General features: G+C 34.0%; 8 protein-coding genes across 11 annotated transcripts in view; 5 read left to right on the top strand and 3 right to left on the bottom strand.

Moving 5' to 3' along the window:
* Nucleotides 1-4,661: 4,661 nt before the first annotated feature.
* On the top strand, nt 4,662-39,443 carry LOC109008212 (ABC transporter C family member 13). Of its 4 annotated transcripts, none has more exons than XM_035692218.1 (36): nt 4,662-4,783; nt 5,683-5,723; nt 5,826-5,913; nt 6,961-7,116; nt 7,220-7,351; nt 8,430-8,530; nt 9,320-9,383; nt 10,567-10,818; nt 11,037-11,106; nt 11,507-11,567; nt 12,368-12,455; nt 13,621-13,739; nt 16,446-16,543; nt 19,122-19,188; nt 26,094-26,211; nt 26,324-26,440; nt 26,559-26,639; nt 26,727-26,981; nt 27,752-27,853; nt 27,941-28,008; nt 28,853-28,984; nt 29,129-29,228; nt 30,490-30,773; nt 30,895-31,054; nt 32,361-32,536; nt 32,614-32,725; nt 32,825-32,878; nt 33,696-33,818; nt 35,353-35,451; nt 35,909-36,001; nt 36,159-36,269; nt 36,339-36,500; nt 36,668-36,855; nt 37,014-37,203; nt 38,200-38,367; nt 39,088-39,443. In XM_035692218.1, exons 1-36 carry the CDS (start codon nt 4,742-4,744, stop codon nt 39,166-39,168), a joined length of 4,353 nt encoding a protein of 1,450 aa, XP_035548111.1. In that variant the 5' UTR covers nt 4,662-4,741; the 3' UTR covers nt 39,169-39,443. The 4 variants fall into 4 exon arrangements, with proteins under 4 accessions (XP_035548111.1, XP_035548110.1, XP_035548109.1 ...); XM_035692217.1 differs by having other exon boundaries at nt 29,081-29,228; XM_035692219.1 differs by lacking the exon at nt 4,662-4,783 and adding an exon at nt 4,884-5,563 and having other exon boundaries at nt 29,081-29,228.
* Nucleotides 21,015-21,979, top strand: LOC109008263 (CCHC-type zinc finger protein CG3800-like). Its single transcript, XM_018988286.2, has 2 exons — nt 21,015-21,406; nt 21,691-21,979. The coding sequence occupies exons 1-2, from the start codon at nt 21,067-21,069 to the stop codon at nt 21,726-21,728; spliced, it is 378 nt and encodes a 125-aa protein (XP_018843831.1). The 5' UTR covers nt 21,015-21,066; the 3' UTR covers nt 21,729-21,979.
* Nucleotides 39,444-44,630: 5,187 nt separating the features above from the next.
* Nucleotides 44,631-47,094, bottom strand: LOC109008218 (probable N-acetyltransferase HLS1). Its single transcript, XM_018988229.1, has 3 exons — nt 46,870-47,094; nt 46,375-46,502; nt 44,631-45,507 (listed from the first exon to the last, which is right to left on the bottom strand). Exons 1-3 carry the CDS (start codon nt 47,092-47,094, stop codon nt 44,631-44,633), a joined length of 1,230 nt encoding a protein of 409 aa, XP_018843774.1.
* An 11,546-nt stretch (nt 47,095-58,640) lies between these two features.
* Nucleotides 58,641-62,773, top strand: LOC108979108 (phosphatidyl-N-methylethanolamine N-methyltransferase). The gene is made up of 2 exons (XM_018949703.2): nt 58,641-59,015; nt 62,046-62,773. The coding sequence occupies exons 1-2, from the start codon at nt 58,771-58,773 to the stop codon at nt 62,293-62,295; spliced, it is 495 nt and encodes a 164-aa protein (XP_018805248.1). The 5' UTR covers nt 58,641-58,770; the 3' UTR covers nt 62,296-62,773.
* A 1,991-nt stretch (nt 62,774-64,764) lies between these two features.
* LOC108979107 (probable WRKY transcription factor 40) lies at nt 64,765-67,212 on the bottom strand. Its single transcript, XM_018949702.2, has 5 exons — nt 66,749-67,212; nt 66,569-66,631; nt 66,033-66,350; nt 65,785-65,901; nt 64,765-65,441 (listed from the first exon to the last, which is right to left on the bottom strand). Exons 1-5 carry the CDS (start codon nt 66,824-66,826, stop codon nt 65,079-65,081), a joined length of 939 nt encoding a protein of 312 aa, XP_018805247.1. The 5' UTR covers nt 66,827-67,212; the 3' UTR covers nt 64,765-65,078.
* Nucleotides 67,213-83,917: 16,705 nt separating this feature from the next.
* On the top strand, nt 83,918-85,994 carry LOC109010059 (CBL-interacting serine/threonine-protein kinase 5-like). Its single transcript, XM_018990771.2, has one exon. The coding sequence runs from the start codon at nt 84,374-84,376 to the stop codon at nt 85,733-85,735; it is 1,362 nt and encodes a 453-aa protein (XP_018846316.1). The 5' UTR covers nt 83,918-84,373; the 3' UTR covers nt 85,736-85,994.
* A 15,044-nt stretch (nt 85,995-101,038) lies between these two features.
* LOC109010061 (metal transporter Nramp6-like) lies at nt 101,039-110,511 on the top strand. The gene is made up of 14 exons (XM_018990772.2): nt 101,039-101,127; nt 101,570-101,707; nt 102,936-103,014; nt 103,106-103,146; nt 103,545-103,623; nt 103,736-103,840; nt 105,445-105,554; nt 105,756-105,937; nt 106,024-106,093; nt 106,932-107,105; nt 107,237-107,341; nt 107,854-107,985; nt 108,657-108,752; nt 110,029-110,511. Exons 2-14 carry the CDS (start codon nt 101,588-101,590, stop codon nt 110,371-110,373), a joined length of 1,638 nt encoding a protein of 545 aa, XP_018846317.1. The 5' UTR covers nt 101,039-101,127; nt 101,570-101,587; the 3' UTR covers nt 110,374-110,511.
* Nucleotides 110,512-111,082: 571 nt separating this feature from the next.
* LOC109010062 (cinnamoyl-CoA reductase 1-like) overlaps nt 111,083-114,185 on the bottom strand; it is a 6,389-nt gene continuing 3,286 nt past the window's right edge. Inside the window, exons 4-5 of the mRNA XM_018990773.2 lie at nt 113,624-113,976; nt 111,083-111,448 (exon numbers count right to left, since the gene is read on the bottom strand). Of these exons, the coding sequence (XP_018846318.1) occupies nt 111,259-111,448; nt 113,624-113,976 (543 nt within the window). The 3' untranslated portion in view covers nt 111,083-111,258. The remainder of the gene's footprint in view (nt 111,449-113,623; nt 113,977-114,185) is intronic.

The following is a 114,185-nucleotide window of genomic DNA, read 5'->3' as shown; positions in this document are numbered from 1 at the left end:
CGAGCCGAGAGAGGGATGGAGAAGAGGAAATCGTGTTTGGGGGGAGTGCAAATCGGGATGAAAATAATCTCGTTGAGGGGTTGGAGAGAGAGAGAAGAAAAAATGAATAAATTATGTTTTGATAAGTGAATAGTATATCTCTAAATTTATATAAGTATTATAAGTATTGTTCATAACTAGCTAAATATTTAGAGATATAAATCAATATAGATTAATTTAGACTCATATTATGCAGATATAATTTTGTATATATAGATGCGGATGCTCTCAGAAATTACACTAAACTCTAAATGCACTCGTTCATATGAAATACAAAAGAATAGAATCAATCACGATAGGAAGATCAATATGTGCTTCCAGTTTCACCGCTGCAGAATAGAAAAGCAGCTTCCACTGCCACCAGTCATTACCAAAATAACTCCACTACAACTCACCAACTCCACTTTTCATTTCCGCATACACTCTGGTAGGGTTGTACAGGAACCGCCGGAACCGACCGTGAACCGATCAGACCGACCGCCGGAGCACGGAACCGGCCGGAACCGGCAAAGAACCGGTCGGCGGTCGAGAGAAATTGAAGGAAAACCGATATCGGCGGTTCGGTGTCGGTTTGAACCCCTGGAAAACCGCTGAACCGGCCGATCCGGTCTATTTATATATATTTTTAATATATGTATATAAAACGACGCCGTTTCACTTATTATAAGTGAAACGACGCCGTTTTAAAGCTTGAAAGTTAAAAAAAAATTAAAATAGAACGGCACCGTTTGGCTTAAAAGCCAAACGGCGCCGTTTTAAGATGAATTAATAACCCCCCCCCAGGCCCCTCTTCTTCTTCCCCGCGTCATCTTCTTCCTCCTACCCTCTGCAACTCTCTTCTTCTTCCATGGCAGCGACGGCGAGACAGTTCCTCCTCCTTCACAGAAAACGTCGACGGTGGACCGAAGACCGCGCCGACGCACGTCGAGACCGATATGATCGATTTTTTATCCCCAAACCATCGGTTTCGGCCGGTTCAACCTACCCATAACAGACGTCGGTGGTGTCTCGGTTTTGCACCGAAACCGACACCGAACCCATCGGTGTACAGCCCTACACTCTGGTTTGGCAAACAAGAAAACAATTACCATTCAACCTGCTAAACCTAGAGCTCATCCTTCCATTCCTTCAAGCTTCAAAGAAGAAGAAAATGCAGCGGCAAGAAAACACAATTTCGTTCATTCGAGCTTCATCTAAAGAAGAAGAAAACGTAGTGTCAAATATTCTCTCTCTCATATCTCTTCTTCTCTCTTAGATCTCATAAACTGCAAAATATAAGAGGATGGCAACTAACATTCAAGAAGAAACTACAACATATTAAAATAAAGGTGAAAAAGAATATTAAAAAAAAAATCTCCTACACGAACAGCCACAAATAGATCTCCCATCTCAGATCTCTTCTTCATCCACCTAGAAAAATTCCAAAGCAACGACTAGTCCACCACCACATTTTCTTCCCTCTACCTATCATACTCGACGACTAGTAAGTATGCTAACAATTTAAAATATATTAATGAAAATGAAAATATCCATAAGCGAGAGGGCTTCCATGCCACTTGAAAGAGAGAGTTAAGGTTGATTTCAAAAATAAAAGGACAAAAAATAGAATTAGAGGCTAGGTTTGGTAAGAGTTATGCCAGCCAAGAGGAGCATGACTATAGATTCGTTCAAGGCCAACTTGCACTGAGCAAAGCGTCACCAAAAGCTGGACCCTAGCATCGTACACGGCGTCACCAAGTTCTTTGATCTCACTCCGACCGAGCTCCGTATAAATTTGATCGTCACCGTCGAAGGCCAAACAAACCAAAAACAAAACAAAAAACAAAAGGGGCTGTGACACACAAGGGAGACCGATGAGCTGTTTTTGGTCGAATAAGAGATCTCAAAATGATCATATCAGTGTGTCTCTTTGAATTTTTTCCTGGGTGCGGTCTCATTGTACTTCTAATGGAATGCCTACGTGACATTAGGTTATTGGAGGGTTACTTTTGGGGGAAGATAAGTCCGACCGGTTCTAAGGAATTCTCATATTAGATATACTTTTAAGAAAAACGTTTGAGGCAAGCACTAGGCGCAGTTGGCGTCCAGATGCTAACATGGTGGGACACGTAATTTATGTGTTTTAGATAATGAGATGAGATTAAATAGTTTTAAATAAAAGTAGAAAGTCGAATAAAATATTATTTTTTAATATTATTATTATTTTAAAATTTTAAATTTTAAAATTATTTATTATAGTTTGTATAAGAATTTAAAAAAATTATAATGATGAGATGAGATGAAATAAGATGTGATTAAATATTTTTACTATTCAAATGAATCTTAATGAAACGATCTTATTTTCCGCCCAAGTTTTCATGAATTAAGATTGGATAATGCTACACATCCCGTTCATTGATCCCGTTTTCTCTTCCCGTTTGACGTGGCCGGTACACGTTGCACAGTTTTTAATTATTTTAACCCCACGTTGCTTTCCAGCCCATCAATCACCTTCTCGTTAAACACTTCATTTAATTTTTTTTTTTAAGCACAACCCCCCAAGCTTCGTCTCATTCTCCTTGGTTTCCCCTTCTCCTCAGTTTTCCAGCCCCACAAGTTTGTCTCCCTCTCCTCCATCTCCGACGGAATCTCCAAGGTTTGTTTGTTTTCTTTTTTCTTTTTCTTTTTTTAACCTCAGTTTCCCATGCACCCACCGGTCCATCTCTACAATTTTTTTTTTCTCTGGAATTTTTTTGGAATTATATGATTTGAGTGCTTTATCTTCTGGGTATGTGCCGAGACTGCCTCCGTCAAATCATCGGAGACTAGCATAGCAGAGTTCCATGTGGCAACATAATTCAACCCTTGTTCCAAACTCAGGTCCTTGCTTCTTTGTAGCACCGCTTTTGTCCCTGTGCTGCTAGTGGAGACTTTTCTGCAATTCTTGCCTCCCATTTAAACAATTAAATATTTTAACCATTATCTTCATTTTATTTGGTGTTCAATTTATTGAGAAATGCCCACAATTGTTATTCCTGTTATCTAAAGCTAAATTCTTTACACTATCGCATAAAGACGAGATTGAGATTAACAAACAAGGTTCTCATTACCCATTTCATCAAACATGGCAACTTTGATTCTCTTTGCCATTGAAGTGCTTATGCACTTCAAATCATATAATTTCAATGAATCAGACCCATAAATCTTTGTGAAAAAAATAAATAAGTTTATCTTGGAGATTTTGTCGGAGATGGAGGAGAAGGAGACGAAGCTTGGGGGCGAAGTCGATGGGCGATGGGGTTGGGGAGATGGAGACGATGGGGCTGGGGGGTTCAAACTCGTGGGGTTGGGAAACTAAGGAGAAGGAGATGAAGTTTGGGGCGATGTGCTTCAAAAAAAATTAAATGAAGTGTTTGACGTGAAGAGAAAGAGACCAAGTCAATGGGCTGACGATGTGAGATTAAAAAAAGTAAAAATTGTGTAACGTGTAGCGGACACGTCAAACGGGAATAGAAAACGGGATAAAGGAGCGGGATGAATAGCATTATCCTTATCCTTATAGATTTATCTGTTTTACCATACCTCTGCGACCTTTTTCTTTTCTGAAAAGATAGACAATAAGATAATTAAAGCCGATTTAATATGATTTGACCCATGCGATATACATTTGTGCAGCTTTATTCCAAAATCCGAGTAGATGGCGACGTGGATCGCACACTCATATACGTAACTTTTTTCAATGGGACTAGTAAAGTATGTTTTGCAAATGCATTGAATTCAGGAATCTTTTCTCTTTTTCTTGTAAGCTTATCTCCTCGACTGTCTAACTAAACTGCACGAATATCATAACAGGATTTATTGGGCATTTATGCAATGATGTGATATTATCATTGTATTAACATGATATTTTACAAAATTAAAATAACCTTTCACCCAAATTTTATTCTCTTCTCCTAGTAATTTTCAAAAGCTAATAAAAATATTTTAATTTTTTTTTAAACTCCCACTATATTTAGAGTTTTGTTTATACATAAATCTAACTGTTAGCACATCACTTGTAATGAAGTTCATTATAACTTTAAGAAAATAAAAATATTAATAATTTTTAATATAACTAATGTGAAAACTAATAATGTGTTAGATGTGTAAAAAATAAGATGTATAATTACATTTTCTCACATGGTAAAACTAAAAGATGTTGCTAGCGGGTAGCTTAGCATTTATCGTGACATATTGTTAGTTGAAAATTTTTATTTTTTATTTATTGTTTTTAAATATTTTTTTAATATTCTTAACCGTTAAAAAAATAAAAAAATATAATTTTATTAATAGTTATTTTTTTAGCAATTAAATACAAAAATAAAAAATAAAATAAAATATATGAACGGGACAAACTTTCATTAAGCATTTTTCAAAATCAAATAACACGTAATGATTTTTATTTTCTCAAGATTAGAAAATCTTACATGAAAATCAACCAAGATAATGATATGGGATTGATTAGATCGGGTAAAAAGGAGTTATTCAAAACTAAAAAAAAGATAAAAAATCGTTGTTCTTAAAAGCTGCCACGTCGGCTCAGCGCAATGACTTTCCGCGCAAGTCTCGTCTCGTTACTGTTCGAGAATAAACGTTAACGGGTGCATGAAAAGGTCACGCTCGGTTGCTCTCTCAGCTTGCTTCGCTCTCTGCATTGACTGCGAGCCCTCGCTTCAGACGACCAATGGACGCCTTCATGGCCCTAATTTGCCCGAATTCCCCTTCCGTGAGCTCTCTCTCACCCTATTTTGCCCAGATTCTGTCTTTTCTGTAAATACATTAACATCTTGTCTATTAAGGACTCGAATTTGCCCTCTGTTTGGCAGCCGGGAAAAGTTCGACGAAAAGGAGGGAGAATCGAACTACACGTTGACGAAAGATTTTGATTCTCTTGATATCTTTTGTTTTTCTTCGTTGTCTTGGTCTGCCAAACAGAAAATTCTTGTGCTTTATTTATCTCTGAAGACTCTAAAGCCACCGCCACAGGCAACCACCTCCCTCCCGCTTTCTCACTGTCACCTCTACCCTCCTCGAACTTCTCCCATCACTGCAGCTAGAGCAATTACTGCTACCAGTTTTATACGTGGTTCAGTTGATCTTAACATAGATTTTCTTGGTGTAATCAAACCTTTGAAAATTATTTTCAGAGTCAACCAAATAATAGAAAACGAACCAATTTTCTTGGCATTATCTGTTGAAAAAATTTGAGGTCGAGACAAATGGAGCCTTAGTTATTTTCCTTCTTTAATTGTGTTAGACTTGGACCCCAAGAAAAAGAAGTTGTTTCATCGAGTTCAGCGCAATCGGCTTTGCTGGGGGTGAAAGTATTTCTTCTCTCTTTTCAGTTCCAGTTCGCCTTCCCCCCTTTTCCTCGGTTCTCTCAGTGACCAGATAGACAGCATGTACTGGACTCTGTTTCGACATAGATTTGCTAATCTGTTTGGTTGCAGAAAAAACCGAAAAAAAACTCGGGTCAAGCAAGACTGAAGCTAATGCTACTGGTTTAGTTCGGTTTTTTTTTTCCTCCGATTTCAAATGGAATTAATTGAGTAATTTAACTTAGAATTGAAAATAGAAGGGGATTGAATCTGACCATGAATTGGCATTTTCCTTGCTGGTTTTCAGGTATGGGATGGAAATCGAACGTCCGAGTGTTTCGATAACATATATCCTTATGATCAAAGGCTTTATTCTTGGTGCTAATTTACACTTTAGTATAAAAAGATAGTTAATGGTTTGGAAAATTGCATTTTCTTGACAATGCATACGGTTTTAGGTTTCGGGGTGAATGCTGCGACTCTTGTTATGATTTTTGTGGTTGGAATTACTCAGAGGAGTGCCGGACGAAGTTGGACGGTAGGTTCTGACTCCTGAGTTCTAAACGCTCATCTAGGCTTTGGCTATTTTGAGTTGAAGTTTCCAAGACTTGTTACATTCCTTTGTCTCATCTAGGCTTTTGCTAGTTGCTTAAAGAATTTAAGATAAAGTAAATAGGGTAGCCAGGTCACACTGCTACTTTATACCCCTTCGATTAAGATCTCAAGGGTTACGGTTTAACTGACTTCTACGCATTTAACTCACTCACATCCGCACACAGATAGATAGATTAGAAATACTTATTCTATATGTCCACATTAATATTTTTCCCCTGGAACATCGCTAAACCATCGTTATAATGATAACTGATTAATTTGCATCATGTCAAAATCTCTATTTTTATCAAACAAAAAGAAGCTAAAAAATATTCTCTTCTACATTGATGAACGAGAAATATCATATTGAATTTGACAGTTTCATCTATCAGTTTTAGCACATAAAGATATAAGCACAAACCTGACAGTGATGACACCTACGAAACATTTCCACATCTTCTACTTGATATCGTCCATTTGCATTTAGATTATTCCTCTTAAAGCTGTTAAGAGTTCTTTCGGTTTCTTAGTTAAGTGACAAACATTATTACTAAATTTTTCCTTTTTCCCTTAATTTTTTCAGACAGTACTTGTGAAAAGAATGCGATCGGTTGGTTATATGGAACTAATGGTAGAATGCATGAGATGTAATTCATTAATTATTTATTGTAGAACTTATTCATTGAATTACACTATCATGAATCCGATAACCTGTATATGTCTTAACTAGGGTCCTATTATCTCTAGTATTTGTAGTATTTTTTGGCTAGTCTCTTGTTAGTACCCTAAAATAATTTATTTGCAAAATATTTCTATGCCTAAACAGTTTTTTTTTTTTTTTAATTGTGTATCAAGTACATATTTTGGTTTCTTCAATGATTCTGATTTTTAGCAGGAAGGGCTTTGTCGTGTGTTTGTGTTTTTTTTTTTCTTTCTAAATTTCACTAGAAGATGTGGTTAGGTACACTAATGCTTTCGGAATATTGCTCAGGTAAACATGCAAGAAAAATTTTTCTTGCATTATTTTCCTGCCATTGGGGCTTGTTTGTCATTTTTGGATCTGGCTTTAATTTTAAACAAAGCACTGCATGGAGACTTTATTGTTCATCACAAGTGGTTTCTCAGATGCTCTCAGTTTGCTGTCTGGGTAAGCTTTTCTGACTTCTAGCTGCTGGCTACCTTGTTTTAGCTTAGTTTCTCATGCTACCTATATGTAGGTTGTCTTAGTGTTTGCTTTTACAAATATGTAGACAACTATCTTATTCTTCTCAAAGTCTGCCAACTATCGGTACATATTTTGCAACTTGATCCTATGCTTCTGGTGGATAGTGAGGCCACTATTGGGCATCTTCAATCTGCTAGCAACATGTTCTTCATTTGAGGTACTATTTCTCTGGTGGACGTTTCTAAGTACTGTTGTACTCATAAAAAAAAAAGTACTGTTGTATGCCTTTTTCTCCTTGCAAATTTTCCATTGCACTAGAGATTACATTTCTATTCCTATTTAGGATATCTGTGCATGTTTTATGTGCTTTGCACCACATAATGCAGGCATCAATAGTTGCATAGCAAAGTCACTTTCACAAAGAATTATCATTGTTTAATTTGTTTGTAAATTTTTACAAAGAAACGCATCTGAATAATCAGGTGTCGACAGTTGCAGCAAGAGAATATCTCTTCATATTTTCCATGTCCTTTACACACTTTGTTTTTGTTTTTTGTTTTCCTCTTTTCGAGTTATTGTTAGCACAAAGGGGTTAAACCCATGGAAGATCATCAACCTATGAGAAACCTGAAAACGGGCTAGATGAAATAGACATCTAGCTTAATAGTAACTCAAAAGGTAGCTTGACTGTGGTCGTAGGCAGTTAAAAATGCTCTAATGCCTGACAGATCCTTCAAACTAGAGAGTCTGCATAAGGTTAATATAATGGCTCCATAAAACTAAAACACTACATTGCCTTTCAAATCTCCCGTTTCAACTAGCTAATATATTGATCGCTTGACTCCTAATAGGGTGATGAGATCAGACCAACACTCTTTCATGACTGCCCAGTGTAGCATGAGATTTATTCATTGTCTCAGCATTGCATTTGTGCATTGAACATACCACATCACAATATATTTCTTCTTAATAAGGGTTTCAGTTGCAACAATCTTATGCAAAGAAAGCTACCTATGGAGGCATAGAATGACACCCAATGCTTCTCCATGGATCCATTGACTCTGGTCATCCACTCAACATATGTAGAAAAAATTAGACTTTGAAATTTGGACTTTTTTTTTTTGCCTCTTGTTTTATTATTGACACCCCAAAAATTAGGTTTATACAGGTTTGCAAAAGGGTGCCATCAACTTTAACTCCCTTAAATTCTTAGTTTCTTAGGTAGCGTAAAATCATTTGGTGTCATAGTTTTTTGGTAGATGGAGTCACTATTTATTTCACGTTTCCTTTGACAGACTTTGAGATGTCTTAAAGAGAGCAGTATCGTTTTGTTGGATATTATCTTTGGCATATCCATTAACATTATCAGAATAAAGCGGTCACCTTCCAAGAGCAGGTATTATATGCTTAATGATTCTATCCTTAACTCACTTCTTTCTGGATTATAGTCACATCCAGAACATTAGTACTTATAAAAAAAAAAAAAAACATCCAGAACATTAGTATGTAGAATTTAGGTGGCATTGTGCTTGGTATTGCCTTAAGAAAAAAATCGTATGTATGGATAATTTTTGTAAAAACCATTATATGAATGCAAGAAAGATTATAAGATAGAACAGTATTAAAAAAAGCGGACAGTGGATTTAGTAATTTTCTTTCCAATGTCGAGAATACAGTTACCTTTTCTCCATCCCTTTCCCCTAAAAGAAAGAGGAAGTTTCCTGGACATGGTTTCAATCTTTCCTCATAATTATTGCCTGTTAGCCGAATAATGAGATAAAAACAGTTGAATTAGAGAGAAGCCCGAAAGACCTTTTAGGGATTCAGTTTAACCAAATCTATTGGACATTGCGCGTCTCCTATGCCCTTGTTTTTTGTACTTTAAATTGAAGCACTGAAAGCGCGCACGCACACACACACACATTACTTTTCCAAATCTCCCTTCTAATCCATACAGTGGTGATGTTGTTAAACTTCATACGTAAAAATTTATTAATATCAATATGCGTAGCCAAGTACACTGGATGTATACAAGAGAAAACACCTAGCTAGGGAGCAGAAGCTAGCATCATTTACCCGTTGGATGGCTAATTGTAATTTATGTGGAGAGTATGTAAATCTTCCCTCTAATCAGTTCCTATTATTAGTCAGATTCACTAACAATTCTGTCTTCCCCAAACCGTAGTTCATTGGAAGAGTCGCTTCTTTCCACTGACATGGACCTTGAGGAAGGTTGTCTAAAGAATTCTGTAAGTATTATGCCAACATCTTGTTTTACCTCTGAGGAATTTATTTTCTTTTTTGTTTGAATTATTTAATTTGTTATGTTCATGTTGTTGAAGATGGTTGATGATAAATTCCCTCCACAATAAGAAGTTAAATGTAATTATTCAAAAAGTTACATTACAAAGAAACTCTTAAGTATACCCATTTCTGAAGTTTATATTTCAGTTTTAACCTTTTATGCTTCATTTCTGGCATTGCTTACCCAAAACTAATAAACTTGTTCCAAAATGGACATGGATGTCTATTGGAAATTACCTAGCCAAACATCTGGTTGTGCTTAATGACATATGGGAAACTTTATTAATTTGATTAAAATCATTACTGGATCTCTTGCGGAACTTGTTTTCACTATCCTTTTATGTTTCCTTGAGGAATGTCTGGAGGTAAGAAGTTTATTACAATTTCTGATTTTTGAGAAAACTTTTTCTTTTATCAATAAGTAGTTGGGACGTTTTTATGGGGTTTTTGTGAAAATAGTGGGAATGTTTGGATTGAGAAAGCTTTTTAGAGATGTTTTTATTGAGTTGAAAAAGTGGTGGGACTCACTGAGAATATGTTTGGGAAGAATATTTTTGTGAGAGGTTTTTTTTTTTTTTTTTTTTTTTTTTTTTTTAAATTTTCTCTAAATAAATTTTTTTCTTAATAGAATTTTCTCTAAATGATTAAGTGAAGATTTTTATTTTCTCTAAATAGAATTTTTTTCTTAATTTAAAGATCGTTGGTTTTAAGTTGGATTTTTTGGGAATTGAGGCAAGATGCTTTGATGAAAATCATTTTTTGAGATTGTTTTGGTGTATAAGGACTTTTGGATTGAGAATGAGAAAATCTTCAAAATTTCTATGCTGTCAACATCATCTAGTCATTCATAAGGCGATTCTCAACGTTTTTTTATAAGTTTTTTCTGTTTGCCTTGAAATTTCTCTCTGTTGGGATGTGGCCTTACATGTCATGCCTAGTCCAAGAATTTCGACCAACATTGCAGCTATAATGAAGAGTACAATGTCACTTGTTACCTTCAAGGCGAGCCTCTACCAAAAAATGAGACAACCCTCTCTGGATGCTGCTTATTATGTATTTTCTTTCCTTTTCCCAAAGTTTGAAAATTTATGTTAATTTTTGTGTTTAATTTGATTGTAAATGTCAAAGGGAAACACACAGAGCTATTGGGATCTTATGACATTCAAATCTATCACTTCTGTGATGAATTGCGGTGCGAAAAAGCAGCTGGACTTTGAAGATTTGCTTCAGTTCCCTGCTGATATGGAACCATCTTCCTGTTATAATGCATTGTTAAGCTGTTGGGAAGATCAGCAGATTAGTAATATATCTAATCCATCCTTGTTTAGAGCAATCTGTTGTGCATATGGGTGGCCATATGTTCGCCTAGGTTTTTTAAAGGTATTTTCTACATTGTGAATTTGTGAGGCGCATTTTCTTCCCATTTGCTTAAATTTATGATGCAGCCTCTAACTCCTGTAGTATTTTTCTTAAGTTAGATAAGATCATGTAGCATATAGGCTTTTTGACTTGTTTACTTGTTAAAATTGATATAATTATCATTCTTTTAATATTTTTTATTTATTTATAATGCTGATATTGTATTGGCATGCTGCTAGGTGCTTAATGATTGTATTGGTTTTGCTGGACCTTTGCTTCTCAATAAGCTGATTCGATTTCTTCAACAAGGTTTTGCTGAAATGATTACTTTTTCTTAGTTCTGATTCTTGAAACTATCTGCAAACACTTCTATGGTATTAAAAATCCTTTTTCAATTGATTGAGATTGGCTGCAATAATTTTTTCCCACCTTCTGTGCTATCTAAATATATTTTTCGTATCTCTATTTATTATATCCCTCTTCATAAAATCTATTCACATGGGTGTTGCTCTTTTATATGTCCCGTGTACTTGGGCTATGCCTATTTCTTTCATCAATAAAATGCTTCTTTACCGATAAAAACAAAGTATGCATATCTCTATTTATCATATCTCTCTTCATAAGATCCTTTTTCATGACTTCTTTATGAAGTTTTTTAATTGATTTTATACTAACGGTGATGGAATTTATCACTGTTTTTTTTATTCAGGTTCTGGGAATTTGGATGGCTATGTTCTTGCTATATCCTTGGGGCTGACATCTGTCCTTAAGTAACTCTTATTCTTCAACTTTCAATGATAGTTTTAGATATATATTTTTTTCTCTCTTGTGCATTGCATTTGCAAGAACTTCTGTCAATTGTATTGTTATATGAACTTGTTCTTAATTCTTACTTATTTAACAAAAGAATTTGTCTGTAACTTAATTTTAATTGCATAAACAATTTTGAAAAGGAACAGGACTAATCCGATTTTGCTATAATTTTAAAAAATGAACATGTTCATTATAGTTTTGGTCAAGTAATAATTCAGAAGTCAGATTCAATTGAATAGTTATATCAACATCCACCAGGGACCTAGTTATTATTACGTCCAAAGGGGACCTTGCTTGTTTTGTCAATTCTGATGTCCTGGATATCTGTGTCTGATGTAGGGCTTTTATTAATCTGTATCCTTGGCAGTCATATTTGTGTTACGGTGGTTCACTACTCTACTTAGCTATGTCACTTGTAGAAAATTAAATATATTATTTATTCTTCTTAACACAATATCAACAATGTGAAAAGTATTTTGCTTAATGTGTTGCAATGTGAGGAGTACTATATTGTTTTCCTTTGAGATTTAGTTTTACGTTTCTATTTAGGTTTGTGGCAGACATGATATGTGTGCATGGGACAAGCATGTAGCTCCTTTCACCTTCACTACTGTATGCTAGATTAATATCACGCAATCTCTCTCTCTCTCTCTCTCTCTCTCTCTTAAATACATATCTTATGCTGTCAAATGTTGTGCTCTCAATGCTATTTACTATTGACAGTGATATAGGTAGAATTCTTGTCCCAATTGTGCAGATCCTTTTTTGATACACAATACACTTTCCATCTTTCCAATCTGAAGCTAAAGATGAGATCCAGTATTATGATTGTTATCTACCGAAAGGTATTTATTCTCTCACACGATTGATTTTATCACTCTTGTAAAGATGGCCTTCATTTTAACACAGTATACTTTCATTAAAATTCTTTGGTTGGAATGCATTGACTGATGATATCTATTGTGACATGTAATTATGAGTAGGTTTTGTACCAGATTTTTTAAGTATCAGTGACACTTAGATTCGTTAGATTTATAAAAACTTATGGATTATGGAAGCTTCTGCAGTTTGATAGCATGTCTGTAGGCTTGCTGAAAAGAGTTCTGCTTGGAACATAAAACCAACTAGATGAAGGTCAACTGATTGTGAAGCTTGACGAGGAAATAGTTGAATAGGAAAATGTGTTGCACATAATCTCAGGGATTAGACGATAAATATTGATTTCTAATGGTTGTTAATCACACCGGAGGGGAGGGGGTGTGCTAATGGAAAGATTGACTGGTATGGCCTGCCTGCTATAGGTTTTTATTTATCAAATTATAGGTATGTTCAACCTTGAGAAAATCCCAAAGCTATGTATTAGTTTTGCCTCTCCATCTAAAAGCATACGCTCTTGGGTTGGATGCTTTAACATGGCGCTTTAGTTCAGTTTCAATCCAGTTTCCATATGTTCATGGTCTCCATGTAGGTTTATGTATTGAATGTAAGATGAGAAGAACTAGTTAAAATGTCTGGCTAACGAAGACCTATAATTCCACTTGGACTACCCAAATATAAATCAGGTAAATAGCATTGTGTTTGAAACTTATATTCTTTTTATATTCACGATATAAAATTGTTTGTACTCTTTCCTGGTACTCAATTGAGTTACAATGTTTAATAATAACTTGATTGCCATTTTGATACTACCGGATCTCATGAAAAGAAAAAAAAAATTATTCATTTCCGTGCTCAGCCCGTTCTCTTTTATGTGGTAATGGATTGCTTGCTGTCAAATCAAATCCATGATAATGCTTTTCATAATAATGTTGTCTCTTTGCCCCCCTCTTTTTTCTCTCACTTAAGTTTCATATAGATGCTTGCGTGTTGCTAGTGTTGATTTCTGGTTGTTTCATGATTTGTTTATTTTTTGTTCTTGTCCCTCCTATCTTCCCCTCCTATTTCTGGCCCGTAGTTTACTAGGTAAAACTCACACGATTGATTTATTTGAAGTTTTATACTTTCTTACAGTGTCTATGCATCAGCCTAGCAGAGCGATCAAAATTTTCTGAGGGGGAAATTCAGACATTCATGTCAATAGATGCTGATAGAACTGTCAACTTGTGTAACAGTTTCCATGACATGTGGAGGTAATGCCTCTTGTTTTTTTGTACCTCTCTCAAAAGTATGTATTGTTGCAGCTTTCCTCTTTTTATTACAAAATCTGATAATCTTTGAGCATAAAGTAGAGATATAAAGTTTAACATTGTGTGCTGTCACCATCATGGCCGTTTTCTTTTCCCTTGGGGAAAAGAAAAGGGCCAGCCAAGAGTGTCCATATTCCTTTTCAAATAAGTAATCAAACAGGAAGTATACAAGAGCAAAAGGCATGAAAACTCAGCTTATTAAAGTCTCTAGCAGCCGCCTAACGGAGAGTATTGAAAAAGAAAATTATGCTTTTCCATCGTGTGTCCATATTCACAGCCGAGGAAAGAAAGAACACGAGTTCCTTTTTGCTGTATTCAGAATATATATATATCTACTTATATATAAAGTGCGAATGAGGTGTGATCAGTATTTTCGTCTAACAAAATTTCTTCCCATTTTGCCCCTGCTTCTATTCTCAAATTTTTGTTTTGTCCCTGGTTTCTCCGCGCGCGAGCCCTTTTCCCATCTCCCCGTCCGTTTCTTCATCTCCTAGAGTGCGCTGCCGCACGCCGGCGTGACCGACGCCGCCCCGCCCATTCTCTTCCCCTCCAGCCGGCTTCCCTCCCCTTCCAATCTCAGCCCCTGTCGTGCTGCCGTTAACCGCCACGAGGGAATCCAAGTTGCAGCACGTTAGTTTCTTTGTTCCCTCCAGTGTGCCGCCGCACACCGGCGTGGTCAACACCACCCCACCGATTCTCTTCCCCTCCGGCCGGCGTCCCTCCCCTTCCAATCTCAGTCCCTGTTGTGCTGCTGTTAACCGCCACGAGGGAATCTAAGCCGCGGCCCTTTTTCATTCCAGCGCTGGCGTTGCACCGCCGTTGGCCACCATCTCTTCACCACACCACCATTGGCCCTCCAGTAACAGCGGCACATTTTCGGATTCACAGGAGTCCAGTTCAAACAATGGATTGCAGATTATCAACCATTACCCATATCCCATCCCATGAGACAAAAAGTTTACAACAACTGGAAGGGTAACTTTGCTGGCGCGTTCAAAGACTACGAGAAGACCGCCCAAGAACCTCCGTCATCCACGGCACCCCAAGAGTCCTCCCAACTTTGTTATTAATTTATTCTTGAAGAAGACAAGCACGAATTCTACAGACATATCACTTGCATATTTGATAGATGGTAAGAAACCACGTTTAACTGAAAAAAAGGGAGAGGGAGAAGACACTGAAGAAGAAGAGGGTCGACAAGAAACTGGTATTTGTTTGGATTCAGATGAGATTGAAGCAATTTCATCTCTTTTCCAAGGAAGAGTGCCTCAAAAGCCTGGAAAATTGAATAGAGAGAGACCCCTACCCCTACCTCTTCCCTATAAGCTTCGACCTCTAGGACTTCCTACGCCAAAGAAAGATGTTAAATCAGCTTCTCTTATGTTGTAAAAACATTTTAAAAATTTAAATGAAAAAACTTCAAAGAAAAATTGATATACTGCTCAATTGAAAGAGGAAAAAGAAGACATTTACCGGAAAAAATCACATAATCTATTTGATATAAGGTTATTTAATATAATTTAATAATAAAGAAACTATTTTAGACACCTCATGTCAATTAATAAATATCAATTAATATATTAGGAATAAATTTGATATTAATAACAATGTTGATGTTCTTATTAGTAAAATCCCTTATAATTAAACAAATTTATTAATTTTATTAATATGATTATAAATTTGCGCCGAAACAAACTGAATGTGCTATTTGTTAATGCCGTTCGTGAGACAGCAAATTGAATGTTTTAAATATCTCCTTTAAAACTTGTCGTTCTTGTAATATATACTTTAAAAATATTTGTATATAGTTGTGACTTGGTTCTTGTAAGTCGTTGTATTATAGTTATAAACATTATGAAGATCATATGTATAATGTGTTCTAAATAGGAAAAAAGTTCTAAAAATATAGACAAAATTATGTCTGTTTATAGTTAAAAATTTGAACATGACAAAATTGGTCAACTGGGCAAACGTGCACTTGCTAGTATATAATATAAATCTAAACACTGGTTTAGGAAACCTCTAGTGACTTGATAGTTGATGTTAGCATTGACTGCAAAATTGGGCTGAGACACTTGGGTCCGTCCGATAGACCCGTAATGCACTCAATTTATTATCAGAGGTGCTCAAAAGTTCCAATAATATTTCTGTGGGCCTCCAATACCATGCTACAAGCTAAAAACGAAAATGTTAAAAAAGCTTGTTACAGTTGAGACACGGCCAAGAATATCTGTGAAATGATAATAGGCAATATAAGTGCTATTGGCTACCTGCAGTAAGAATGGAGTAGATTTAATTTTTTTCTTGCTTGCAGATTTACGTCTCTCAATGTCTATTTTTTATTTTATCTTTCTTTTGCAGCGAAATGTTTTGGGTGGAGAATAACTACAAAACCATTTCAGAGAGTATTAGAAGATCTGATTGTACCGTCTATTTAAACTATTATGCCAATGCAGCATAGATCCATTTAGTGCTTTTGTTTTTCTGTAATCCTTTTTATTTCATCATGTCATTGCTTTTGTTTTTGTTATCTATCAATGCAGCTTGTGATCCCATTTTCCTTATGCTTATAATTGTGCCTATCTCATATAATCAAGTTTTTAAGCTCATTTAATTTTTGGAACAACTCTACTTTGATGACTGTTTCAGCTTGCCTTTGCAAATAGGAGTGGCTTTGTGTCTTTTGTATACACAAGTGAGATTCGCTTTTGTCTCAGGAATTGCAATAACCATCTTATTGATACCAGGTTTGTTTATGCAGTGTCCAAATTCTCAAATGGCATTGTTTTATTCTCGTGTTGTCAACAACACATTCAGTGCAAGTTTGAATAACTTACTCTATGATACCTTTTTGTTTTTTTAATAAGAGCACAAAGGGTGCAATACAAGTACACAGGGTGTACTATTATCCTGTGAACAGCCTCTACAGACTTCAATGTGCTCAAATTCATATTTTCTTGCACTACTTTTGATTTCTAGATAGGTGTTTTTCTTGTATACATTATTAAAATTTCTTATTACTTATAAAAGAAGTGTCAAGTCAAATATTGATTCCTACCTTGGTGGAATTGAGCTTTATAGTGATTCAAATCAGCTCTGATTGATTCTTGACTAGTACTTTGGAGTATAATCCCAGATATGATGTGTTTTTTTTGGGTTGTTACATAACCTCTCGAGTTGGCTGCTGGTTTTTACGAGTTTTCTTTTTCTTTTTCAATCAGTAATATGGGCTCTTAGAATATATTTTTTTTCTTCCACTTTAATGGTACACTTCATTAAGTTTGATAATAGAGAGTACTTAAGATTTATCAACATAGCTCCTAACATCTCAATGCATTGGAATGGATCCATGTTTTTGTGATATGTCAGTAAAGAACTCAATGTTGTGGGATTAACGTTGCAACCCTAGCCTATTCAATATGTAGATGGAAATTTGGAGCTTGATACATTTTTCTACGTCAACTTTGTCCATTTAAGTTTGCTTCTTCTTGTTTTTTTCTTTTTGATCAGTAATCAAGAAATTTTATTGATAATAAAATAGGCAAAGCCCATGTACACAGGGAGTATATATGAGAAGTACCTAACTAGAGTTTACAACTGAAAGTAGAAAGTCATGGACATTTAGTCCGTTACAAACAATGGCCCCCACCCAAGAAAACAATGTTTTAAAGAAAAGAACTTTCGGCTCCTCCATTGTTCTCTCGTGGTTTTCGAAGCTTCTATCATTTCGCTCCCACCAAATACACCAACACATACATATGGAGACCATTTTCCAGATTGCTGCAACTTGTGAATTTCCTCAGACCTCTTCAACATGCTAGAAAATCCACCAAGTCCTATAAAAAAATCAGCCCAAATGGTCCTCGCCACCTTGTAATGTAGAAACAGATAGTCAACTGATTCACCATCTTTCTTACATATGCAATACTAGTCACACCATTAAATGATGTCTCCTTAGGTTATCTGTGGTGAGGATTTTGCCTAATGCTGTTGTCCAAACAAAAAAAACTGCTTTTGAAGGAGCTTTCGTCTGCCAGATGCTCTTCCATGGGAATGTGGCCCTTGGGCATGCTTGGGCTTGATAAAACTTTGTGAAATGATATGACCGTGAATTTACCTTTCTTGGAAGGGCTCCAAAACATCCCGTCCATAGTACTCTCGGTCATACGTACGAAATATAGTGCCGCATAGAAGTCTGTGATAACCTCCAACTTCCCAGTCTTGGGTTGCCCTAGTGAAGTTCACATTCCATTGGGGGGAGCCACTAGAAAAATCTAAAAGATCCGCTTTCGCCGCATCCTTTACTTGTACTAACTCAAATTTGGCAAGGAAAGTGTCTTTGAGACATCGTTCACCGCACCATTTATCATGCCAAAATCTGACGCGAGAGCCATCACCCACAACAATATGTGTATGTCTCTTGAAGCTCTCCCAATCCTCCCTAATGTTTTTCTACAAACCCACCCCATGTGAGCCGCATACCTCATTCGAGCACCAACCACTCCATGCTTCCCCAACCTGCGCAACTATGACAAACTTCCACAGGGCCCCCCTTTCTTGTTGGTACCACCACAACCATTTACCCAATAGGGCTTGGTTGAACTTCATCAAGTTACGAATCCCCAATCCACCCCAAGAAAATGGAGTGCACACCATGGACCAATTGACCAAATGGAACTTGAACTCATCCCCCAAACCACTTCACAAGAAATCGTGTTATAGCTTCTCAATATGGTTGGCAATCTTTGCAAGGAGTGGGAACAGAGACAAGAAATAGGTGGGGAGGTTAGAGAGAGTACTTTTAATCAACGTGAGCCTACCACCTTTCGATAAATACAATCTCTTCCAAGATGGCAACCTGTGCTCCACCTTTTCAATCACAACATTCCAAATCTGCTTTGATTTGAAGGAAGCACCTAAGGGTAAGGCAAGATACTGAAGAGGTAGAGAAGAAACCTTACATCCCAAGAGAGAGGCTAGTACCGCTGCTTCGGGAACATTCCCCACCGGTACCAATTCAGACTTTGAGAGATTAGGCTTCTTCTTGTTGCATCATTATGCTTACGCTTCTCTCTTAACAAGATTAATATTTTGATTCCTTTGTGCTATCATGTGACCTGTTTAGTGGAAATTATAGTATTATACCAGTTTATGTTGGTTAATTTTGTGACCATTTTGTGGTTTTGTTTCATTGTGGTGAAGTCTCCTTTTCCAGTGGCCTATTGAAAACATTGCATGAACGATTGAACTCTGTGGTGTTGATATGCTGCTATTATGATACTGTGCACTAGTATCTTGCTGGTTACATCTCTTCATGTTGTGCAGTCAATAAATGGATCTCTGAATTGATTGCGAGTGCTACTGAAAAAATGATGAAGCAAAAGGATGAGAGGTAGATATATCTTTTATCTCTGATTCTCTATAGCACTATAAATATATCCTTAAAAGTTGCTTGACGGAATTAGAGTTAAGGTGGTTTACAATTGATCAGAAGTAGGTATAGTATATCTATAGAGATTTGGAAATAATGAGGTGAAGGCTTGCTTGTGGCTCTGCTTTCTGTTTTAGCTATATATTTATCATTATTATTTTTTCTTTTTTCTTTATTATAATGATTTTTCTCTCCATGTGAATGTATTTACTGCATGAAGCTGTGCATTTTGTTACGGAGATAATTTAGAGATTGATTTGTCATATTTTAGGAATGTTTTCCTTGATGTCTAGATTGTATATAGCAGATAATTAGGTTGTAAATAAGTTGGAAATACTTACCTTGTATAGCATTTAGGCGCTGGAAATCTGGCATTATCTATGTAAACCTCTTCTATATAATGAAAGGAAAACCCTATGAAAAGGGCATTCAGACCAATTTGACATGGTACCAGAGCCCTTACTCTGATTATCGTTTCGTTGTGGTCTTAATCTTCGAGAGTTTTTTGAGTTGCGGCGGCGATAGGAATTTTTTTTTCCTTTTCCTGTTCTCGCACGTTGGTGCGATTCTGAGATTGTGGGTTTCCTGAGTGTTTTCTCGCACGTCTGTGGGGTTCCGACTTGTGAGTTCATCACCTTGGTGGTTGTCGGCGTTCTTTGGGAGTTGCAAGGGCTATCTCTGTGATAGACGGCATTGTTGTGGTGGTCGATCGTTTCTGTGGGTGGCTCTGTGGTGGTCGGCAGTTTCTGTGGTGGTCGGCAGCTTCGACTCCTCCTGGTGTGGCTGACGACGACACCTTCTCGTGCGGCAGTTTCTGTTCTGGTCTGCAGTTTCTGTTTTGGGTTTGTCTTGGTTTGTTGATTCGTTTCTCGTGGGCTTCCTCTGGAGCATTTCTCAGTTCCGAGGCAGGTATCTCTCGTGGGTTTTATTATTTTGGATTTTCTCTGTTTGGGCTTGCCGATTCTTCTGCTGTTTCTTGTGGTGACTATCTGAAATTTTCTGGTAGACCTATTGCTATTTTTTAAGTGGTTTTCATCATGTCTCTTGACAATACTATTGTTCGATTTACTGGCAAAAATTTTTCTACTTGGGCATTTCAATTTAAAATGTTCTTAAAAGGAAAAGAATTATCAAATCATCTTGATAGTTCTATTCGAGTTCCTACTGATGAAAAGGAATTTGCCCAATGGGAGGTTAAGGATGCTAAGGTGATTTCTTGGCTATTGGGAACGATTGAGCCCCATCTTGTCACCAATCTTCGATGTTTTACTACGGCTCAAGCTATGTGGGATTATCTGCATCGCATTTATCATCAAGACCACAGTGCTTGAAAATTCCAATTGGAGTTGGAAATTAGCAATTACACTCAAGGTAATTTGACTATTGAGCAATTTTATTCTGGTTTTATTAACCTTTGGAGCGAGTATTCTGCTATTGCTCATGCTAAGGTTCCCACCGCGGCTCTCGCGGCTCTTCAAATGCTTCATGCTGAAAGTCAACGCGATCAGTTTTTGATGAAGCTTCGACCTGAATTTGAGCCTGTCCGAGCCAGTTTATTGAACCGTACTCCGGTACCGTCTTTGGATATTTGCTTGGGAGATTTAGGAGACGTTTGGATTCGTAAGTCATCTCAGCTCATCTCAACTCATCTCAGCTTATCTCAACTCATCTCACTACTATTCAGCAATTTTAACTCATAAATCTCACTACTATTCACAACTCATCTCATTACTATTCACAATCCATCTCAACTCATCTCAACTCATCTCAGCTCATCTCAAGTCATCTTCGAATCCAAACGTCTCCTTATTGCGTGAAGAACAAAGGTTATCCACTCAGATGGGTATGACTTCTGAGAAGGTCTTTTCTGAGGCTGTGAATGTAGCCTATGCAGCACAAGGGAGAGGAAAGAATAAGTTACAGTGTTTCAGCTGCAAGGAGTTTGGTCATATTGCTCGCAACTGTTCGAAGAAAGTTTGTAACTACTGCAAGAAAGAGGGTCATATCATCAAAGACTGTCGGGTGCGGCCTCAGAATCGCCAATCCCACGCCTTTCAAGCTGCTGTTCAGTCCTCATCTTCTTCTGCACCCTCCACTGTAAGCTCTGATTCATCCGTTCTCACACCTGCTATGGTCCAACAGATGATTCTGTCTGCTTTTACGGCTTTAGGCCTGCAAGGTACGGATCCTACTTCCACTTCTTCTTGGATTGTTGATTCGGGTGCCTCTAATCATATGACTGGTAGTACGATGGGTTTCCATGGTGTTCGTAAATATGGAGGCACGCAAACTATTCAGATTGCTGATGGCAGTACCCTTCCTATTACTGCTGTTGGTACTTTGGGCTCCTCATTTTGAAATGTTTTTGTCTCTCCTGGATTATTTACCAATTTGATTTCTGTTGGACAATTAGTGGATAATAACTGTGATGTTCATTTTTCTCGTGGTGGTTGTCTTGTGCAGGATCAGGTGTCGGGGATGGTGATCGCGAAGGGGCCTAAAGTGGGACGTCTATTTCCTTTACAGTTTTCTATTCCTAATGTTGTTTCCTTTGCTTGTACGGCTACTGCCAATAATAATGAAGTCTGGCATAAGAAATTAGGTCATCCTAATTCTGTTGTCTTGACTTATCTTTTGAAACATGATTTTTTGGGCAATAAAGATTCATTTTCTTCTTCTTCTGTATCTTTTGATTGTGCTACTTGTCGTCTTGGTAAAAATAAAACTTTACCCTTTCCTGCGCATGGTAGTCGTGCTTCTCATTGCTTTGAGATTGTACATACTAATGTTTGGGGTGTCAGTCCTGTTATTTCTCATGGTCAATATCGTTATTTTGTGACGTTTATCGATAATTATAGCCGATTTACTTAGATCTATTTTCTTCGTTCTAAAGCTGACGTGCTTTCTGTTTTCCAAAAATTTGTTGCGCTTGTTGAGACACAGTTCAGCACTTGTATCAAAATCTTACGCTCCGACTCAGGGGGGGAATACATGTCTCATTCCTTTCAGACTTATCTTCAGCAAAAAGGGATTATTTCCCAGCGTTCTTGTCCTTATACCCCTCAACAAAATGGAGTCGCTGAGCGTAAGAATCGTCATCTCTTAGATGTTGTTCGTACTTTGTTGATTGATTCTTCTGTACCTTCTAAGTTCTGGGTAGAAGCTTTATCCACTGCTGTTTATTTGATCAATCGTCTGCCTACTGCCACTCTAAATTATGATTCTCCCTATTTTCGATTATTTGGCATATCCCCTGAGTATCAATCCTTTCATACTTTTGGGTGTGTGTGTTTTGTTCATTTGCCACCTGTTGATCGACACAAGCTTGCTGCCCAGTCTGTCACGTGTGCTTTTATGGGATATAGCCCTACTCAGAAAGGATTTGTCTGTTATGATGCTCATGCAGACAAATTTCGGATCTCCCGGAATGTGATTTTCTTTGAAAATCAATATTTCTTTCAGTCTCAGGATATTTCTGATCCTCCTATTACTCTTTTACCCGCTTTTGATGATGTGTCTTCTTCTATTGAGCGATTTAAACCAGGTGTAGTGTATCATAGACGTCCTCCTTCAACGCCTCTTCCAGACACTGGTCCGTCATCTGATTCTGCGGTTCCAATACCTCGACGCTCCACCCGGGTTACACATCCACCAGATAGGTATGGTTTTTCTCATACCTCACTTACTGCCACTCTCGACACTGTTTCTGTTCCTCACTCTTATACTCAGGCAGCCACCCAAGCATGTTGGCAGCAGGCCAAGACAATCACACTTGGGATCTTGTGACTTGTCCCTCTGGTGTCAAATCTATTGGTTGTAAATGGGTGTACTCAATTAAGTTTCGATCTGATGGCTCACTGGACAGATATAAGGCTCGTCTCGTGGCTCTTGGGAACCGGCAAGAGTATGGTATTGATTATGAAGAGACATTTGCACCTGTTGCCAAAATGACAACTGTACGGACTATCCTGGCACTGGCTGCATCGCAGTGGTGGTCTCTCCGGCAGATGGACGTGAAGAATGCTTTTCTACATGGGGATTTGAAGGAAGAAATCTATATGTCTCCACCTCCCGGCATGTTTGCTACACCTTCTTCAGAGGTTTGTCGGCTACGCCGATCTTTGTATGGACTGAAACAGGCTCCGCGTGCATGGTTTGATAAATTTCGTTCTACTCTGCTTGCTTTTCACTTTACTCAGAGTCAGTTTGATTCTTCTCTGTTTCTTCGCAAGACTTCTGCAGGAATTGTATTGCTTCTGGTATATGTTGACGACATCGTGATTACTGGCTCTGATATTGAGTTAATTAAGCAATTACAACAGCATCTCAAAGCCTCTTTTCACATGAAAGATCTTGGTCCCCTGCAGTACTTTCTTGGCCTTGAGGTACAGATTACTTCGACTGGTACATTGTTACATCAGCACAAATACACGCAGGAAGTAATTTCATTGGCTGGTCTCCAATCTGGTAATTATGTTCTTACTCCCTTGGAGGTAAATCTTAAGCTTCGTCAGGAGGACGGCGAGCTTTTATCAGATCCATCCTTGTATCGGCAACTCGTTGGGAGTTTGAACTACTTGACGATTACTCGTCCTGACATTTCTTTTGCTGTGCAGCAGGTCAGTCAATTTATGCAGGCCCCCCGACACCTTCACTTAGCTGTTGTCTGCCGCATTGTCCGATATCTGAAGGGGACCTCTACACGTGGGTTGTTCTTTCCTACGGAATCTTCCTTACAATTGGTGGGATATAGTGACGTTGATTGGGCCGGATGTGCTGATACTCGTCGCTCTGTTACTGGCTGGTGCATGTTTTTAGGCAATGCACTCATTTCTTGGAAGAGTAAGAAGCAAGATAGAGTTTCTAAGTCTTCCACTGAGTCTGAGTATCGAGCTATGTCTTCCGCATGCTCTGAGATCACATGGCTTCGTGGGTTATTGGGTGAACTTGGTTTTCCTCAGCTTCATTCCACTCCTCTTCATGCTGATAATACCAGTGCTATTCAGATCGCCGCTAATCCTGTCTTCCATGAGCGTACGAAACATATTGAAGTCGATTGTCATTCCATACGTGAATCATTTGATAGACATATGATTACTCTTCCTCACATTTCTACCGAACATCAAACTGCAGACATATTCACTAAGGGTGTGTTTGGCAAGTGAGAGTACTTGAGGTACTCTCACTACTATTCTTTATTTTATTATTACTTTTTACCTACTTTTCTACTATTCATTACTTTTCACCTACTTTTTATTACTATTCAATATTTTATTATTACTTTTTCATTACTTTTTCACTACTATTCACAAACATTCTCAACACTTCTCAACACTTCTCACTACCCAAACGTACCCTAAAGCTCTTTCTCGGCACCGACATCAGTTCTTGGTTGACAAATTGATGCTTCTTGATTCACCAGCATCAATTTGAGGGGGGATGTTACGGAGATAATTTAGAGATTGATTTGTCATATTTTAGGAATGTTTTCCTTGATGTCTAGATTGTATATAGCAGATAATTAGGTTGTAAATAAGTTGGAAATACTTACCTTGTATAGCATTTAGGCGCTGGAAATCTGGCATTATCTATGTAAACCTCTTCTATATAATGAAAGGAAAACCCTATGAAAAGGGCATTCAGACCAATTTGACACATTTATCCCCTTTAAGAATTCCTCCTTTGAAGTCAATTCATATGCCTATTTTTTTTGTATTTATCCTAGAGGTGCCTTGTTTTTTCAATAGAGATTTGTTGTCCATAAATAGATGTCATACCAACGACATTTGGCTGTTCAAAATGTTATCTTACTTTTTAGTAATCAAATATTCTCTCCCGTTTGTTCATAACTCTTACTTAATGACATAGTATAGGAGCAGGCTAATCATTTTTTTTACAAGTAAGAAGATATTTTATTGATATAGAAATAGGCATAGTCCAAGTACACAGGAAATACATATTATTACACCTAGTTAGGAATTAGAAACGGTTACAAGGAAATCATGAAAGTTGAGACCATTAAAGTCTATAACAGTGGTCCACATAAATAAAGTCTTCCAGAAAAAAAACTCTTAGGCTGCGTTTGGATGTTGAGCTGAGCTCAGTTTTTTATGAATAGTAGTGAGTTGAGTAGTGGAGCGAGTTATGTGAGGCCCATCTAAACTGAGTTTAAAGTGTGTTTGGATGTTAAGATGAGTTTAGTACTTTTTATGGAAAGTTGAAAAAGGTTGTGGGTCCCACATATAAAGATGTGTTAAGTTGAAAAAGGATGTGGGTCCTACGTGTAAGGAGGTTTTGAGTTGAGATGAGTTTAGTAATTTGAGAGTTGGATGTTTGGATGCTAGACTCAACTTAAAATTAGACTAAGCTCAGCTGAGTATTGCAACCAAACGCAGCCTTAAACTCTTCCATGTTAGGCTAATCAAACAACTGGCTTTTGTTTCTAACTATTTTTTTAATTTTTCTTTTCTGGTTCACTCTATCATATTAGCTACAAGGAAAGGCCAGCATGTGATCTTATGGCTTCTTTAGCAAAACCTAGTCTCTCTTGTTCTTTTCCTGCAACATTATGGTTATATATCTCGAATGATTCAATGATTGTCCAGCACTTGGCCTTTTATGTGCATAATCAACAGAAAGCTGGTGCTTGATTAATAACATAAGGCTATATTCAGGACATGGATTTATAGCTTGATTTGGGCTGTCAGCCTCAAGTAGCTAGGTTGAGTTGGCAGTAACAATGAGAACATGAAAAATTACAACCATTAGCATTAGTTGTTGCAATTATAAAATTGAATGCAGTGTGTTTTGCAGTAAATCTCACGATTAAAAAAATATCTAAATTCAATTATTTTGATCCTCAATAGGATAAGGAAGACGGGTGAAGTTTTGACATATATTCGCACATTGAAGATGTACGGCTGGGAGCTGCTTTTTTCTAGCCGGTTGATGGGTACAAGATCTTCAGAAGTGAAACACCTAACTGTATGACTTGTGTTCTTTGTGTACCCAAAATTTATGCATTTGATTAGTCGACTTCATTTGCCCATATCTAGAGTATTTTGGAATTTTAATATTTTGTTCCTTCTTTAATTAGACACGGAAGTACTTGGATGCATGGTGCGTATTCTTTTGGGCCACAACACCCACTCTTTTCTCACTGTTCACATTTGGACTCTTTACACTCACGGGGCATCCACTTGATGCTGCAACGGTATACTAACTGTTTCCCAAGTATCTGTGCTTTTTTTTTTCTTCATTCGCTGTGCATTTCATTTGATCAATGTGGTTATTGCCAATAAAGTTGATTTCCCTGACAACCTTAAATGCAGGTCTTCACTTGTCTTGCTCTGTTTAATACCTTGATCTCTCCTCTAAATTCATTCCCATGGGTCATTAATGGACTCATTGATGTGAGCTCTCCAAATACCACGAGTTTTGAAGCAGACACCTTTTTAAACTCAATAATTATTTATTGACTTTTATATATGTTATGCCAGGCAATTATATCTACCAGGCGGTTGAGCAGGTTCCTCTCTTGCTCTGAGTTCAAACCTAGGTTGGAACAGACAGCAGATTCACCTTCACTAAGTTTTCTGAATGAACAGTCTGAAGCTACTTCTAAAGATGCGGCTATTGCTATGCGTGATGCATGTTGCGCTTGGTCAAATAGTGATGAAAAGGAATGGAATATGGTGTTGAATCATGTGACTCTAAACCTCCCGAAGGGTTGCTTTGTTGCAGTTATTGGAGAGGTTAGACCTGTGCTTGAAGTTTTTCAAAATTCTATTTTTCCATTATTACTTCATATCTAGTAGTATTTTAGTAACACCTGTGTGCATGTGCTTGTGGATGCCATCTCTGAGTAACAACGTTTTTCTTCAAATCTGTCGTGCTACTGGTGCTGCATATGATTCTAGATGATATGATTCCATATGCCTGTCACCATAATGCGTAATCCAAGGTCTGTGAATGTTTTGCCCCGTCTGTCAATTGTTTGCATTGCAATCCATAACCTTTTTCCTCAGCTTGTGACATATTGTTCAAATCTTCAACTACAAAATATCTGGAGTAGCATAGTACTTTCAGGCAATTTTTACATTTCATTTTGTGACCTGGGAGCTGCTGCTAATAGTGCTGGAAAAGGAAAACTCAAGAAGTTGCTTTACAACTACTTGTCTGAAATTTCTTGCCCATGATCTTCCAGTGCAGCATATGGAATAGTATATTATTAATATAAACATAATGCTTTTCTACCTGTTGTATATGCAGATAATGAAATGGAGATTAGCACTTTGATTAGTATAAATCGCTGAATTGACCATCATTCACTGTTAAAAATTCTGTCATGATTTTTTTGTTTCTATTTCTTCCTCCTAAATAGGTGCTATCTCTTGTATACGCCGTGTACTAGGGCTATGCCTATTCATATTAATATAATTTTACCGTTTACTTATAAAAAAAAAAAAATTCTATAATGAGATTTAGTGTATCATTCTTCTCCCAGCTAAGATCATGTAATCAGGTTGGTTCAGGTAAATCGTCCTTATTAAATTCGATTTTGGGAGAGATGCGGCTTCTCCATGGATCAATACAGTCAAGTGGATCTATAGCATATGTACCACAGGTTCAAAGCTTTTTCTACATGATGGTCTTCCCTACGTACTGTCAAAATGAAGTTTCTTATGTTGGCCTTTGCTGTTTGAAACTGTAGGTACCATGGATTCTATCTGGAACTATACGTGATAATATTTTGTTTGGAGAGAATTATGATCCTAGAAGGTGTAATATATCAACAATAAAAAGTCTGATTCATCTTTTCCTGACCTATTGACTTCATTGACTCTATTATGATTTTATAATTCTATCGGCAGTAAGGAGTTTCTGTTCATCTGCAATTTGGCATGTTTGGGTAATGAGATGAGATGAGAATTCTCTGAATAGTAGTGAAATAGTTTGAGTTAAGATTTTTATTGGGTTTTGGGAAAGGAGAGAGAAAAAGTTGAATACAAATATTATAAAGTTAAAAAATTATTTGAATATAATTTTTTAATATAATTTTTGTTTTGAAATTTGAAAAATTTGTATTGTTTTTTGTGTTTTTTTAGAAGTTTGGGAGAGCTGTAATGATTGGGTAATGATTAGATGAAATTGTGTTTGAGGGAAGGAAATTATGAGAAGTTTTGAGATGAGATGATCTCAACTAACTTCCCAAACAACCCTTTAAGTTTGAATACAAATATTATAAAGTTAAAAAATTGTTTAAATATAATTTTTAATATAATTTTTGTTTTGAAATTTGAAAATTTTATTGTTTTTTGTGTTTTTTTGGAAGTTTGGGAAATCTGTAATGATTGGGTAATGATTAGATGAAAAAGTTGAAGATTTGAAATTGAAAAGTGTTTTGTGTTTGAGGGAAGGAAATTATGAGAAGTTTTGAGATGAGATGATCTCATCTAACTTCCCAAACAACCCTTTAATCTCAAGTTCGTTATTTACAAATTTTATTTATCCTTGACTGTTCTAAGTCCTCAAGGTTTAGAAATATTTTTTTGATAAGTGAAAAAGGTAGAAGTCTTGAAAGGTGTATTCCCCAAATGAACAATATTTTACTATCCTTGAGCAGATACTCAGATACTTTACAGGCATGCACGCTGGATGTTGATGTTTCATTAATGGTTGGAGGAGACATGGCTTATATTGGAGAAAAAGGAGTGAACATATCAGGTGGACAGAGAGCTCGTCTTGCTTTGGCCAGGTTATAGCATCTTTAAAAATTACCATGTTTTTCTTGCCCTTCATATTTTTGAAGGGATTAATATCAAACTGACTTGTAACTTTGTGCTATGAACAGGGCTATTTATCATGGCTCTGATATTTTTATGCTTGATGACATCCTCAGTGCCGTCGATGCTCAGGTTGCTCAATGGATTTTACATAATGCTATCTTGGGTCCTCTTATGAAGCAACATACGCGTGTACTTTGTACCCATAACGTTCAGGTGATTCCCTCAAATTCTTATGTGTTTTTAGGGTTTTACATGAGTTAAGTAAACATTTGACTTAAATTGACACTATGGCCACGGGATCATTGGATCAAGGGAATATTTGCTATCACTGTGGTTAGATAGCCACTGATTGAAGGGAGTGATTATCTAATGAAGGCAACGATAAAGAGCTAAACTAACCAATGGTATAAAAATTAATGCATCTCAGGTCCCACTGAGCCTTGATCCAGTTGTGGGGTTCAGTTGAACTAATTCTTTGACTCCATTCTGCTTAATGGAGACCTATGTTGGCATTTCTTTCCAGACCATCTGTACCCATATGATGAAAGTATCACTTTTTGGTGGCTTCGGGCTTTCCGTTCGCATCGTATTCCATGTCTATTCCTATATTCCTTAAACATACTTTACATTTGTAGACTTACTCCTTTTTCTCTTGGTAAGTGTGGTCATAGTCCACCTGATCTGAAACTTTAAGTTCTGACTTTCTTCCTCCCTAACTGAAGTTGGAATTAAAACTTACTGTCATCAATTGAAGCTTTATTATTAGCACAGACTGCATACACAATGGAATTCATTTTTTAGTATCTCTTGTTGTTGTTAAATTTCTGTTTGTCCTAAAAGTTTGAGCTAATGGGAATAGGTGAAAATAATCACTAATTTACTTTATATCACTCTCTCTCAAATGTAGGCCAAACTCTCACTTAATAAGTAGTTCTCATTCAATATCTCTGCTTTGATATTATGTAAGTCATCAATTATACCAAAAGTTTAAGCTAATGAAAGAAGTGGATTTAATCATTTAATTTACATTCTGACAGTCACCTTTAATAAAACCAACCTTTGCTAAATTATATGTGCAAGGAAATGAAGAAAGACTAGGTCCTTGTGTACTTGGATGCACTTGTTTCGCAGTTTACTGAAGTTCGTCGATTTTATAATTTTAAAGTTGTGATGCATGAAATTCATAGATTTGGTTGGCACGCATACTGGAGTAGATTTCGACCTTTGGAAAATAATCTTCAATGTCACTTCAGCGATCAGTGTTGAATTTCTCTTATTTTAGTTTTTCAGGAAATAACCCAATTGAGTATTTGTTGTATGTGAAATTCATCATAGCAATGCATATCAACATAAGAAAACAGTTTAATATATACTTAAGCTTTCATTTTTTGATAAGTAAGAAACAAGTTAATGGGGTGAGAAAGGCATACTTTAGCTTCCATTAACTTAAACGAGTTTCATATGACACTCCCAGGCAATATCATCTGCGGATTTGGTTGTTGAAATGGAAAAAGGACATGTGAAGTGGGTGGGAAGTTCAGCTGACTTGTCTGTCTCTTCATATTCAGCATTCTCTCCGCAAAATGAATGTGACACATATTTGCACATGCAAAGACAAGAAGGCAGCATGGCTACAAACAATGAAATTGAACAAGATATCCTCCTTGAAAAAGATGCCGCCCATGTTTCAGAAGAAGCACAAAAGATCATTGAAACTGAGCTACGAAAAGAGGGCAGTGTTGAACTTGATGTATACAAGTGAGAGAAAATATTTACTGTTCTATTCTTGCTGCATATATGAGATAACAATATATTTAAACTGTAGTTGTTTAGGGATATTTATGTGTAACATTCAGTTTGGTATTATTATCTTTTGCAGGAATTATGCTGCATTTTCTGGTTGGCTTATTACTGTTGTAATATGCTTGTCAGCAATTTTAATGCAAGCTTCTCGTAATGGAAATGATCTATGGCTGTCATTTTGGGTTGATACAACGACAGGAAGTAGTCAGACAGAATACTCAACCTCTTTTTATCTGGTATTCAGCTTCTTCTCTTTTCAATATAAACAGCAAGTGGTCTTAGGATCAATCTGTCTGCTGTCTATGTGGATGTATTTCACAGATGTTCAGACAATTTGTTATATCTTGTCTTTGTCAATACTATCTAGATCCTAAGTCAATAATTATATTAGAATGACAGGGTAACTACTAAAAATAATTATATTTCTCTTTCTATCTTTATATAACATTACTATGAGGCCTTGTCTATAATGGGCCTACATAGCTTAAGGCATTTTTTCTGTTCTAGAACCATGTATATGGCTTTGCCTATTCTTTGATCAATAAAATTTGTTTACTTATCAACCAAAAAAAAAAATAAAAACACATTACTATGAGGACTGGCACTAGAAATATGTGAATTGTGGCAAAGATATATATTCTCTCATAAACACATTTAAAATCACAAGCGCACACGTGAGATTTCCATAGTTTTCTTCAGGTCCGTATATGCATGACTTAGGAGATGTTTGGATTCGAAGATGACTTGAGATGAGTTGAGATGGATTGTGAATAGTAATGAGATGAGTTGTGAATAGTAGTGAGATTTGTGAGTTAAAGTTGCTGAATAGTAATGAATAGTAGTGAGATGAGTTGAGATAAGTTGAGATGAGCTGAGATGACTTGCGAATCCAAACAAGGCCTTAGTTCTGCAAGTATGATGTACAATCATGTCAGTTACTGTACAAGGGCTAGTGAATGAAGAAGTTAATGGGAGACAGACTTTTTTGAAAGCAATACAATCCATGGATGAAAATAGAAATATTTTAGGCTAGCCAATATAGATTATGAACTGCAAAGGGGAACCAAGTTCTTTAAGTGCATAATATCTCCTCTAGCTACCAAACAGACAAGATTTTGAATCCCCTTTTTTAAACAAAGTAGTTGTATATCGTTTTTCTACGCAACTGTTGAAATTATAAATGACGCTAACTTTTATTCTACAAGTAAATGTCAGAACTGAAGTGTGAATAGAGTTTAGGGAGAAAACTATGAAGTAATAAATGTGACAGATTTTCCCGAAATAATGCACTATATGGCTGAAGATGCTGAGCTCAGCCAACCTGTGTTCTTGGGTTATGCCTATTCTTCCTTACCAATAGAATTTTTGCTCACCTGTCAAGAAAAAAAAAAAGGATGCTAAGCTCAGCCAACAAAACCTTAGGCTGTGGTAACTTAACAGACAATGAAGTTGCTGAGATAACAGTCTGGACAATTTTGGCAATATATGTATATTGCTACACATCTCTGCTTGTTCTTGACATGTTTGTAATTGATTGTGCAGGTCATACTCTTCATCTTTTGTATGATAAATTCCTTTCTTACATTGGTGAGGGCATTCTCATTTGCATTTGGGGGCTTACAAGCTGCGGTGAAGGTGCATGACACACTGCTTTATAAGCTTATCAATGCGCCTGTCCAATTCTTTGATCAGACACCAGGCGGAAGGATACTCAACAGGTTAGAATAACATACCTTCGGGAGATTGTTTTAGTATTTTATATATACCCCCAGGCTTTTTATTTTTATATTTGTAGGTTCTCTTCTGATCTCTACACAATTGATGACTCCCTTCCATTCATTCTCAACATTCTCCTAGCCAATTTTGTTGGCCTGCTGGGAATTGCTATAGTTTTGTCATATGTACAGGTATCCAACGAGTTTGTCCACTTTGCTTGTATGCTCTTCCAGAAATCCACTTTTAACTATCTTAAAAAATGTTATTGAACGCTTTTTGTATATATGTAGGTTCTCTTCTTGCTCTTGCTGTTGCCATTTTGGTATATCTACAGCAAGCTTCAGGTACTTCTCTATATCATTAAGTATGTTGATATTTTAAAAATCACTACTTGTCCTAAAAGCTCATGTTGATGGAATATATATATATATTTTTGGTAGTAATGGGAAGAGGTAAATTTATCATTTAATTTATATTCGAACACTTCCCTCACATATGAGCTGGGCTCCTCCTTAATAAATGGGTTCAACACATGAATATTCAATTGAAATGGGGTAAAGTGTCGAGTCAGGATTCGAATTAAAGACCTTTGCTTTGATACCATATTAAATCCCCACTTAGGTTATATACATCCGTGGTTGATGTAAGTTTTACGAGAATGTATTTGGGACTGCTTAGAATTAATGATGAAGATATAGCCTACATATTGTTGAATGGGCATTGAAATATCTTAGATAGGCAGAAAAGGAAGCTCAATTAAGTTTTGGAAACTAGAATTTATCTGAGCTTGCTTTTTAACAATCTAATAACCGGGGTAGTTCACTCTGTGTAATGCTAATTACGCAGCAACTTTTCAATGTATGAGATTAAGACGCTAGGTGCTGCATTCTAAAGTTGCTTTCTTGTGTAATTACGGCAGTTGCTTACTCAAGGATGAGAAATAATTGGGGATGAGAATTATTTGTATCATATTTTTAATTCATGGGAATGATGTTCATGGTTCAAATATACTTTATTTGTAGAACTGACTTGATTTAGCACTATAGAAAAAAGAAATTTAATGTGATGAATGACTAGTGAATTTTATGGTACAACTCATTCTGTACAAGGAAAGAATAAGTCTTAGACTACCAAGCTGTCGACTTAGTAGAAATTATTCAGTTTTTCTACAGGTCAACATCACGGGAACTGCGAAGACTGGACAGTGTTTCTCGATCTCCCATATATGCATCCTTCACAGAGACACTTGATGGGTCGTCAACTATAAGGGGATTCAAGTCTGAGGTAGATATTTGTATGTTGTTTTCATATAATCTATCTTAATCATTGTGGTAGACAAACAGTCACCTGGAATGACAAGAAGGGGAAAAAGGAATTGAAGAAGGAAGACTCAAACACACACATACATGTTAGATGCTTACAATTTACAAACATGTTCACGGAATTGCTTAAACTCTGGATTCTTTTGAGGTTCAGTAGAAGATCTTGGACTACTTATATGTGTTTGAGACACATATAACAAGAGCAATTTATATGTTTTAGTAAATACCACTTTGATTTTTTTTTTTTTTTATAATTCATCTGTACAAAGTTTTGTACGCTTTATATTTGTTAGATCTAATGATGGTACCTTAGCCTTATAAAGTTTAGTAATTTAAGCAACAAATTCTAAAATATAAAGGTTTGGTGAAACTTCTAGACGAACATGTGAAGAAAGACCGACAACTCATACTGGCCTTACGATTACAATATTAGGTGCAACCTTGCCTTGGGAAAACCACTGTGTATGATGCCTCGTGCAAATAAAATATTGTTGTGTCTTGGTGTGAGGGAGCTATACTGTAAAGACCTAAGGAAAACTCAAGCAACATCTGGGTTTGTACTAAAAAAGGACAAGCCAATCTCCCTCCTCAAAACCATGATGTCTTTATCAAGCTATTCCATTGCAAGTAACATGACTCAAGCCCCACACTTCTAGCTGAGATTGGTTTTCATGCAATTTGTAACAACTTGAGGAAAACACAAGTCTCATCTAAGTTTATATTACAAAAGGTTGGTCAATGCTACAATTGGAATCTCTTCGAATCATCGTAATTGAAGTTTCTTAGCGTTTGGAAGAGAGATTAATGAGAAAGGTGAAGAGAAATGGAAAGAATGAAAGATGAAAAAAATTATGAACTGAGGGTTGGTTTTGCATCGGTGCTTTGATACCATGAGTCATTGATAACTAGAGAGAGAATATGAAAAGATTGCGAGAACTCAACCCTTGAATAGTTTCCTTCTCTGTTCATATGTTATGGATGTTGTAAAATTTCAATATTATAGAAAATATAGTTGTCATAGGTATGGTAAATTTATTGTAATGCTACAACGTTATTTTCTTTTTTTTATTCTTCTTATTTAAGCAGGCAGTGATCCTTTTTAATTGATTTACTCTGCCAATCTTGTTTTCACATTCATTTTTGTTGAGTATGATGTACAATTCTTGTTGACAATCACAATGGATAAAATTTTGGAAGTCACATTATCAATTGTCCTAAAAAGTTAATCTTATGAAAAAAGATGAATTAATCATAATTAATATTCTTACGTTTCTCTCACGAGTGGATCACACTCTCTTAATAAGTTTGTATAACATGTGGAATATTTAAATGAAATGAGGATTATAGTGGAATCAAGGTTCAAAGTCAAGATTACTACTTTTATACCATGCTAAATTATCATTTTTTTTTCCCAAAAGTTTGAATTCATGGAAAGAGTTGGCTTTAGTTATTTTATTGATATCCTAACAAAATCAATCAATGCTGGTTTTGAGTAGGACTTTTTCTTGGCCACCTTCGCTCGACATGTTGCCTTGTATCAGCAAACTTCTTACACAGAATTGACAGCAAGTTTGTGGCTTTCCCTACGGCTTCAGGTACATCACTAGAGTTTAAATGACTCAAGGACAGTTTGTTTACTGACATCTGATATTGTGCAGTTAAAAGCTAGTTTACTCTGATGTTCTATTAATTAGGCTGCGTCCAGGATCTGAAACACCCCTCTGTGTCCCACAGCGATTATCCTCTTGAGAAAGTCAATAATTAACTGATTGTAATCAATGTCTTGAAACTTATTAATCCTACCACCTTTTTTAAATATTAGCCTTTCAGTGCTTAGCTTAAAGGGCGGTTAATCATTATAGCGAGGAATACTTGAGAGAAATTTATGTTTGTGGTGTAGAATGACAGTTATAATTTGTTATTAACTTTTCAAAATGGAGAAATGGGAACATTTAAAATGGAAAGCACACCTTTTATACCGTATGCTTATTGTTGTAAGATAATATCTATAACCTGTTGTGACGATTATGGTAACCAGTCATATTCCTCCAGTTGTTAGCAGCAGTTATCATCTCATTTATTGCCCTGATGGCTGTTATTGGATCTCATGGTGGTTTACCTGTTAGTTTTGGCACCCCAGGGCTGGTATGTTCTGCTCCTCATATATCTTCAAACCATCCTTTTACATTCCAATTTTGTCTACCTTTAACATTCAAACAACTAGATGCTTTAAGTGTTGTACTGAGTACTTCGTACATTGTGAAAACCTGAAGAGAATGGAAAGTGATGTGTTCTTTTACAGGTAGGATTGGCTCTCTCCTATGCAGCTCCAATAGTGTCTTTGTTGGGGAGCTTTTTAACAAGTTTTACTGAAACAGAGAAGGAAATGGTTTCTGTTGAAAGAACTCTTCAGGTACTACAATATACCTCCTTCCATAGATACTTTCCTTCCGATGACATACTTTGCTTATATTCTCTCCAGTATATGGACATTCCTCAAGAAGAACTGCATGGATCCCAATCTCTCAATCCCGATTGGCCATGTCGAGGACTGATTGAATTTAAAAAGGTTACTTTGAGATACATGCCATCTTTGCCTGCTGCACTTTGTGATATTACTTTTACAATTGGGGAAGGGATGCAGGTCAGTTCATTTGCTCTGCTTGGTGTAGATTATTCAATCTTGTACTGTATTTAAAACCCTTTGATTGATCATTTCTACTACATCGTTGTTGTTTTTCCCTTGATCCTCAGATTTTACTTGATTTATTCTTACCATATCATTGACATTTTCCCTTGATCCTTTTTCAGGTTGGAATCATTGGCAGAACAGGTGCTGGAAAATCGAGTGTCTTGAATGCCCTTTTCCGCCTTACTCCAATTTGTGGTGGATGTATTCTGGTGGACAGAATAAACATAGCCGACGTTCCTGTTAGAGACCTCCGTTCACATTTCTCTGTTGTTCCTCAGAGTCCATTCTTATTTGACGGATCAATAAGGTAATGTATGGAAATGCTACATGTTCCATGCAATTTTATGTCTTATGTTCATATGATATTTGCTGTTGTGTTTTCTTTCAGATATATATGTATTATCTATGTTCTGGTTTCATTATCATTTGGTCACACCAACTAATGTTTTTCTTGCAAATCTCTAGGGATAATCTAGATCCATTCCGGGTGAATGAAGACTTCAAAATTTGGAAGGTTTTGGAGAAATGCCATGTCAAGGATGAAGTAGAAGCAGCGGGAGGGCTGGATGTTTGCATAAAGGAAGCTGGGATGTCCTTTTCTGTCGGGCAACGGCAGCTGCTTTGCCTTGCTCGTGCACTTCTCAAGTCTACAAAGGTCATATTTTCCTGATTGAGAAACAACACCAAGTACTTCAGTTACAAGCAGAAAGTCCTAGGGTGAATTAATTTAAGCATGAAAGGCACTTATAAATGATTTAGGGAAATAAATCTCTTATAAATCTTCCAAGCATTACATTTGCTTTTTCATGATTTAAATTAATATAAAGAACCAGATTTAGATGTCTAACCCTACTCCTTAGGTTTGCAACAGAAATCCAGCATGTCCATCTAGCATGGTAACAATGATAGTTTGAGTTGAATCATTATATTCCAGAGATTTTGGCTTTCTTCTTTTGAAAACATTCTGCTCAGAGAAATTTCTGTTTCCTTGCGGGTCATGTTAAACTTACATGAGTTTTCATCGTTAGTACTTCCTATCAGCTCTCCTACTGTGGTGCGTTTTGAGTTCACAGACTGCGTTACTTTCACATCATCTATGTTTCTTACAAAGCAACATTTGTACCGTGAACTTAAGCTAATGGTAAGATGTGAATTTAATTATTTACTTATATTTTAAAAATTCACCTCACGTGTCAGCTAAATCATCCCTTAGCACATGGGCCCAACACATGAAATATTTGTTTAAAATGGATGCAAAATATGGAATCCAAACTGAGGAACTGTATTGTGATACCATGCTAAATTACCAATTGTTCCAAAAGCCTATACTGATAGGAAGAAGTTCATTTAATTATCTATTTTATAATTTGACATGTTCATTCTCTCTGTGATCCGTGAGAAATTGAACAGAGAATTTTTTTTCTAGCAAAACAATAGATGAAAATAAAAGAGTGGGAAACATAAGGAATAGAGGGCCATAATGTTTTTTGTACGCTTGAAGTAGCATTTATATATGTTTGTGTGGGTGGATGGGTGGTTGATTGTTTTTAATTTTCTTAGGATGGGGAAGGGACTACATATGTAGGGAAAAGGGTTGGGGAGATCATATGTAGAGAAATATGTAAATTACTAACACTATCAAGATTTTCAGGTATTGTGTTTGGATGAGTGCACGGCTAATATTGACACCCAAACAGCATCAGCAATACAAAATGCGATCTCCACTGAATGCAGAGGTGTGACAGTGATTACAATTGCTCACCGCATTTCAATGGTTGTGAACGTGGACAACATTCTGATTCTTGACAATGGGATCCTGGTATGCTTTATCTTGGTGTGCCTTAGTATGCATCAGTGTGCAACTTGCTTCTGTGCATTTATTATTATTGCTGCTGCTGCTGTTGTTGATTCATTTGTTTTTCCCCATCCATTAGATTTCCCAAATGAGAAGAAATCTGTTCGAATTTTAGCTAACATCGATATCTTGTTAAGTGGACTCTGATAGCAGCTACCAAATGCTGAGGATGAGCCTAATAAATCATAATAACTTAGAGATGAAATCTTGAATTAATGAATATAATTGTTTCTTCTGTTTATGTTGGTATGCATATTTCGTGCTGTTCTTCCATTGATTACACTCTCTTAAACTGTTGGTATTTAACAATTTCGACCTTCACCATATTGGGTAGTCTCTTGATGCACAATGCGGGACTACCACTACCATCCAGCTTTATTTGATAAGAATAAACTGGGGCCTGAAATGGATGTCAACTGCTCTTCCAACCAAATTGGTGATCAAGTTTATGAACAGGTCCCTTTGTTCCTCCACACATTTGAGGGCTGATATATCCAGTTTCAGTATGCTCTTTACGTTAGTAAAATAAGTATAAAAAATGGGCACGTCTCAATCATTTGTGAATTTGATGAAATGTCATCTGATCCTTTAGTCTAATTGGTAGCATTGGCGAAACGCCTCCTTGCCATTTTATATCGCATAAACCTCTTTAAATCATATTCCTTGTTCTCTGCCCTTGAATAGGTCGAACAGGGTAACCCCCAGGCTCTACTACAAGACGAGTTCTCCAGATTTTCAGGTTTTGCAAAGGCTTCTACAATGTGAGTAATACAGCAAGCACTACTGCACTCAGTGTTGACAATATGCACCTTGAGACATACAACGCAGATCAGATCTGTAATCATAACTTAGGTAAATTATCAAGGGATTTCCAATCCCTTCTCATTTGCAGCCTGGAATAGGCAACAGCATTGTTGAAATTTAGGATATGGTGTCTTAAGCTGGTCTGCTTCCTGCTGAACTTGTACCTGAAACCAAGCGTAACTTGTTGACAATTATATTAAATTTCTATGACGTGCTAAATCATTTCAATTGTGACCGTTAGAAGCTTATATCATCCGATTCATAACAACCATGGTGGGGTCTCCGCCTGATCATGAGCCTACTCTGGTAAATAAAACAGGTTTGTTCGTTCCAAAACTCTGATTACTTGTACAGTACTGGGGCGGGAAGTTAGAATTTTCGTAAGAATCAGTGGCCCAATAATACCCAATTTCTTTGTAATGAATTCTCATTCGGAAAAGTTTAGGCCTCGTATGTTTTTAAGAAACATTTCTACTCATCTCATCTTATTTTATTTTATCTAATCATTACAACTTTATCAAATTTTCATACAAAATAAAATAAACAATTCTAACTTTTTCAAATTTCAAAACAAAAAAAATATTAAAAAATATATATATTCTAATAATATTTTATTCAACTTTCAATTTTTATTTCAATTCATCTCATCTCATCTCATTCCATTTGGAAAAACTTGTCTTGAAGGTTGACCATCTCGAATTGCGTCAAAATTGCCACTTTTTTTTCTCCTTTCATCCTTTTTCGTTCCATTTTCCCTACCATTTTCTATTAAATAAACAATAGTAAATTGGAAGTGTTGCATTAAAATTAGTGCGTGAAACTGGCTCCTCTTATACAAGTGATCGTAACATATTAACAGGGTACTACGTCTGCAGCCAGTTTTTTATTTTCCTGTTTTCCTGCAGTAATGCCAGTGAACGTAGAAAGTCATCTGTTTTCGAAGCTGAGCTTTACTCAGAGCATCTCCTGATCTCCCTCGTGAGACTTCTCTCCTTTCCTCTAGCTGTATCGGTTGGGTTCTCTCCTTTTCCTCTCCTCCAATTTATTCTCCTTTTCCCAATCCTCTCATTTGCCCCCAGTAACTCATTATTCCTCCATTGACATGCTGTGAGAGCCGCACGTACCACCTCTGGCGTGCCTACGTGTCACCCAATTGGTGTCCTCTCTTTTAACTGTAGATAACTGCAAATCTGATGTCTCCAGCACGTCAGGTGCAATGCGCTAATATTGTTACCCGTATTGATGAAGGGGGGGATGCAGTGTCATTCATAATTGTATAAAGGTGCAACCGTTGAAATGAATTGAATATTATATTGAGATTCCGAGTTGAACCTTTTAACGGTTTCCTTCCTATGAAGTCACAAATAATTTTGTGAAATCAATCATCGAGACGGTAGTCTCGATTGTGTTATAAAAGACCTAACGAAACCTTGTGGCTGAATGCTAGGAACAATTTTTTAGTTACATTGTAAAATTTGATGTTGAGGGGACTAAAGAGGAATCACAAAAAATGGTAGCTTAAAAAGCAATCAACCTATCGAACAAAGAACATGAAAAAGATGCATCATTGTCGTGTCTTCCACTGAAATTTAACTATGTTGATCTCATCGATTTAGAGATATATATTTACCCGATTTTATTTGAGTCGAATAAACAGAATGTTCTTAAAAGAACAAATTATATTCCTATTGCTTACCCCAAAAGACGAATCGAACATCCATTAGAAAGTAAGATTGCATTATCAAGAGCATATAGTTTTTTGATGAAATTCAAGCTTTTTGACCCATATCTTAGCATAACTTGGTAGAATAGGAGCTTTTAGGTAACATTCTCAAACTATAGAGTGGTCCTTAAACCTTAGGTAGAGTATTTATGCGATACTTTCACTAGCATCAAGAAGAAAACCACACCACCTCTGCTTTCGTGGGAGTAGTTAATGAAATTTAGAAGATGCATGCATGGATTCAGATTTTGAGATCAACATCAAACGCTTAGTGTAATAGTTAAAAAAACAAAAAACAAAACGCTATATATTGTTTATGTTACCGATCATCTATTTGCTCCAATTAATAACTCTTTATAAAAATAGTAAGGAATCGAAATCGCAATTTGTTTACCTGTCACTACTTGTGCTATATATGTTCTTCAAAGCGGAACCTTAACCAACATGTGCCTTTTGTGAACTGATCTCAATTCTCATCCACATTCTCACAAGAATCGAGGTCATTTCCTTCTATTTTCTTTTTCATTTTTTCCAACTAAATTCATTGCATTCTTCAAACTATCTTGAAATGTATGCTACTCCACATGATCTCAAAGCACTTTGAGCTTAGCTCGCACCTCGCATAAAGAGCAATACCCTCTTATCTAATTTTTTTTTTAAACATCACTCAAATATAAATATTATTTAATTTTAAATTTTAAACTTTAAACTTTTTCATTTCATTACTTAATTATTACAACTTTTTCAAACTTTCAAACAAAACACAAAAAACAACTCAACTTTTACGAATCCCAAAATAAAAATATTATTAAAAACATTATATTCTAATAATATTTTTATTCGATTTTTTTTCTCTCATTTCTCAAAACTTAATAAAACATATGAATTCAAATAATTTCATTAGTATTCACATATTTATCATCCGATCTCAACATCCACACTAGATCTTAGTCTATCATAGCTATACGTACACATGCTAGTCATCAAACAACGTCCACCTGTCCATTCCCCATGCATTCAGGTTGAGTTTGGATGTTGAAGTGAGTTGAGTTGAGTTGAGTTGAGATGATAAAATATTGTTAAAATATTATTTTTTAATATTATTATTATTTTAGAATTTGAAAAAGTTGAATTGTTTATTATATTTTGTGTTGGGATTTGAAAAAATTGTAATGATGAGTTGAGATGAGTTGAGAGTGGTTAATGATCCAAACGAAGCCTCAGTTTCACTCCTTTCTTAGGAGATATAAGTAAAAAAATATTGGCCTGGGAGATAGAATCCTATATATTATATAATGTATGGCAATAAGTAAAGAGTTCTGCTAGAACGATCGAAAAAGTATCTCAAATTAGGCTATCGAATAGTGCATTTTATTTTTTTTTTATTTTTTTTTATTTATGTATTTTTTTAATTATCATAAACATTTTTAAAAAAATAAAAAAAATTCATAACATCATTAAAAAACACTTTCTTAATCATTAAATAACAAAAAAAAAAAAGTTCATTCGGGACACTTTTTGAGTCCCGAATTCAGGACCCAAAGCATTTCTCATAAGTAAATATATAATAGCAAGATACCATTCACCACAATGCAGCTAAATCCCTTTGGCAAATGGGAAGGCTGCTAGCTGTTGTTCCGGACGCAACCATATATCAAAAACCCGGACAATATTCTCGGCCAACTTCAACTATTTTACTCGATGGTGCATGTGAATTTGCCAGTTTTTGCGGTCCATTAGTTTGCATGCATGAAAAGAAAGACACTGATCATAGAGATCGATCATCAACGCCTAAAATAAGCAGGAATGAGGGAAAATGGGTTGCCTTTTCCAACTAGGCACTGGACCTGCCTTAGTGCAAGCTTGGTCCCAGTTTCTCCGGTGACATTTTGACACTTGTTTGCTACTAGTCCTAGGGCATTCCTAGTGGAGTTTAAAGTTGACACCTAGCTAGCCAGCCAGCCACGCACATTAACATTAATATTAATATTATTCTTCGTAAAAAAATAATAACAAATTGTTTTAGAATATTGATTTTATTATTAATCTGTGTACTTAATTTGTTTATTAATTTGATTCTAATTCATCACAATTGGGTTCGTATTGATCTTCTTTTGCCGAAAGGGTTTTTGTTGAGTAGGTGCATGGGGACCTAAAGACTAAGTGATTCTATCATGACACGTACGTTTATGATTATATATTTAAGGCTCTAGTACTTAACATATATAATATAATTATTAGTTTCTAGTTAGTAATCTGGTTTACAATATTCTATTACTTTAGCTAGTGGAGCTATATATATATATATATATGTCTAGCGCGCGGTCATGTGTGATCTGCATCGTGATATCATTATGGAATTCAAAAAATCAGCTTGAATGATCTATATAGCTTAGTAGCCAACACGTGCATATTTCCCCTCGTCGGTTTCTCTTCCTAATTCTCTGATCCTTTAATGTTCTTTTTAGATAAATACTATAATTACAAAGAGATTTCATAAAAATAAATTCATAAATTAATTGGCATGGTTCTATATGATACGTTAGATCTACTATACAATAAAAATAGATTTACAATCTAATATACCAAATCAAATTACGTCAGTGTATGAATTTATTTTTATGAGATCTCTTTATGGCTAAAACATGTATATTCTTCCCGATATGTATTTATTGCAAGTGGATCATCATCATGTCCTCATGAAGTATATGTGTTTGTGTGTGGGGGTTGCAAGTTGTCCATATGAAAGTCAGAAAATGTCTTTATAGTTGATACCAAGAAAATTACCTTTCCTAAGTACATACTTAATCAAGCTATATATATATATATATATATATATATATATATATATTACGTACACTACATTCAACTATATATGAGTATTAAAAACAACCCGTAAGTAAAAGTGCTCGCACATGCATTGACCACATCCACCATTTTTGCGTTAACATGATCACTTCTGTTGGCTAGTCAAATTAATATATAGCTTAGACATGAATTGCAACTAGTCATGGGCTCTCTCTCTCTCTCTCCCTCTCTCTCTCTCTCTCCCTCCTTAATTAAGATCGGAACCCATGAAACCGGAAAAAAAAAATGTATTTGAACCAATAATATTAATCCCATGCGCCGGCCACCATATATATATATATATATATATATATATTCCCACAATTATTAATTGGTACGGTTACTGCATGTTATTTGGATATTCTAGTCATTAATTAGAATTTCGAAGAATAGATTTGGGGAGATATATATATATATATATATATATATATAAAATATATATGGTATCTTAATTATTATACTCATCGATCGGTTTATACCATATTCTTTTCACAAAAGGGCGAGGGGTGAGATTAAACTGATCAAAAGCCTGATCAAGGAATCATTGATATATTTCTCACAAAAATATCAAACAAACAGAACCATGATTAATTATAATTACCAATTATATCGGGAACCTGTTTTTATTAATCTTTGATTAGATGCTTGCACCTTACAACTGGACAACATGTCACAACTTAGTCACAAGTACGTAATTAAGAACGTTAATCTTTCATTAGATGCTTCCACCATACAACTGGAAAACATGCTCCAACAGTACTACATACGGACATTCTTTTTTCTCCTTTGAGGAAACATATATGCAAGATACAAGCGTTAGTGATCAAGCCAAAAGAAAAAAAAAAAAAAGTTGTCAAAAGTCACGTGGATCAACGAAAATCACTGATGAAGACGATTGGGATTTGATCCAATTATCAGATGGCTCAAATTTTTCATGATCACTTGCATCTTGCTTCGCATCTACAAGCTTCTTAATGCACCACATATCTTCGGCCCAAGAAAATCTCTTCCAATGAGGGATTGCCTCCCGAACTGGGTCCCGCTGGCCCACCTCGGCCACCACGGCCCCACATCCAACATCATCCCTAGCCATGTTATGTGCAAATGCACATAGGGACTTCATGAGACGTGATGCATATTGACCTCCCATGTGTAGCCCGTACAAAAAGTACACCCCAAATTGTCTGAAAACGTCGGGAAATGAAGGCAACTTTAGCCATGGCATACATGCATCCAACAACCTAGTCCCCATGCAGCATAAGTACGTTAAGGCCGACACGCCCTTCACTTGCAGCTTGAACACTTCCTTGGTGTTCCACACACTTAGGATTGCGAAACTTGGGGGAAGAGTGCCTGTTTTTGGATCCCATTTAGGAAGGAACTTCTTGGGGAGAGCCATGAATGTGCCCAGATTGAGCTTGTTCCGTAATATGTTGTCTATATCTCTAGGAAAGAACTCTGAATTCGCAAAGATGGCACGATAAATTGATTCAGCAACTTCTTGTGTGAGTTTAACTATTGCATGGCCTGACCCAATTGCTTTCTTGTGAGCATGGACAGGCTGCACTAGCATGGTGGGCGTGCGAAATTTCATGTATGCACATTTTTTGGTAAATAGATTGATAGAGGCCTCGTTGGTGCAGTCGGTGGCCATGTATGCATACTCTGCACCATTTAGCTTGCACCATTCTTCTAATTTTCGAACCAGTTTTGTGCCAATTCCAAGCTTCCTGTAAGCAAATAAGTTGCAAATCATGCGTTAGATGTATTAATTGTGGTTGAGTTTTTAGAGAAAGTGCTTGAGAGAACTGAAGAATATTGTTGGTCATCTCAAGGTTCCTTCTAATGCGGAATTTGATTAGAAAATAGTTGCCATTATCTGGAGCATGTCGAGAAAAACATATTTAAATGACTAAAATGTGAGGCATTTTCGAGGGGCTTTTTACTTTGGGGAAACAGAAAACATTTTCTATAAAATAACATTTAATTTGCAGAGTACTATGGAAAAAACAGTATATATTTCATGATCTCAGTCCACACTCAATGGAGAATTTTAAGAAAGCCCAATTATTTAGGACACACCCCACTAGACGCGGGGTTTTAAATCATTTGTTGCGCCCTGTGCTAGATAAAGGATTCTCTTTTTTTTTTTTTCCTTCAAAAGATGATGACTTTGATCATAATACTACATTAATAACAAAGATCAAACAATAAGATATTGTATTGTCTCTGTCTTCTTGTTCGTACTTGTGCTAAATTGGTTCGCCAGGGCTATGGTCCCACAAAGAGGGAGATCAGAGACACGGTACGGTCCACCAATGTTTTGTTTTGTTTCGGGTTTTCTTTTCTATTTCTTCTTCTTCTTCTTCTTTTTTTCCAATTCTCGGATTCTTCTTCTATGAATAATGACATGCTAGCCAGCTGCATTTTCTGATCTGCTTTCGATCGTTTCCTTGATACTAGGAATTAAGATTACGCTGATCTCTTTATTGTCGAATCTAATCTTCTCCCTTCTTTTAGTCTTTTTATTATGGGATGGCAATGCCATTAGAATCTAGAAAGCACGCACATGAGAGAGCGAGAGAGAGAGAGAGAACCTGTGGGTGGGGGAGACCCGTAGCCCCAGAATATAAGCCAACTTTACGTACACTGAATTCTCTCTTGTCACGGTTTTTACACACCCTCTTATCACCCCCACAATCTCTGCTTCTCCATACTCCGCGACCTGCATGTTCATATCAGAGAACAGAAAACAATAATTAGATCTAAAATAACATAACTACTACAAAATAGTCAAAAAGATACAGTACTATATATCCAACTCTGTAATTAACTTTCTTGTCCGTTTTAGAATTCAAAATATAAGATTAACGGTAACTTTCTTCCATATATATATATTATACATGACAACAGAGTACTGTACGTTTCCAAACTTGAGTACAGACAGCTTTTTGGATCGACAAATGTAAACAGCACAACAAAAGATCGATCAGTCACGTCTACATCACACAGTTTTTTTTCCCAATATAGTAGTTCATAAAATACAACCAACGTTCGGTCGAAATTAATGATGAAATGATGAGATCAAATACCAGCATGATGTGTAATGGCAAGTTGCGGGCTCGGCATAAGGGGTCGCCCAATAGGTCAGTGACAAGCGAGGCCTTGCCCTGCTCCTGCTGCCCCACTTCACACTGTCTTTCCAACACTTCCACCGCCACCCTATCTCTCTCTTCATACTCTCTCACCGCCACCAAGTTCCCCACTGCTGTAAGTGGCAGCTCTGGCAAGAACTCGGACGCTATCTTCACCGACATATCACAAAAAAAGACAAAAAATGATGGAGAAATTATAGTACTAGATAGAGGGCCGGGGATGAATATCTTTAATTTGTTTGTGCTCTCTGAGCTAGCTATAGCTAGCTGCAATGAACTCCATCTCCTTATATATAACAGGTGGGATGCCAACGTGGCAACTCCACCAGTTTTCAGTGGACTTATTTATTAAAATGTACTGATCATGTATATTATTATATCTGTATAAACATTCTCTCCATGCATTTGAATAGTCGATGAAAGGCTGAATATAGTACCCTTATCACTAGCCAGAATTAGCAGATATTCTTTCAATTATTGCTTGATTTTATTAGTAGTATGGTCCATATGTATCTAGAAAATGTTAAAAAACAAAGTTATATATAGTTTTAACATGTGTAGTGTCGAGGTGATTATTATGCGTATATAATGATGATAATGATCATGACATTGTTAGAATATGTTTTTACAGATGAGATAAGATGTGATGAAATGAACTGAAATTAAAGTTAAAAGTTAAATAAATATTATTAAAATATATTTTTTTAATATTATTTTTATTTTGAGATTTAAAAAAATTAAATTATTTATTTTATTTTGTATAAGAATTTGATAAAATTATAATAATTAAATAATATGAATTGAGAGTTATTGTGAAAACAAACAAACCATGAATCTTTGTAGTGCCAAATAGTTAGGGCAAGTGCTTAATTGCGTAGTACTATTAATATATCCATGCATCTTGTGGTTGGGAGTGTTGGACACAACGCGTGTCTTTTCTTTTGTTCCTTTTTGTACTGGCAATTCATGTTTATCAACAGCTAGGCCAGGCATGACATCTGTGACAAACTCCATAGATCGCTTGAACATGTGTTATATGTATATATATATATATATATATACATAGTATGAGAGAGAGAGAGAGAGAGAGAGAGAAGTGAATATTTATGCCATGAACCATATGATGGTAAGATGCCGGCCGGTAGTTGTACAAAATTGCTTTAGATTTATGATTTAATCATAAAATTTCCGAGCTTTTGAGGTACGTCGAAAACACAAGCATTATATATAGTACTGTTATTAAATGGGGCTGAAGTTTTATTTCCCCCTGATAGCTCGAGTGGGATCGATCTTAGTACTTCATGTGGATGGTATTTTGGTCCGACACCCACAATCATGATGTGCCATGTGTGCAAAATGATACCCAGTGTATGCAGCCGAAATCCTTAATCTCAGAAAAAGGCATGCATGTATTCCTATATTATATTACTTTCTCTTCACCAATTATTGAGGTAGCAAGCTAGATCATGGTGTACTGGTACGCCACGTGTTTTTTATGAGCATGTGGATGGTCTAATAATGATGATGATTACTATCATCGTCTGCATATAAGTGTTTGTACTATCTGTTTGTTTGTTTATGCTTAAAAAAAAAAAAAAAAAAAGCTAGCATTAATGTGCTCTTTTAATGAAAGAACATGAACAGCATCATGATGTTTAAGTTCCTAAAATCTTCGAGTCGATCCCTTCATTAAAATTTCTAAGCTGATGTGCTTGCTTTCCTTTATTGGAATGACTTTTGCCTTTAAAATTCTGGACATGATGCAAGAATACATGTTCTACCTATTTCGGGAAATGGAAAATTTGGAGAATTTTATCTGATATTTACTTTACTTTACTTTTTTTTTATTCTTCAAGTACACTAGTATTTTTATAAATAGAAACAGAAACCTAGTACATCAGAAGTTGTCCAAGATAAAAAATAATAATAATAATAATAATAATAATAATTATACAGAGGTGAATCATTTTCACTATAAAATAACAACAGAGAATGAAGAATTTGGATTGGGGGATGTTGTCGTAGGCTTGCGTCACCTCTGCCCATTGCGCCAAATTGTGCGCGCATCGATTCATTGAACGATGTATTTTCCTAACTCTCCATTCTTTGAAGGAAGTGAGATGATGCTTGATATCACCCATGGTTGGGATCATAGTCCAATCTTGTACAACAACAGAGTTGGATGATGCCTCTATAGTGGTGCTTGAGTCTCCTTCCAATAAAATTTTTGCAGACCCAATCTTTTTGCTTCAGTAACTGCCATCAAGGCAACCTTGGCTTCTCCTAAGTTTGGACTGACACTGCATATGAAATTAGTAATTGCATAAATAGCTTCTCCTGAGTCATTCCAACATATGGTTACTATTACAGAACCTTGGGCCCGAACTGCAACATCAAATCTGATGAGAAAATGACCTGCTAGAAGATGCCTTGGTTCCATTTGGAGTGATTGAGCTTTAACATTTACCCAAGCAGCTAAATGTTGGTTGAAAATTGAGAAAACTGACTCTATGAAGGAAAAAATGTGTTGGAGAGGAGGGAACCTGATTATGGATTGTTTGATTTCTAAGAAACTAGATATTATCCATAGCTATTAGAGCAAAAAGTTGGAAGGAGTGACTTTCTTCCTCAGGAATTTTTAGGACAGCTGAAGTATTGAGGATGTTTTTTAACCAAATAAGAATGGACTGTCTTGAGAAAGAAGAAATGTCAATTGGCCAATCAGAGTGCCTCCACAAGATTCTAGAGTAAATGCAATTGAAGAAAAGATGGGAGATATCTTCTGGTTCTGTGTTGCATAACGGACAGAGAATTTGCTCTTCATCAAGAGGTCTGACATGGTTGATCTTTGCTTTGGTAGGAAGGATATCATGGCTTGTTTTCCAGGAAAAAAAAAAAAAAAAGAAGAAGAAAGTTTGAATCTATCCTGCACTTTCAATTTTCATAAATTCTTCCAAGTGAGGGTCTGATTGTTGGGGTTTGGAGGATTGTTATCCTTGATAAGGGCGGCATAAGTTGATTTGATTGAAAATTTTTCAGAGGAATGATGAATCCAATTGATCTTATCTTCAACAGTCTAAAAATTATGATTGGCCAAGGGGATTTTTTGGATTTCTCTAGAGGAATGATCCGAAAAAAGAGTATTGAGGAGAAGAACATTCCAATGTCTAGGTTTCTCTAGAATGAGTTTCGAGACAGTCATGTTTAGATCAGGATCCAGATTGTTTTTAGGATTTGGATCAGGGATGAATTTGTGAATGGTGGGGATCCAGGGGTCTGTCCAAACCTTAGTAGAACTCTCATTATTGATTTGATAGCAAGTGCTAGATCTCATAAATTCTCTCTGTTTAAGCAAACTTTTCCAGAACCGAGAATCGGAAACTTTAAGAGTAGCTTCAAAAAAAGTTTTAGAGCCAAGATATTTTTTTGAGATGACCTCCTTCGAAAGACTATTTGGACTATTGAGAAGATACCAAACATTTTTCAAAACCAGAGCAGAATTAAAAGAAGACATGATTCTGATTCCAAGACCTCCTAACGATTTAGGAATGCAGATAGAAAGATTTTGGGATGAATTTCTTTTTCTTTGTCTTCAAACCCCCACCAGAATCTACGGAAAAGAGAGTCCAGGTTCTTTGTTATTGCTTTGGGAACAAGAGTGGATGACATCACATACGACGAAATGGAGCTTGCAACTGCTCTTATGAGAACTATTTTCGCAGCTTGAGATAGAATCTTAGATTTCCAACCCTAAAGTTTGTTTTGGACTTTTTCCATTACATCCTCAAAAAAAAAAATTCCTATCAGCTCCATTTGAGAGAGGTAACCCTAGATATCTGGAATTTGGGAGGGGGGGGGGGGGGGATTCTAAAATTGAAGGAGCTTTTAATCTCATTGATAGAAGCAAGTGTAACGGTTTTGCTAAAATGGAGAGAGGATTTGGTTTCATTAATACTTTGACCAGACCATTGATTGTAAATCTTCAGTCAATCAGAGAATTTTTTCGCATTAATAGCAGATACTAACCCAAACAAAAACAAGTCATCAGCAAAAAGAAAATGGGTAATGCAAGGACCATTAATAGAGAGCTTGATACCCTTGGATTGTTCTTTTTGAGTAATGAGTCTAGACAAGACTTCAGTACCAAGAATGAAGAGGAAGGGCGATAATGGATCATCTTGTCGTAGACCTCTGGAAGGATGAAAGAAACCTTGCGGGGAGCCATTGATGATAATTGAATAGGTCACCGTGGTGATGCATTCTTTGATCCAATTGATTCATTGTTGTTTAAAGCCCGCATATTTCAGGATACCAAGGAGAAATGACCATTCCATAGAATCAAAAGCGTTAGCCATATCAATGTTGATAGCCATTTGACCTGTTCTTCCCCTTCTTTTTTTCATGCAATGAAATATTTTTTGGGCCAAAATAGTATTATCTTGAATAAGGCGCCCAGGTAGGAAGGCAAATTGGCATGAAGAGACGATGTTGGGAAGGACAGATTTAAGCCTATTAGCAAGAATTTTTGCTATAATTTTATAACAAACATTGGAAAAGCTTATAAGTCTGAAATGATTAATCTCATTTGGATTGGCAACTTTTGGTATTAGAACTCAATTGGTGTGATTGAGTTCCTTTAATAGTTTCCCATGGATAAAAAAAACTCCTACCAGCAGCAATCAAATCTAATTTAATGACCTCCCAGAAGGTTTGTAGAAAAGACCTATAAAACTATCCGGATCAGGGGCCTTAGCAGAATGGAGATTTTTAACAATGGAAGCAATTTCATCATCATTTGGAATTTTACACAGAAAATCATTTTCCTGATCAGAGATTTTCCTTGGGAAAAGGGAATCCAAGTCGACTGGAGGTGTCAGATGAGTAGAGGAAAAAATTGCTTGAAAGTGTTCTTGAATCTTGGAAGAGATTATGACTTGATCAGCCGTCCAATTATTTCGTCCGAGCTTAAGACAATCAATACTATTTCTTCTTCTTCTGATTGAAGTAGAAGCATGGAATAATTTTGTATTAAGATCAGTGGTTGTCAACTAAGTTATTCTGGATTTTTGTCTCCATAGAGATTCCTCCCTAAGAAGCAATTCATTGATTTTTTCTTTAGCATCATCTTCTAAAGAGCTAAATGAGGATTAATATGCGTTTTGATCTTGAAGGGATGAGAGATTAGACATCAATTCTTTAAGATTAGTCTGAATATGGCCAAAGGACTTTTGATTCCATTCCTTAAGAGCTTTCTTGGTGATTTTTAATTTCCTTGATAGAATGAAGGAGGGAGTTTCCATAAATTGAGAATTCCAGCTTCTTTGATAATTTTGAATATTGAAGGATTAAGATATCAGAATTCTTTAAATTTAAAAAATTTGAGAAAAGTATTCCTCTTTATTGTGTCCAAAAGAATGGGAGCATGATCTGATGTTACCTTAAAAGGGTAATAAGAATGGCATGGGAAAACATACCATCAATCCATTTTGGTTCTTTAATTTCCTTACCCTAAGAGCTACACGCTGGCTAGCTAGCTACAATATTTATAAAAATTGAGAAATGTTTCTTCCAAGTCTTAAATAGATAAATTTTATAGATGAAGTCTTTATAAAAAAAATAGATTCTATCTTAAAAAAATATATAAAATTTATCTATTTAAAATTTATATCCATTATTTTTAAAAAATCCTACGCACAATAAAAATGAATACGGAAGAGGCCAGTCCACATTGTCAAAAATGAGAACAACATAATGACCCATCAAAAAAAAAAGAGAATTTATAAGGATGTTTCGGGTCAAGTGATTTATCCGTTAGGGTACCGTACGATGTGCATGAATTGTCCTCAGTGCAACGGGTAGATACATATATCATGATTCATAGTCGATCGTCAATGTACTTTTTAGGTTTAAGAGCATTAGTAGTGATTTATGTATTTTTATATGTAAAATTATCTCTTTTAAAAAATGATTTTACATATAAAAAAAAACTCCAACATTGATTTATGTATCTTTGAACCAAATCATAATAAAAAAATTTTATTTTTTATTTGTTTCCTAAAATTATTTTTTATATATATTTTACAATTAACATCCATTTTATATTATCAACTTAATATAATTTTTATGTATCAAAATCATCTTAATATAAATTCTATAAAGTTGATTTTAATGGATAGGAGAGAGAAAATAATAATAAAATAATATTTGAAAAATGAATAGTAATTCTTCAAATTTGAAGAAGCGCTATTTATAGCTATGCAAAAATTTAGAGATGCATAAGTCAATGTAGATGAATTTAAAGATATATTATTTAAATTTAAAGATGAAGATGAAGATGGAGAAGTCACTACTAGGGGTGAGAATCGGGCGGTCCGGACTGGGAAAACTGACCGGACCGAGAGTTGTTCCGGTCCGGTCCGGTCCAAAAATCAGAGGACCGAATTAATTCGGTCCGGTCCACGGTCCGGCGGGTTTTCGGACCGGACCGGACCGGACCGGACCGAATTAAATATATATATAATTTAATAATTTATATATATTAAGTATATAATTTTCATTTGACTAATTAACCTAATCCTATCACTAATTCATCATTAAGTAATTATTAACTAATACACATTTATAAGTTTATACTAATAGTAATATTTATAATTTTATAGTAATACTAAATTATTAATATTTATACTAATACAAGTATTATATTAATAGTCTAGACTCTACTTCTAGACTCTAAAGTCTAATATGGTATTAATAAAAATATATACTAATAGTATATTAGTAAATTAGTAATAGTCTAACATAGAGTAAGAGTCTAAGACAATAGTTAATAGTTATAGACTTATAGACTTATAGTTATAGTAATATATTTATAACTTATACTGAATCACTATAACTAATATTAGTATATTACTAACATATAGCTATAGCCTATATATATTACTAATAGTCCAATACTAATACTATTAATCTATTATATAGTTATAATTTATAACTTATATTAATTATGATTGATAATAATTAATCACTATAAGTCTATGACTCTATAGTATTAATGTATTATTATATAATATATAGTATTAGTATAGTAATAGACTCTAATATGGTATTCGAAAAAAATATACTAATAGTCTAGTACTAAATTACTAATACTATTAATCTATTATATAGTTATAAGTTATAACTTATAACTTATATTGATCATGATTGATAATAACTAATCACTATAAGTCTATAGTATTAATGTATTATTATATAATATATAGTATTAGTATAGTAATAGACTCTAATATGGTATTAGAAAAAAATATACTAATCACTATAAGTCTAAATTACTAATGTATTATTATATAATATATACTATCAGTATAGTAATAGACTCTAATATGGTATTAGAAAAAAATATACTAATAGTCTAGTACTAAATTACTAATACTATTATTATATAATATATAGTATTAGTATAGTAATAGACTCTAATATGGTATTAGAAAAAAATATACTAATAGTCTGGTACTAAATTACTAATACTATTAATCTAGTACTAAATTACTAATACTATTAATCTAGTACTAAATTACTAATACTATTAATCTATTATATAGTTATAAGTTATAAGTTATAAGTTATATTGATCATGATTGATAATAACTAATCACTATAAGTTTATAGTATTAATGTATTATTATATAATATATAGTATTAGTATAGTAATAGACTCTAATATGGTATTAGAAAAAAATATACTAATCACTATAAGTCTAAATTACTAATGTATTATTATATAATATATACTATTAGTATAGTAATAGACTCTAATATGGTATTAGAAAAAAATATACTAATAGTCTAGTACTAAATTACGAATACTATTATTATATAATATATAGTATTAGTATAGTAATAGACTCTAATATGGTATTAGAAAAAAATATACTAATAGTCTAGTACTAAATTACTAATACTATTATTATATAATATATACTATTAGTATAGTAATAGACTCTAATATGGTATTAGAAAAAAATATACTAATAGTCTAGTACTAAATTACTAATACTATTATTATATAATATATACTATTAGTATAGTAATAGACTCTAATATGGTATTAGAAAAAAATATACTAATAGTCTAGTACTAAATTACTAATGTATTATTATATAATATATACTATTAGTATAGTAATAGACTCTAATATGGTATTAGAAAAAAATATACTAATAGTCTAGTACTAAATTACTAATGTATTATTATATAATATATACTATTAGTATAGTAATAGACTCTAATATGGTATTAGAAAAAAATATACTAATAGTCTAGTACTAAATTACTAATACTATTAATCTATTATATTATATATAGTTATAATTTATAACTTATATAGTATTAGTATACTAATAGACTCTAATATGGACCTATGGTATTAAAAAAAAAATTATACTAATCACTATAAGTCTATAGTATTAAATTATTAATGTATTATGTATTATTAATATTAATATATAAGTCTATACTCTATAGTATTAAATTATTAATGTATTATGTATTATTAATATTAATATATAAGTCTATAAGTCTTTACTATTAAATTATTAATGTATTATGTATTATTAATATTAATATGTAAGTCTATACTCTATAGTATTAAATTATTAATGTATTATGTAATATTAATATTAATATATAAGTCTATACTCTATAGTATTAAATTATTAATGTATTATGTATTATTAAAATTAATATGTACATATGTACTGTATAACTCAAGTGCACTGGGCACTGCCCACTGCCAAGAAGCCGAAACGGCGCCGTTTAGTATAAAATAGGACCTAAACGGCGCCGTTTAAGTCCAGGAGGGCGTGAAACGGCAGGATTTTGAAACTGAGTTGCGTGTCGTTTCACGCAACTCAGTTTTTTTTTTAATAAACCACATGTTGAAACGCCGCCGTTTGGGTCCAATTTCAATCCAAACGGCGCCGTTTCAACATTAGTTCCCCCCTTCCCAGTTCCTCATTTCGCCCCCCTCTCCCCCGAAAGGCGATTGCGCGATTCGGAAAACCCTAGCCGTCGCGACTTCCACCCTCCTCCAGCCCGTCGGTCGCCTCCCTCCGTCGAGATTTTGGTACTCTCTCTCTCTCTCTCTCTCTCTCTCTCTCTCGCTCTCTCTCTCTAGTCTCTGGTATTTAATCGTCGCCTATATTGATCATGGGTGTTGGTATTTATCGGCGCCGAACGCCGATGTTGGTTCTGTGAGCTTGTGTTATGGTGAATCTTGACTTTAGTTGTGATTTGTGAAGTTGACAAGTTGTTGTGAGCTTGGATGATGTGTGTCAAAAAATTGTTGTGAAGTTGTTGTAAGCACGGACTCACGGGGTCAGGGACTTCGAAATGTTTTTTTTTTTTGGTTGAAGCAAAATTTTGTTTTGTTGGTCGAACTGAGATGCAAATCAAGTTTTTTAAATAGTTTTAGTTAAAAAAATATACCAAATTTGAAATGGGCCGAAAATAATTGAAATTGGACAAAAAAAAAAAATCACATTTAGATGGGCTGAATGGCCCATTTTAGGCATGTCCAGACCGACTGGACCGGACCGGACCGGACCGGACCGGACCAGACCTATATGTGAGTCGGTCCGGTCCAGGGTGGAGAAAGTGTAGACCGAATAGGTCCGGTCCAGTCCACATTATGGCCCAAGACCGGACCGGACCGGATCGAGATCAGCCCTAGTCACTACCAATGCTCTATGGTTTAAATTTAGAGATGAGTTGAGATTGGTTAATATGGATTGAAATGTTTTGTAAATAGTAAAATAAAAGTTAAATTATTTATTATATTTTATATGAAAATTTGAAAAAGTTATTTTGAGATTTGAAAAAGTTGAATTGTTTATTATATTTTGTTTGAGAATTTGAGAAAGTTATAATAATGAGATAAGATGAGTTGAGGTGAGGTGAGTTTTGAATGCAAACAAGGATATTATAAGAGTAATACTTGTAGACGGCGTAAGTATCGCATAATTGTTTTAAAAAATAGTATAATTTATTATTAAAAAATTAATTTTTTTTTCATGTATATATCGTATTTATTCATTTTTTTTCAAAGAGATTACGCAACATTTGCGCACTCCACAATTGTAAATATCATTTCTCATATTATAATTTGATTCTTAATAATTATATTGATATTTTAAGGCCAATAATAGCAATTTACCTCCTTAATTAACATATATATAGCAGGTCATGGTTTGTAGCTTTTTTTTTCTTAAAATGAAGGGTGCTATATGGTGGATTGATGGGCAAATATTATTAAATATATATTGTTTAAGAAAACTTAAAATATATATATATATATATATATATATATATATTTATGGTGAAGCATATTCTGATCTTCCTATAATATATTGTTTTGGTGAGAAAGATGATCTTCTAGATCTTGGGAAAATACGATTCGATCGATCATCCTCTTCTTTTTCTTCTCACTTTTGAGATTTCTTCTGGAAATGTGTATATTTATTTATTTATTGCCTGCATTAATCATAATGGTATAAAGTTCGACATATATAGAAGGAACCTACATGCTGCATGGTATTATCTTCATAATTCCTATTGCAGTGCCACTCGTAAATTTACTGACTTTTTGTCCCTGCAATTTGCATTATTGCCAGTACTGCTTCAAAAACAAGTAAATATTCGGTTCTCAGGTTTATTATCAGAGATTATTTTGACTATATTCCATGACGTCCATATTCCAAATTAGAAGCAAACAGAAAGAATAATGTTATATACAATTGTGAAATGCATAAATATCATGTAGTCATTTTAAAAACGAGTGAGGTCCATTATTAAAAAATTAATTTTTTTTTATATAGGTCTCATATTTATTTATTTTTTTTAAAGTGACTGTACGGCGCTTGCATACTCACGACTGTAAGTATCATTTCTCAAACAGAAAAGATATAGAATGGTACGTACACAAGATAATATATATATTATACGATCCTTCGTATAATTAATTAGCGAATGAAGTTTGGTGTGATGGGACTATTATTAAATATTATTTTGGAAAAAGGAAAAGGATAAAATTAGAACAGGAATTTATGCAAGTTGCCTTCTTAGAAAACCCAACTTTAATTACACTAATATACAATTAGATGCAGTCTAAATGCTTAGTTCAATCATTGTCAAGCTTTACTACTACTACTACTACTACTTGTTTTTGTAAATAATTATTAGAAGCCCAAATATATTTTTTAATGCACACATGCATGCATGCACATATATGTGTGTATGCGACATATATATATATATAGCATTAATTATCATCATACATTTAAATACATTATCCTTTCTCTCTCTGGACTGGACATCCGACAAAAGATGTGTACTTCACTATCTTAGGTTGTTTATCCTTTCATCAGTACTATAGTTTTTCTCACAGCTTGCAAATATTGCACATGCAACTATCAAAATTCGTAGAAATATATATTAATCATCTTGAATTTTGTCGTATTTCGTCACATAAATTTTAATTGATGCTGAAAATTAAACACTTAAAATGTATTAAATCATTAATATTACCAAGATGATAAAATTAAGAAAGAAAAATAGCATTGCTCAAATTTATGTATTGGGCCGAATGTTTAGCCACTTCTAAGATCTGGCCCAATATATGGCCAGGCCATAAAGCTTTCTCAACTATGGGTCACATTAGATTATCTTAAGCCACTCTATTGGGGCCCAACATCGGAAAGCACAACACTCTTCTCTGTCTCGCCCTTCCCGGACGCAAACGCAGGTACGAGAAAGCGAAAGGGAAGGGAGGGCGCGAAGGAAATGGGGATGGTGGCAGCGGTAGGGGTTTTGGTGCCGTTCCCATTTTACTACTGGCTATGGACGAAGCCACAGTCATGGGTGGACCTGTGTGGGAAGGGGCGAGATCCATCGAAGGTGATGGCCCACGTCTCGCATCTCCTGAAGCTGGTTCAGTTGGTGTCACTCTTCTCCGTGTCATCCCTTTCTTGGCCTCCCCCTTTCTACTTCTGGCCCCTCCTTGCCTTTGGCCAGTTCCTCAACTTCAGGTCTGTCTATTTCTCTCTTTATTGATAATACATCATATGCGTGTTTATTTATGATTCCGTAGTTTATTGATGGCGTTCTCAGTGTAAGTGATCACTGTGAATGTGAATTTTAAAGCTTTAAAAATATTTTGTTACGAGAGAGAGAGAGAGCAGTGTGATGGGAGATTAACTATAGTTCAATGTAAGAATATCAACTTTTTTCGTATCAGTTGTAAACATACTATGATATCTTAGGGTAGAGTAATCCCTTTCAAGATTGCAAAAGGAAATTGGCAACGGTCAAATAACTGTTGACTATTGGTATTTCCTATCTTCCAACCTCGGAGCATTTAGGGCATGTTTGGTATGTAAGAATTTATGGAGTGGGAGTGTGGAAATTCATTCGCAATGGATGGGGGGAGTTCTTCAGAAATTTCAGATTTGAAGTGGGTAGGGGTAATCGGATCAGTTTTTGGCATGATTTATGGTGTGGAGACGTGGCCTTGAAGATTGCTTTCCCTTCCCTCTTTAGAATTGCTTCGGATAAAGGCGTTTCTGTAGCTGATTGTATGAGCAACACTGCTGGTCTTATTCAGTGGTCAGTAAGTTTTATTAGAGATGCCCAAGATTGGGAGGTGGGGGCTATAACTGATTTTTAAAGCTTGCTCTGTGCCTTAAATTTAAAATCTGGAGGGGAGGATAAATTAATCTGGAATCAGCTTGGTAATAAGAAATTTTTGGTTAGATCTTTGTGCGAATTCTTGGTGCCCCATTCTTCTAGTATTTTTTTCCCTGGAAAAATATTTGGAGATGCAAAGTGCCTCTCAAGGCCCGATTCTTCGGGTGGTTGGCTGCTCATGGGAAAATACTTACTATTGATAAGCTAAGAAAGCGTGGAATCATTGTAATGGATTGGGGCTTTATGTGCAAAAGGTGTGGAGAAGCGGCAGATCACCTTCTTCTTTATTGTGATGTGTCGAGGGCTTTGTGGGATGACGTCTTTTTCAAGTCTGGCATTTCTTGGGTGATGCCTAAGAGTGGGGAATCTTTTGGCCTGTTGGAGAGGGATTCAAGGAAATCGTCAAATAGCGATTGGTTGGAAGATGCTCTTTGTCTTATGTGGTGTATTTGGAATGAGAGCAGTGGCAGAACCAGAAATTCTACGTTGGGGGGGCCATATTGATCTATGCAATGACGACAATGCTTGCATACATGCCTACGTGAATGTTTATGTATATATTATACACTTTGTTGTTTATAATTATAAGAAAATACATTATAGACATAATTTAATTTCATATCCATTCAATTTATAAGAAATATTTTTTGGATTGTATATTTTTTAACTCATATTTTCAAGTTTTTAAATTTTCAGTGATATTTTTAGTATATTTTATGTATGTATACTCATTTTTTATATTTTGAATGCTAAAATTATTCTTTTGACCAATAAAATCTTGTTTAATGTTTACTGATAAAAAATTATGAACTTTAAGAAAATATAGAAACTATTGTTTTCATACTTATAAGAAGACTCAAGAATTTTAGATGGGATTAGAAGAAAATTTTCATATTTTTAAAATATTTTAAGAAATTTTTAAATTTTTGAGATCAATATTATTTTTTATCAAATTTTATTTGGATTTAAATAATGATGATGATTTTTTTTTTTTTTGGGAGGCTGGGGGGCCATGGCCTCTAGCCTCAACATGGTTCTACCACTGAATGAGAGGAATGGTCGCTGTTTTGATAATAGAGAACGCTCGGTGGGTGGGATTAGGGCTTTCTTTTTTCATACTTTGTTGCTTTGGGCTTCAGTTATTGTAATGGATGGATTTAATTCCAATGACTTTCGTGCTGTTTTTCAGCTTTAGTTTGTAATTAGGTGTTTTCTCGTTTATACTTCACGTGTACTTGGGCTATGCCTAATTACGTGGTTTTTTAATAAATTTCTTACTTGTAAAAAAAAGAATTTATGTAATTTTTTGGAATTCTGGGAAAAAAAAAAAAAGCAGCTTGAGATGTGTTTTGTATTAGATTTTGTGAAAGTGGGTGGGTAGAATGGGATGTGTTTTGTATAAAAAATTTCAGATGTGTTTTGTACAAGTTTTATGCGTTGTGGTTTTAGGAACTTGCAGAATGAGTTGTTTAATTGGTAGCATATAAAAATAGTCTTATTATCTGAGAAAATATGTGGAATTAATCTTAATAGAGATGACCAATAAGTCTACCTGAACTTTGTAGACTTCACAATTTCTCAGGCTACTGTTGTTGTTTGTTAATCTGTATCTCTGATGCTTAATTCGTCTCAACCAAAATCAGAACTAGCCAAGAAACCGTGAGAGCTGTTATATCATATGCTTGTAAGTCGACTAAGGAGATGGACAGGAGAAAATTACACTTTTTATCTGCAAACTACCACACAATTTTCATTTTGCATCCTAAACTACAAAAAGTTTCCATTTGCACCATAATCTACCAATAGATTTCACTTTTCACCCTTCATTCAAATTTGATCATTAAGATTGTGACGCAAGTTTTTCATTCGTCTTAATGGTTAGGTCTTAATTAAGGGTGCCAATTGAAACTTCTCGTAGTTTAGAGTGCAAAATGAAAAATAGGTAGCTGTTTGGGGTGAAAAGTATAATTACCCTTTAAAAAACAACAACAAAAACAAGAAACAATATAATACTTAGTTTTGTAGCCATAACAAAGCGATGCATACCATGGAATGGTCAGAGCATGCATGATGTCTATGTTCTAGAAACTCATACCCACAAATATAATGGGCAAGTGAATGTTATCTTCATCTTGGAGGATTTTACCGTTTGATGTTCAAGATAAAATCTCAATCGCTTATGCTCCAATGGTAACTAACTTCATTTTTTAAATTTCATAGATGCAACAAATTTAGCTGGCATCGTATGTGCATTCCATGAACACATTTTGGTTGGTCTGTATTTCCTATGTTTGGATTGAGTAGATGTCGTGGTGCTATGTGTTTGTCATTTTCTCTCTCTTATTTGTCGTACTGAAACAGCCGAATTACAGGGTGTATCAGTTGCTTGGGGAATCTGGCACATACTATGGAGTACGCTTTGGAAAGAACGTTCCCTGGGTGACCGAATTCCCTTTTGGGTATATCAAAGATCCTCAGTACGTAGGAAGCATTATGAGTCTTCTCGCATGTATTTCTTTGGTGCCCTTTCAGTACATTCTCCTCTGGTCACTGGGCTATATCTTCATGATTCATCTGGAATCGAAGGAAGATTTATCGACTCGTGCAAAGATAATCTCGTGATCATACCAACTGCTAAGATAGTCCTAGGATCCATCTACTTGTATGCGCACAACCTTCAAGGGGCTTGCTTTGCATGTTGCTACTGATCACATTATTTTTCTAAAAGAAACTTTGTTTTGGCTTGATCTAACACAAACATAATATCGTCGTAGCATTATGCTACTTGCACCTAGATTAAGTTTCATGAATCAACTCGCCTTGTGAGGCTTTCCACAATATTCTGTCGTCTTGTTTGGGTGGAAATGGTGGGTCTGTTCTATCATAATATCGTGGCTAGATTTCTCAAATCCTCATTCCTATGCAATTATTGGAGAATAATCAGCTGATTCATGAACCAGCATGTTGTTCTTGACCGAAGGGGTCAAGTTAATTCATACTTTTCACCAAAATAAGGGTGTTGTGCATCAGCACTTGGTCCTTCTATGTACTCGTCTACTTCGGATTGTTTACCTTGCAGTAACATTTCTGTCTTCTGTTATTTTTATTTTTTATTTTTTAAGAAAAAATTCACTTATCATTTCTACAACACACACCACAATAGTACATGAAACAAAGTATCGCAAATAATAAATATTCCTCTATAACTGTGAATCTCATTTTTTTAAAACAAGTGACTTGAGGCTTGACTCTTTACAAATACAACTGCTTCTTTTCACCTGCGGTTGCCATTGTCTTTATATATATATTTGTATGGAATGATCCAAGCCTGGAATATGAGTACATGAAACACTAACACACATAATCCAGTCTATCCAGATGATAACAATTACAATCATTTTACACACTTGTTTTGATGTTCACCCTCTAAAATACCAATTGATAAGTGATAAGTCGTTTTCCTTTCTTAAAGAGATCCTCGTTATCATGCTGCATTTCATGATGAGGAATGGGGAGTCATGGTCCATGATGACAAGTATGTATCATTGCAATAATGTTCACATTATCATATAGCGTTATCAGTCCACATGTATTCTTGACACTTGCTGGAGACTGTCTCAATTGCTCAGCGTATCAGCCTATCAGGTGCTTCGGCTAAACTTACATGGCCTGGAAGTCCTAATAAAATGAATATGTTTAGGTATTAGTCGTACTCTTCAAGTGATGATCTGTCTTATGTACTATGTACTATGTTTCTTGTCAGCATAATATTCCATCAAATCGCCTGCTGTAAGCTAATTTTCCACAGAATATTCTCCTGCCTGCCATGCCACCTTTGAAAATCTACAACCATTATTCTTCTTGAAATGGGTTTTAGTGTTTTCTGGTTTTAAGTACTTTGTCTTGTTTGGCATTCCCTGTATCTGTGCTGATAGGTGTTGGCCACAATGTGGTGCCGTAGAAAAACTATCTTCTCACATTAATTTCAAACCTTATGGTCACCCTTGATAAGCAATGAGAGAGAGAGAGAGAGAGAGAGAGAGAGAGAGAGGCAACACATAAAATTCAACGTTTGTGAATAACATGACGACATTCCTGTTGCTTTTTGTTATTATGCAGGTAATCGAATAGTACTTTGGGTCCTTCAGCAATTTCATATGGAACTTTGTGAAACACGAGCATATTAGTTTGTCAATTCCGGTACCCTCGCTTGGTTCAATTGAAGACGCCTAAAGCAGAACGAGTTATTCTACAAAGAAGTCTTGCATCACACACTTTTATCTAATTAACGTACGATTTGTTAGTTTTGTTTTTTTATTTAAATATATACATATTTAAGCATTAAAATTAAATAATAAAAATAAAAAAAATCATATGTTTGTCATATAGAAATGTGTAGCGTAAGGCTTCTATTTATAATTTCTCAAAGCAGATCAATACATTGATAGCCAAAGACCTTAGCCAGGGAGAGAGTTCCGCAGTGAGTTAGATCTAGTCCTTCGTCTAGGTAGCTGGACTAATAAATGACATCTGGTATGACAAACTTTCTACCTCATTTGTGTATTTAATATCCCAAAAAACGAGTTTGTAAGTAAAAAAATTTTAATAAAATTAGTGGTGCGATTAAGAAATGGACGAAGAACATCCGTTTGGATGGAGAGATAAAATAAAATGATTTTAAATGAATTGAATAAAATATTTATTAAAATATTATTTTTTAATATTATTATTATTTTAAAATTTAAAAAAATTGAATTATTTATTATATTCTATATGAGAATTTAATAAAATTGTAATAATAAGATAAGATCAAATGGAGGGACCACTAAACAAGGACACAACTCACTCGGGACTAGCAAGAGCTATGGATTATTCGAGTTTCACCAAGAAATAATAATCAAGGTTATTTGAGAGTTGTACATATATTATATGCTTCCTTTTCTGGTGGTTGTACTTCCCCGTCATACAACTTGTATCATCTATATATGATTATAAACCATTGAAAAAGAAAGCGTTTGGTTGCCAACCTTCTTTTATCTCCAATTTTCACAATAGGTTATTATTATTATTATGATTATTGCATTCAAGAAGTGGAAGGATAAAAAAGATTTCCAGAACTGTGACCAGGAGTTTCCATTTGCTCTAAACATTTTAATGCTCAAACATGAAACTACGGAAACCTATGCCTCTGGCTCAATTGAAGGCTTGCTTAGCATTTAACCTTCCCAGCTAACAGTCAATGCAGTTTGCAAGATACAATATTCCTCCCAGTTGAGGAAGTTCAATAGCATAGGTTCCAAACTCCTTTCTCCTCCTATCCAACTTTATATTTACACGAGCATCCTAAACCTCAAAATAGGTTCACGAAGAATAAAACACTCGGTATTCATTTTCTATGTTGGAATTCACCATTTTCCCGTTGGATTCTGGGGTAAAATTCTTCCTGAAATGGCCGCGGCAAGTGCTGCTGTGAAATTGGGATCTTTGGTCAAGGAAGAAGCCATCTGTTCCACCAAGAATTTTCTGACTTCCGGCGAATCAATTCTGGGTTTTGATTGCTTTGTATCAATACTACTGGACTTGGATTTTGCCAAGCCAAGAGCCACGGTTGGTCCTGACAAGCTGAGAGAGGCTGAGCCGGGTTGCGAACCAAGGGTCACGCAGCGAGACGAGCCTGATGTTGCCTCGAGTTGAGAAGAATGGGGATGGTTGTGCTCGCCTTCATATGTTGCAACCAAAACAGATTGGTCTTCCACGCTTCTTTGTACCTGAAAGATCCAAAATAGGAGCATATATAAAGACCTTTAGCTTGCTACCGGATATTCTTACTAAAACAGAATGAATGGTGGGATTTGAGTCAAAACAGATTTTGTGGCCGTATTTGTATGTCTCAGAGAAATTGAACCAGCCGGTGAAAGACAAAATGCAGAACACACTTGGCAGATTCAATTCAGAAAGACTTTCAAGTATGCTAGTCACAATAAAACATCTCAAAGTCCCAAGTGGTTCATGATAATTATTATTATTATTCTCTGAGAGTTGGATGAAATATGCTAATTTATGAGGTTTGAGATTGGAAATATATACAGTTAATAACCGAATTTCACTCACCTTCTTCTTAACAGGGCAGCTTGGAGCAAATGAGCATTTGAAGTAAGCTCTAGGACAGGGATTGTCTCTGGTGACCTTCTGTCCATATTTCCTCCAATGATATCCGTCCTTTACAGTCTGCAAATACATGCAAAGGAAAATGATCATGTCAATTTATGCCCAATATATATAGTAAAGAAAATAGTCAGGAAAACATCTGTATTATGTACGTATGTATAAGACTTGTAGAGTTCACCCCAAGTACTTACAAGGCTTGTATCGGATGCTTCAGTCCTGACATAAACCCTTGAGATTTTTGCCTTGATGACTTCCTCTCTGGGTTTCTTGCACGATTCCTCGTCAGTTGAGCTGCTCTCGGAATTTCCATGAATTCCGGTGACATTATTGCTGCTTTCGGACTTTCTTTTCCTTGTTGGGCTGGGATCCTTTTCGAGGACGTTCTTGCTCATATAATCCGTCAATTGGCTTCGCAAAGCATTGTAGTTCTCGCACATCACCGTCAACATTTCGGTTAGCTTCTTGTTTTCCGCGTTGACACGGTTCATTTCCTCCATTAAAGCACCAGTCTGAACAAATCAATACACAATAAACTTTAGCACCGTATACGTAGTTAACAACATCATGCATTCATCCTGGAAATATATTTCAATCAATAGTCACTCTAACTTCACTTTCTTCTTTTTGTTTGGCTTAAAACGTACTAATCCTTGGACTTCAATTGACAGCCAAGAAAAGGGATTAATCAATACTCAATCATGAATATAAAGAGAGAAGAGGAACCGACCTCTTCATGTTTTACTGAAAGCTTCCTTTCAAAGTCTATAAAATTGCTTTCCACCTCTTTGTTCTGAAACCAAAAACAGAAAAAGAAAAAGAAAAACTTAATTCTAAGTTCATCGATTTAAGTGAATAATACCATAATGAAGAACTTCTGGGCATTATTCCAGATTAGTTTTTTACGTACCGAAGCCTCATCAAGAACATGGCCTGTAGGATTAGAATTAAGATCCAAACGTGTACTTGTCCATGAAGAATAATCCATAGCCGTCAAATTAACTCGATCGAACACGCACGTACGTCCTGTGTATAATGATCTTCTTCTTCTAGATCGAGCTTCAACCTTGTTCCAGCGAAACCCAAAACAAAAGTTTCCACAACCAGAAGCTAGCTAGCAGTCTCCGTTTGACCAATTAAAAATCTGCAATCGATCCCAAGGTTTCAATTTTCAAGCTGTACAGAACTTGTTAAATTGACCAAGTTAACCAAAGCATATATATAGAGGACAGCTTAAAAAGATCAACCAAGTTGCAAAGGAAAGGAAGGTTGGTGGAAACCGGGAAGAAATCCAGTAAAGATAGACAAGAAGAAGAGCTGGCATGAGCTTTAAGTTCAATATACAAACATATATTTATAGTACTAGTGTGTAAGAGTGCATGGGGTTAATTTGGGTTTTGGGTTTGGTGTGTTAGTTTAAATAATCAAATCTTGGTAAATAAGAAAAGAATGCGATAGGTGGAAGGTGGCGGTTGCGTTGAAATTCTTCCAGCAAAGATTCAAAGTCAAGCACACCATGGAATAAAGAGAAATAAACAATGGGTTGTGTTACGAATGGTATTTGGGTGGACTGTTCAAATAGGAATTGGGAAGACACAAAAAAGAAGTTCTATGTTGACCCGTTGCTGTACCTTTCCTGTTTCCAGCTTATCTACTTTTTTATAACGGGGGGCATGTATGGTATGGTCCTTTACTTTGTTAAATTTGTTTAGAGCATTTTCCACGTTCCATGCATTATTTTATTCTTTTTATATTAATTTGTTTTTTTTTTTAATTTTTTGTACGTTAATTATCATGCCTGCAGTCCAACGCGTTTCACAGACAGATTGCCTGCTTCACTGTTTTTTTTTTTATTATTCTTTTTATAATTTGTAAGTAATTTCCTCTCTGGGTATGATCAAAATGTTTGGAATTGTTAATATTATATCTTCACCACGTGGTTTTTTTTTTCCCTTAATTTTCTTATATGGCTCCTTAATTAAACACATGCATGCCATCTCCTTTATATAATGCGAATGTAACTCCTAATGTTCACTTATATATACTTTTTTAAGATTTATGTAAATTCTCATGGGTTTGTAGACATTCTTTAATAATAAGTTTCCATAATTTAGATACCTACAAATTAATATTTAGGTCCTGTTTAGATACATAAACGGTTTTATCTCATTATTATAATTTTTTCAAATTTTTATATAAAATATAATAAATAATTTAATTTTTTTATATTTTAAAATAATATTAAAATTAAAAAATAATATTTTATTTAAAACTATCTCATTCTCACTATCTAAATAGGATCTTAGATTCTGTAAAATTTATTTATAAGAAATACTAATTAAAATGAAAAAAGGTGGATGTTTTCATGACCGACCGGAAGGTTTTCGCTTTTATTTGCTTTTTTTTTTTTTTTGGGGGGGGGGGGGAATTATTAATTATATAAACACATTTAACGGTAATCTTGATGGTCTATTTCTGTTAAATCCGAAGACTATAAAAATAATAGAGTCTTTTCACTGCTGGGAGCCCAATGAAATATTTTAATGAGAATATTTAATTATGTGCATCTGAGTTTGTTGCATATTTCTTTTGTATGCCGATCGATCGAGGAAGGATAATATATGAATATTGTTCAATCACATGAATATCACATGTTTAAATTTAGGACCTTCAATTATAGAAACCCGCGGTCTGATTATCCTTGTGCTGAATATTTTCTAATATCCAGTTTTATTAATATATTATATTATATTATTTATTTATAAATAGTGTTATATGTACTTATAATTTGATTTATAAAATTTATTTTATTAATTTTTTTTTAAAATTCAAATTTTTAATTTAAAATTTTTAATATATTAATAACTGACATGTGAATATCAAATATTTTTTCTTTTAAGTAAATTTAGCATTTCCCTTTTATAATTTTATTTCTAAAGGATGCCCTGCCTGGTGTATGCATGGGACGCGACGTTAGGATTAGTCAAATAATGAATGGAACGAAATTGGAGCGACTCTAGGATTAAGCCTTGGATCACTATATAGTATATATCATTTTTGGTGTGACTCTTTGGACTTTCAACTTATATTAAATTGGAGATAACGTCTAGCATTAAATATCATCAGCATGATCAATATTATTTCCCACGAATTTAAATTTACGGACAATATATACGTGTATATTGGGTGATGATCTCTTGAACCAAATTAATACCTCGTCAGTACGGGTCGTCGCAGACGACTTGGTACCCTTTTTTCGAACGTGTACTACTTTTTTGGTCTTGGCAAGGCAAGGCAAGGCAAAACAGTACTAATCCTCCCTCAAACTTAAGTAAAGTTTCTTAAAATATCTCACGTGACTAATTAACCGGGTCTCCATTTACAAAAATCATCACGAAAACGGAAATGTTTGCTCGATCGTTTTGATATCACATTGCTTTCCTGTAGGAGCTGTACGTAGCTCTAGCTAGCACATGTTTGGCGTGGAAGAAAATCGAAGACATGCCAAGCACACTTTCAAGCAATAATAGATTGGCAACAGACATGTTTTAAAAATGCATTTTATGTGGCACTTGAGATATATTGCAAGCTAGCTGGTAGTTAAAAAGCTTTAGTCGACGTACAAAGACATTATATTTTATATATATATATATATATATGTATGTATGTATATATTGATTTGGACGGTGCCCCCGGTACTGCGTCACAATATTGAGGTCACGTAACCCAAAAAATGTCAAATACCTAATCGTTGGTAAAAATAAAATAAAAAATAAAAAATTATATTATATTATTATAAAAAACCAAAACACAAAAAGAAAAGCAAGACTCATCCATGTGGACCGTGACCAAATTTTTAACGTTAAGTAGTCCTAGTCTTTGAGTCCATTGAATTGGAACCACAAAAAATGCCCACGCGCGCGCGCATGTTTACATTCATGGATGAGTTTTATTTGTGTCCTTGTACGTCCAATTAATTTAATTGCAGTACCCATCACGAAAAAAGTTGGAGGATATTTTTTCTCGTGGTCTTATTTCTCAGCACGTGTACTGGAAGGTTTCTCCAGTTCAACTAATTAAAAATTTATTGAATATCAAACTTATCTCAACTCATCTCAATTTATCATTATAATTTTTTCAAATTTTAATATAAAATATAATAAATAATTCAACTTTTTTAAATTTTAAAATAATAATAATATTAAAAAATAATATTTTAACAATATTTTATGATCTCAACTCAACTCAACTCAACTCACTTTAACATTCAAACACAATCTTAAAAGGTTGTTTGGCCAACGACTTTACGTTAAAATAAACTAAAAAAAAAAATTCTTGAGTACTTGCAAGTTGCAACCAAAGCGACAAAACGTGAACTCTGGTCTACGGGCCGGGATTCTTTGTCATCTTGTGTCGGCCTGATAAAATTGTCGTGTAAAGAATTTAGATGCTTTTTTTTGGTGTTATAATATTCCCTTCCATTTCAAAAATATTCAACGAAGCATGTATATGAAGTTATGAACAGTATAGTTTTCTAAGATTCCTTCCATATTAACTATTGAGGCTCATGATCAGTCGGCGAAGATGAATCTTGGAGAGTAAAAGATTGCGATATTTCACATGTCAACAATCTGTCATGACAACGTGCGATTCTATTTTCAAGATCATAATTTTGAAAAATTCTATGATGAGTCGCGTTTTAGAGCAAGTTTTAAATCAGAGATGAGATTGGATAAAATAATTTTAGATTAAAAAAATATATTATTAAAATATTATTTTAATATTTAAAAAAATTAACTTATTTATTATATTTTGTATAAAAATTTAAAAAAATTATAATAATTAAATGAAACGAAACACTTTACAAATCCAAACATAACCTTAAACATGTACAAAATTAGAATTTGAAGATGTTTGTAAATCATGAAAATGCAGAACTATAAACTGATGTCATCAAATTAACTTCATCGATCTTATATCATAATTAAGAAATATTTTATTGCAGTCCGTAAATATTTTATTAAGAAATATCATGATTAATAAATATATATAATATGATCAAGTAAATCATTTAAGTCAGCTCCTTGATCATAAAATATTGATCTCTCATTTCATCAAACTTAACATTTGCCGCCTCCTCCCCTCATTACCTAATTACGACAGGATGTGGAAAAAAAAAGGAACAAGTTAAGATTAATGTCTTTTATAACTCCAAAGGTCCCCATATTACTATGAGATCTAGTAGTATTAGGACATCAGAAGGAATAATATGATGGACCAAATTAAGTTTGACAAAGGGCAAGACGACAATGGAAAAAAAAAAAAAAAAAAGGGTAAAAGAATGATAATATTAATGATAGTAATAATATTAATATAGAATCAATGGCGTATAAGGATGAGTATTAATTTGTAATTATCTCAAGATTTATGAAATGACCGAGTAAATAATGACGTTTGATCAAATCACACACGACGTACGGGAAAGCTGCTAGTTAGTTTTCAAATCAAACAAGTTTAGGATCGTGAGAACAATCATGACAAAGGTATTAATTGAAATTCACGATGCGATTGAAAGTTCATTTCCAATCAACTTTAATTAATAGTTAATTTGATTAGTGGGAAGTCAATTCAAAATTTAGTTGTACCAGCGGAATAAAGTTACCTTTAGACGTTAAATTGAGTTAAGTTGAGATAATAAAATATTATTAAAATATTTTATTATTATTTTAAAATTTTAAAAATTTAAATTATTTATTATATTTCGTGTTAAAATTTAAAAAAATTATAATGATAAGTTGAGAGAGATTTAATAACCAAACGAACTCTAAATCTTGCTGAATATAAAAAGTATCATTTATTCTATATATAATTATTAGATACAATTGACGTGCAGTCGTATATCACGTTCGACATGTAATCGTCTATATCACATCAAATTTAAAATCTCATCAGCTCGATCTCACTCTCATTAACTCAATTTATCTCTCATCAACTCCGTCAACTCAATCTTCCTCTCATCAAATATCTCTATATCAATTACATTTACACGCCGTTTATACCAAAAGTTTGCAACAAACGTTTTTTAAAAATTACAGACGTTTGATATTTTTTTTTTATCGTTAACCGAAGGTCTTTTCTATTTTTTCCTCTCTCTCTCTCTCTCTCTCTCTCTCTCTCTCTCTCTCTCTCTCTCTCTCTCTCCTTTCTCGATTACCGGCCACCAGCTTCGGCCCTCCTCTGCCTTTTTAGATTGAAATTCATTTTAACAATTAAATAATATTAATATGACTGCATTATAATTTGGAAATGTTAAATAGACCTAAATCAAATTCGGCAGCTTTTTGTATACAGAATTACTTAAGAATTAATATTTTTCTCGATTTTCACACCATATGTATTTTCAATTTGCATGCACGTAGAGTACCTTTTTTTTTATATATATATTTATGCATGTAGAGTCAAGTTCCACTGTTACAGTTTAATATTTTACCAAGAAGTAATTACCCATACCTAAAATTTGTCAAAATGTGAACCTGATCAAGCGAGCTATATAGAAAAATTCTATTTATTATTTTCAGGTACTACAAATTATACTTTTTTTTTCTTATTAAATATGTAATATATAGATTATAAGTAGAAGAATTTAATTACTTTAATAAGAATAAAAAAAAAAAAGTGTATGGTGTGTAAAAATTATGAATAGCGAAACTCAGCTATATATCTTTGCATTTTCATTCGATTGGACTTGGAAGCGGAAGTTATAACTCTTCCTTGATGTTTCTTTCATTTCCTTTCACATTTTTCTTTATTTCCGAACCTTTATTGCTACATTGAAACCCACCTATATATATACTCGACAACAACGTAATGATTTTCAGCACGCCGGCTCCTTAATCCACTATTCCTTTTTCATTTTAAATTAATTGGGAATGACACGAGGTTTCTGATACAATGGTGTTGAGAGGGCCAACTTTTCATTTATATAAAGAGTAATACTATATATATTTTTATGGTTTATAAGCTCTACGTATTCTATTTAAAAATAAAAAAGTAAAATTATTATTAAAAAATAATTTTTTCATATAAGTAATAGATTTAGCTAATTTTTTAGGAAATGGACAGAACTAGAATATTTTAAGACTGCAAATATCATTTATTTTATGCAAACTAAAAAAGAGATTGAAAAATCATAAAAACATAACTATATATAAAATTATATCTTCATAATTTGCTACATATATGTAGAAATAAAATTCTAAAAACACAACTTAATATATATTTCAAATTTTTGACGATAATGTTTAATGAAATAATATTCATCTATTATTATTTTTATAATAAAATATTTAGAATTTATTTTCTTCATATAAACTATCAAGTGATCATTTCGAATGTCATATTTTATTATAGTATATAAGCTACTTTATCAGATTTCATTCAAAATATATATATTTTTGTACCACAATATATTAAACATATAATGCTATAATTGAGAGTTTAAATAAATTTTTTTTCTTGCACAATGAAGTCTAAAGGATAAAATCTCTTAACTATTTTTCACATAGATCATCAACCTTAAATTATTTTTCTTGTATTTTCACTTTAGATTCCATATTGGGAAGCTCAATATTGTATAACAAAAAATTTTGAGATCCATATTAATAAGTTTATTATTTCTCCTAAACTTAATTTTAATTTTAATTTCGGAGAGGCCACATCCATGAAAATAGATAATATGTAGAAATTAAACAAAATTTTGGGATTATAAAAAAATAAAAAAATAAATTGGAGAGAGGTATTTCTAAGTATATTGAAAATTTAAAAAAATTTAGAGAGCATATGGAAATTATATTTTTTTTTTTGCGGGGCATTTTCTATATTTATAGAATTATGTATAAAATCTAAGGGTATTTTGTGTTTTAAAAAAGTTGGCCGGGGATGGCCTCCCAAAGTCCAACGTAGTTCTGTCACTGTGTATAAGTAATACTTTACACTATACTTTTATTTAATTATGTAAGATATGTCATATTTATCATTATTAGATGATAAATAATTATATAATAAAAAATTTGTCACATCTTTCGTATAAAAAGTAAGGTGATAATACAATATATAGAATTTTACATCACACCACGCATGGCATACTCGGCGTGTAAAACTGGTTTTCCACATATGATAGGTTGTAATGGCTTTCTTTTTCTGATGGAGATGGCCACGAGAGTTAAAACAGTCGAATATTAGTTGAATTTAAGCAAACAACAAGGGCCCTCCGCATCTAGAAGCCACCTCTGAGCCATTCAGGACGTGTAGTACTACTACACGAGATCGATCAATCATAAGAACCCGGCCAATACCCAAAAATCCCAACTGCCCGGCCGGCCGGCCCTTCGATCCTTTTGATTTACGCACTTGCATTCTTCACCTAATTAATTATACCCGCCTTTTTTAGGCACAAATGCAGATCACAGCCCTCTTCTTGACGCCATGCATGAGATAAGCGGCATAAACTTAACGCATTAGTTTTGTGATAGCTCGTGTTGTACAAACATCCACATCATCAATTCCTTGTGATTTTCATGTTCTTTTGGAAGTATATGATTGGCATCATACTCTTTGTTCTTCATCTCTTCTCTTCTACTCTCATTCCAATCTAACAAGTAATCATTGTTAAAAAATAAATAAAATAAATTTGGTTGTGACATTTTTGTTTTATTATTCATTTTTCTTTTTTGGGTAGAGAATTTTTTTTTTTTTTTCTTTTCAAAATAGGGACAAATCCCAAAACGTTTGAATTGCTTAAAGTATGTTTGTTGGATGAATACCCACTATAATTCAGCCGAAATCAGAACAGTAGCACTAGTACAATTGTCTGGTTTGGATTTTCTTACTTAGTAATAATACACAAGGAAAATGCTAGCTCTCCCGTTGGAGGTTCCGTTGGGATCCAGTGTGTTTTTATGTATTTTTTTTAAATTGTGTTTTATATAATTTTTTTTAATAATTTTAAATATTAAAAAAATCATAATATTATTAAAAAATATTTTCTTAATCATGAAGTAAAATAAAAAATTATATTCTTAATCATGAAATAAAATAAAAAAATTATAATTTTTTATTTTACTTCATGATTAAGAAAGTATTTTTTAATGATTTTTTTTTACTTTATGATTAAGAAAATATTTTTTTAATGATATTTTAAATTTATTTTATTTTTTTAAAACATTTAAAAATATTAAAAAATCTATATAAAAAATAATTTAAAAAAAATACATATAAAACAACACTACACCCCGACGGGACCTCCCAGCATAGCACTACTCTAATACACAATACTTTTCATAATACGTTATGTAAAATAGGATATTTTAGAAAATAATATTATTTTTATATGATATTTTATAATAATACTGTTTATTTTAAAATATAATTGTAAAATATATTGTGAAAAATATTATGTATTTATCATTTTTCTTAATAATAAATTATTAATTATTATTATTGGTCTGAAAATTACTAGATTTGTACAAGTGGGAGCTGGAAAACAAAAAAGTAGTAAGTAAACGACGCGCACTTAATTTGACAGCGTGAAAAGAGTGTCACACGTGGTGTGTTTATGTCTGGATAAGAGCACGTGTGGTCATGTTCACGTCCTGGTTTGACTTGACAACACTTTCTTTTTGTTTTGTCTTCGACTCTTCGTCACGCGTTTTCTACTCGTATACGTACCACTGTATTAGTATATAAAACTTTGAATACATATACTAGGTTCAGAGGCATGTGGTTGTCACTACTTCTTTTTCAATTTTTTAACTTTTCATTTAATTATTTATTTAAGTTTTAATAAAATATATAAAAATTTAAAATAAATATATAAAAATAAAAAATTAATTAACCTAGAAAATTTATATTCAAATAATTTTTGAAAAAAAATCTAAAAAATTTTCAAACATTTCTCAAGATTTTTCTTAACCAAATGCACCTAATGTTATGTCATCGTGATATAATATAAATAATTAAATTTATTGATTTTAATTAATTTAAATTTTAAAATTAGTGATAATTACACCTCAACTCAAACAAAAATGAGAACCATAAGTAATATTAATGGATGTTGCCATTGTTCGTTAATTATATAATGATTGGGAATCGATCTAATTATATGCAAATTATAATCTCAATCCTCCGTGAATGATTAAAAGAGATGGATCAAATTAAACTGGATGGGGGTGGTGCTTAGGTCACGGACGACGTCACATAGCCATTTAAAAGTCAACAACCTAATCCAAAATTGAAGTAAAACAACAGTAATTTTGCTATACCGGCCACGGACCTTGACCGACTTAATAATGAGTACACGTCTGCGAGTCAGTCCACCGAACCTGTAAGGGATATTGAGTCTATGCATGTTCACATTCATGAACTGGTTTTTTTCATGTCCACATCCAATTAATTACAGGACCAGAATTACGAAATATTATAATCAAAGACAAAAACCTTGGAATTCAGATGCTCATGTGGTCTTACTTCTCAGCACGTGTTTGAGGAAAAATCATTCTTCCAGCTTGTTTGATTTGGCGATCGACAACCTTGTTTTGAAACTCATCTCATTTCATCTCATTTCATCTCATCTTATCATTACAATTTTTTCAAATCTTCACATAAAATAAAATAAACAATTTAACTTTTTCAAATCTCAAAACAACAATAATATTAAAAAATATATTCTAACAATATTTTATTCAACTTTTTAACTTTAATCTCAACTCATCTCATCTCTGAAAACAAACGAGCCCACACTGATTAGGCTTGAAGCTAGACTTTCAAATATGGCTCAATCTAGCTAGCTAGCTACCGGGGTCCTTTTCGTGCGATAGAAGTTGAGGGATTGGACCAGAAATGCAACTGCATACGTAGTACGTACGGTATCAATCTTAGGCCGCCTCCTTCAAGTCATTTTTAAGAGAGATAATATTTTTCAAACTTAATATTTATTTACACACAAAATTTATAATCTTTTATAATTTTTTATAATTATATTTAAATTTATCTTAATATTTAAATATATTTAAACTCATTAAGACTGTGTTTAATTGCAAAATTCAGCTGAGTTCAATCTAATTTTAAACTGAGTGAACATTCAAACACTCAACTCTCAAATTACTAAACTTATCTCAACTCAAAACTTCTTTATACATGAAACCCACAACATTTTTCAACTTAACACATTTTTATACGTGAGACCCACAACCTTTTTCAACTTTTCATAAAAAGTACTAAATTCATTTTAACATCTAAATACACTTTAAACTCAGTTTATATAGGTCTTACATAATTTCCTCAACTATTCAACTTATTACTATTCATAAAGAGCTGAGCTGAGCTAAGCTTAGCATCCAAATACAGTCATAGCTCCACAAAACTTATTCTGTTATCTCAACTCATTACTATTTATAAAAAATTTCATCTCAATTTAACTTAACATCAAAACGAGGCGAGCCAGAGGAACCTAGTGTTTAACTTGACTCTTATTATAGTTTGGATCGAGATTCTTTGTTACAACATGATGATCTCATGCACGACGTTGGTCCAGTGAAATTAACTTGCATCTATGATAGAATCCGAATAGTGAGAAAGCTTATATAATTTGAGTTTGCAGGTTAATTTGGCAAAAATATAAGATAGAGGACTAGTCAGACATAAACAGTGAGGGATAAAAATAAAGAGTTCGCTCAAAGATAGTTAGATGTGTAGTACTTAAACAAAACTCGAGTGAAAGGATTTTGCTAAACTCTCACTAGAAGCACTGTCGAGCAAAAATGACAGTAGTAGTAGTGTAGTTAGATGCATAATAAACACTCGAACAAAGGAAATGATTTATTTTCATAGTTTTTCGTTGGGTGCAATTCTAGGAACGATTAAGTTTGGATAAAAAAAATCTCATCTTACCTAATAATTATAATTTTTTTAAATTTTTACACAAAATATAAAATGCAACTTTTAAATTTTATCTCAATTCATCTTATCTAAACTCATTATCTAAATGAAAGGTATAAATCATTAAAGGGTTGTATGATATTTATCAATAAGATTAGATGGTATCTTCTCTAGCCCTAATTGGAATAATCATTACCACCCTCGCGCAAAATATGATCATTACATCCCCTAGAGAGGTGATAGGAAATAAAACATAATATGGAAGAAGATGGAGAAGAGAAAGAGGGCAAGAGACTTTTGAGGGCTAAATTTTTGCTTTTTCAATTTTTATTGTATACAAAGCATACATCTTTGTTTATAGGAAAATTATATTGAAAAAAGATAAGGTAAATATTATGAAAATCAAATCAAAATAATATCAAATCAAAGTGATTTGATAATTATGAAAATCAAATCAATATAATTATCTTCAACAAAAGGAAACTTTTCCTATAAATGTTATGCCTTATCGCACAGTACTTCAAGAAGAACAAGATATTGGAACAGGTTTCATAGATGTTGCTTCATTGGTCATACACCGTATCCAACACCAAGCGCTAAGTTAGTTTCTTCTTGAAAAATTATATACATCATATTATCATCTCATAATATAAAATATGATATTTATTATTATTAAATAAAAAAAAATCATCAAATAATGAGACGAAAATAAGATAAAAATATAATGTATAACATTACTCGGATCATGATCTACAGAAATTTGAATGTTGTAAAGATCAAGGCTCGTTTGCACATCGACCATCGTGCGGATGACATATTAGATGAAAGATACGAGGCTAGTTCAATTATTTCACCAAACTGGGTTTGCACGCCAAATATTTACCAAGCCTGTCTCCATCCGGATACTATGAATATGTAGTCATGTCATTGGAATAAAGAAAAATAATTAATAGTAATTAAATTGTAAACGAGGATATATAGTAATTTACTAATTGAATGGATCTGTAGATTCTCCACTACGTGATAGGGCCTGAATCAGGAGTTAAAAAATAAAATAAAAAAGGAAACCTTACAAAAAGAGTGGCCCAAAACGGGAAACCTAAGTCCATGATTGAATAGTAGTAATGTAGCCTCTCAAAAGAAAAGAACCATAAAACCAGCCCGCAACCCTGGTATCTGCCCCACAGGCCACGGCCTCATCCAAGAAAAAACCAAATCTCGGATTCAGAAAAAAAAGTAGCCACAATTACAAATGCATCCGTTTTAAAACGAAGTTTACTTTATATCTACTAACAGGTGTCTTTAGTTTTACAATTAAGTTAGATAGTCTAATTCCAGAGAGTGTGGGTCTATATTGTCTCAAAATTAATATAGGTATAATATTCTTATATTTTGTATCTTTTTTCTCTTTAAAATTGAATCATCCAATCTAAAAGAGAGTCGCAATTCTTGGTTTGCTTATGATATTTATAGTCTTAAGAGCATCCACATGGGTCTATGCATATGTATATATAAAGTTATATTTATATAATATGATCTTAAAATCTTCTATATTAGTTTATGCGCAAAATTTATTTAATCATTATTTCTCTCTCTCAATCTTTTCCTTTTCTCCATCCTTTAATAACACAACAAACATTCACTTGTATATTCATTTTATTATTATAATATAATATATATATATTTTCATTTTATTATATTTTTAATATGATTTATAAAAAAATTATATTTTTTATTATTGCATTTGTATTATTAATATCAAATGTATGTAGTGGATGCTAATCGTAAAATATATACAAAAGATTGATTTTAGCAAAAAATTAATAATAATAAAATAATAATATTTTATCATTATTTTGTTTCAAATATGCATAAGTCAATGTAAAAATTTTATTTGAATGACAAAATGGTTATGTAAAAGAGGTAATTTTACATATGTATATATATAGATCAATGCTAATACTTTAAGATGGACAATACCAATATATTCCTTTTAACAAAAAATGGATAATAAAAAAATATTTTTTTAATAATAGATCATACCTATTTTAAAAGAGTATACAAAATTTACGCTCACTAAAAAGAGTATTGAGGGTTATTCTCTTGGTTTTCATTCAAACTTTGACTCGTTGTAATCCCTACAGGAATCTCGCAATGCTAAAATCATCCATACGACAACTACGTGAAAGTGACAACACGCTGTTGCTATGAGTAGACCATAGATAAGCACTAGCATTGGATTATGTTGTATCTTCGTATTTGTATAATATAATTTTAAATTGAGATGTATTATAAATATTTAAAAATTTACATAATTATAAATAATATTTTTAAAAATTTAAAGATGTATTGTTCACTTTTTAAATATTATTTTATTATTATTTTTCTCTCTCATCTCCCTCTCTCTCTCTCTATCAGCAGATAGAATTTTGGGAAAAAAAAAATATAATGAGTGCTAAATGATAGAATTTGCAGTGATGTTAATTGCAAAATATAAAAAAAAATTAGGAAAAGAATAAATAATAATATTTTTATTATTATTTAGCTAAAAATTACATAATTTCAATGTGAGAGTTTTTTTTAATATACAAAATCAATTTTTAAAATATGTGATTTTACATATGCATATAGAAAAACTAATACTAATACTCAGAGCATTCCCGTTAGATTAAGTAAACAATAATGCTACTTGTCCCGACATGAGTCTTGAAATTTTTTACTTTTAGTGATTAAAAATATATTTTTAAACGATGTTATGAATTTTTTTTTAAAAAGTATGTAAGAATATAAAATAATAATAATAATAATAATATATCTTCGGTGGGTGTAACACTACTCTTATGTAAAACCCAGTAAGAATGTAAAATTTGAAAGAAAATAGCTCAAAACACCGATCCAACAGATTATGTATTTTATAATTAATTTCCAGTATGCTTCAGCACATTCTCTACATCTATCGGACACTGTACACAAATATATAAATTTGTAATTCAATTTTCTCTCTTTTGTTTACATTTTTCTTCATTGTCGAAAAGCCACTTTATTTTGTTTCAGCCCTGGAAGTTTATTTCGCGCCATCTTCCCTTCTTCATAAGAGTGGTTCTGCTGCTCGTTGATCTTCTACGACCACGATTTACGAAGGGCTTCAAATCTACAACAAAGTTCAAGCATCTCGTTAGACGCCTGAGGTCAAATTTCTGAAAAAATCCTTCCCGTAGCTCCTTCTTTTCCGAGTGGGTTTTGGGTATGCTTCAGCCTCTTATCTCTCAATATTTTGATAATATTTTTTTATAATTATTGAAAATAAATTATTTTCATAATATACTTTAAAAATATTTTCATTATATAATTCTTTTTTATTATTTTTTGAATTCATTTATATTTTGGTATAACTTATAAATTTAGATTAATTTAAAATATGACATAATTATATAATATTATATTTAAAAAGATATTGTAAATATCAAAATATATCATTAATAGTTAAAAAATATATTTAAAATAAATAAAAAATATCAAAATGATATAAAATAAATAAATGATATATTTTAAAGATAAGACCAATAACCCACTGAAAATGCTATAAGAGGGCCGGCACAAAAGGCGTAAGGGAAATGTACGATTTCAGAGGTATTAGGTCCACGAGAAATGCTAATTCGGGACCCAAAATTTATCCCGAATGGGATTTTTTTTTTTTTTTTTATCAAATGATTAAAAAAATATTTTTAATGATGTTGTGAATTTTTTATTATTTTAAAATATTTATAATGATTAAAAAAAAATATTAAAAAATAAAAAAATATTACACTATTCGAAACAAATTTTAGATTCGAATTCGGGACCGTAACAGTGCTCTTAGGTCCACATAATTCTCAACCCCGCGTGGCTTAGGCTGTGTTCGATAACTACTTAACTTTATTCAGTATTATTTTTAAAAATATATTTTCGATATTTTTCTCAAGAGTAAATTTTGAAAAAAATACCAATAGTGAATTTTTTTATTTAATTATTAATATAGTATTTTTTAATAAGTTTGTAATTTTTTTAAAATATTTTAAAATTTTAAAAAAGTGTTCGAAAAAAATTGCACTTATCCGTAGCCTTCCTTTCTTGGGACCCACCCTCGTGGGTGTAGTAGTGGGCCCTAGTTATAATAAAAATTCTGGATGTAATTATTTTTGCCGTGCTCTTTAGTCTCCATGCATTTTATTGACACAATTAGATGCGTATTAAAAAAAATTTGATACAATCGATTACATCAATAAAATATATAAAGAGTGCATAAAAATGAAGATTCTAGATAATTTATTATAATTTATTATTTTTTTATTATTGTTTTAATAATATTTACAAGGGAAATATTATATTTTTCGCTCGGGCTCCTGCTGGAGATTAGTAATATATTTTTTATGTGTTTTTTTAAAGTTATTTTTATATAAATTTTTTTAATAATTTTTAATATTTTTAAAAATAAAAAAATTCAGAATATTATTAAATAATATTTTCTTAATTATGAAGTAAAATAAAAAATTATTTTTTATGATTTTTTATTTTATTTCGTGATTAAGAAATTATTTTTTAATGATTTTTTTTTTTTACTTTCCATTTAAGGAAGTGTTTTTAATGATATTCTAAATTTATTTTATTTTTTTAAAAATATTTTTTATAATTTTTTATTTTACTTCATGATTAAGAAAATATTTTTAATATATATTTTTTACTTTCTGATTAAGAAAGTATTTTTTTAATGATATTTTAAATTTATTTTATTTTTTAAAAATATTTTAAAATAATAAAATATCTATATAAAAAATTACTTAAATAAAATACATATAAAATAACAACACTACACGCCCAGCGGGAGCCGGCTGAGCATTACCCTATTTACAAATACTCAGCATCTAAATTTAACCTTAATCCAGTCCAGTTGTCCAGCCCACTCTGGTTTCGTAGGTCTGTTGTGATTTTCAATCATATTCAACCGCACAATGAGGGTTAGGATTTATTCTGTAACAGCTAAGCTTATCTATTCAAGTTATACTGCCCCCAAATTCCAATTTCTCTGATCTGGGATAATTGAGTCCAGACTTCAAATCAACGTTTTGAATTTTGTTTTGTATTGACCGAAATATTTCGTATTGGCCGAATAGTCAATGTAAAAAAGATATAATTTCGTACTTACAAGAACTTTAATCGTTTTGACCCATATCAATAGATATTTTGGTTTGTACTGATCGTTCCGGCTGATATTTCAAATTTCAACTTATATATAGATTTCAATTTTTACTTTTTTTTTTTTTTTTTTTTAAATTGTAAGTTCATTTTGACTCTAATTTAAATCAAATTATTTCTAATTTATTTATATATAAATTATATATAATTTATTTATATATATATATATATAAACTCTGGTGCTCTGACCCTTTTTGAGTGAAATTTCAGCTGAATTTGGGTCAGGTTCTCAAAATTAGAGATTGGTATTTGCCGACACCGTCAGTCAAAGCTCATCGTCTGCATGCTTCTGAAGCTGGGGGGCAAGTACAAATTTGGCAAAGGAAAATGCTGCATCCGTGGATGCACTACAAAATTCATCGATTACTATTTTATTTTTTATTTCATTGTTAAAAAAATATTATTAAATGAATTTGAATATTTTTAAAATTTTTTAAGAATATAAAAAAAATGTATGAAAAAAAAAAAAAAAAGAGGCTGTTAAGCCTTAACGGTGACAAACCCTTGCGACTCTTTGGCAAAATACAAACTGCACCAAACCGGAAGCTTCACTATGGCCTATTGTCACTCTGTGTGTGTGTAACCCTAAACGACAAGATTCCTGCTTGCAGCGCATACTCACTCTGAATAAAACAATATTTAAAATTAAATTATGATTTACATCGTTACAGAAATATAATTTTTCCAACGATTTGAGGTAAGCTGCATGCAGAAAGATAAATAACGATTCTACGAAGCTTTACTTGAAAAAGCAAGCCACTGGAGCGGTGGAGCCCGGTGACTGGTCAAATATAGTCTGGACCCATATATTTGATATTTTCAACGTGGCTTAGCCCAATTGACCAAAATTTTAAGATTATTGAAACAGGAAGATATTTCTGTTTCCGTTCTATTATTTCCGTGTGCTTGCCAGTTGCCCCTCCTTCCAGATCAATCCAAATCCTAAAAGAAGCCCAAAACTATGTCCTCCAATGGTAATGGGACAACCCACTCTCCTGTCATCACTACTTCCTCCACCGCCTTTATTTTCCTGCCCCCAATCACTGCTTTTTCTCATTAAATCTCACCCATTTAACTACCACCGATCGACTTTGTAATCATCAACCTCCAATCCCCCAATTACTTCTCTCCCACAGGAGGAAAAAAAAAAAAAAAATCATATTTTTTTCCTATATGCGGGTATGACTACCTTTAGCCTCCCAACATGCTTCTCAGACATTTGATACAGTTTTCAGTTTTCCTGGAAAATCCCCTTTTCCCCCTCGTGGTCGTTGATAATTTTACCAGATCAAAAGGTTTCGTAGCCTAATTCGATCCAATTTCTTAATAATTCAACAGTCCCGCAACTGTTCCCTCTTTTTTGAGTGAGATGGAAGAGGAACCGAGTTTGCAACAAAACTGCAAGCAGCTGCTCAGTCCGCAAAGAAACATTCTCTTCGGAAAGTACGAGATGGGGAGGGTGTTAGGCCAAGGCACTTTTGCCAAAGTCTACCATGGCAAGAACCTCATCACCAACGAGAGCGTTGCCATCAAGGTCATCAACAAAGACCACGTCAAGAAAGAAGACCTGATGGAGCAAATCAAGCGCGAGATCTCGGTCATGCGCTTGGTTCGCCATCCAAATATTGTTGAGCTGAAGGAAGTCATGGCCACCAAGGGGAAGATATTCTTCGTGATGGAGTACGTGAAAGGCGGCGAGTTGTTTGCAAAAGTAGCAAAAGGAAAGCTGAAGGAGGACTTGGCACGAAAGTATTTCCAACAGTTGGTGAGTGCGGTCGATTTCTGTCACAGCCGGGGAGTTTCGCACCGAGACTTGAAGCCCGAAAATCTCCTTCTGGATGACAACGAGGACTTGAAAGTGTCCGATTTCGGCTTGTCCGCTCTGCCGGAGCAGCTCTGGAATGACGGATTGCTCCACACCCAGTGTGGCACTCCGGCATACGTGGCGCCCGAGGTGTTGAGGAAGAAAGGGTACGATGGAGCTATGGCTGACATCTGGTCTTGTGGGGTAGTTCTATTTGTTTTGCTTGCTGGGTATTTGCCATTTCGAGCCGACAACGTCATGAAAATGTATAGGAAGGTTTTCAAGGCCGAATATGAGTTTCCTCTATGGATTTCCACCGATGCAAAGCTGTTGATAACCAAGCTCCTTGTTCCTGATCCGGCGAAGAGAATTTCAATCCCGGAGATAATGCAGAGTCCTTGGTTTCAAAAGGGATTTACAAAGCCAATTGCGTTCTCAATCCAAGAACCGGTGGGTGATCAGAAAGATGATAATGACGATAATAATGAAGAGGCGTTCATGGAATCGGTAAAAACCAAATCTTTGTCACCGCCTTTTTATAACGCTTTTGAATTCATTTCGTCGATGTCTTCCGGGTTCGACTTGTCAAGCTTGTTTGAGAGCAAGAGGAAATCCGGGTCCATGTTCACGTCTAAGTGCTCGGCAGAGGGGATCCTGGCGAAGCTGGCGGCCGTTGCGAAGAGGTTGAATTTCGGGGTGACGAGTTTGAAGGATTTCAAGATGAAAATGCAGGGTGAAGTGGATGGTAGGAAAGGAAAGTTGGCTGTGACGGCGGAGGTGTTCGAGGTGGCACCGGAGGTGGCGGTGGTAGAGTTGTCCAAGTCTGCTGGAGACACTCTCGAGTACAAGAAATTTTGTGAGGAGGATGTGAGGCCTGCACTCAAAGACATTATTTGGAGCTGGCAGGGGGAGAGTACCTGTCACTAATTAAGACTTCTTAATCCCCATTTAGATTAGTAGAGTTGTAATCCATTATTTTTTGTTTTTTGGGCTTGAGGATTGTAATACAGTTTTTTATAATCTGTGTTGCAAAAGCTCTTATGCAACAGTAGCATGTGTATATAATCTGAATGTATGGTGTGATTAGTGAAGAATAGTAGGTGAGGGTATGAGAATTTCTTTGTAAATTAGCGTCCTCGTTTCATCATTTTACTATTCTATAAAATATTTGAAATTATTATTTTTATATTATTTTCTTTTTCTTAATTATTAAATTAAAAATTAAAAGAATAGTAAATGAGGGATAAAGGGAGTAATAAGTTTATTACTATCCAATTAATTTTGACATTCAAAAAATCACGAAGACTGGTTGGTTTTTTTTTTTTTTTTTTTGTGTCATTGTTGCTAAGGTTTATCATATCTAATTTGTGTGGAGGCTGAATTGCTGGTACCATATCTAATTGGTGTGGGTATAAAGATGGGGGGCTCCACTGTTTGACATTGATGCCAATGATAGAGACAATAATGCGATCCAATTAATTTTACTTTTTTAAGAAAAATATGTCCTCAATGTAAGTTTCATAGTGAATGAAGATGGATTGTTCCAATCAAAAGCTTACGAGTCAAACCTGAATGAATGTAAAATTGTCCGAGAGTTGAATTGACAACCAGAAGATAAGGATATTGGTGATTAGCTGTAAAGGTGTCAACTTTATCCAGAGGATTCTACTACTACTTATCCCAACACGCAAATTTACCTTATCTCAATCACTTGTCTCCACATTACTGTATCGGTCACAGTACAAAGATCTTCCATAATTATTCAATTCATCCAACTTCTCATTTGTCAACGATGCTTTTGGACTTAATAATAATAATAATACATATATATATATTAGCAGTGATTTAACGTGTTTTACACTTTTGCCACATTTACTTAATTGGAAAAAAAATTAAATTCTTAAAAATAATGTCAAAATAGCAAATAAAGTTTAATTTCGTTCATACGATACAAAATCTTAAATAATTGAATTAATTGTTAGTTCACAATCATCAAAATTGAAAGATTATTTAAGATTGATTAGTAAATAGGCTAATGCATAAGAGCATAAATTCTAATATAAGTAAGTATCTATAAATTTTCATTCTTCTCTACTTTAATAAGAAGAGTTTGTTCCAACTGCAGTATCTTCAAACATGCATTCAGTTCTATAAATTAAACATATTTAATAGTAGAGATTAATGCATGCATGTCATGTTACCTCCAACCATATAGAAGATGTAGTGAGCTCGTATAAAGCAAATTCACTCTCTTTATTTCTACATTTCAAGAATACAAAAATATATTCAAATTATGATAAGAGAAGATACTTTGCAAAATTTGATCGCATGAACAAAAAATTATCTCACGATTAATAAAAATTTAACCACATTACTCAATGACCCATGGAGCACTAAAAAAATACAAAGTCTTTTATTCTTACGTTGCTCTCACATTCTTTTATCATTAAAGTAAGCCTCTTATATTTTGGAAGCAACAAAAATATTATAATTGTAGAAAATTATTTTATCTAAATGATTTTAGTTAATTAAAAATATTATGAGATTTAAATTATGTTAAAAATTTTAATTATTTAGATGGTTGTACTCTCTTAAATATATTTGGTAAAACTTCATCATTTATTTAATAATAAAATATTAGTATTTTATAAATTAAAGTTGATTTTAAATGTATGATATGTTATTTATATTTTAATTATCTATTTTAATTTAGTTTCTTTTCAATGTTTTAATCTTTATTATTGGATCAAATCTAAAGACTCAAAATGAAGGGCTGAAATTTTAAACCCCAAACCCAGACCAAGCAAGACAAGGGCATAAATGAAAAAAGTGGGTAAAAAGTGTCAAACACGAATTATTATTTATTCCTATTCATCTCATATAGACACTTTTAAAATATAAGGGATAAGGATATATATATATATATATATATACACACTAGGCGGGAGTAACGTGCAATCACGTTTACTTAATTTTATGAAATGATTATTTCTAACAAATAATATATATTTTATAAAAATTATAAAATAATTAAACTCAATATAACAGTTTAAAAATTATGACAAGTATTTATATAAAAAAAATTATTGAAAAAGCAAGCTTAGCAATGACAAATATATATATATATATATTTATATATGTATATACACACTATTACACATTATTCCTATAATACTGAAAATTTGAACTTTTTGAAGTCTGAAGTAAACTATGATCTGACACCGTGACAAAAATAGAAATTGCAAATCTTACCTTCATCGAATTGACTCGGTTGTCCATATCATATTTCCTCCGCTTCTCATAATCTATGCGCAACTCATAAGCATCTTGAATCTTAATAAATCTAGGCTCCGCCTTTTCCCCTCCTCAAGAGTCCCTTTACCATCATAGACTTGAAACAGGAAGATAACTGGATCAATACAGTGCCCAAGACTGGGGGCCGCCAACTTTCAAGGAAACACCAATACACAACAGTTAACAGGAACTAAGCTTCAAAGAACAATCATGCTACATCCATATTACAATGACAAAAGAAACCCAGATATAATGCATATGAAACTTCCGATTAAGTGAAACCATGATAAAGGACAAACCATCTAGATGATAAAATTTGGCCAAGCGCCTGTAAGCGAACTTTATCTCATGTTCTTCATTAGCATCTCTTTCTAACTCTGTTTTATAAAATAAATTTCAAGTTGAATTTGTCAACCACTCTGATCACGATCAGGAAACTTATAACAGAGTAACATACTATTCTTTCAAACTCCATTTCTCTATAATGAACGGAAGGAAGCACAATTAGTGCATTAAGATTTCATTTTTCTTGTCCTCTTTAAGATCAAAACCTTATCACATCTTTGAAAAGAACCCGCCATCTTGATAGGGTGGGGCTGTGTGTAGATATTCATAAACATGCATTCAAATCAGTATCAAATACGTATATATTTGTTATTTAAATATATGGGTATTAATTATTATTGTTATCTGATATCCAACGAAACTCAAGTATAATTTTAGTCAAGGAAACGGTTTGACATTCCCAAGGCACATCCCACATCCCATCGCTTCAAAATGGGCCAGTCCAACCCAGTTTTCTAAAAAAATTATCATAGGGTATTTGTAACTTGCTCTGTTTTTTGTGCAGGAAACATGGGCTTTCCGTGAGGTTGAGGGTGCTGTTTTCAAAGGTGTAGGGTGCTACACGGTGGGCTCGTCTGTTCCGGTTAAAGTCGACAGCAACCTCGTAGTCTATGTAAGGAAGTTCATCCTTAATCGATGAGGATGATCGAACATCGGGGATTGGCTCTGTTTCTGTAAAGTTGTAAAAAAATTTGTTTTTCAACTGGGTTTTTGTTAGAATCGGCCTCGAATAATACACAGGAAAAACAAACTTGCCTCAATCTGTTTGTGTACCAAAAATTTATGATGATGAAAGAAAGAAACATCATGCATAACAAACCTTAACCTGAGACAATAAGCAAACTTCTTATAAACAGCAAAAAAAAACTTGTCTCAGTTCGTCTGTGTACAAAAAATTTATGATAATGAAATAAATAAACGGAAGGCATAGTAAACCTGGTGATTCTTGGCCACTTCGCACCGTTGGTGAAGGAGACGTTTGGTCTTCCAACATGTTGTAGATCATCGGTGAAGTCGAATGGTCAATATATGTGGTATATTCAAGAGGCGTTCCATTAACTCTTCACACTGCTTTTAATTTTACCATACAAACGGAATTAACAACAGTTAATGGAACACATAAAAAATTGACAGAAAAACAAGAAAATTTGTTAAAACAACAATTTCTGTTAGATAGCCATTTTATATATATATAAATAAATAAATATATATATATATATATATATAACATAAAAGCAAGTAAAAGACTGTAATAAAACCCAACTATCAAGGGTATTGATGAAAAAAAATTGTCAAACATAAAGCATTGTTCATTCTTGTTTATAAGGAGATAAATATTTTTAAGTAATAGCAGTGGTTTAACATGCAAAGCACGTTTGCCACGTTTGCCTAACTGAAAAAAAAAAAAAAACAAAATTCTTGAAAATAATTCATCCAAACAGTAAATAAAGTGTGACTCATTACATGTAGTACATAATATTGAATAATTGAATTAGTTATTAGTTCACAATCATCAAAATTGAAAGAGTACATAAGATTGATTAGTAAATTGTCTAATGCATATGAGCATAAAATCTAATATAAGCAAGTATCTATAAATTTACATCTTTCTCTACTTTAATAAGAAGAGTTTGTTCCAATCTCAGTATCTCTAAACATTTCCTTTGGGTTGATCATTCGTACGTGAAAGATCAATCACGATTACATGTTAAAACTCTGCATGAAAGTTTCAGCTCTACAAATTATCCATATTTGACGGTAGAAATCAATGCATGCATGTTATATTACCTCCAACCATACAAAAGATGTAGTGAGCTCGTTAAAAAAAAAAAATGTAGTGAGCTCGTATGAAGCAAATCCACCCTCATTGTTCTTTTTCTAATGTTCTTTCATCATTAAAGTAAACCTCTTATATTTTGAAAACCCAAACAATATTATAATAGTAGAAAGTCATTTTATTTAAATGATTTTAGTTAATTACGAATATTATGAGATTTAAATTATGTTAAAAATTCTAATTAATTAGATGGTTTTATTTCCTTAAAAATGTTTAGCAAAACTTCATCATTTATTTAATGATATGATGAAAGATTAGTATTTTATAAATTAAAGTTGATTTTAAAATGTATGATGTGGTATTTATATTTTAATTATATATTTTAAATTAGTTTAAATCAGTAAATCTCCATCGTTGGATCAAATATGCGAACTCAAGATGAAGGGTTGGGATTTAAAACCTTAAACCCTAGCCTATTCCCCTCACTTTCCCTTTCTCCCTATCTCTCATTCCCTTTCAGCAGCCGCACGTCTTTCCTGTCTCTCACCTGATCTCCTCCCTCAAGTAGTCCAGCGCCGCCGTGCATCACCGACCACCTCACTGGATTCCCCTTACGTCAGCGACCAAACCCCATTGTTGAAGCCCCTTGGTAGCTCCTCCCTCAGTTGCACGCGAGCAACCTGAAATGGGTCTTGACGCATAGGTTCTCCACCCTTGCACCATCGCGGCTCAGCCCCAGCTCCACCAAGTACCACCATCGAGTTCATCTCACACTATGGACCACTTCCATAGAACCTTACACTTGCAGCTCCTGCCAAGCCCCATGCACACAACCCCTATACATGCATGAGTTTCTCCCTGTAGCGCTGCTGTCAGCCACCCCCACGCCACTGCACCACTACCACCAGCCTTCTCCTTTGCCGACGATCCATCCCTTTCCTCCAGTTGAAGCCTCAGCTCCTCTCATGCCCTCTCTCTTCAGGGGATTCGAAATCCACCGCCATAGGACCACCACGATGCCACCGTATGCCGCCTTTAGCAACCACCACGACGCCACCCACGACGCAACTCCACAATCTGCCTCCCTATCTCACGAAGCCTTTTTCTATCTCACGGGTTCTTGTCGTCGCACAACCTAGATCTACCGCCTACAGCCCACGATGCCGCCACCAGCCCTACACGACACCTCCCCTGCTCCTCCATGCCTAGTCAATCCTATACCTCTCACTTGCTCTGTTGTGCGGTAATTTTGTGATGATTTATGGTGATTTTGTGAGGAAGATAATTGTTGTGAGATTGTACAGAGGGACATAAGTGGAATAAGAAAGTTTAAAAAAAAGTACTGTTCATTCATCGATACTCTTTTAAGTATGAAGAGATGCCAAATACATGTGACTTTATTGGCATAACCTCTAGTCTCCAAAATGGAGATCTGGAGTTTGAAACCCTCATCTCTAAATGTATCAAATAAAATAAAACAAAATAAAACAAAAATAAGTATAAGAAGGTATAAGGAGATATGTATATATTATAATCTTTTTAATTTTTTTTTAGATTTTGATACTTCTTTTCTTATTCTTATCCGCAACTCATAATTGAAACTGATCAATGCTCCTAAATGGCCTGTTTTAAGGAATGTCTTGTAAATTGTCAACAATTTTTTAATAAATCTTTCTTATATTTCGTTAGATTAGAATTTGGTCTCATTTAAAATTTTTTGATAACTACATTTTTTTTCTATTTTATTTCAAGAAGAATGCAAGTTTAAAATTTATATTTTTCTTTCTTATTTTTTACTCAATTTTTTTTTATCAATTTGTTAAATGTGTTCCTAAAAAATTTCAATTCAACTATTTATTTTAGAACTAAAAGTATTCGACTCCTACAAAATTATATTCCTGCCTTGATGATTATCATTTATTATTTATTAGTATCATTCTTATATTTTTTTGAGTTGCATGAGAGGATAAGGAATGCATTTCTCAAATTTCTGTTTGAGAATATAACTTTAAAAAAAAATAAAAATAAGGAGAAGATAACTCTAACACGCAAGAACCCCATATCTATTCTCTTGACTGTTGCTCGACAAGTTCAGTGGATTTGAGACTTTTAGATCCTCCTTGGATCATCTTTGCCCTTTGGGATCTTGGTGTCGTGGGCCTTTTTTTTTTTTAAATCTTTCTAAAGAAGGATCTGAGCCCATTCAAATGGACCAAAATAACATCGAAAGGCCTCAGCCGAAACTAACTTAGCCCATCCAAAATGATATTAGGTGATCTAAGCCCGTGTAGCAGTGACCCATGATCCAGAACTGGCCGCAAAGGAGATCTTAAAAAACCTAATATCATTCATTTTATCAAGTTAAATACAAACGACGAATAAGGAGTCGTCTCCTGAGGTGGAGTTTAAGTCGGCTTCTAAAGTCGGTGGTCCTTCGTTTCTCTTCGAGATAGTGTAAGGTGCAGTGTTACTGCTTTTTCTAGCAAAACCAGAGTAGTACTACGGTCATGGAGGAGGAGGAGCTAGCAAAAAGGTGGGAGAGACTTAAACTGTCAAGGGATGAGAGTGATGTCTTCCTAGTCTCTACTGAGGGATTGAAAGATATGGGAAATCGAGGGAAACTCTGTATTATTGGAGGGGTGATGACAGACAAGGGTATTAATCAGGAAGCTTTTAGAGTAACTATGTCACAAGTTTGGAGGCTGGAAGGCTGAGTGAAGTTTAAGGAAATGGGAGATAACATGTTCCTAATTGAGTTTCAAAATTTACCTGATAAGGAAAGAGTTATTGTGGGTCGACCTTGGTTTTTTGACAGAAACCTGTTGTCTTTACAATAAGTGAATGAAGAAGTTCCAAATAGTGCAGTATAATTTAAGTTTGAACCTTTTTGGGTTCAAATGCATAAACTACCTAAGGCAGTAATGAATGAAGAGATGGGAGAGCCATTTGGTTCTTCTACTGGAAAGGTGATAAGAGTTGATGCAGATTCAAAAGGATTGGCATGGGGAAAGTGTCTTTCGAGTAAGAATAGCAGTGGATTTACAAAGGCCTCTTGTAAGGGAGAAATGGTTGCAAGTAGGGAACCAAAAGTATTGGATATCTTTCAAATATGAAAGATTACATAACTTTTGTTTTTAATGTGGAATTCTAGCTCATAAGGGAAGAGTATGCTATAACTCGAGAGTTAATAGTCAAGAGGAGAAACTGATAGACTTACAATTTGGCTATTGGCTTAGGGCCCAACCTATGAACTCTTCCATCTTTGATTATCGAAAATATGGAGCTGCAGCCAATATAGATTACCAGAAAGGGTGGCAGAAGGATGAGATAAAGCTTGGTAAAAATACTAGAGAAGAGGAGTATGGAACCGAGATCAATGTTTTAAAAGAGCAAATGGATTCATTAATTCAGTTAAAGGAAGAGATGGAGAACAATGAGAATTAGTGCACAAAGACTTCATTAAAGGGGGTGGAGAGTCTGAATATGATTCCTGTTAATAGAGAGGCTTTTTTTGAAACAAAAAAAGGGGAGTTAACTAGCCTTATGGATCTGGAACATTACAATGATAATATGGACATCTTAATAATTTAGGATGGAATATCCAACTGTATTAGCCCTTGAGGTAAGTGTTGGATCTGTGGTACAAAGTGGACCTCAAGTAGCGAACAGCAAAAGGTGTGCCACATGGAAAAAGAAGGCTAGGGAGGTTAACAATTCAACAACAGAGAAAGAAGAGGTTGTTAATCTGGATAGTAAAAAGAGGGTTTTAACCAATCAAGTGGAACAAGCAAAAGATTCAAAGAAGAGGAAGGAAGTTTCAACTTTCAAATTTAACAGGTCCAATCTTGAGTTGGTGGAGGCTGCTTTGCAGCTCCACCAACAACAATGATAGGCCGTAGTTGGAACTATAGAGGGTTTGTGAACCCTCGTACAGTTAGAGAGCTTCATAGGTTGGTGAAGAAAAAGTGTCCCTGTTTTGTTTTTCTAATAGAGACCAAATGTGGTAGAAAGAAAGTGGAGGAGGTCAGGAACAAAGTAGGTTTTGATTGTAGCTTTCTGATAGAAAGTAGAGGTCTTAGTGGAGGCATAACTTTTTAATGGAATAGCTGTGGCAGTTTTAATCTCGATTCTTATTCTCAGCAACATATATTTTTGGTTTTAAAGAAGGAAGAAGATAACACATAAATTCTAATCAATGGTTTTTATGGAAGCCCTTATACTTCTAGAAGGAATGAAAGCTGGAATCTGTTGAAGTTACTGATGCCTAGTAAGGAGAAGCCTTGGATTTGCTTTGAATATTTTAATGAGATTCTTCTTCAACATGAAAAGAAAGGGGCAATTACAAGGTCATACCATCACATGGAGGAGTTTAGAGAGGCAGTGGAGTTATGTGGCCTGTGTGATCTTGGTTATGAAGGACCTAAATATATCTGGTGTAATAACAGAGAAGGCACTAGTTCACTAAGGAAAGACTAGATCGTGCCATGGGAAATATATTATTAAAAAACTTATTTTCTAATTGCAAGATTTGTGTTCAATCTGTTTGCTCTTCTGACCATTGCCCGTTGGTGTTGTGCTTGGAAAATGAAGGAAGGCAGCTTGCATTTGCAGGGAGGGGAAAGGAAAAGATCTTAGGTATGAAGCAAGCTGGAACCAAAGGCATGAATGCAATAGTCTGATAAATGAATCTTGGTCTACATAGCAAGGAAGGGAGGGCTCTTAGTTGAGGTCAGTACAACAAAATCTGTGATTTGCAAGGATGCTTTGTTACAATGGAGTAAGACTACTTTAAGACAACACAGGTTGGAAATACAAGGCAAAATGAATCAGATTGAAAGGCTGCAATGTATGAATATAGGTTCCCATACAGTAGCTTTAAAACAGTTGTAAAAGGATGTGGATCTTTTATTGGAAGATGAGAACACTTGTTGGAAACAAAGAGCCAAACCATCTTGGCTCTAAGATGGGGATAGAAACACAAAGTATTTCCATCAATGTGCAAGCCAAAGAAAGAAGACAAATGAGATTAGAAAAATCATGAAAGAGGATGGAACAATGATGAGTAATATGGAGGAAGTTTTAGAGACTTTTTGGTAGTTTTTTCAGAAGTTATTTACTACTTCCAATCCTAAGGGAATTGCAAATTGTCTTAATCATATGGAGAAGAAGATTGATGACTGCATGAGTAGAGATATGTCTATCCAGTTCACAGCAGAAGAGGTTCAAGAGGCTTTGTTCCAAATGAAACCATTGGGTTCTCCTGGTCTAGATGGTTTTTCTACAATTTTCTATCAAGAACATTAGGACATTGTAGGAAGTGAGGTGACCAAAGCTGTCCTTGAGGTTCTTAATTCAGCTAGGGAGGTGAGCCACGTTAATGAAACCTACATTGTTCTCATTCCTAAAATAAAATCTCCTACGACAGTGATGGATTATAATCCTATTTCACTGTGTAATGTTCTGTACAAGGTGGTTTCCAAAGTGTTTGCTAACAGGTTGAAGAAAATATTACCTATGATCATCTCCCCCCAACCAAAGTGCTTTTGTACCAGGAAGAATGATTCTTGATAACGTTATTGTAGCTTTTGAAGCAATGCTCTCGATGTCTATGAGGAAAATAGGGCAGCATGGGTATATGGCATTAAAGTTAGACATGAGCAAGGCATATAATAGGATTGAATGGAGTTTTTTAGAAAAGGTGGTGGAGAAAATGGGTTTTAGTGAGAGATGGATAAAGCTGATAATGGGGTGTGTTTCTTCAGTCTCCTACTCAATTCTTTTAAATGGTTCTCCTCAGAGTTTCTTCAACCATCTCGAGGTATTAGACAATGAGACCCTTTGTTCCCTTATCTTTTTATATTGGTTTTTGAGGTTTTGAGTATGTTACTGAACCAGGCTAAGGTTTCAAAGGAGATTCATGGTTTTCCTATGGGAAGAGGCAATGTCAGTATAAACCATTTATTCTTTGCGGATGACAGCTTGCTCTTTTGAAGAGCAAATGCAGTAGAGTGGTCCAAGCTTCATTGTCTGCTTGATCTCTATGAAAAGTCCTCGGGGCAGAAGCTTAATAAGGAAAAAAACATCAATTTTTTCAATGCTAATACCAGAAAGGAAACTAGGGAATATGTGTTGGCTATTGCTGGAATCAGGTCTACAGTGTGCTATGAAAAATACCTAGGACTACCTTCTCTCATTGGTAGATCTAGGTACAATGCTTTCAACAATATATTGGATAGAGTTAGAAGCAAGATTAGTGGATGGAAGACAAAACTGATTTCTCAAGAAGGAAATGAAACTTTATTAAAGGCTGTCATATAAGCACTTCCTACATATTGTATGTGAGTTTTCAAATTGCCTAAGTCTCTACTAAGGGAGATTAATAGAGTGATGAATCAATTTTGCCGGGGACAACAAGAAGAAGAAAGTAAAGTGCATTGGGTTTCTTGGAGTCAAATGGGGAGAGCTAAGAAAGTTGGAGGTTTAGGTTCCAGAGACCTAGAATTTTTTAATATAGTTTTGTTAGCTAAACAAGGGTGGAGAATTTATCAACACCCTGAATCTTTGGCTTCTCAGATCCTTAAATGCAAATATTTTCCTTCTACAATATTTTTTGATGCAAAGCTGGGAGTTAGGCCTTCATTTGTATGAAGAAGTATTTATGCAACCAGGTTTTTAATTGGAGAGGGTTCTTTATGGAGGATAGTGAATGGAATGAGCACAACAATAGGGAAAGACATATGGGTGCCACAACCATCATCCTATAGAGTTAAAACCTTGCAAAAGGATGCAATTGTAGCGGAGCTTATTGATCCTGAGAATAAGCAGTGGAGGAAAGAGATGGTAGAAGACATTATGAGGTCTGAGACTGCAGCTATTATTCAAAAAATTCCACTAAGTCAGATTGGGGCAATAGACAGGTTGATATGGTTGGGCACTAAGGATGGTATCTATTTTGTAAGAAATGGATATCATTTTCTCAAAGAGAAGCATAACAAATTACATGGGCAGACATCGAATAATGTACAATTACAAGAAAGATGGACATGTTGTTGGCAACTTAAGATTCCTCAAGCTGCTAAAGTTTTCATGTGGAGAGCATGTTTAGAGTCACTACCTACTAGAGTGAATTTGCAGAAAAAGAAAATTGTAAATTCCCCAATGTGCCCGATCTGCCTTAATGAGGAAGAATCTGTAGAACATGTTTTATGGAGCTATAAATCAGCTATGGATGTTTGGAGTCAATGACCTATTGTATTTCACAAGAGTTCATTAAATAGCAGAGAAATTCAAGGACATATTCGAGAGCCTAAGTGTAATATGTGATCAACAAGTCCTGAAGTTTTTCATTATAACAGCAAGAAGTATATGGCATAGAAGAAACAAGTTGATCTTTGAGAATTACTTCCAACACCCAACTCAAATAGCTAGAAAATCAAAAATATAATTGGAAGAGTTCAAAGCTGAGCATGACAGTCCTAGAACTAATATTAAAGGTTCACAAGTGATGAATATCAATTGGAATCCTCCACCTCCAAGTTTCTTGAAGATCAGTTGGGATGCAGCAATTTATTAGGTGAAGGATAGGATTGGACTGGAAATAGTAGTTCAAGATCATGGAGGTAACATTATGGCTACAAAAAAAATTAATCATTCTAGTTTTAATTATCCCCTAATGGCAGAAGCACTTGGTGCCTTTCAAGCAGTTATGATGGCAGCTGACTTAGGAATGAACTATGTCTTTTTTGAAGGAGATTCATTCCAGGTTGTAAAGGGCCTTAATTCCCATGTTGAGAAATGGTATAGAGTAGGGATGGTGTTAACTGATACTCGTGTGCAGCTTATTACTTCTTCTAGCTAGAAGTTTTTGTTTGTTAAGAGAAGTGCTAACCATCTAGCTCATAGTTTAGCAAAATCTTCTCTTCAATTTGATGAGGATACAGTTGTTCTAGATTTGAGTCCAGGTTTTAGTCATGTAATTTCTGAGGTTTGAAGTTAATATAGTTATCTTTGTTATAAAATAAAATAAAATACAACGACAAATAATATTATTCATTTTATTAATTGTTATTATTTTCATATGGTACTAAGACTCCATTTAGATGTTAAGGGTGTGTTTAGATGTTGATATGAATCGTATTGAGTTATGAATGCTAGTATTTTATAGATACTATTGAGTTGAGTTTAATTTTTTTAGGTTGAGATGAGTTTAAAGTTGAAATGTATGAAGTAGGTTGAGATTGATTTAACTTTTTTATGACAAATTGAAAAAAATAATGGATCTCATTAATGATTAGTTTGAGATGAGTTTAGTTTAGTTAAACAACTAAATACAATAAGAGTATCAGATAATTCGTAACTAATAATAATAATAATAATTAATAGTTTGTGAATAGTTTAAAAATATTTGAAAATAATTGTGTCTACTAACCGATCCTAAATAATTAAAATATATTTATGATATTATATTTATCTATTTATTAGTTCATATAAACTCGAATAGACAAAAGAATAAAAAAAATTATTAATAATAGTTCTTACCGGAGAATCTAACTGATCAACTTATTCTTAAATAAAATATTAGAAGGAAAATCAAACACAATTTGAAGAGATGGGTCCTACATAAGAAGATAGAAGAATATTTTGATTCTACTGACACAATCTGAAACTCCCAAGGCGAATTCTCAGCCGTCCAGTCAGCTCCCAGTCCCCGAGCAGCCACATTGCAGAGGCTCAACCGTCCGAACGAAGTACAGATGCCCAGACCCCACACCTGGTCAAAGGTTCCTCTGTAGAGTCCGTATTTGTTGCTGCTGTCTCCAGTGAAACCTCAGACGCACACAAAAGTCGCACCCACCCACTTGTCTTTTCGGTGCTACTTTTAGGGTCCCACAACAATCTTTTTTCTGACGTGGCGCACAAATAGCGTTTTATTCACGCCCGCCTCTTATCGTGACATATATTTAACTTGAAATGAACGAACACGATTCAATCATTTTCTAATCTTACAGAGTTCACAATTTGAGAAAAAAAATTAGAGTTTCGTTTAGATGTTAAAGTTAAATTTAATTTAGCTGAATTCTTTATGAATAATCATGAATTGAGTTATGAAGAGAATTATATAGAATTCATGTAAAGTATGTTTAGAAGTTAAAATAAATTTAATATTTTTTTATGAGAAATTGAAAAAAATTATGAGTTTCATGTGTAAGAAGATTTTGGATTGAGATGAGTTTAATAATTTAAGAGTTGAGTGTTTAAATGTTAGATTTAGTTTAAAATTAGACTGAGTTCAGCTGAGTTTAGAAACCAAACGTAACCTTAAGCTGCGTTTGGTTACAAGACTCAGCTGAACTTAGTCTAATTTTAAACTGAATCTAATATCCAAACACTCAACTATCAAATTACTAAACTTATATCAACTCAAAAACTCCTTACACGTTTTTTAACTTAACACATCTTTATACGTGAGACTCACAACTTTTTTCAACTTCTCATAAAAAGTATTAAACTTATCTTAACATCAAAACACACTTTAAACTCAATTTAGATGGATCTCATATAACTCCCTCCGCTATTCAACTCATTACTATTCATAAATAACTAAGCGCAGCATCCAAACGCATCCTTAGTTTTATAATTATGCAACATTTAATATTATGAAGTTTATAAACGATTTTTATCTTTTTCCCGAAGAAGGAATATGTTTAGATATAAAAATTATAGAGAATTTCAAATTAAAAAGGGTTGTATTTCATCTATAAATATTTCAGATTGAATCGGGGCACATACCAGCTCTTGACTGCTAGAGATTTGAGTGGTGCAAGATAGATTGTGCTGTACATTTTACCTAATCAAGTCCACACATTACTTATAAAAAAAAAGATAGTATTAATTGCTTTTGAGTATTTAATATTGTAGTTATTTTATTTTTCCATCGGATCAAAATTAGATAAATTAATTTTTTTGAAGGTAGAACAAACTCTATTCATTCATAACAGGACATTACAACTTTAACTTGAGACATATGGAATACAAGCCAGCTACTACTTTTAAAGCTTTCAATACACAAATTTATTTATGATCTACATGGTCTAGTTCATTACTGTAACTCTCTATAGACAAATAGGATTTGCTCTACATATAATTACCGTATTTTATGTAATATATATTGTATTAATTGGTCCAAGGGACCCAATCCTTTTGTTTGAGGGTAGACTGATGAATATTTTTACGTATCAACATAACAATCTATGCTAGATGATATGTATTGGATTGGATCACATTATGACTCACAAAGTCAGCATGCAAAAATCAACATATAGCAGCTAGATAGCTAGAAATCCAAGGCCCGCCATGATAATTTCAACAGTCAATGATTAACAACTACACGCATGCATGTTTAATCCTGCACAACATTTTCAAAACACGTCAAGAATAGTGATAAATACGACCTTTTCTAATGCTAATATGAGAAATTTGATCACGATTTTATCAAGATGCTTAAACATTCTCATTATTGGCTGAAAACACAATAAAAATTTTAATATATTGGAAGAAATGTAAAATTTGTATAAATATAATAAATTGTACTGATGTCATTTCCTTTCCTTTTATCAAAGAATTAGGATTTATCGCTGGCTGTCTTGGTTAATGAGCTTTGCTAATCTGACCTTTAAACGGCTATTAGGGCTGCGAGAGGGACTCCCCGAGTCCCTTTACGGGTGGTTACTGATACAGGAAATCTTAGTTCATTTTGTCAAAAAGCAATGGGGTTGGGTAGAGGCTATAAAAGGACGACTTGGAAACAGAATCCTAGTGAGATTAGCTTTAGACAGAGAGGCAGAGAGAGAGAGAGAGAGAAGGGACTCTGTAGTTTGTTCTCCTTCGTGAACCGTTCTCTTCTGTAAGCACGTCTGAAATTTCAAGCATATCGATTTTTATATGCCTGTTCTCGACTTCTGTCCCATCGTCAACTCATCCTCCAAACCCTCTGTTTGCTTCCCCATAAAACGTAGAAAACAGACAAAATTAGAAATCCTTTTTGACTCATTGGTGCTGATGTGGGGGCTCTCCGTTATCTTTTTCACGCCCTATTTTCCTGTTCTCATTGTAAAAAGTGTTTTAGGATTTTGGTTTATGGTATCCATGCGGTTTTTGTTTCACTTTTTGCCAATCAAACAGTAACTGGACCTTTTTTTTCTTCTTTGGCCCGTTGATTTTATTTATTTTTTTAAATTCAGATTTCAAAAACCTGTTTTCAGTTTCACTACGAATGGTGTGCACTAGTTGAACTGTTACTGTTAACATGATTAACTAATTGAAGCTTTTCTTTCTCGTCGTGACAGTGTTATATACAGGGAGAGATGGCTGCGACAGGTACGACATCTGGACAGCCACAGTTCATTGCGAGCACTGGAAGCCGGAGTTTTTCAAATGCGCCGCTGATTGAGAACTCGGATTATGATCAGATTGTTGTTCCTGATGTGAGTTTAATTATATTACTTGTCAAATAATCATCGAGAGCTTGGACTTATACGATACTTTTTTTGCATAATACTGGAAGAAGTATATCCTTGGAAAGTCTCCGGATGAGGCAAGGTCTTGATATAAAGTTATAAACACGTTAAACCATAAGCATAAATCTATGGATTTGGGCTCAGATATGTGATATCTACCTTTCACACAATCTTCCCTGAGACCAACCGTTTGACTCGTAGGCATACTTGCATACTCCAATCGATAGAAGATTGATTGATATTCGAGAAAGCTAACGGTTGACTGTATTAGGCTGTGACGAATTATGCTTACAAGTTATTTTCAGTTTTTATTTTGTCGATATTTTATCATAGGATTGAGTAAACCGAAGCAAATCCTTAGAAAGACCTGGATGGTGAAACTGAAATACGGTCACTTTGGGTTTCTTTGATAACTCTATCTTAATACTAACTCAGTTGTCATCGAAATGCCGTTGGAAAAGTGACTGAAATGCTCCATAGATTGGTGAAATCAGCGGGAAATATCTTCAAATTCCTGACAATGATAATTCCGAGAAAAACAAAACCTATGTGACCAAACAATGAATATAATTTAATATCTAGATAATGAGGAAAAAGAGGATAAAATGATGGAAAATTTGAGAAACCCCTGGCAAGATTCCTGCAATGCTTATGTTATATGTCAGGCACGGTACAACTATCTATGTTTATCATGCAGCATCACTTAGGTGGATTATTAAAGGCTTGCAACGATTGTTCCTTTTATGTCAAACAAAGCACTGTAATGAATATACAGATCATCACTATATGTTGGTGCTTGGAGTCCTATTTGGTCTGTGGCTCATCTAAACTAGGAGCTGGCCAATGTATTGCACAGATTGATTCTTTACACTTTGTGATGTGAATGAATCAGTGAGTTTTTAGACCTTTAAACCTAATGCACTTCTTCTACATAGCTGCTTGTTGTGAATGTTGCTTGCTAGAAAATTTTTGATTCATTCAGCTTCAAGCAAAATGTGCCTTGAATTCCAGCTGGTGTTCTTTTTCATTTTTGTTCCAGCTGGTGTTCATTTTTTACTTTCATTGTTGAAGGCTGTTTATGTGTGAATATGCCTGATGATTAGATTGTGGGCTTTACAGTAGGAGATCCCGTTGATGTTAGCACATCTAATGGGAAATTTATTGATTTGTGCCTATTTATATCTCTTTTTGGCAGAGGACAAGCTGGAAAAACTTATTTGCATACATGGGTCCCGGGTTTCTTGTTTCTATTGCATATATTGATCCTGGAAATTGTAAGATTTTAATATTTCATTTCCTCAGGTGCCACCATAAATCACGTGCTTACTAACACATATACCATTCTATATTTGTTTTTTCTCACAGTTGAAACAGATCTTCAGGCAGGAGCACAATTCAAGTACGAGGTGCGTATGTCATCTTCTATTGCAGTTATTTCCCATTGAAGTTCAGTAGAACTTGGTACTTTTTAACATTGTGTGCCAATTACTCTTAGTAGCTCAATCATTTTAGGTTTGCCTCCTTATAGATGCCATCCACGAAAAAACAATGGGACTTTTTGTCCATATCTTTTTCTGTGAAATATAAATCAGGGCATGGAGTTGGTGATGATACATTTAATTAAATGACTTATGCATGGCATGAAGAATAGTCACTCCTTACATACTTTTGACTATAAGATCACAACATCTACTCTTTTCCAGGGACCCCCCCCACCCCCTCTTTCTCTGCGTGTTTTTTTAAGTGGGTTGGTTTTTCTATTCTTTCATTATCATTTGTTTATCATTCTTATTTTTCTACTCAGCTACTTTGGATCATATTAATGGCTTCTTGTGCTGCTCTCATTATTCAGTCCCTAGCAGCCAATCTTGGGGTTGTCACAGGCGAGTGATTTGTTGGCATACTTTTTGCTAGATGTGTCCTCCCTGCTTAACTATACTCCCCTGCTATATGATTTTTTCTTTTCTCCTTCTAAAAGCTGCTTTGTAATTTTAGGAAAGCATTTAGCAGAGCACTGTAGAGCTGAATACCCTAGGGTCCCAAACTTCATCCTCTGGGTTCTTGCTGAAATTGCTATTGTTGCGTGTGACATTCCTGAAGGTATGAGTGCTTGTTACTTTGAAATTGAATACAGGATGCAGAAAGTGGTGTTGCTATTGAACCATACAAATTAAAAGCAGCTATAGTAGAAGACACTAACTAAGCTGTATGTGTATCAAATAAGTAAGGACAAGATATATTTCTATAGCATCCCGAATGCTGGTCGTGACCTCTAACCAGGTCTCTTACAAGTGTTTTTTTTTTTTCTCTGTATCATGAGCCCTGGCACTTGAAAGCTCATAATGAATGGCTTTGACTTTCACCACCAAATTCGTTTTCTACTATTGGAAGAGTGTTCAGCCTTGCATACTAAACTTTTAAGGACCTAACCTCTGCCATCTGAATATTAACTTCTCTTTTCTATTATTATTTTTTTAATCCTTATGTCAATATTATGACAATATTTTTGTATTGGTAAGTTTCCCTCCACCTTGTTTCTATAAGGGGAGTTGCTTACAAAATTTTGGCTTTGAAGTACTTAGGGATGAGGTGACTGGCATATATGAGGAGCTTCATATCCTTTCCTGTTTTTTGATCAAATTTTTAGCTCTACTGAGAATAATGTGCTTCCAATTTTGGTGAAAATAGAAGATTGAACTCGAATTAAGGGATCATGTGGATATTCTAAGATTTTTTTAGTCTTGGACAAATTTTAGTTGAAGCATTCATGAACAAGAGGAATTAGAAGTTTGGAATGAAAGCGTCGGGAAAATGTATATGTTGGAAGACTGGGTTTAGCAGGTCATTTTATCACGAGGACTGCTTGCTGGCTAAGTTGGGTGCATATATTGTCAAATTGGAAATTTGTCAAAGTTGATGACTCTAAAGGGCAAGGGATGGGCAAAAGGAATGTAGCTTGAACCAGTAAGATTGAAAAGATATAATACACCTGTCATTGTTTACAACTTATGGTAAAGACCCAGAAACAGTAAGATGCTTAAATAAGATTTCTAGGTTTCCTGAGGAGTTAGTAATCATTGTCGATTATTAAGAGTTTTGAGGAATTTCAACTTGGATTAACTGTTATTAAATATTGACCATCCATATATACACTCTTAGTATATGATAATTCTTTTTTGGGTTTTCTTTCTGAGGGAGATAGTAATAGTAAGTGATAATAGAAAAATCTGGCAGTAAGAATTCTGAGACGATAAATTTCTTACTGGTGATTTCTTTGGTTTATAGAGCTGTAGGATTTTTAGAAGAAAGAGAATTCTCTCTTTTGAATATTTTTCTTAGTTGGTTTCCATTCTGTGCATAGTGTTCATTAGTCTCATGCCATATGTTTTTACCCTAGTGTAACCTATCAATATCAGAATAATTCATGGCACAACACCAACATCAATGCATCTACCTATCCTGAAATTTGGTTGGATAATATTTTTCGTTAGAGATTGACTTTGTGGCAGCAGTCTTCCAATTTATAATTTAATGATTTATACAAATCTTTATGTATGCTTCTTTAGTCATTCACACTTGATTTTTTCTACTTGTCAGAAAACAAAAATACTTTATTATAATCTTTTTAGAAAGCAGAAATGTGTTCATTTTGTTCATTTTATAGATGAACATGTTATTCTGACTCTGCTTCTTTCTATTTCCAGTTATTGGTACAGCCTTTGCATTGAATATGCTCTTCAGTATTCCTCTATGGTGCGGTGTTCTTCTGACAGGGCTTAGTACATTGGTTCTTCTAGCCTTGCAGCAATATGGGGTATCCAGATATATTTTCAATAGTCTTTGATTCCTGCTTGATGACCTTTTTTTTATGCTTTGGAGTATATTTGGAAGACTATTTCTTATCTATTTGATAAAAATAGATTTAGGGTAGTGAACAGTTTTTTATGTAGATAACCTTTAGATAAAAGCTAGTAATGCTTCAAGATTATTACCTCCTTTTTTTCTTTGTTTACAGGTCAGGAAACTTGAATTCTTGATTACCTTTCTTGTACTTACAATTGCTGCATGTTTTTTTGCGGAGCTTGGCTATGCAAAGCCTGCTGCTACTGAGGTTTTAAATGGTCTTTTTGTTCCCCAACTCAAAGGAAATGGTGCTACTGGCCTTGCGATTTCACTTCTTGGTGCTATGGTTATGCCGTACGTTTTTCTTGTCTTCCAAAGATTACATAAGCTTCCATCGAGTATTTAGCTTATTTTCATTGAATTTTGTTTACTTGCCGCAGACACAATCTCTTCCTCCATTCAGCATTGGTGCTCTCTAGGAAGATACCACGATCCGTTCGAGGCATTCAAGTAAATATTTTACCTTTGAACTTTAAACCATGTTCAAAATATCACTGTTCTGCACATTAATTGCAAAATTTAATCGAGCATTTAGCCAAATAAATAAGAGTTCTTTATTTCCTTACCATCTAGTCTCTGTATAAAGAGATTTGATGGTTGGACAATTTAGGAGGTAAATTTTTCTGTTCTGTTGTGCATGTTCTTATTATAGCGACTGGAATGATACAGTGGCCACCTGGGTAATATCCTCAAAAAACTCTGTATTGTATAATAAGTATGTGTAATGCTGAAACTGCTCTTCCTTCTTTCAAGTTTTCTACCATTTTACTTTATCCAGATAGAAATGTGTTTCAAACCCTAGGGGTCAGGTCAGCTCAAGTGGTAACAGCCTGTCTTAGGGGTATGCTCCCTCCAGATTTAAGGATCGAACCTTCGGTGCAAATGATTTTTGGAGGCCACATCTCCCATCAGTGCCGACAATTTACTTAATCTGTGTGACCTGTGCACGTTACACGCACCTGGGGTTTAACTGGTTAAAAGACATGCTGCGTTTATACAGTCGCTGGGAGTCCTCATGATAAAAAGTAAATGTGTTTCAATCACATAATACTCTGGCTATAACTTTTTTTTGCCCTTCTCTCTGCCTCTTTTGGTTAGAAGCCATACAGCTACAATTAGTAAATCATATTACTTGAATGTACTTGAATGAAACCAGCTCCATTATGGCTTGTTTAAAGAACAATTATTTAGTTAATGGTGTTGTTTGCAACAGTAGATAACTTTGGTTCCTGCAAGTAGATTCTGGAAATTTTGTAAGAACAACATCTGATGGCATACTATCTCACAGGAGGCCTGCAGATTCTATCTAATAGAGAGTGCCTTTGCACTAATGGTGGCTTTCCTCATTAATGTGTCCGTTATTTCCGTAAGTGGTGCAGTTTGTAATTCCACAAATTTGAATGCGGAAGATCAGAAGAGCTGTGAGGATTTGGACTTGAATAAGGCCTCATTTTTATTAAGAGTATGCTATTCATCCAAACTTGTTAATGTTCCCATCTTTTTCTTGGCCCTGGCACTTGTTTTCTCACAGAAAATGGCACTTGTTATTAATCCAGATGCTTTGTAATCTTGGTTTTAATTTATTGTTTACAGAATGTCTTAGGTAGTTGGAGTTCAAAACTTTTCGCAATTGCTTTGCTGGCATCAGGTCAGAGTTCTACCATAACAGGAACGTATGCGGGACAATATGTTATGCAGGTACTTTGCTAATTGACCATATATATTTTCAGGTCTTAGCATTTCCCAATTCTTTTGTTTATCCAAAGGGCAGTATTAAATTTCTACCTTAGAAAGCTTTCAGATTTGAAATTTAAAGTTAAGAATAATCCATTTTATCTAGCCTTGTCTCTTAATCTCAAAGGATACAGATAAGTTATGTGGGTTTCTTCTTATAGAATGAACAGCCAGGGAATAGAAAAATTATATTTCTAATCATAAAGTATTGGTAAATTAATTTATGGATATTTGCTTCATGACGGCCTTGATCAGTGATTGGGAGAATTCATATTCTAACTGAATTGTTTTTGTTACTAGTTCAACTTCAAAGTCATGCCTGAATTACTTGGATGCTTTTAAGCAATTACTTTATGGCCTCCATTTGTTTTTGGGAGTCTCATATCATGAATATACTTTTGTCTAACTTGGTTGAATTACAAGATCATCACACTAATTATTTTGACCTGACTCAGCTTATATTTTTGTTTTGGTAGGGATTTCTTGATTTACGACTGAAGCCATGGCTTCGAAATTTTTTAACTCGTTCCTTGGCTATAGTCCCTAGTTTAATTGTTTCACTTATTGGTGGCTCTGCTGGGGCTGGAAGGCTGATCATCATTGCATCAGTAAGATAAAGATATTCTTGCCTGTCAATTACCTTTTTCTTCCAGAATATGTGATCACTATTCCAAACTTAATTGAATATACTGAGATGCCCTGAGCTTTGTATAGATCTGAACCCTATATTAGTACTAAAATGCATGTTTATATTCACAAATCAATGCAGTTGAATTAGATTTATTTTCAAGTTAGTTTCAAAGGAATAATTCATGATTGCTAGTAAAATAGCCTGATCTGTTATGACTTTATTTTTGCCTTTGAATGGAATGTAAAAGACATTGGATCCTCCACAGCAATAAAACTTCCAAATGGTTTTCACATTTTCCCAACTGTTTCAATGATCTTAGTATTGGAAAATTACATTTTGGAAGGGAAAGAAGTCTCTTTCTGCTTGAACAAAACTCTCTGAAGAAAAATAAATTGATTTTACCAATTACCATTGCTTAATTCACCATTATGGTCCCTTGGCTCTATATCCAAACAGCACCTATACCGCACACCATATAAAAATTCCTCACTGTAGGCTAAATGATTATAATATACGTCATTGACGGGCTTAATTTGTGGTTTAAAATGACATTCGTGATCTCATTTTTCAACATGCAATGTTTCGCAAAATTGGATGTTCTTTTCTGTCTCGTTTGTGCTGCAGCTTAACTTTGATTTGTGTTTTCAGATGATTTTATCATTTGAGCTTCCTTTTGCTCTCATTCCACTCCTCAAATTCACCAGCAGTAAGAATAAGATGGGGATTCATGCAAACTCCAGAGCGGTAAGGTTTATTATGAGTAGCAACTCATCTTCCTATTCTATTCCCTTACATATTTGATTCCAGGGTTAGGCTGGGTATATTTGAGTTGTTTAAAAAAATGCATGGCTGCCTAGCTAACCATATTCACATCAGTGGATTTTCTGCTTGCTATATATAAATATATAGGATTATACTATTTCCACAAAAGATTTCTATCAAAATCTTGTACCGAATTTCATTTTATTTTATTTTATTTTATTACTTAATGATTAAGGAAGTGTTTTTAATAAATTTGTGATTTTTTGAATTTTTTTAAAAATGTTTAAAGTGTTTAAAAAAATGATTGAAAAAAACAAAAACAAAATTGCCTTTCGGGGAGGATTCTATGTAAGAATCTTATGTGGATGTAGCATCTTCTACCTATATATATATATATATATATATATGCAGTTGAAATGACATATTCGATGAGATAAGATAGGATAAAAATTGAAAATTTAATAAAATATTAATAAAATATATTTTTTAATATTATTTTTGTTTTAGAATTAAAAAAATTGAATTTTATTTTATTTAGTGTGAAAATTTAAAAAAATTATAATAATTAGATGAAATGAAATAAAATAAAATAAAATAAATTAAAAAATATTAAAATGAGTTGAAAATTATTGTGAAAACAAACTAGACGAATCATATTTGCTGGTCTGGAAGTCATGAAATGTAACGTGGCTACCAGAAATTTGAAATTATTGGGACATTTGGGTACCTTTGTGAGGATGCAAACATTTGTGGGTTTTATTTGTGGAATAAATCTTCTCAATCTCTTAACATTGCACATTTTACATTATTTTTAATTTTTATTATTTCTTTCTTTTATCAAATATTTATTATATAAATAATGAATAGAAAATTTGAAATAATTTAAAAATAATAAATTTAAAAAAAATTTTAAAAAATCTAGAATGTGAAGAATAGGAGAAGTTGTATAGCAAAACTTTTATTTGTGGGGCTTGACAAACATTTTTATACACAATAATTCCAAAGTTTGAGTTAGTGGTGTACTGGTGTTAGACAGGGGATAAATTTCTGACCAGTAAGACTGTGACATGTACCTATAAAGTAATTAAGAGGACCTAGTCCTACGTTTGTGCATTTGATGATGTTCGGGTCGAGATTTCTGACCAGTGAGACTGTGACGTGTACCTAGAAAGTAATTAAGAGTGGGAGGGCCTAGTCCTATGTTTCATGTGCATCTTATCAGTTCTCGCTCCTTGATTTGTATCATTTTCTATTGCAGATTGCAGCTGTGACTTGGATAATTGGTTCCCTTATTATGGCCATAAATATATACTATCTCCTGACGGGCTTCATCAAGTTGCTTTTCCATAACCACATGAAACTTGCAGCTGCTGTGTTTCTTGGAATATTTGGATTTTCAGGTATGGCAATTTATTTAGCTGGGATTGCATATCTGGTTTTCCGCAGCAACAAGAAGGCTACGCACCTTCTGGCATTAATGACAACTGAAAATGGACAATCGAGCAATGAGACGGGTAATGGATCAATCATGTATTCTCTCCCAAGAGAAGATATAGTCAGCATGCAGTTACCTCAAAGAAGAGACGCAGAGGGTCTTGACTGATGGTTAGTTAGTTGGTAAGCTAGAGTAGTGCTAAAAGACAAACTCTAGGACTTGTAGTTTTAAGCTAATGTGTAGAGATGGAGACACGTTAATTAGGTAGAATAAATTTTGTAATAAATCTGACATTTTTCATGTGTACCTAATTAGCTGCAGCGTTGCTCATGTTGCACGTGGACGAGTACGGAAACATGGGCACGAGTATGGATTATTTAATGTATAATGATAATTTGAAGTCACATGAGTAAGGGTTACTCGAAAATATTCTGTGCGAATCTTTGGGTAGCAATAAGAAACAAAAAATTATAAAAAACTTAAAATGAGGGAGGTCTTATGATTTGAGAGAGAGAGAGAGAGAGTGCCTAACAACAAGGTAAATAATCCATATAACATATACTAAATGAGACCTAAAGACGAGGAGAAGATAACGTAAAGAAAGACAGTACCACTTCCAGTCGAGAACGTGGAAGGAAGGTGGCAAGGTGAAAATGACGTCGATATCTCACTTTCTAGGTGAGGAAATTATATGGTTGAGAAATGGACGAATATCCTAACATTTATCTAAAAACATCATGAATAAGAACTACAATAAAAATCAATTGCCGATCGATCTTTTGTCATACATGTTGTTATTTTCTTCTTAATTTGAGAGTTTTTGTTTTTTATTTTCGAATCATTCATGTGCTGTTTTCTGTAGCTTTGGACTCTCCGATACAAAAACCATGCATGCACCCATGATCTACATAAAAGATTTCTTTTAACAGGCAACCCAAATTGTCGATCAGCATTAAAATAAATATTATACAGTCTTCAAAATATATATAGATATATGCCAGCACTTCATATTTCGACGATCGAGTAATTAACACCCAAAAGATCAAAAGACAATCAAGAAGACTGAATTCGAACTGAATCTTGATCTTGCCTTGTAGGGACTGGAAGGACACCCTTCTCCTGCAAGCTCTTGACGGACTCGTAAAGGCATTGCTTCACCGGCGTAAACTCCAAGCCCAAGTCCCTCAGCTTCTGGTTCGAGAACTTGTAGGGTTTTGCCCTCGGGTTCTTTTCATCCGAGCACCTACATCGCAATTCAATTTTGGGACACTTCGTTAGCTTTGAAAACAATAAAACTTGTATTTTCAAAAATATTATATATCTATATATATATATATATATATATATACATAAAACTAAATTTATCAGTGAGTCTATTTGATTTTCCGAATTAAAGAGAAAGAAAATACTTAATCATTAATGATTAAGGATGTTTAAAAAATATTTAAAAAATAAAAAATAATAAAACTTTTAAATACACTATAGAATAATAAAGAAGTGATAGGAAATAATAAACTTATAATTTAAACCCTATTAAGCACAGATTTGTTCATGTCTAATTCCACATTCTCAAACCACTTGAATTTGTCTTAAAAGTCACAAGAACGTGCACAGAAAAAGCATCTTAAGTTGTTAACTTCATAAATTTGACAAGTACCCTCCTTAAGATGCAGGCCATGTATCTCAAAACAAAAACTTCTCCAAACACAAAGCACAAACAAAAGGATATCATCCACTTCGAGGTCCACATCAGACGAAGATATTGTGATACGTAAAGAGACTTTCCAGTTCCACGAGTTTTTTATTTATTTAATCACATATAATATTCAATGAGTAGGGTTCAATCAATCTTACAGTGGAAGGCCTACTCCGACAGTGACATTGGGTTAGGTAAAGCAGTGGATTCAATCATTCTTACACTCTTTTTCAGTAGTTTACGTAAAGAAGTCCAGTTGGTACACCTACTGCACCGGGGTGGTTTTCACATTAATCATCACACGATACTTTTAACAAAATATTTCATAATCATATTTTAAAATAAAAAATATTTTATTTTATATTATGTGTTATGAAAAATATTATGAAGAGTATTGTATATATATTACTACTCTTTTACATTTCCATCTGGCTATGCTATTTTTCCCATGTATTTTTAAAATATTTTCTCGCTACTTCCATTTTAAGATAAGAAAAATTCTATTATCATTCTTATATTATATATCATATATAATTATTTTTTTCTCGTGTATTGTATGAAAAATGAGTATAATAATTCTATTAAATTAAAAAAAATAAAGATAAAAAAAATATATTGTATAACATGTGAGAATGATGAACATCAAAATTAAAGATAAACATGCACTTAATAGCAATACTTATGTCATGTTTCCGTCAGCAATACGTCAGATCTAGGCTCTCATGTTTTTCTTGTTTATTTTTCTGTTTCGTTACTTCCAGGGACCATGTTTTGGACGGTGATATTTTATAGTTTATTTTAAATTAATTAATGTAATTATGACTCTTCATTAGGAAAAAAAAAAATCAATCTTACATAACTATTTTATATTTTAAATAAAGTGGTAAAGTAAATGCATGATCATCATTTTTCTTTATCTAAACAACGTGTCTCGATAATAAAGTAGTTTAAAAAAAAAAAAAAAACAGCAAGAAGCAAAAGTCCAAGAGTACACTACAAAATTTTAGCAAATGAACTTGTATCAGGGGTTCCTACAAAAATTTTGATTTCTAGTAGATGTCAACGTCAGAAATTAATTTCATTCTAATCAGTCCAAAAGCTGCGGGCCAATATATGTCTAATGCAATCCTTTAATGATTAGGCCTACTCATACGAATGCATCGATAACATTATAAGATAAAAGACCAGATGACATTGGATTGACTTAGTTATACAGACGTGATTATATAGAGGAATATATAATAGAAATCAAAATGATACCTAATAAAGAAATTTCATAAAAATATATATATAAATTAATATAACTTTAAGAAAAATGTTATTTTGACATTTCATTTTAACACTTCTTTTATTTTATTTTTTATTTAATGATTAAATAAGTAACTATTAATATATTGATATTTTTTAAAAATATTTTAAAATGATAAAAAATATGAATAAAAAATTTAATTTTACCTAGCAGTCAAATGGAGCCATAACGGCATAGTAATGCCGCTCTAATTTTAATGAGTTATATTTATTTTATAATAAATTTTTTTTATCACGTTAAAATACATTATTAATTTATAAATTTGTTTTATAACTAAAATATTTCACATATATATAATATATTCATTAATTACGAAACAGTAGGCAACCTGATTTTCTCGGAGGTGAAGAGGGAGGAACATCAACAACAATATTAATGACCATATATAACGATGAATAGATGGAAAAACTAACTTGGTTGGAATCGGGTACTCCGGGAAAAATTTGGCAAGAATGTCGACCACATCTCCACGGTGAAGCACGCTCTCGGCACAAAGGTAGCGGCCTGACGCAGAGGGGGCCTCGAAAACGAGGATGTGGGCGAGTGCCACGTCCCTGACATGGACATAAGCTTGGACGGAGTTGGCATATGTTTTAGCAGAGCCAGTTAGGTATTTGAGGATATGAACGATGCTGGCATTCACAGAGGGTTGCAACAATGGTCCAAGCACCAGAACTGGGTTCACCACCACTAGATCTACCCCTTTCTCTTTGGACACCTCCCATGCCGCCTGCTCAGCAACAGCCTTTCCATAGCAGTACCAATTCTGCAAGTCAAATTCATATTTTCCATCATATTAATATATTCACCACGATTCCTCTGTAAGTAAGTTGACACTAGATTTTGCAAATTACTACTTTGATATGGTAATTTTTCTCCATTTTCTATGTGGACCCATTGTAATAAAAATCCCTAAAGTCATCATATCAATAGAGATCATATCTATGTTGCCTGACCGAATTGAATTATTCGATT

This window comes from Juglans regia, chromosome 7 (genome assembly GCF_001411555.2).
Source record: "Juglans regia cultivar Chandler chromosome 7, Walnut 2.0, whole genome shotgun sequence".
In the NCBI taxonomy this organism is placed as follows: domain Eukaryota; kingdom Viridiplantae; phylum Streptophyta; class Magnoliopsida; order Fagales; family Juglandaceae; genus Juglans; species Juglans regia.
Note: the sequence above shows the minus strand (reverse complement) of the source record. Positions and strands in the feature narration are given on the sequence as shown.

Excerpts from the sequence above, each read along its gene's own strand:
- LOC109008212 (XM_035692216.1), top strand. The coding sequence starts at position 4,742 with ATGGACGCCTTCATGGCCCTAATTTGCCCGAATTCCCCTTCC. Across the intron at positions 33,819-35,352 it reads TAAGGGGATTCAAGTCTGAG|GACTTTTTCTTGGCCACCTT; the intron begins GTAGATATTTGT and ends GGTTTTGAGTAG. Across the intron at positions 36,856-37,013 it reads TTATTTGACGGATCAATAAG|GGATAATCTAGATCCATTCC; the intron begins GTAATGTATGGA and ends GCAAATCTCTAG.
- LOC109008263 (XM_018988286.2), top strand. The coding sequence starts at position 21,067 with ATGGGTATGACTTCTGAGAAGGTCTTTTCTGAGGCTGTGAATGTAGCC. Across the intron at positions 21,407-21,690 it reads TACGGCTTTAGGCCTGCAAG|GATCAGGTGTCGGGGATGGT; the intron begins GTACGGATCCTA and ends TGTCTTGTGCAG.
- LOC109008218 (XM_018988229.1), bottom strand. The coding sequence starts at position 47,094 with ATGTCGGTGAAGATAGCGTCCGAGTTCTTGCCAGAGCTGCCACTTACA. Across the intron at positions 46,503-46,869 it reads TGCCATTACACATCATGCTG|GTCGCGGAGTATGGAGAAGC; the intron begins GTATTTGATCTC and ends ATGAACATGCAG. Across the intron at positions 45,508-46,374 it reads CGGGTCTCCCCCACCCACAG|GAAGCTTGGAATTGGCACAA; the intron begins GTTCTCTCTCTC and ends ATTTGCTTACAG.
- LOC108979108 (XM_018949703.2), top strand. The coding sequence starts at position 58,771 with ATGGGGATGGTGGCAGCGGTAGGGGTTTTGGTGCCGTTCCCATTTTAC. Across the intron at positions 59,016-62,045 it reads GGCCAGTTCCTCAACTTCAG|GGTGTATCAGTTGCTTGGGG; the intron begins GTCTGTCTATTT and ends GCCGAATTACAG.
- LOC108979107 (XM_018949702.2), bottom strand. The coding sequence starts at position 66,826 with ATGGATTATTCTTCATGGACAAGTACACGTTTGGATCTTAATTCTAAT. Across the intron at positions 66,351-66,568 it reads TTTCAGTAAAACATGAAGAG|ACTGGTGCTTTAATGGAGGA; the intron begins GTCGGTTCCTCT and ends TGATTTGTTCAG. Across the intron at positions 65,442-65,784 it reads GCTGCCCTGTTAAGAAGAAG|GTACAAAGAAGCGTGGAAGA; the intron begins GTGAGTGAAATT and ends TGGATCTTTCAG.
- LOC109010059 (XM_018990771.2), top strand. The coding sequence starts at position 84,374 with ATGGAAGAGGAACCGAGTTTGCAACAAAACTGCAAGCAGCTGCTCAGT.
- LOC109010061 (XM_018990772.2), top strand. The coding sequence starts at position 101,588 with ATGGCTGCGACAGGTACGACATCTGGACAGCCACAGTTCATTGCGAGC. Across the intron at positions 103,841-105,444 it reads TGCGTGTGACATTCCTGAAG|TTATTGGTACAGCCTTTGCA; the intron begins GTATGAGTGCTT and ends TTCTATTTCCAG. Across the intron at positions 105,938-106,023 it reads CTTGGTGCTATGGTTATGCC|ACACAATCTCTTCCTCCATT; the intron begins GTACGTTTTTCT and ends TACTTGCCGCAG.